This window comes from Megalobrama amblycephala, linkage group LG20, assembly GCF_018812025.1.
Source record: "Megalobrama amblycephala isolate DHTTF-2021 linkage group LG20, ASM1881202v1, whole genome shotgun sequence".
Taxonomy (NCBI): domain Eukaryota; kingdom Metazoa; phylum Chordata; class Actinopteri; order Cypriniformes; family Xenocyprididae; genus Megalobrama; species Megalobrama amblycephala.
This window is the reverse complement of record NC_063063.1, coordinates 20,837,690-20,981,868: the sequence shown is the minus strand read 5'-3', so window position 1 is coordinate 20,981,868 and position 144,179 is coordinate 20,837,690. Positions and strand designations below refer to the sequence as shown.

The 144,179-nt window shown below is 39.0% G+C and overlaps 1 protein-coding gene and 1 long non-coding RNA gene across 30 annotated transcripts in view; one reads left to right on the top strand and one right to left on the bottom strand.

Annotated features, from left to right (window-relative positions):
• Positions 1-40,355: 40,355 nt before the first annotated feature.
• Positions 40,356-129,873, bottom strand: tcf7l2 (transcription factor 7 like 2). 29 transcript variants are annotated; one of them, XR_007181947.1, is made up of 16 exons: positions 128,920-129,871; positions 128,713-128,779; positions 128,441-128,565; positions 99,397-99,498; positions 91,280-91,339; positions 57,942-58,074; positions 56,287-56,389; positions 55,010-55,096; positions 49,716-49,856; positions 49,475-49,637; positions 49,052-49,159; positions 47,959-48,022; positions 47,236-47,286; positions 46,012-46,084; positions 45,455-45,527; positions 42,584-42,802 (listed from the first exon to the last, which is right to left on the bottom strand). XR_007181947.1 is itself a non-coding variant. In XM_048170965.1 (16 exons), exons 1-15 carry the CDS (start codon positions 129,106-129,108, stop codon positions 44,874-44,876), a joined length of 1,509 nt encoding a protein of 502 aa, XP_048026922.1. In that variant the 5' UTR covers positions 129,109-129,873; the 3' UTR covers positions 42,584-42,802; positions 44,856-44,873. The 29 variants fall into 29 exon arrangements, 27 of the variants coding, with proteins under 27 accessions (XP_048026903.1, XP_048026906.1, XP_048026904.1 ...); XM_048170965.1 differs by lacking the exon at positions 45,455-45,527 and adding an exon at positions 44,856-44,916 and having other exon boundaries at positions 128,920-129,873; XM_048170967.1 differs by lacking the exon at positions 45,455-45,527 and adding an exon at positions 44,856-44,880.
• A 14,066-nt stretch (positions 129,874-143,939) lies between these two features.
• LOC125255601 overlaps positions 143,940-144,179 on the top strand; it is a 13,302-nt gene continuing 13,062 nt past the window's right edge. Inside the window, exon 1 of the long non-coding RNA XR_007181949.1 lies at positions 143,940-144,096. This is a non-coding gene — a long non-coding RNA (uncharacterized LOC125255601). The remainder of the gene's footprint in view (positions 144,097-144,179) is intronic.

The following is a 144,179-nucleotide window of genomic DNA, read 5'->3' as shown; positions in this document are numbered from 1 at the left end:
TTGATAACCGATGGTATTTCTGCCGCAGATCAAAAGCCAACTGCCAGCTTTCATGTTTGTAAACAGTATTGATTTGCATAATAACCTCAAAAATTAGTGCCTGGGATTAGGCAAGGACAAATGCATTTCGGCATTCATTACGATGTGTACTGTGAGAACCTAATTAAGGGAAAAAATTGTGAGAGAACACATGATCGCTTGACAACATTCGCATCGCCAATGACATCCTTTGGAATGCCATTGTTAATGAAACGCATTTTATTAGATAACAAACTAACAACACTCTCAATAAATAAATAAATAAAGCATGCCTCTCCACTTCTCTGCAGACAAAGCGCTGATGTGCCACTTTTTTTCCTTAAAGATGCAAATTATTGCTGTGTGTTGCATTCATTTATTCATGAGCTAGTCCCTGTGCCTGCGTGTTCACCTGTTCGCAGCGGTCCCTGGCCTGCATCAGGCTCGGCGCTGAAAGAGATGTCAGGGGAGAGGATGTGGAAGGGATGATGAGGCAGACGCCGAGGTATCTGTCTCTCTCGCTGCTGTTCATCCTCTTCCACTAAGCTGCCTTAAAACCACTGAATTATGCATGTGTCTCTGTCACTTATTCATTTCTTAACCACAGCCGCTGTCATTAGGTGATGTGCGTTATTTGGCTCTGAGCTCTTCCCAGTGGACGTTGTGTTCAAACTGGGAAGCCGAGTTCATAAGATAGGAAATTGCAAGTGATTGTGTTTTATGCATGACAGCATTTGTGAGGTAGCTGTGCTGTAACAAATATCAAATTAAAATTTATTTGCAATTCATTTGTGAAATAAACCATTTCTAATTAAAACCCTCATATATACATATATTAATAGGGTTTTAATTTTCAGATGAAATCCAAGAGCTTTCTGACCCCTCCATAAACAGCAATTTAATTACCACTTTCAAGGCCCAGAAAGGTAGTAAAGACATTGTTAAAATAGTCCAAAATAAAGTCGTTATTTTTGTTTTCTTTTTGCACACAAAAAGTATTCTCGTCGCTTCATAAAATTAAGGTTGAACCACTGTAGTCACATGGATTATTTTAACAGTGTCTTTACTACATTTCTGGGCCTTGGAAGTGGTAATTCAATTGCCGTCTATGGAGGTGTCAGAGAGCTCACGGATTTCATCAAAAATATCTTAATTTGTGTTCCGAAGATGAACGAAGGTCTTACAGGTTTGGAACAACATGGGGATGAGTAATTAATGACAGAATTTTAATTTTTGGGTGAACTAACTCTTTAAGGGCCCTATTTTAGTGCATGATCTAAAGTGCACTTAGGGTGTGTCCGAATCCACTTTTGCTAGTTTAACGACAGTAAAAATGGTTGGCGCACCCAGGGTTGTCCCTATTCTCTTAATGAGTAATGAGTGTGTTTTGGGCGCAACGTTCAATAAACCAATCAGAGTCTCATCTCCCATTCCCTTTAAAAACCAGTTGTGCTCGCACCATGGCGGAATTTGCCAGCGGAAAAACTGAACGCTTCTCTAGCAAAGAAACAGATCTGCTTGTGCGTGAGGTTAAAGTGCGCGAGCAGACCATCCTACGGGACAAGCCAGATTCCACCAAAGAATTTTTTTCTTTATGCACACAATAATAATCTTTTACATTGTAATCTTTTTATTTTTAATATTTGGCATGTTTGTGTGTTGCCCCCTGTGTGTGTAATAAGCAGAGTGTACGCGCGTTATAGGTGCTATCGTGCTCTTTAAATAACAAAAAAAATATTGCACCATTGACTTTAGACCAGGTTTCACTTGGTCAGTGACATAGTCTTTTTTCAGTTGCCTCAAAATAGCAACACGCCAACAATGCACCTCGTTTTCAGACCAGCATGCCCATGGGCACACAAATGGGCGCAAATGCATTTGCTATTTAAACAACATGGTGCAGGGCGTGAAAATGATAGCGTCAGGCTGAAACTAGCAAAAAACACTTGTCGCGCCTGGTGCCGTGTTGCTCTTAGGGGCCTAAGAGTCTATGACTATATCATTATTGCTGTGATTATTATGTTTCTAGCATGTTTTATGTTTGGAAATTGATGGAGTGTGTAGCTTTTCATTTCTTAAACAACCATGTAGTCAGACGTATCATGGCCATATTCTATGATGACAATGTCAAGATTCATCAGGCTCAAATTGTGAAAGAATGGTTGGGAGAAGGCATGAAGAATCATTTTCATCATGAATTGCCACCTCTGAGTCCAGACCTTAAATTCATTGAATTCATTGGAATTTTATTCATCAGGAATATTTTTTTAAAAACGTACAGTGTATTATGAGACCCTGTAATGTACACTTTTTACATCAAGATATGATTCATATGTGAGCACCTGCGCACCAGCTCTGCCTGAGATTTTGAAGTCTCTGTGGCCTGACAGCCTTCCTAATGTCTGTCACTTACCATCTACTTAAGGCCCTTTAATACTGTGGCTTTCATACTTTCACTGCTTTGATACAGTTTAGTTTCAGTAACTTGAGCTTTTCACATCGAGTCTGGTCTCATCCCTCCTGGTAAAACAGTGTGCTCAGCACAGGACATGAAACAACAGAGTTATGTTGTGAATAGCTATAGTCAACAGAAAAGGTTGACTGTGGATAGATAGAACTTACAGACGGGAAGAGAGAACGCTATGAGTAAGAGTGCCGTTCCCCTTTTAAACCATGTGCCGCTCACAGCGGTAGCAGAGAGATCACTCTCCCAGACTTGTCTTGAAAAAACAATTCCACATGTGCCTGAGCGAAAAACCCGCCCCGCACACTTGCTGTTATTTACGAAGTGCTGACACCAGGGCCTGAAAGAATTAGTATTCTGTTAGGTAAATGTTTTCCTCTGGGTTCCTTCTCAGCAACAGTTTGCAGATGTTTGGGCGATACAGAGAGAAAGTGCATTCCCATTGCAGAGCCAATGAAAAAAGCATGTCAAAAAAAGTTATTCTCGGCCGAGCTCTGACAGTGATCTATGACTTCTCGCTGCCTACTCACTGCCTTACCATCCCCAACTTCAGGGCTGTGTTTTGGCTGCCAGAGATTTTACACTGGCTCTGTTAAACCCAAAGCTGTTTTTTCCCCCTAACACATTTATTTTTTTATTTGTACGAGTTGAATGCACCTGGCTAGAATCCAACAGCAGATGTGTTGGCAGCGCCGTGGCTAAGTAGCAGATTTCACACCATACGGCCCTGTAGAGACAAAACCCCAAAACCAGGATGACAAAGGTCTTGATGTTTAGATTTGTTTATCCAGCTAAAGATGTGAAGGTATGCCCTAGCACTGGCTTAGCTAATATAATCTTTTAGCATGGATCTCTGGAGACTCTGCTCATGTGTGCGCTTCGTTTTATGAATAGACAATATTTTGATATTTTATAGTCATGTTTACGGTGAACTTAAGAAAGCAGATACTGGAAAGCTGCCAGGCCGGTTTGAATAGAATTAAACATATGTTCTGAAACACCTGCGCAACACACACATATACACTGAGGAGACGTAAAATGACCTAGACGTGTTTATGAGTGCAGAGGTCGGTCCCTGATGGCTGCTGGTGGAAGCAGACTGCATTCCAATCATTAATACTAGTGTAGCGGTTCAGAACTGTGGAGGAGAAAACATCCTTATCAGCAAGCAGGACAAAGCTCTTCCAGGACGAATGGCCCGCCGCCGGGCAGATGGAGAGATCTTATCAGAACCGTGGATCGCCGCAGTCAGGGAGGGAAAAGGCTCTGTTTAAAGGCCAGTTAAAGTGGACACAGTCTGAGCTGGAGAGGGCCGGCTGAAGAATAGCTCTTGCCATTCGTAAGGCTTTGAAACAACTAGCTAACAAAGAGCAGTTTCAGGCACTTTTCCAAATGAAAATGGAATATATTGCATATTGTCAAGTATTTTTGAGGAAATATAAAGTGATTACAATTATTGGTAACACTTTACATTGCGCGTACACTAAAATGCTTTAATTCATGCTAAAGTGCAGAAAATCTTGAGTTAATGTAACACTTGTGCTCTGATATATGTGTGCAGCCCAATTTACCCATCCTTCAAACACATTCTCTGACATTACATTCACTGTGCAATTGTCCCAAACGTTAGTGCAGATGTTAAAACCCATAACCATAATGACATATTATTTAATAATGAGTTAAAAGTCATGTGCCTCAAAAAGTAGTCATAACACAATCTCTTTGCAAATCATAATGATTCATTAAATCAGAAGGCTGGATGTTTTGGCTTTGACCCATTGTAGTAATTAAAACATTCATTTGCACAATTAATGTTTACAGGAAAATCATCCACGTTGACACATTTAATTAATAGCAATCCATATATGACTTAATCTATTAATCAGATAGACTCTTTATTAGTTGCTGATGTGGTAATCATTAATAAATGGCTTAGTTCTTCATGAGTCATACATTAACTTAAGATAATCTGTGCATTAGTTAAAGGATTAGTTCACTATAAATGAAAATTATCCCGTGATTTACTCACCCTATATGACTCTTTCAGACGAATAAAATCGGAGTTATATTAATAATCACCCTGATGCTCTTAAGCTTTATAATGGCAGTGCATGGAAACCACCTGTTTGAAATTTTAAAAAAGGGCATCCATCAATCGTAAACATACTCAACACAGCTAATAAAGGGGTTAATAAAGGCCTTCTGAAGTGATGTGTGTGTTAAAAAAAAATATCCTTAGGTTATAAATTAAATTAACTAGCTTATGCCAGACCCCCTTCCGTATTGAACTTACGAAAAAAGCGTAATTGACGTCGTGTCAGTTATGCTTGTTTCGTAAGTAGACTACGGAAGGAGTAGGACGTAGCGCAAGCGTTTCGAACTCCGAGAGGCAGGAGCTGCGTCTCATTTCAGAGGCTGCATCCTCCAGAGGTCGCATTTGAAGGCTGCATACTTCATCAAGGATGTCTTATTTAAGAAAAGCAACAGTAATAAAATTGACTGATATTCATTGTGAGGTGTAAAATACTGTAATTTCTTTCTTAGTTTGCAATCTAACGGTTATTTTTCTTAAATGAGACTGCCTCGATGATGTATGCAGCCTTCAAAGCAGGGGCGCAGGAGACATTTTCAAAGTGAGGGGGTCCAAACTGCGTTCCGGGGGGGTGGGGGGTGTTGTTATGACAACGAGCGGTGCACATATGCATGCGCGTCTATCCCATGGTCTTTCCGCGCTCATGGGCAAAGGAGTCCATAAACTAAAAATCCTCACGAAAACTTCAGTCAAGCCAGCTCGCGCGTCAACCTGAGAGATCAGCCTCCTTACCTTAAAGTGTCAAATTTCTCGGTTTCTGAATGGACGGTTTGGCTTGATTGACAAACGCTAACGTTCGGGCATGATTTAGCTATATACCATCGACCTGTCCTAAACGTTAGCACGCTTTGATCGATGGTTTGGAGATCACGCGTTTCTCCGTTCGAGAGCGCATTTCCTGTTCACAGCCGCGACAAAACAGTTGATTATTTACGAACGAAAGCTCACAGAAACGTGAAAATGGTCTCATTTGAAAGAAAATATCCTAAGCTAAAAGATGATATAGTGTGACTAATTGAAGCAGCCCTTATCAAAAGTGCGAGGGTCGACTTCTATCTTTTCAAAACTGCGGGGGTCCTGACCCCCCTGTCCCCCGTGCCAACGGCGCCCCTGCTTCAAAGGGTGCAGCCCCTGAATTGGGACACAGCCATTGTTGAAAACTCTCTCAGCTTCCGTATTCCGAATGAAACGCGTTGATGAGCGTGCTCTTGCTCTGGGTGATGTGTGTGTGCATGAGAAGTGCCCATACAAGGAATTCCACCCTTTATTACATGATAAATGGCCGTACTCGAAAAATTTCTGCGAGACATGTCTGAAACCAGAAATAGTGTATTTGGCACAGACATACTTCATACGTCCAACTCGTGTTTTGAAACTTTGGCCATGTTTAGCATGAGAATCCAACTCTTTAACAGCGTAAATAAGTCAGAATGCATGAAATAGCATTAGACGCCCCCTTTAAAGTGCACTTTTTCTTTCTGGAATTTTCAGTGTCAGTTGTCAGTGACAACATGAATGTAATATGTCTTAATTACATTAATAAACTCACGAAATTTGCGAAGTACACAAAAGTACCTCAGAGAGTAGCCTATTTGATTTTGGATGTAGCCATTGTTGATTGTGGTAAAGAAGACCACAAAGGATGTCGTTTTAATAAATACATTTAGTATAAAGTACAATTTTAGATTGTTGCAGTGTTCCTCTTGTTGCTTGGACGACTGTTTGTTTGTTTTGTGTTAGACTTAGTTTTAAGATAATATACAGGTACAATTTTAAAATAATGTCAACTCTAAAAATTTCATGTGCACATATTTATTTATTTGGTGAATAGCCAAACAATAAAATGGGTATATTATTTTTATCGTATTATTTATTTTATTATAAGTCTACTCACCAAATAAAAATAATGATATAATTATTTAGTCGAAAGTATTTGAACATCATAAAATGACACGTTACCTTTAATTAAAAAGTGCTGTATTAAAGTTACTCTGTATTCAGGTTAAGATCAAATATTCACTGCGATTGGAAAATTGGACCTTTGCACATGGCTTGCCACTCACTTGAAAAATACGGTGGTGTTTTAAATTTATAGTGTCACAGTCATCATGATCTTGGGGTCCACTTTTTCTGCCTATTGGATCTGATTTCAGAGATAATGGATTTTTCAAATGTTGGAAATGTCTTGATTGCTGGAACAGGCCAGGTTTATCCATGTACCGTCGATCTCTTCATTGATAGTCCACAGATGGACTGGTGATGATTTATAGATCTGACTCCAGCTCACTAACAGTGTGAGATTGGAAGCGGCTAGTTTAGCGCATTTAGTCTTTCGATGGCTTCGCACATTCACTTCTTCAGGTGTCTTCTCTTTTCTTTTCTTTTGTGTTTTCTTCTTTCCCCCCTCCCTCTCTCTCCGTTCTATACCATCACAGTTTCATCTGTGGGTTCCCAGAGTAGCTGTAGGTGTGTGAACGCCAGAGGCATGAAAAGCGAGACATGTTTTTTCCTCCGCTCTTTACAAAGAAAGGGCCTCGTTCGTGGTATTGTGTCGAGGGATGGTGTCTCTGTGCACCTACTCGATGAGAACAGGACCAGACTAATATGAAGCTGAGTCTGCCGCTCACATGCGCTTATCAGAGGGATTCATTATTTTAGTGAGGCCAGGCTGGACGGTGATAGACAGCGTGCAGCTGAAGCAGAGACGGACAGGGGGTGGGAGAGAGAGAAAGTGTTACACCTGTCAGGGGCAATCAACATAGCCCACAATAGAGAACTGTAAACAAGGATGCAGGACAGCACACCCTCACACACAGACACAATTATGCACACATACACACCTACTTGTGCACACAAAAGAGCAAAAACAAACACAAACCACAAATGCAAAGCACTGGCAGTGACAGATGTTGGCAGGGAATTGGGTGGGAAAAGAAACACTTTCATTTCTTTCTGCGCTTCATTTGGCTTTCATGGTGCGGATGCTACGAGGGAAAAGATGGGAAGAGAGAGCGCTGGCCTGCCTATCTCACGGCACACTGGGCTCTAGTCATAATATCTGGTGGCTGCTCTGCCTTCTGCTGCTTTATCCTCAAATACAAATGGAGGCATTGGTGCCAAGCTAGATTAGAAGCGAAGCGGAAACACGGAAAGACAGTTTGTCAGTAATCAGGTGTTTGTGTTGGCTTGAGGAGCTATATTTGTGTTTGTAAAAGTGAGCATTTGCTTTGATAGTGCTGGACGCTCAGCTGTAGAAAAACAAGGGAGATTGTCGTGCCACTATCTGCTGTTTGCTGTAGTTCTCAAGTCTGGGCAGGTTTATGAGTTGTATTACTCATCATGCACTGTATTATGCTTACAAACTGAAGAGAGGAGGCTCCCGTCATGTAGGACAGAGGAGTGGGATGACAGAGTTCCCAGAGCTTCAAACAGCTCCAGCGTTTCTCTGCAGGTGCGCGTTCTATCATTCGACCACCTGGTGGCGGTAAAGTACAAGACAAACACGCACTTCTCCGGATCATACAAACTCCTTTAAAGCCACCGATAACACGCCATTCTGAAACATCACAAAGAAAATATGCGAAGCCAAAACTTTTTCAATTCCCTTTAAAAGGAAATTCCGAGAGATTTGAAAATGACAGTGACTTATAAATGTAGGCTATTTAGGCAGTTTTATAATACAAATAATATATATATATATATATATTAGCCTATTAAATTAGTATTATTTTGAAATAAATATCTGCAATATATTAACCTTACATCATGTAATCTTAATTGACTACATGTGAAAATGAGAATAGTTGGAGAATAGTATGCTTTCCACTATAACTCCCTAAATATTCTACTACTTCTACTACTACTAATACTTTATTATTATTATTATTACATAAATGATTAGTATAAGTGCATAAATGAACAAAGTTAACAATAGTCTATAATTAAATAATAGCATTATTTTATACATTTCATTTTAGATATATGTTTCCTTAGGTTTTTAAAATATATTTATAAAAAAAACCAAATACATTATTTATTTATTATATGTAAAATTATTTGCACTTATGTTATTGATTCTCAGGATAAAATAGACTAAAAAAATATAAAGTCGCAGGCATCTGTTTTGTGATGTGCACATAAATATTTGGGTACTACAATTAAAATGTCTTCATCAAGTCCATGATTAAAACAATGTAATATTGTCCACAGATATTTAGTTATTGTCAGTGTAATATTTTAGTGGACAATATATTAGTGGACAGTGTAATATTGTTTTTGAGGTTTGTTAATGCCTAAAAAAAAAAAAATTGTTCATAATGTGCGTTCAAGACGCCAACTGATTTTTAAACTGTCAGTTTACTTAATTATATGTGATGAAGATTCAAAAAAAGATCTTACTTGACGGAATGAATTAAATTAAAATACATCCCTCACACATAATGAAAAGAAAAGATTTTCACAATAATATTTGTGACCCTGGACCACAAAACCAGTCATAAGGGTCAATTTTTTTTATTTATACTGAATAAATAAGCTTTTGGATTGGTGTATGGTTTGTTAGGAGAATATTTGGCCAAGATACAGCTATTTGAAAATCTGGAATCTGAGGGTGCAAAAAAATCGCATTTAAAGTTGAATTCCTTAGCAATGCCTATCCACTCACAAATAATAAATTTTTGATATATTTACGGTAGAAAATTTACAAAATATCTTCATGGAACATGATCTTTACTTAATATCCTAATGATATTTGGCATAAAAGAAAAATCGATAATTTTGACCCATACAATGTATTGTTGGCTATTGTATACCTGTGCGACTTATGGTTTTGTGGTCCAGGGTGACATATATTTATTTATATTACAAAACATTTTAATTAACAGTGATTTACAGAATCCCCCTGCTTAAACTTAACCTATACCATCATTTCTTCAGAATCTTGTCATTATATATTGAGCGTCTCCTGAGCCGTTGGCTGCCCACCACTGTCACCATGGAGACTGTAAGGCTCTTTAGCTCATATAAGGGAGATTAGATGTAGTCATAGCTGCCTTACAGATGATGGAACTACAGATGAATTTTATCAAGAAAGCGAGTTTGTTTTTGTGTCTATACATCATACAGCGTGGTGCTATGTGTGTATGTTGAAGTGTGTGTTCATATGTATTCACATGCATGTGATGTGACAGGGGTAAACTCAACTCCATTCAAACCCAGTACGGTGATCTCAGCAGGAGATGCGGCTCACACACTCCCCACACACACACTCCGTGTGCCATCAGCCCCCGTCTCCGCAGAGCTGCCACGCTAATCATTTAAACAGCAAAATCAAAGCAAATAAGATGTTTCACGTGGGGAGAAAAAGACGGGGAAAGTGATTATCAGTGTTTGTGAATGTGACGGAACTGAAGGGGACTTTGATTTTGATATTTTCTCCAGTTAGCAGTGACTCCTGGTTCAGCCAGTAGTCCTGCAAAAAAACTACAGCTGCCATTGCATGAATAAAAGTTTCAAAAGAGAGAGAGAGAGAGGCCATTATAAACTCTGCATACTTTCCTAAGGGGACATGAAGTCTTTGGTGCTTTAATATTTTATTTTTCAAGTCACAAATGCATTATCTTCATCCTGCCGCACACTAAAATGGACCACGTTCACAAATATAACTTCTCCCAAACAAAAAACAATCACATCTAACAAATGTGAGGAAGGTATAAATAGCGAATGGCCATCTCCAGTTGGTTTTTAATAATTCTGTTGGGTTTGCAGACTAATTTGTTTAATCGTACGCTTCCTGCCCGATCCTGTTGAGGTTAGAAGCATTTGATGTAGCATCACTTATGTTAAAAGGATATGTGTGAATGCCGGCATCACCCATGTGTGAGAGAAACTACTTAAAACAATAAATAGCAGACTGCATCTCAAACCAAGAATGCGCTAAACTGATCTCTTTAATGTCAAACACCCCAGTTTTTATTTAATGTTGCTGCTATTCACCGAGTGCTTTGGTGGAAAAAAAGGCAGTTACACTGAACAATAAACTGTTTTGTTTTTTAGCCTGGATGGCGCAAACGTGAGCTACGCTGGTCCCAAGCATATGTCAAAATCTGTGTGTGTGTGTGTGTGTGTGGCAGCGCTGTGAATAAATGATGCGTGTAATCAGTGTATTTACTTAAAATGTGGCAGTGGCACCTCTAGATTCACTTTTTACAGAAAACTGATCCTCTCCACCAACCACAAAAACAGAGCGTTCTCAACTTAACTGCCTCATTGTACATGTAATTTACTAGAAATGCTTTGTTCAGAGTCTTTATGGCGGTGTGGTGCAGATCCACAGATATGTTTCGGAGAAAGCGTCACTGCTGCAGAGTTTCTCCATAATGTGGGGAGAAAAAAAATCTTGACACACTCCCAGTTTAGTGCTATGTTGTACCTTCACTCAGGCCATTGGCTCCCTCAGTTGGTTTTCAAGGAATTGTGAGTAAAAAAAAAAGGGTAAATTGTTGGGTTCGTTGACGTGTATTTCTAGTAAACCATGCCTTGAGAAAATAGCTCTTTTAAAATAGTCTCTCAGGATAATAGAGGAATGTATTCAGCAAAATATTGTGGGCAGGGGTTGAGGGTTGTTATAATTAATGAAAAACAGCACTTATTATTAATATATAGCAGCACTATAAAATGAATGTGACATGCAAATGTGTATCTATGTGTGTTTGTATGTGGACTTCAGCCATGCAGCCTTAGAAATGTGATTCAGATCAGAGAAATCACCAGCACCACTAGCCAAAATGTTCTTGAAAGAGCGGTCAGTTGGAGTTCTGTTTGTTTATTTAAACCTAACTGGTAATTATGGCTCTGAATTGTACAGAGCTTTAGCCTAAATTCTGCAGCATCTCTCAACCAGTCATTTAACGTCCATGATTATGCTGTCGCCGATTGCTGCTGGGCTGGAAAAGGGCAGTTCCTTTCCAGTGGCGGTTGTGTGTCTCTCCGGTCTCTGTTACATCTTTGACCGATCATGGAAACTAACATCACTCTTAAACATTTCTAGCATATTTAAGCATATATTTAGATTTGTGATTTTTGTAACAAAATGTTATAACTACATTACATATAATGGGTTGAAAATTTGTGCAAAATTGCAATACTGTGTGTCAGGGTTGTAAATTACACCAGTGTTCACGTGTTAAGCGCATAAGCCTTGACTTTCTTTGCTTTGACTCTGTTGAGATGCTGAAATCTGAATATATTCATGTCAGAGCAGCCCTCTGACTCTCTCTAAAGTTTCATGATCCTCTAATGTTCCTCCACCTCACTGACCCCCTGTAAAGTACCTGAAAATACACATTTAAAGGCCTACAGCACAGTTGCTTTGACCTTCTTTGAACTAGAAGGCTGAGATGTCAGTATGTTCTCAGCTCTCTTAAACAGTATAAAGTTTCATTAGGATACATCAAAATTATTTGCAATACTTTATCTATGATTGACTGAATGGGCTTCTTTGATGCATTTTTTTTCAATATTTACATTTAAGCGCTTTTATCTAATTGCCATTAAGGTATTTGTGCTATCAGTTCATGCATACCTTGGGAAAATGTCATAAATATATGCAAGTTTATATTTTTTGAAGGATTTTATCACTGAAGGAATTTTACTTATTTTCTTTTCTACTTATTTGTTTTTAATACATTTTAAATAAATGTTGGTTACACTTTATTTTAAGGTGTCCTTGTTACAGTGTGATTATACATTACAAGTACTGAGTAATATTAATTAACTTCATGTACTTACTATAGGGTTTGGTTTATGCTCTTTATTTCTTATGCATCTTTTATTATTATTTATTAAATACTCTTATGACTTACCATTGTTTATATAATGTGCTATACTGTATATTAATTTATAATATATATATATATATTATATATATATACACTAGATTTGTACCAAAAGGGTACAATGGTGTCAATAACTTTGCTGTGTGATTTTAACAAGCGGTGACATTTCAATATATACATTTTTTCCTTACCAAATCCTTTGCTGTGATACAGTTCACAGTGTTGGCTACTGTACTTTTTTTATAGGTATCATTCATTGCATTTTGTTCTTTGAGGTTTTAAAGGATTAGTTCACTTTTAAATGAAAAATAACCCAAGCTTTACTCATCCTCAAGCCATCCTAGTATATGACTTTCTTCTTTCTGATGACCACAATTGGAAAAATATTAATAAATATCCTGACGCATCCGAGTTTTATAATGGCAGTCAACAGGGTTCACGAGTATGAGCTGAAGAAAGTGCTTCCATCCACATCCATCCATCATAAACATATTCCTTCTAATATAAAGGCCTTCTGAAGCGAAGCGATGCGTTTGTGTAAAAAAAATATCCATATTTAACAAGTTATGAAGTAAAATTTCTAGCTTTTGCCAGACCGCCTTCCGTATTCAACTTACGAAGAAAGTGTAAAATCAGTTACACTTTTTCCATAAGTTGAATAGGGAAGGTGTAGGACGTAGCGTAAGCTTTTTGAACTGCAAAAGTTTTACACTTTCTTTGTACGTTGAATACGGAAGACGGTCTGGTGGAAGCTAGATATTTTACTTTTTTTACACAAACACATCGCTTCACTTCAGAAGGACTTTATTGACCCCCCGGAGCCGTGTGAAGTACGTTTATGATGGATGGATGTGGATGGAGGCACTTTCTTCAGCTCATATTTGTTGATCCCGCTCACTGCCATTATAAAGCTCGGATGCGCCAGGATATTTATTCACATTGTGTTCATCAGAAAGAAGAAAGTCATATACACCTAGAATGGCATGAGAGTGAGTAAAGCTTGGGTTAATTTTCTTTTGAAAGTGAACTAATCCTTTAAGAGCATTTGTATTTGGGAGCATTCCGGTTACACTTTATTTTAAGGTGATGTCGTTACATTGTAATTACTCAAATAAGTACTGAGTAATATTATTAGCTAGCCTACATGTACTTACTATACTTTTAATTATGCATAATTTACTGTTATTACTATAGTAACTGCATGTAGTAACTACGTCACCTTAAAATAAAGTGTCACCTTACTTCCTTCTAAAGCATCACATTATGTTGCTTGACACCTCTGTAAACTAAATGTACATTTGCGTTTTCTTTTTCATTCGGAGCTTCCTGGTTTCCACGGGTGTGCGGTTGTTTCATTCGAGATTTTCGTTCGGGATTCATTTATTTCCGGCGGAATACTAATAGCCAAACTCGAGCGCTACAAAGTTTTCTGTTTCCGAGCCCTGCTGATGACCTCATCAGGAAAGCGCCCATCGTCAGTGTCTCTTTCCTTCAAACGCCAGCCAAGTCGCTGAGGTAGAGAAAAGCTCCGGCACAGATCTCCAAAATGAACGTGTCTCTTATGTGCGAACCCAGCACAGACCCATACTTTCTTCCCTGCGCCTTTCATCCGTTCTCATACTTCTTACATTTCTCTTTCACTCTGCCTCACTGGCTGGTTGAAAGTTGTCCTGCCTTTTATTTTCAGCAGTATTAATTTGGTGGAGTTTGCCAGCTCGGCAGTGGCGTGCTCTTCTCACTTGACGTTTTGCTGAAGTTTGTATGCCACTTGAGCTTGCCGTCTCCCTCGCTAATGATAGCGGCGCGGGCTCTCAGGGGAGTGCGGGCCGCCTCGCACGGCTCCCGCGCTGGATATTTTGGGAGGCAGGAGGGAGCCTGTGAGGCACATCATTGCCTGCTCATCCTCCTTCCCTTTTCTCTTTCTCTCCCCTCTCCCTCTCTTTTTGTTGTTGTTGTATGTCTGTGCACGCATACATTCTTGAGCGTGTGTATTTTTTTTTTTTTTTTTTTCCCTCAGACATATTTTTGATTTCTGAGGGAATGATGAGAGGGGGAAAAAAGAAAAAAGTGTGTATGGAAAAAAATCCCTTTTTATTAACTTATTCATTGTATATGAAATCAAGAGCTTTTTCTCCTTCTCTTCTTGCTTAAGCCAAATGAATGTTTAAAGAGGTAATTTACAGGGCCCTGTCAGGAATCGACATTGTGTATCACACAAACACTGGGAAAAAAGGAAATTCCAATCTAGACAGTAACATAACTGAACCGAGGAATCTCAGCGGGAGGTCCGGATAAATTATACAACAATCTGTGTTCTCCCTTGTTTAATTTAAAGCTGTTTTTAAGGCTATTGCTGGGTTCAACATCACAGAAAATGGTTCGCCCATAGAGGTCAAGCCCATATTGACAAACTTCAGGAGAGGAGAAAAATGGACTGAAAAAGAATAGTAAACCTGAGGATAAGCAAACATAAAGCAACTAGAGAGAATAGAGTCTGTTTGAATGCACTTTGCTATAAAAATATGTCTATATATATATATATATATATATATATTTCTATATATGTCTATATATATATATTTATTTATTGTGCATGGTGAACATACATAGAGTAGATGTTGCTCTATCAGTGAATAGGCAACTGAAAATTAAAAGGATTTTATCAGACTCAGTACGCACACAAAAGGTTTATTTATCTTCCAAGGCTCTGCATTCCTTTATTACGAGAGTATAGCATCTTTTTGAATATTGTTTTTGTAAGCATTTAGCTGTTAATGAAGTTGTTTCACAATTTGATTCACGTTAATCCTCCCTAATGCTTCAGAATGAAAACAATACTGTGTCTTTATTGTCTTGACCTCATATTCATGTTTATTTTGGCAAATCATGTTCAGACAAAAGCAAATTTATCCCCAGTGTCACATGATCCTTCAGAAATAGTTCTAATATGCTGATTTGGTGCTCAACAAACATTTATTATTATTCTCAATGTTGAAAACAGTTGTGCTGCTAATGGGTAGTTACTACTGTTTAAAAATGACTATATTGCTTGCTTAAAATGATCCCAAAATAGGTTGAAAAAGAAACATTTATTAATGTGTTTAATAAATGAACATTTATCACTAAGTTAAATAATAATAAAATAATAAACTTTTTTTAAATCGCTTATTAATAAATGTTCACCTTTTGTTTATTCTTGCTGCCTCTAGTAATTATGGGTCTGGTTTTTAATTTCCAACCTATTTTGGGTTCATTTTAAGCCAGCCATAATAATTTTTAAACAATATTTGGGTTAACTGCCCAGCACATTGGGCAAACATTTAACCCAAGCGCTGGGTTTGTCCATATTTAACCCAACTTGGATTGTTTTTAAGCCAGCATTTTTTAAAGTGTATTTTAGTTAACTGTGATCAGACAAAAGCAAATTAAACGAGATATTTCATTCATAAATTGATCCATTTCCTCATTCAACCTCTTTTCCACTAAGTGCAAAAAAAGCAGCTTGGACATTCTGCTAAATATCTTCTCGCAAAAAAGATGGGTTTGGAACGACATGACAGAATTTGCGTTTTTTTGGATGAACTGTCCCAAACAGTCAGACAGGTGTAGGTCTACCAAAAAATCTTCTGTGACAAACATTTCAGGTCAACTGTTTTTCCCATTCCTTTCTCTCATTCCATTATTCTTCACTCTGCCTGTTGAAGTATTTCTCTTTCCTTTCCTAACATGCTCTTTGACACTCTGTCTCTCAATCGCTCTGTCTTTCCTCTCTCTGTGTGTCTCTCCTTAGTGTCATTGTGTCAGGTAGTGACAGAAAGACTCACCCACCCTGAATCTCCTCATGTCAGCTCTTATTCCCTCACAGCTCATCGCCCGCGCGCTGTCACACCAGTCGTTCTCACCCCCCAGCACAATTCGCGGAAGCTGATCATACTTCACCCAATCAACAGGCCACAGCTTCTGATCTAACCTGTTGCCCCAAGCCTGTTTTCTCCTGACAAGCACACATTGGCCTTTGACCTCTAGAAGAAGAGAGCTCAATTGCTCTTTTTTTTGTGCTGTGGCGGTAAAGAAAGACAGAAGTTCATGGAGGAGTGATGTGGGTTGCAGAGTGATGACATCGTCCTTGTCCCCCTTATGAGGTGTTCCTTCAGCTGCTCATGGTTTAGTGGGCCTTCTTTATTGTTTTTAAAGAAAAGAAAATATTACATCAGGAAAAAAAAACATTATAGGTATAATTTAAAAAAACCTATTACATTAAGTTACTGTTGACAAACAAATGCTTGGTGGTGATTTACATTAAAAACAGTAATATTATGAAATATTGCAAATTAAACTTACTGCAGAAATCATTGTAATTTGCTGATTTTGGTGCTAAAAAAATTTATTTATTGTTATCAATGTTGAAAAAAGTTGTGCTGCATAATATTTTTGTGGAAACTGAAACATTGTTTTCAGGTTTCTTTGATCAATAGAAAGTTTGAAAGAAATGCATTTATTTGAAATAGTAAAAACTTCATGTTTTTAATCAAACTTAATGCATGAATTATTTCTTTACAAAAAAGTCTTACTGATCCCAAACTTTTGAACAGTAGTGTACAAACAAATAAAAAACATGTAATATTGTGCATTTGTATTTATTTTGAATGTATAAAGTACCTTTATAAGTACAATCAAAATCAGCAGTTATGTTTAATCATTGTTAAATATTGTTGTGAGAAGTACATTTAACCCTCTAGTGCTCTTCATGTGTCCGTCAAAAATGACCGTTTTTTTATTTACATATTTTTTTCAATTAAATGAATGTACTATATTTTTAGTTTGATAATGTTTTTTATTTAATATTTTGTTATGGTACTAAATTATATTTATGCTGTAGTTATAATCCATTTATTCACTTTTTGAGCATAGACCTGAAAATGAAATGTACAACTTTCATACATTTTGAATGCTTTAGAGCACAGACTTAATTTTGATCTCTTTTCAAAGATGACACATGACAAATTATTGCTGAAGTGGAAAAAGTTTTAAAAAGTTGACAAAAAAATTACAGAATTTTACATTTATTATGAAAAATGCACAAAAATCCTATTTTCAATTTTTTATATGAAATATGTATTTTCAAAACATGTTTTATTCTAACACTGTAAGAAAATCAAAGCTATAAATCTAAACAAGTTGTATTCCAAATTTGTGCTTGATATCTCAAAAAATGAGCTTTCAGTAAGATTTTGTTTTGCCGCAGTACCAAAAGTTTACATGAAATTCGTCTCCCATTCATTTCCAATACGGTCATATTTGATCGCGAGGAGCACGTGTGACTTTTTTTCAGGCCCATTTAACCTTTTCAAATCAAGCCCATGATTTAGTTTTTTTTCAGCAAGTGCCAAAATCTTTACCAAATTTCGTACTATTCCGATGAAGTAAAAAATTCTAAAAAAAACAATTCGTAAAATTTTGGGGTCAAAAATGACCGAAGAGCACCAGAGGGTTAAACAGTAAAGACATGTCATTTGACTGCTGGGTATTTTTATTTTATATGCCACATTCCATACTTTTATACATTTTTTTATAAATATGTTGCATAATCCATTTTTACTGTTTACTCAACAACCTCACATGCAACAAATTCAATTGATTAATAAAATTGAATCTGATTTTGTCCAGTTTTTAAAACTGATTTTTTTTTTTTTTTTTCAGTATAAACCACAGGTCTTAATGATAACTTTCATTAAATTTCAAAAGTATTATTTTACATTGTTAGACTTCATTATGCTGCACTGCTCAGAGTCAACACTAAATGAGAACTTGAAAACATGGTTTCTTGTATAATTTTATCTTTAAACAGACAGTAAAATAGTCTAATTCACAATTATTTTGCTTTATTAGACACATTAATGAAAGGGAAAGAACAAGAAGAGCTTTGTGTTATGTTCTGTGAAGGCTGAATTTATAATATTTTCTCAACAAAACAGATCAGAGTTAACACATGGATAAGAAACACTTAAACTACATTTTGCCTGATCAGCACTAAGATGAAGCTCATGTGAGAGTGTTTTCACACACAAGTATTGTGTTTGTGTGAGAGGTGCGGTGCCCTAGGGCAGATACTGAGCACACAGACACAGGTGAATGCCACACAAGGGAAATTCTCTGCCATGAGGAAGAATTTATAGAACCTCGCTGAAATCTGATAAACTTACATTCCCATAACATATCCGCTCCTGTGTGTGTGTGTATGGATCTAATGCTTCACAATTTACCCCAAAGTCCTACAGAGACCTTTCCTCCAACCTGTCTCTTTCTTTAATCTGGTACAACTCCAAATTTAACTGTTGACTTTTCGATCCATAATACCACATGTACTATGTCTGTGTTTTGTGAAATGCCTCACACTCTTGCTTGTGGAGTGCGGTGCACTGAGCACAGCCTCTGAATTTCACTCTATAGCCCTACACTGTATGAACGCATAAAAATGGATAAACGCACATCTTTATGTCTGCTAAGCTTATGTTTACCATTAAGATAAATGTCACTATGGCAGTGTAATCTTCCATAAGTCCGTCCCCATGCATGCATTAGAAGAATGATTGACAGGCCATTGCAGTGTGTGTAGATTCTCAGCAGGATGTCCAGCAGGAACATTAAGCTGTTGGTTCAAGCATGCAATCTCGTTGCACAGCACAAATCCTGCACAAGATCTGCTAGGTGCATTTTAAAAGGATTAGAAGAATTATTTTAACTGTTTATTGGAATTCATAAATTATGGCAAAGACAGCTGTTGTGTTTGTGGTTGCGTTGAAATGAATTACCACATACAGCTTTCTTGTTACTTCATATAGTGTATGCTAGTGATTCCCAACTGTGTCCCTGAGGGTTTTGGCTATTTATTTTTTATTTGCTTTGCTAAAGATGGAATAGAAAAATATTCAAATTAAAAATGACCACAAAAATGACCTTAAAAATAAAATATCTCAAGATTCATATTAATAAAAGTTATTGCTAAAGTTGTGAAAATAGATTGGGAAACACTGATTTATTGACTACTGTATGTGTGACATGTAAATGAAATATGTATTGACTACAGATATAACTGCCATTAACCCTCTTTGGAAGCACAAAATATTTATATTTAATACAACGATGTATAGTGTATTTTAGATTAAATAATCTGATAAAGAGATGCTTTTTTAGATTAAAATACAGCTGACAAATTACCGAGTCTAGGTGTATAATATTATGTGTTGCGCATCGAGGTAGCAACGCGAGCGCAACCTAATTAATATTCATGAGCTAATCCTTCGCATTCATGATTTCGCTTGTGGGCCATACGAATATCTAGTTTGAAACGCGTCATATTTTCACTTCTGGGATATCAACTGGTAAGTTTCAATGAATAACAGAGCTTATATTGAATTTACGGCAAAGATAAAAAGATTTAAAAAAAAAAAAAAAAATCCGACTTTTAAAATCAAGTGTAGTTTTCTCGTCAGACCACAGGAGTCTATTAGGCCATCCCCGCCTTACTTTAGTTTGAATTAATAAACAATAATTAGTTTTATAATAATTGAACTATAAATAATTTATTTGTATTATTTATGTGAACGTCACATAACCAAATTAACATTCATGAGAATAAACCTGGACCAATTTGTCACAAAATTATACCACAAAACAGGAACTATTTATCTACTGCAGATATTGATCAAGTCTTGTTATGGCTACAGAACTGAAACAAAGACAATCAATAGCACTGAAACCAGAAGCTTGACAATGATTTTATGCAGTGCTTGTTGAAATAAAGATTTAAAGTAAACTGCATAAAGGTTAACTGATAAGCAGACAGATTGTTTGTGGTACTCATTAATAAATCCTATTGGCTTTAGTGCAAACATCATGTTCAAAAAATGAGGCATTTAAGAAGATGATTAAACATAAAAACTAAAATGTATTTTGTTAAGTGTTTGTGCATGGATACAGGATTGTGGGATATATGATGTGAATACTATAATCTTTATTGGCAGTGTGGGCTGAAGCACATCAAGCAACACAATGACAGAAAATACTATTGCTCCTTTTGTGTTTACACAATAAAACAGGCCATTTTTAAAAAAAAAATATATATAGTATAGGATTATATAGGTTCAAACCTAGGAGTATTCTCCGTTTCTCTCCCAAAACAGCTTCCTTGCCCTGTGCAAGCACCCACGTCCACAAACATGCACAGACTCACACACATCAGGTTTGATGGATGAGGAAATAGATGGCAAATTGCTGTGTCCACTCTGATGGATGACATCATTTGGCCAATGTGCTGATCATGTATGCCTAAAAGTTGAGTCTCCTTTTTTTCTTCTCGCTTTGTTTACCATTGATTTTCCCCGCTTGTTATGCTCCCTTTCCCTTTGAATCTAATTCATGGAAAGAACCGCATGTTTAGACCCCGTCTCTACCCATCAGCCTCTGCTCCACACCATCCATCTCTATCTGAAGAGCGCTGGGCATGATAAATAAACATTCCCCCTGACACACACCTGTCATTTCTTCTAAATATTCCTCATTCTTTCCATATGAACCAATGTCCTCCATTCTGTTCATTTCACTAGGGTGATGTGAGTATTTGTTTCATGCCATTAGTTTTCATGTAATGCAACAGCAGTAGGGCGACGGAATCTGTGAATCCAGTGAGAGACATTTCCAAATTCTTATAGGCCTATATTTAAACTGGCATTACCATTACAACTATAAAATATGCATTCATTCTTCGCCATCCAAGAAAAAAAGAACTGAGTTCTGCTTGCTTTTGTGTCACTGTCTTATGAGAGTTTGTGGTAGTCAAGCGTTGATATATTCATATGGGGTGCCAGCATTGGGGACAGCCGCTGATTGATAGAGAACAGACTGTCGAGGTGGCCAGGTTTATGAGCCACGCTGCATTTGAATATTGAGAGCGTGTCTGTGTCACCCACCCCATATTGTGAATTATTTGACAATGCATTATGTTCAAAAACTGTCACACAAATATATAAGCAAGTCCTCCCTAGTGTGTAAAAATTATGGCATGAAGAATGCCCTTATAGACCTCTACTTGGACCTTTTTCTGTCCACTTCTTTTAAGAGCCCTCTAAATAAGAATAAAGCACTGATATATAAACATATTATACTATAATGAAATAGCAGATTTATAGTATGTGTGAATGCTCTTCACACATACTATACGTTCATCCAATACTTTCACTTCAAACCCGCTAAATCCCATCCTCAGCCCAATCAGAAGTACAGGTACTTGCAGAATTAAATGCACACTTCGACTCTCCTGTTTCCACCACAACTGTTTGTTAGGAGCTTCACAGAGTCAATATTCATGATCTGGCTGCTATAGCCAAACCTGTGGTCACTCGTGCCAATGCCAAATGTCAGTTTCATTGGTTCCAATGCAAATCTTGGGCTGTGGACAATGTGAAACATGTATTGTTCTCTGACGAGTTCACCTTCACTGTCTTTCCCACATCCGTGGGAGTTATGGTGTGGAGAAGCCCCAAAGAAGCTTAAAACCCGGACTATTGCGTGCCCAGAGTGAAGCACAGGGGTGGATCAGTGATGGTTTGGGCTGCAATATCATGGCATTTCCTACTGTGCTTGATGGGCGCATCACTGCAAAAAACTACCGAACCATTCTGGAGGACCATGTGCATCTAATGGTTCAAACATTGTATCCTGAAGGGGGTTCCGGTTATCAGCATGATAATGCACCAATACACACAAAATGGTGACAGAATGGTTTGATGAACATGAAAGTGAAGTTCAAAATCTCCCGTGGCCTGCACAGTCAACAGATCTAAAGGTTTTTGAGCCATTGTGGGGTATTTTGGAGGACCAAGTCAGAAAACTTTTTCCTCCACCAGTATCACATAGTGATCTGTCCACTGCTCTGGAAAATGAATGGCTCAAAATCCCTCTGGCTACTGTGTGATGCTGATAAACTGATACTGTATTGGCCGCAAAAGAAGCCCTACACCATACTAATATATTATTGTGATCTAGAACCAGGTGTTTCAGTTTCATTGCCCAACCCCTGTATTTATTAATAAATAAATAAATTAATAGCATTTAAAAGATAGAAATTATTTATAGATACTGGTTTACTAAAGTATTTGTGGATCTTTCATTTCTCAAACATTAACCATGTTAACCAATTCCCAAATTTACCCCCCCCCCCAAAAAAAAAACTTGCAAAAACTGCAAAAACACGATGATATGCTGCTGTGAGTATGTAAGGCGTACTGCTGCTGCACAAATAGCATATATATAATTACACATAGCAGATCTACAGGTGGAGCTGGGGAAGGTGGAGGGTTTTGGAGGAACGCTAACAGCACGCTGCATCTGCTATAGTGAATGCTAACCAGCCATTTAAATGTAGTGAGCAGCAAGATCTTTGGCTGCAGATGCGACATAAACCAATCAGCTTGTGAAATTTGCCAAGTAGTTAATGCTATGAATATAATCAGTTTGAGTTAAAGGTTTAAATGTTTCCAACTATTTGTAAATTGTGAGAAAATTGCAATTTTAACCAAGGCTCTGGGACGTGTGAGGAGTCGCCTGTCAGTTGCGTCATACCCGTGTTAACCCTCGGTCTGCCTCGGTTTCCGGTTTTATTTTGTAGAAACCATGGAAACCCCAAAGACGCTTTAATATATTACACGTTTTAATAGACAAGGGAACAACTGTTTTGATATATTTATAGACAGAAAAGTAATTGTTGTTATATAGCTCAACACATTTAGTCTTATTGTTTAAATCTAATTTTCTTGATTTTTTGCGAGTACCGTGCTTTACCATGCCTCAGAGAAAAACACTAGTAACAGTAATACAGAATTTTCTCTATCATACAATACGTTTTAAAATTAATTGCATGCCATTTATCAACACAAGCCATCCAGCATTTAATATGATATTCTAAAATCGATCTATCTTACTGCAGTGTGCAACATGTTGTAATGCAGAGTTGAAATGTTATTGCCCAGAAAAACAAAGGTGTAGAGAATGTGTAGCTCAAGGAAATGATGCACGTGAGGCGAGAGCTGGCGTTTTTTCCCCGGGTTTAATAAAATGACTTACATCGTCACACTCGTCCGCATACATGGGGATGAGTGAGAGAAAAGGATACAAATAAACATTCAACTTAGGTCACAAATAGAAAAAGGAAAGTAAAAGGGAAAAAAGTACTAAGCCGATAGAGCGGTTATCTCTTCTCCTGCTCACCGTTCTTATTCTCTTACAGACGCGCGCACACTATGCACATGCGCAGTTCACATTCTACCTCAAATTACTATAAATGCTCTAAGTGACCATTACAATGTGTTTTACAGCAGCCGAACGCACAGAGTAACGTTATAACATCATTTTCAACACACTCAAATGTATCTAATATGATAAACAGAGCTGTGTTACCTCATACTCATGACCGGAAAAGCGACGCCGGCGACTGTGGCATAATAAAAGTTCCGCTGCTCATGAGGCATGTGTTGCACAATCGCTCCAGAGGCCTCGTTCAGCTCCCACAACACTCGGTCCTGCTCTGCTTCATACTACAATAACATTAATAATCACATCCATGAACATGATTCCTTCCCGAGTCCTATCCCTATTCTTTTGCACCGTCTGTTGAGGTGAAGACCACATGTCCCAAGATTCCGTGCTCAAACTTGCCGTCATCAAGCTACGCCTTTGTTTTGAATAGGCCTCGATGTCTAGCGGACAGAAATCTACATGAACCTTTAAGGACCCATCAGCCTGTGCCATCTAGTGTTTTGTGACAGAACTAGGTAGGGGTGTCACGACAAAGCAATTAAAACTACTACAATATGCTCTTCATTAAACATTTTTGGATAATAGAAATCTATGTATTTTCTTACATAGATAGAATGCATGTATTTTCTTCAACAAAGTATGGAATGTACCCTCTTTCCTCTTATTTCCTCTTGTTTTCTCTTTATTATTGTTTTGTTCGGTTTACCCTTATGTAATACAGATTGTATTCTGATGCATATTATGCTTTGATCTTGTTACAACTCTGTCCATATTTTGCGTTAATAAAGCATTAAAAAAAAGAAAGAAAGAAAAAAAGGGGTGTCACGAGATCTCGCGAGACTAAAATGTGATGAGATTTCTCGTCGAGGCAAAAAGTAGTCTAGCGATGTTGCCATGAAAGAGTCCTCCGGGTTAGGGTGATTAGGAAAGAATAGGCCACCGCTACGTTTACATTACGCCTCCACTATCGTTTTGCTTTGTATTTAAATAAAAAAAAACATTTAATTAAGTTGGATAACGGTCGCCGCCGCTCCATATTTACAGAGTGCACGCGATCGTCAAAGTGAAAGTAAACACAAGCGCGCATTCAAACGCGATTTCAATACTCTGCATTTGAAAGCGGCTCCCTAATGAGTACAGATATCTCTCAATATGAAAGCAATTTTAGGCTGGGCAGTGTAACCATCTCTTAGCTCTGTATCAAAGAAAAATTTGGTCGTATTTGCACTTTGAATATTGAGAGAGTGCGATTATGGTTGCACTTAATGTGAAGTACCATAAAAATGAATGAACAGTTTTCTCTTAATCTTATTAAGCACAAACAATACGGTTTCATTTGTTAACATTAGTTAATGCACTGTGAACTATCATGAACTAACACTGAATGACTATTTTTATTAACTAACATAAACAAAGATTAATAAATACTGTAGCAAAGATATTGCTCATTGTTAGTTGATGTTGGTTAATACATTAATGTTAATAGATGAGATCTTATTGTAAAGTGTTAACATTTTCATTTATACTGTTTTATTTCTATGATCAGTTTGTGAAAAGGAGTTCAGTTAGGAGGTCAAAAGTTGTAGAAGCTCATAAATCATGTACAGTAAGGTCTGAAGAGACTGAAATCATACAGAAGAGAAGTCAGTCATTTGAGTTGGTGGCAAAACCTTTTACAGTGCTTGAGTATTGTTGTCTTTACTGCATATGATAATTCATATTCAAAGTAGAACTGAAATGACATTCATTACAAGATGATTAGTTAAAACATTTCAAATACACCTGCAGATTATTTTTTCTAGTCATGTAATTCGTCTTGTGAGATACCTGTCTCGCCACACCCCTAGGCATTTATAAGATAGAACTTATTGCTTTAGCTATAGATTCTGCAAAGGTAGGCTATTTGTGGATCTTTAATTTCTCACACATTCCCAAATTTAAAAAACGTATGCAGAAACAAACAACAGGAAAAAAAAATGCTGTAAATCTTAAAAAAAAAAAAAAAAAAGTTTCATTTTTGAAAACTACAAAAACACAATGTTTAAGATATTCACAGATTTTTCAAAAAATTGTATTTTATTGTTATTCTCTTTATTTAATTATTTTCACTTTTGGGTAACTTTTTAAATTGCTGACATTTTCAACTTTTCCGCCACGTTATATGCAGCACAGCGCGACAGACACTGAGAGACAATTAGAATGTTCACAGCGTGGTGAGTGTGGAATCGACAGAGAGAAGCAGAGCAAAGAGATTACTGCTGACGGCTCCTGTGTAGCTCTGTGAAAGCGATCACACCCCGTTACAACGTGTAGGAGGACTTTTGTCACCACAATGAATCAGGGGAGGGAAGGAACACGGCAGAGGCTGGCGAGAGCCACTCTAGTGAGATCAAGAAGCAGCTAATGAGAAATTGTTAGATCCCAAAATTAAAGCTGGGGATGTCTGTTCATACTAGGCCCCCTGACTGAGAGAATTACAGTTTCTGAATGAAAAAAAAAAACAAAAACATGCAAACATTGTTCTTTGAGTTAGCGCGCAGACTTCCGCGATTCAAAAGAACTCTTCAGCAGACTAATCAGACAAAAAATGAGAATGTTGCATTCTGTTCCAGGTTGGTAGAGGAATTCGGTTAGCTTTTGTAAGGACTAGGCAGCTCAGCAGGAGGAGATAGTGAGGGGAGACACCTCAGGGGTTAACAACTACATGCCCTTTACTATAATAACACACAACCATTGTCAGACTGAAGAGGGCTTTTGGAAATTAATTTAGCCGCTCAACAGCTTCTTTACCAAGAGCATGAGTCAATAACATATTCCCCGGAGTCACGTAGCTTTATTTTACATCTGTCAGTCATGTGTAGAGTGTGAAGAGAAGTGGGCATTATTGACCACTTACAGGGCTTAATGGGCCCCCCAGGCCAACCCTCTCACCCCCCCTCGTTCTCTCTTTCACATGCTCGGTTTGATAAAAATGATTTTCAGACTGTTAAGTGAAATCATGTTTGTAAAGCATCCTAAAAGTAAAAGAGTAGCAAATCAAAATTAATACCCATCTTTCATGCTGTACACTATAGTGCTGTAAAGCCTAAATTTAAAATGACTGATTTTAGGTTTTATTGCTTTATTTGACAAAATTGTATTGAATGTAATGGTTATCAACCATAACATTTGAATAAAAAATATGAATAAATATTATTAATTATCATCCAGAATTTTAATAGAATTCAAAATGTTTTTAAAAATATAATAAAATATATGTAACTTTGAATAAAAGCATCTGCCAAATGCATAGAAACATATAAAATGAAATTATTCAGCCTATTGCTACTTAGCAGATTTTGCAACTATCCCTGGTCTCACTACTATTATACATTAATGGACTATTGTTAATGCTTTCACTTTTAGCTCTCCTTTCATGGCTAACAGCCAGAATTCTTACCCAATGCAATTTATCAGACCCCCACTGAAACTCTCCCAAACTCAGCAGAGCAATTGTCTCTACCACTGTGAGGCAAGATTTAGTAATCCTTATGCAATTCTGCTCAACCATCACTGTTGTGCTTTTGACAGCAAACAAAAAGTTCACTCTTTTGTTTTACAAAGAACATAAGAAAACATTACATCAATGCCATGACAATTGTGGGGGGAGACACTGATTCTGATTATTTGTATACTGATGTCATCAATTTGTCGATATATTAAGAAATTATATTAAAATCTAATTTAGAATGTTATGGAAAAATGTCACAAAATAAGGTTAAAATTAAAGTAGGCTACAAATGATGTACAAACAGTAAATCTCATTAGGCGGCTGTATATGAAGCCCCTAAAGGAACACGATGAAGAAAAAAAAATATGGGATGGGAGGAAAAATTATTTGTCAATGCTTCTGCGTTCCCCCAAAAAACTTTGCGTTCATTCGAAAAGTGATTGCGTTCCCCTAAAAAACTTAGCGTTCGCTTGCAAAATGTTTCACTTTGCCCCTGTGAAGCTTTGCGCTCACTCGCAAAGAACGCAAAAGTTTTGCGAGGAAATGCAAAGTTTACCTTTATAAAAGTGAAACATATGGAATATAAAGGTTTTGAAAGAGTGCAAAGTTTCTTGGGGGAATGCAAAACATTTGTGAGAGAATGCTAAAGCATCGACATATCATTTTTCCTCCCATCTCATATCCTTTTCCATGACAGTGTCCCTTTAGGGGCTCCGTAGGTAAAAGTGAGTTCATGACATTTTCTTATAGCTCCAGAGTGATCGATCACATGGCACTTCAGCTTAGGTGATGGTCCCTTGGGCAAAGACTTAAAAAATAAGATTTAAAACTGTGTACATTAAATTATTTAAAATATATTTTTGCTGATTGTTTCAATCCTACCTTTTAGGAAACAACCTGCCAGGGAATTTATGGCCTTTAAATGATACCTAGTCTTCATATGGAGTTCATTATACTTATATACAAGCACATTACACAACAATATTCTGGAAAGTCTGGCTGATTTTGGTGGCTGTGCTCATATGGCCTTGACACAATTACTGTTGTTAAAGCTCTCAGGTAAGCAAATACTTCATTATACGAAGCAAACATGAACAACTCAACAGTCGGAAGATGTACACAAGCCCTCAGTTTCTTCCCCTTTTAAAAACTTTTCTACCTTTCTTTCTGCATGCCCTGAAAAAGTCAAACTAGTTGTAAAATCCCTCTTCTTGCCCGCAGGACAGAAATCACCTAGCCACATGCCTGGTGGGCTTGCTCTAAGCTGAGCAGGTTTGAAATGCATGATTGCCATTCTCCAAACTCTCACTATTCCTCCATTTCACTCTTTGTTGACACACAGATAAATGAGTAATGCATCAAAGGGAGACAGTCATACTCTCACTCGACCCACAGCACCGGTAACCCCCCACCTCAATCTTCTTTAATTTTGCAGATAAAATCAAAGAGCCTCATTTTCGCCTCTTCGTTTGAAGCAAAGCGCTGGACCATGGTGCTAAGAGAAAAATCAATCCGGACTAAGTGAGAGATCAAACTCAATATGTATGTTTAGGATTCAAGTGACAGTATCTTCATTATGCCAAACATACCTATCAGCAAATGATGCACGAGGGACACGCTTGGAACTGTCGAATAGCATTTCAACCTGTCCGAGAAATCATTTTTAGTGGTTTTGAGCTACAGTGAATGGGCTAAAAATGAAATTAGTACATTATTAACATCATATACTCATGCCAAAGTTCTTTTTCGTTCTTCTCTTAGGGGTAAAAAGTACTTCAAATTACCTTTTCAGCGGTATCCACCTTATTTTTTGAAGAGAAGCAAGCTATTTTCTGTGAATGTGCAAGTGTTAATAATTATGACAATACATCAAAATAATATGGTAAAAAAATACCAGATTGCAATATCAAGCAGCATAACTTGCTGATCTCTTTTATTGAATCCAAAAGGTTTTAATTATATTTTGCTACATTATATTTACATTATACATTATATATATACAGTAGTCAACATTCGAAGTGGATTAAAACCTTTCATCAAAGTTGTCCTAAAACCTTCTTCTTAGGAAAATTTAGTTCTTAGGAGAAATTTGATTAACTTTTTAGATCTACTTCAAATGTTGACTACTATATATACATTATAATTATATTTTGGTATTTAAAAGATTTTGAAGTGTCAAAAGGTCATTCGGTTTAACCATCCAAAGGCCAATGCAGCCATTTCATTTGTGATTAAAATATCGTAAAATGTAATAAATGTATATATTTTTTATTCTGGCATGATTTTATAACATCATATATCAACATAGTGCAAAATGGTATTAAAATTGTGTAGAAGTCGTTGCTTTGTTATGAGAAATATTGTCCAGAAAAATGAATTTCGTTGATGTCATTCAGAGTAACCAATATAAAGGGACCATTTTGGATCGAGTCATGCGGTCAATATCGTGTGACAGGATGTGACATCATTCAGACACCTGCAAAGGACCGTATGGTTGTGAAGCAAAGTAACTAGCTCTCTCTCAACTATTTGAAAAATTCATGTTTTTAGTTGTTTTTTTACACTTATTCGTCAATGACCCAAATACTGTTAGCGAACATCCCGATGCCGAGCGGCGATTAGATGAATATTTAAATATGTGCTGTGCGCTTTCCTCTTAATAACAAAATAAACACAAAAAATGACAGTGGTGAGAAAACAGCAGTTAAGAAAGCATTTGATCATAGAAATGTGGATATGTTTGCACAAGCTCTGCAAATAGCACTTATAATATTGTATTGCTTTTCAGCTTTACAGTATTAAACATGAAAAAACTGTCTCTTTCAATTAGAATTACAGCTTCAATGTCTACTACAAAGCATCTCTCCAGAGTGTTCATGTTCTTTAAACAAACTTTGTTTTAGCCTGATTTTGTTCGAAATGATGTCCCACCAGTTCGTTCTTCGATTTTGGGGCCTTTATGATGTCTTTTGTTTCACAGCGGAGGGGTAATGTTATACACAGATTGCATCATCTCTTTTTGCTGTTAAGAAAACTGCTATGGTGGTTTTTTTTTTTTTTCGCTTAATTCATAAAATTTCTTCCAAACAATCTTCTGCTGGGACACTGGGCTTCATCCATGTTTAGACTCCATTCACTCAAATCAGGTTGGTAGAACTTACCTCAGCATGACATCAGTGCTCCACAATGAGGTGCTTCAGATACCATCATACAACCTTGGAATCAAATCAGCTATTCCCTATAGAGGAAAAGAGAAACTGCTGTTTACCATTTATTTATATATTTGATTTATAAAAAAAAAAAAAAAAAAAAAAAATGCCTGCTTTAAAAACCCTGACCAAGCAGCGGAAGCCAAGAATGTCACTCCTCTACAATACCCGTCTAATGAGGCTCTATTGCAAACTTTCAGCTCAACATAATATGAATTATTTGTCATCTGTGTGTGTGTGTGTGTATATATCCATATGTGTGTGTGTCTTCGGAAAGGTTGAGTAAATCAGGATGAAGGAAGGCCTTGACGGAGAGATGTGGCATTAGCCCGAGGGCTCGTAGCACAGTGAGGGTAGTTAGCTCACAACATACTGCCATCATTAGGACTGCAGCCGGGCCACTGCAGTCACACACACTCACAGCCCTATCAAAAACTCCCAGTGTATCAAGCAATACATGCCACCTCCTATACGCCTGACTCCCCTTCCTCTAACTATCAAAGCATCTCTTTATTTCTTCTATACCACACGCTGGTTTACTTTAGCACTTTTGTTTCGGTGATTGAATGTGTCTACATGTAACTGTTTTTTATGCTGTTCCTCGGGGTCGTAAAGCGTGTTGTATTTGGAGCAAAACATGTCTTTGAAAAGTAACATTGACTTATAAAGCATTTAAAATGATTAAGTACTGAATGGTAAAATAAACCTTTTAAAGGAATAGTTAACTCAAAAATGAAAATTCGGTCACGCATTTCATTATGATTATGATCTATGATTATATACCTGAATTATATCTCTTAAAGGGATAGTTCTCTTCTAAAAACTTTTTTTTTTTTTTTTGGTCTTATTAATCCTGAATGACTTTCTTTCTTCTGTGGAACACAAAAAGAGACATTTATAGCTAAGGCTGGGTGAAAAATATGCGTGATCAATATTAATATTTGTGTGTGTGTGTGGGGGGGTGTCTACAATATCAATAATTAATAAATTGTGACAGAAATACATTACTATTGTATCATATCATATACAAACAAGAATTTTTTTTCATTCATGTTTTAATTTATCCAGTATACATGTTCTGTTGTGCAGCACTTTATTTGACACAAAAAAATGCAATGTTTTGTTGTAAATTAATTTTCATTTGATAACATTTAAAAAAAAAATGGATTGTTAAAGTTTTGTGAATTCACTTCATTAGACACCATATTTGATGATACATTTGTATTAAATCGTAATATACAGAATTTAGAAAAAAAAATAAAATGGAAAGCATAAATTTCACAGGGCCTTAAATTAAAAGGAAGCTATAGAGTTTGCTTGTAAACAAACGTTATGATTACATTTATTAATAGTATGAAGTAAATACTGTGAAAAATATCAATATCTAATGATACAGAAAAAGTATTGTGATAATATTTTTGGCCATATGGCCAAGCCCTATTTTTAGAAGAATGTCCAAGCTGCTCCTTTCCATCCAGTGAATGGAAATGATGAATAGTGACTATAGTTGTTTCTTACACAAAGCTTCAGAAGACTTGAAATTCAGTGCACCAGTCATATAGTTTTATAATACTTCTGTGGTACATTTTTGTCCTTTTGGAGCTTGTCAGCCCCTGGTCCACATTAACTTTCATTGCATGAAAAGAGCAGCGTGAACATTCTTCAAAGCATCTTCCTTTGTGTTTCATGGAACAAAAAAAAAGTCATACAGGTTTAAAACAACATAAGCTGAGATGATGATGTCAAAATGATGTCATATTTGGGTGAGACACAACTCAAGACACCTAATCAAATAAATATGAAATGCAGATTTTTGTTGTAATAAGTGCCTGAGGTGTGTAATACGGAAGTCTAAAGTTGATACTCACTTCATATCTCTGCGCATTTCCCTCGTTGTGATGTTTTGCATTTGATTGTAAAGTGTGACACATAATCACGGCAGCAGTGAAGGCGCCATCATAAGCCCCTCAGCTCGGAATTACCATTCTGCTGTCAGTCCATTTCTCATCTGTTCCTCCACCCAAAGCTGTCCTGTCATCCAGCAGATTCGGGCCACCAGCAACACTCATCTCATTACCAAAGTACACAGTGCCTCTGTGGGATTCCGGCCCTATCTCTGTCTCCTCTCTCAAACACACATATACACTCAAGTTTTTTTTTTTTTTCCCTGAGCTTAAAAAGTATCGAGTCTCCCAGGAAGTACTGACAGCTTGAGGCGACAACCGGATGAAGTGACAGTAGGAAGCCACTCATTATGATCACCTCTTCCTATTTCTCTCCTTTTCCTCTTTTTCATTTCCCCCTTTTTTCCTCTCTCCTGCGCTTGATCTACTTCCCCCTTGACCTGATCATGATTTATTAACCAACACGTCCATGTCATACCTGCCACAGAGGAGAGCAGCGGACCACTCCATAACATCATTCCTATTTCTCATGCCACAACATATACACTGCTGTCTTTTCTCTACTATTGTATGGTATTTGTGTGCACTGACAACCAACCATCAGAATTGATGAAGCATGGAGGAAGAGGTTTTTTTCCTATAGTAAATGTGCTTGGCATGTTCATCACAGGCTACATTTGCAAAGGGTATGTAAAGGTCATGAGACTAAGTGATATCTATAACACAGTGTATCAACTGGCCAATTATCAATAAATAAATAAATCAGTCAGTCATTATCTACTCACCCTTACATTGTTCCAAACCTGTATGACTTTCTTCCATCAATGAAACCACTTTTTTTTCATACAACAACATTTCACATTGACCATGTGTCTTGTACACAAAATAATAAAATAAATAAATAAATATAAATAAATGACACTAAGGGTAGGAACCACAGTCTATGGTAGGGACACACCAAACCAACAGCAAAGAACTAGCACTGATAAAAGCCGACTGTGTTGTCGCCTCGCGTCGCCTGCGTCGGGGCAAAAAAAAAAAAAAAAAACTGCATGTGAACACACTGAGAAAACAACAGCCGACTTAGATGCACACACCATAAACAAAGGAGCACGTGCTTAACGTACCATTTTGAATATCATTCATCATGCTGATCACTTTCTATATTCCACTCGGCTCACGTTAATATTAAGCATTCGACCAGGAACACTCCCCAGATAGCATGTAGTAATCGACCCGAGCTCGGCTGCCCTGCGGCGCCTGCGGCTCAGACTCGGCGTGTGTTAACCGGGCTGATTGTGGCCTGCAGCTTATAATTTTACACGCTTTCTGTCTGTACCGACTTGACTTATTTGCTTACTGTTTTGTTATTATTCTCGTGCTTCGACTCGTTCACTAAACAGTTAACAATCAGAGTTCTCTCTCTCGCCCGACGATATTCTATGCTGAATCAGCCCAAAAACTTGACGGCGTACGACTAGAGCCAACGGTGCAGAACACACCGGGAAAACGTAGTCAGCCGACGCTTAAAAACGGTCCGATGTTTCCCGGCGGCCGATTGTTGGCTTGGTGTCCTGGGCTTAAAGGGATAGTTCACCCAAAAATGAAAATTTGATGTTTATCTGCTTACCCCCAGGTGACTTTGTTTCTTCAGTAGAACACAAATGATGATTTTTAACTCCAACCGTTGACGTCTGTCAGTCAAATAATGCGAGTGAATGGGAACACAATCTATAAGAGTCAATAAAACTTGCTTAGACAAATCCAAATTAAACCCTGTGGCTCATGACGACACATTGATGTCCCAAGACACGAAACAATCGGTTTGTGCAAGAAACCGAACAGTATTTATATCATTTTTTACCTCTAAGACACCACTATGTCCAACTGCGTTCATCACTCGGTTAGTGAGGTCTGATCGCGCTCTGACAGCGGCAGTGATGTCTCGCGCATATACTTCAATGAGTGCCAGTTTGTATACTTCAATCAGACCTCACTAACTGAGTGATGAACGCAGTTGGACATAGTGGTCTTTTAGAGGTAAAAAATTATATAAATACTATTCGGTTTCTCGCACAAACCGATCATTTCGTGTCTTAGGACATCAATATGCCGTCACGAGCCGCAGGGTTTAATTTGGATTTGTCTGTGAACGTTTATTTGACTCTTATAGATTGTGTTCCCATTCACTCCCATTATAAGACTGGCAGACGGCAACGGTTGCAGTTAAAAATCATAATTTGTGTTCTACTGAAGAAACAAAGTCACCTACATCTTGTATGTGCTGGGGGTAAGCAGATAAACATCAAATTTTCATTTTTGGGTGAACTATCCCTTTAAGGCTACGTTTTAGACTGTCAGTCCAAATCCGATTTTTGTGTATATTCGATTGAAATCCGATCAGATTTAGCATGTGTAAACGGCAAAAAAAAAATCACATGAAATGCGATTTTTACAAATCCGTTTTTCGAGCTACATTCTAATGTGGTTTGAAATCCTATTCAAGAAGCATTTCTGGAAATCCGTTGTAGTCTGACTGTTCTGAGCGATTTTCGCCTGGTTTATGTGACTTTCTCACACCACGTAAAATGTCAGACATTGTTGAAACATGCAACAACATTTGTCTTGTTGCAAACTACCAGACGAGCAGAATATGACAATATTATGGAGACATGTTTTGAGACCGGCAGAGATGACTACACTGAATAAAGCCGCTCATCAGCCTCCTAATGTTTCTGCTGCTGCCGCCTCAGAAAACACAGTAGTCCAGCGGGACGGCTGCATATTGTCATTAGTGTAAACAGTTGCCTCTTGCGCATGTAGGTGGCTGCAGTATTAAAAAATGCAGAGTTTAACTGCACAATGGCTGCTAAAAATGACAACAAAGCCAACAAAGATTGCAGGTCAGTCTCCATGTTATTGTTTACATGGTCATAAAGGATATGCAGAGTGAATGTTGGCAGCCACACCATTGTTTTCAAAAGTCTCAGTTTTGGTCCTTTTAAAGAGTCATGAAACCCCAAAACACTTTTTTTGAGATGTAAACAGATATGTATAGGCTGCACATCATTGAAAACACCAAAGGTACTCATTAATGTTATTCATAAGTGAAAAATAGTTATTTTTGCATTTTTCAGAGCGATTTCTGTCTTCCGGTTTGAAAAGCTGAGTCGGAGCAACGTCACAAAATCTGACGTCATCGTGTACTTTCGGCCCAAGTATGGGCATGGTCGAACATGCTGACGTAGACCGTTTCGAGCGATTCTTGACATATATTCATGACATAAAGCTCATTCAATCCAATCACTGCGCTGTAGTATGGATAAGATTATAATTGCGGTATTATGCATGAGGAAGGGTCACTTCTCTCGCCTAGGTCTGTTGTCATTCAGAGACATGTTCGTTTCCTCAGTGCCACAACACAATGTGTTTTCCTGCGACGCGACCAGAGCAGAGGTTTGGGTGCATGTGGATTGTTTTGCTGTAATCTACCAGCACAAATGGAAAATATGTTCGCATGAGATCGCATTACAGCAGAGAATTCAAATGTCACAAAAGTGAGGCTCATTCACCTCTGCCTGCTCTAGCTGCGTTCAAACACGCGGGCCGTATAGGTTTCCTTCAGCACAGCAGCACATGTGGTGTTTGTATTTAACTCGCGATGCGGTCAGAGCTGGAGTTTGAATACGAACACATGAAAAATACGACTGTTATGATATAGACGCGGAGCGCGCATATGATCGGTTTCAGCGCGGAGCTTTGCGTTTTTTAACAACACTAGCCACGTGGCTCATAGCTCATACAGAATAAAGTATCTGTGTTTAAAGTTTTTATTTCACACATTCTCCTGCACCAAACATTAACCAGCACAGTGTAGTTATGCAGACATATTTCATCAAGTCTTCTTCAAATGAATTATATGTGCAAACTGGACACTGATACAGTACATCTGAACGCGACGACATGATTATTCTAATAGACAAAAGACTGATTTTGAGTGCAGTGCTAATCAAAGTAGCCTATTATTAGCCCTATTAAATATTCTTTTGCATTTATCCCTTGTGCTTGGGAGTTTGTTGTCATTTTCTCCGTGCTCATATATTAATATTCATTATTCTGTATAATGAGTGTGTTCTGTGCTTCATTGGTTGTTCTCTCCCCTCTTCCCCCCCCTCTACACTCCCACTTTTCCAGAGCTTTACACGCCCATTTTAACAGAGTTTTTGCAGCTCAGAGGTGTGAACGACCAGGCTAAAACAGAGGGGTTTCATGACCCTTTAAACTGAAATGCAACCCTGGCGTTTTCAAACTTAAAGGTGCCCTAGAATTAAAAATTGAATTTACCTTGGCATAGTTAAATAACAAGAGTTCAGTACATGGAAATGACATACAGTGAGTCTCAAACTCCATTGTTTCCTCCTTCTTATATAAATCTCATTTGTTTAAAAGACCTCAGAAGAACAGGCGAATCTCAACATAACACCGACTGTTACATAACAGTCGGGCTCATTAATATGTACGCTCCCAATATTTGCATATGCCAGCCCATGTTCAAGGCATTACACAAGGGCAGCCAGTATTAACGTCTGGATCTGTGCACAGCTGAATCAACAGACTAGGTAAGCAAGCAAGGACAATAGCGAAAAATGGCAGATGGAGCAATAATAACTGACATGATCCATGATAACATGATATTTTTAGTGATATTTGTAAACTTTCTTTCTAAATGTTTCGTTAGCATGTTGCTAATGTACTGTTAAATGTGGTTAAAGTTACCATAGTTTCTTACTGTATTCGTTATTTCGTTATTTTCATTTTTAAAAACTTGCAGTCTGTATAATTCATAAACACAACTTCATTCTTTATAAATCTCTCCAGCAGTGTAGCATTAGCCGTTAGCCACGGAGCATAGCCTCAAACTCATTCAGAATCAAATGTAAACATCCAAATAAATACAATACTCACATAATCCGATGTATGCACGCAGCATGCATGACGAACACTTTGTAAAGATCCATTTTGAGGGTTATATTAGCTGTGTGAACTTTGTTTATGCAATGATAGAGTCGAGAGCTCGGGAGGGGGCGGAGAGCGCGAGCAATTAAAGGGGCCGCAGCCTGAATTGGTGCATTTCTAATTATGCCCCAAAATAGGCAGTTAAAAAAATTTATTAAAAAAAATCTATGGGGTATTTTGAGCTGAAACTTTACAGACACATTCAGGGGACACCTTAGACTTATATTACATCTTGTAAAAAAAATGGTCAATGGCACCTTTAAACAGGGTCTGCAGCTTTTCGAAAGTCTCCGTTTTCAAGGTTCGTAAGTGTAAATGACAGGTGTAACCATAGCAAAACTTATGTGTTTTAAAACGAAAACGAACTAGTGCAAATGGGCCCTAAAGAGCGGCATGGACACACAAATCGGATCTGAACAGTTGCGATACACATTGTATAATTTTAGATCAGATTCCAATCGGATTCATAAATAATTGGATGTAGCCTTTGATATTTTTTCTAATCGTTTGTTGTAATGTCATATCTGAAATTTGACTTAAATTCACTAAAAAATGTCATAAGAAATAACTGGCTAGTCCAGAAAATATGTCTAGAAAGTGTAATAGTGAAGTATACTAAATGTCAGTGGGCAACATGCAAGAACATGAAGATTTCTGAGAAAATTAACAACACTAACCCCCGGTTTCACAGACAAGACTTAAATGCATGTTTGAACTGTTTTAACTGAAATCACTGACATCTCTTAAAATATGTCACTACCATTGTTTAGCCTCAAGATGCACACCAGTAATATTTTTTTCTAAGGCATGTTTATAAAAGCTACTTGAATATCCTAATCGAAGGCCTTATCCTGACTTAATCAAAGCCCTGTCTATGAAACCAGGACTTAATGTATATCGGTCCAAAACCTATTTGACCTCTTTGGTCTCTCAGGCAATGTTTCTTTAAACAAGAATAAGTAATAAACAACTCATTTGCTTGACATCCTCTTGAACAGATCTTCAACCATCATTCACAGGGATGAAGGGGAAGAATACAGCGTCTAATTTAGGGAAAATACAACACACTCAAAGAGTGCCTCTGAAGTGAAAGGAAACTCGCTAGATTCAAAAGGTGAATTGATGGTCCTTCCAAGGTTAAGAGGGAATCCTAAAAGACACGGCATCACATGCAGTGGAGTTGTGTAGCAGAGCAGACTGCAATTACTTTAGGTTCGGTAGTTCGGTAAATCGAAATGCATCCTTTGGCAATAAAAGCCTTATTTGTCAGCCTTGAACAGGCAGAATGACTATTTTCAGAGGAAGTCTGCTTAAAAAGAAAGCGGATAGGAACTGTGCTGGCAAACTAAACACAGCCAAAATAAAGCGTCTGTTTGGATTAGCATTTTGAAATGTCACTTTGGGGTTTTGTTTAAATAAACATGCTATAGATTGCAAAATATATCATTTAAATTGATCGATTTTTAATGATACACTATGGCAAGTCCACAAGCCACAGCGTGAATTTCAAAACCCATGTGTATATAAATAAATTGTTATTCCTATTGCAATAATACAGATTTTGAGATGAATAGATATGTGTGGTCTCACACCAAATATTATTTCACAGGCAGCTGACACGAGACAACAAAAATATTTCTAAAAGCTGTGTCAAAATACAACTGCATATAAAATATGGATACAAAAACATGAATAATTCAGAGCGTTGAGGGTTTTTCCTCTTGAATATTCTAAAAAAAGAAAAGAAAAGGTGCCTAAAGAACTGAATGTAACCTCATATTTTCCCTTTGGTTCAAAAGGCCAACCGAAGCCTTGTTACAATACAGGAAGAAAAAAAATATTGTCTCCTCTTCCATCCTTGACCTTCCTGTATACTACAGTATTTTATGCTGGAAGAATTAGATAAAAAGATTTAAGATAAAATGAATGATTAAAAGAAATAAAAAACCTTGTTTTTAATAAAAATTCTTTTGCCCTATATTTTACATGTATTTGTATTTCCCTTAACGTGTTGAATAATCACATAGAGGCTGTTCAATTGATCTTTCGAACTTTGGGAACAATGCCGAAGGATTGTTGATATTCTTGCGAGGCAAAGCTTTGTAGAGTGGTCTGAATCAATTGATGTCTTATGAAGTTTGTTTACATCCATTCAGACTGAGACGATTCAGAATGTCCTCGAAAGGAAAAAATGAAACATATTGCTTTTCTAGACTGAACAGGCACTGTTTGGATTTGAGGCACAATAGCGACGTAAACAGAACGTGCCAGAATAAATAAAATGTCTGTTTATTCTTTTGTATAGCGATTCAAAGCATATGTTTTGGCAAAATCATCCTTATCAAGACATACACAACTCTTCTTCTGACGGATATCACTGGATCCAAGAAATCGCAATGTCTAAGGCGGCAAGGTCTGGATGTTCTTTTGTATAGTTCACACCTGTTTGTTCTATTTTAAAAACACATCTCGGTCTACTAGCGTAATAATCGAAGAGTCATTTTTGATATGCCAAATCAGAGAAAATAATGCGCAAGAACATTCCTTAACTGAATAACTGAAATGAATGTTTACCTTTAAAACACCAATTCTGATTACTTCTAAAGCCTTCTGCCTAGTTAAAATTATCAGATCCTGGCATGGGACTGTCAGCTGAATTCCACTCTGAATGAAACCAGCTGCAGACAAGCGGTGTGTGATGGGAGAGTTATGGTGGACTAACAGGGATCTTCTAACTTTAGGTTGATCTGGCAGTTTCATTAGCATTAATCATCATTACAGCTGTCTGTAATTCTTATCAGAGTCAGAGTACGCAACCTTCATTTAGATAACGCCTCTTGAGAAATCAGAATGTGACTGATGTAATTTCTTACAGAACCAGGGGGGGAAATAAGCATAATTCAGTCTGACTTTTATTATAGTGCTGTTAATAACAACCATGTATAATACATAATAAATATGGTCATTACAGCCAAACGTATCCAAATGAAGGGAAGAAGACGACAGAAGGCAAGTTCACATACTAACTCGTTTTTATTAATACAGAACTGCATGCTACAGAGACTGTACAGCATTAACATTTATTCATTACAAAAACATGGTTTTTGGGAACCATTTCAAATAATGGAAAAAACGGAAAACAAAAAAAAAAAAAAGAAGAAAAAAGAAGAAAAAAGAAAAAAATTGAAATAAAAACAAACCAAAATAAAAATATAAGAGCATAAAAGAGAACAGGAACATCACAGCCGTTAAGGAAACATTCAAACTATTCATCATTAGCATCTTAATAAACCAGAGAAGTAATCGACGGGTTACAGTTGCGTCATGTCAACTACAATGGCACCGAATGAATGATTCTCTTGTAGCTTTTTTACAGCTTCTTGCAACATCAACATGCCTATTTTTTCTATCTACCTATATGTAGTAGTGTACTTAAAAGTGGCAGTTTGTGTTTTTTTGTAGTATTTAATAGTTTTTTATGAACCTCCTAATATACATAATTTGGCCCTTGAGGGTTTATACAGTATGACGTCCGTCTTTTATTAAGTTTAAATTTTATTATTTGACAATCTGCTACCAAACACATTTGTTATAGCAACATTTATACTACATACATAGCAATCTATGTAACGTCACAGCAAATTATGGTTGAAAAAGAAAAGAAAAAACAAACATTGGACAAACGAAAGAACCTACAGCGTCATAAGAGATGGAGAGGAAATTATCACAAATTTTGGCACGGGAAAAAATCTGTACACGATTCTACAGTCAGGCGGAGATGAGACTGTGCAATAGAAAAGAAGGGCTTGAGACGAAATTCGACTATTGAAGACATGGAACCCACCGTCCCCGTTTCAAGTTTCCTTTTCACCTATTGTAAAATGGCTTATAGATATGTTTCTAGAAATTAAGTTGTGCATACGTCTGTTCGTTGTTGTTTTTTTTGCCTTTTTTTGCATTTTTGCTTTTTTAGGTTTTTTTTGAGAATCTACACTGTAGTTTAGGTGGAATCCTGGTTTTAAACAAAATAAAAAAATTAAAATAAAATAAAAATAAATTCATGTTAAAACGATAAAACATTTGAAACTTCAAAACCTCCTTGTAAAAATGGATCATTTATATATATATATAAGTTGCTTACGTTAAGAAAAAGAATATTTATACAATGTATTAAGAAAACGAAAAGATTTCAAAAAGGGACAACATACAAGATACAACAAGCAATCTCTAAAGCAATAAATACTACTGGTCCTAGCATTGTGACAGTTTGTATTGAATATCCCAACTCCCCCCCACCCCCGTCCCACCCCACCCCAAAACACCCCTCCAATCGAGTCCACCCACCCCAACCCGAGTCAACCTCCCTCCCCCTGGTAAACAACGACAAAAAAAGAAAGATAAAACAGACAACGCAATGGAACAATGCATATTAACACAGTAACCCCCCAAATTTCTGTACATTTAAACAAGAACAAGTAACATCACAATTAAAGTTGTTCCTCAGGCGGAGAGGTGTCTCCACAGTCCTCGTGCCCTCTGAGTTTTGGACAGCTGTAAAATGATTGGTTCACAAGCTCGTATTTAATACAAATAATGAAGGAGAACCAATTCTTTGAGAAAAGGGCTCACCGAATCCTCGCCTACTTTGTATATCTGTCTTTAAACATGTCTATGTAAAACTACATAACAATTATGCGTTTTTCTGTTGTACAGCTGAAAAACAAAAAATGAACAAAAACACCCCCCCCCAAAAAAAACAAACAAAAAAAAATCATAAAAAATTTGGCAGATTCACAAAGCTATACTCTACAACTTAGTGTATTTAATTATCAATATTTAATCATAATAATTTCATTTTTTAGATAATGACAGGTCAAATATTGACCAATGAACTTTGATAAAGAATTAACAAAATTTTCAAAGCCATATCGCACAGAAAAAACAGAACACAGAATGAAAAAAGACCGAAGACAGATGAACAGACCAACAGAGAAAGCTGGTTTAAAAAAAACAACGAAGCTAGTCTATCGACTTAGTTACGAGTGAAAGGGGTTGCGTCGGGGTGGAGCTGGGCAGCAGAGAGTGGGAATGACACGCCGATGTGGGCCTGGAGGAGGCGGAGCCTGTGGGTCGGGACGACGACACATCTGAGGGGTCCAAAGAGCCGTTGTGCGCCGAGCCGGACGTTTTGCCCGCCCCGGAGTTGTCCAACAGAGCTAAGGGTGGAGGCGGAGCCATGGAGAGGTGTTGGTGTTGGGACGACGAGAGCAGGGGGGGCGGTTTCATAGTCAGTGAGAGAGGTTGCATTTGTTCAGTCTGTGGTTTGGACTCTTTCGAGGACGGGGAGGGAGAGACCATGGAAGGGGAGGATGGGGGGGACTCTAGTAAGCTTCCGTCCGAAGAAGGAGGACTGGCACAGCTGCCTTCACCTTGAATGTAGCGAATGCACTTCTTTTTTCTCCTAAAAAAAAAAAAAAGAAAAAGAAAGGGGACATGTTGAAGCTCTTGGTCCGAACACCAGAGTGAATCACACAGAGCCGTAACGTCCATTTAAATGCACATATCTTAAAGTCGGGACACCCATGCTGATCTCATTAGCAACTTTGGACGGACCCACTTTCAGACTCTGCATGAAAATGGACGCTAGAGCTGGACGAGATTAGCCGTCTCGCTCTCACATGGTGTCACACGATTACATGCAGAGAGGACAGGACAGTGGGAGGACGAGAGGAAGATGAAGAGATGGAATGAGGAAGGAGGACGATGAAAGAGGTGAGGCCTACATCTCTCTTTGTTTTCTTTCGGCGGCACAACGCAACTCCAAACAAAAGAACTCCACCCCGGTTTCGCAAACCGCGAGGGGATCCATCCGGTTTACACATCAGCTTGAATTATTACACTCCTCTTTCTCCCTTCTTTTTTCCTGTCTTTTTCCTTGCGTTCCTTCAGGGGAAGTTCAGATGGTGGGGTAAGAGGTTAGAGAGGAAGCGCTACTCTCAGCTTGCCCCTAAGACATGTGTGTGAGCGCTCTGCACAGAGGTCGCGGTGCCATGTTTGCATTTCTGCTCGGGTCAGGACCCTCTCTCGTCTGCTACGCCTACGGCCAGCCATTCCAGCCAGCCATATCTCACCAGCGCCAAGCCAGCGCGCCGTGAGGTAGGGGTAGAGAGAGAGAGAGAGAGAGACGAGAAGTGATAGGGTGAGAGAAAGCGAGAGAAACGGAGAGAGCGGGAAAACCTCAGTGTACCTTGCCCTACCTGACCTGACCAACCCCCCTTCCTCCCCAAAAACTCTCTTTATCCTGCCTAAAGGGCGAGCTCAGTGATGCAGCCGAGGCTAACTCCAAAAGAGAAAAGAAAGAGCAACAAATACAGAGAGTAAAATAAAAGGGAATTAAATCAAAGACAGGGGGAGCCAGAGAGTTGCGGGAGAACCGGGTTCAATTAACCAACTTCTTTGTGGTTTCGTCATGAAAATAACAGCCAGGTAAGGATTGTTTCTCAAGTCATACCCCTGCCTGCTCTTATGCGTGTTGGTTTCAGACGAAAGTGCGACACTGAGAGGGATAGATAACACACTATGATGAAGAAAAATGACAAAAAGGGGACGATTTTTGGGGCGGAAATCTTGTCACGGCCACTTAAACCCACTTGGTGTACAGTGGGCATGCACGACATGCAGCTGGAGGGATCTGCACAGAACAGACTTAATACAGAGGAGACATGGCACTTCAGGGTCAAAGATGGGTGAATAGAGACAGAGATGTGTTTGTTTGATCCGTCTGCTACTCTACCATGGCTGTACAGCTACAAAACGTCTTTCGCATGGAGGCCGGTCGTGAATTTAGGAACGGATCAGGTCTGTCAATGTGCTAACTGCCTGTCAAACAGCGGCAAATAAGCTAATATCCATTTTTTAAGAGCCATATTGATTCTAAGTATCTCCCTGTGTTCCTTATCGATTTATAGGTCTCTGAGGGAATTTCTCCAGATACATCTTTCAGGAAACAGAGCTGAGTGGGGTCTTTTAACCTTCCAGCTCCCTAAATCAAGACGCAATTACCAGCGTTTCTCTCAACACAGCCCAAAAATGCACAGGCTGTTCCTCTGAATAACAAGCGGTGCTGATGAGCGGCACTACCCTTCAAAAAATACAACAGTTTCTGGCTAGCAGGATAGTTTTTAGAAACTGAAAAATATTGAGTGGTTTCAACTGAAAAGTATGAACAACAACAGCGTATCTGCCAACATTTAACTCAGCAATTATTATCATTGTCTTATATACACTCCAATTCAAACGTTTGGGGTCAGTAAGATTCTCACCAAACTTGGCCTAGAGAGAGTGGGTTTTGGAGAATCTAAACTAGAAAGGATTATGAAGGACAAGTAGAAAACGGAGAGTGGAGTATCACAACAGCACAACTTCTGATGTCCACGATGAGGGAAGGGTGAAAAGGAAAGAGTGCACAAGCATGACACAGAAAAGGGTATTACTTAGCAGAAACAAATACCTACCATCAACATATTCCCAATTCAAAGACTGCTTGTATTAGAACAGAAAGACAAGAGGTTGGGACTGAATAAAGGGTTATAAGAGAGGAGTGGAGAAGGAAGAAGAAGAAGGGGAGGAAAAAAAAGAGAGAGGGGGGATGAGATGGCATCACCCCAACCCTGCCCTCCACAAAACAAGTGGCTACATCACACAGTTCTAACAGAAGTGACCGGGCAGAACAGTACAAAACAGTAGATTAGCTCCTTGAGCAGAAAAAAACGGCAACAATTAAGTTTACTAATATAAAAATACTCTAAATAAACGTTTTTGCTTGACTTGAAATTTGGACCACAATGCTTTTGTAATTATTTTTTTGTTTTGTCTTTTTCTGCCCGAGGATTTCGGTTCATCTGAAGTTCTTCTAAAGTCAGAAAAGGACAGAAGCAAGTAAGAAAGAAGTCTTTGTAAACATACAAACTGAAACAAGGCCTCGGAGATTGAAGTAGGAAAACATAATCCATGGAAAAAAGTGTTGAGAGAAGAAAAGCTGATTTTTTGTCATCTTAAAATCATCATCATCCTAATTTAGACGTTCTCCCCAATAGTGAGGCTGGGAATATACCTGCAGGGTTTGCACCATAAACCCAGCTGGTCAAGCCCGAACAAGGCACGACACTTCTTAGGGGTATTTGCATCTGTTATCCATAGAGGAACATAAAAACACAACAAAGAAAGAAAGAAAAAAAAAAAAAGCACATGTCATTGGACACAAAAAGGCATGGAGCTAGAGCAAATGATTCAGCTGTGGACATTGGTACCGTGCCATCCCAAAAACTTACCATGACCAGCCCATCTCAACCCCCTGGCCACACCCCTACCCCTTAACAGAGGGAAATAAACCCCGCCTTGGTATTTAACCCCGCCTCTTTTCCATTTCAAAAAGGAGTACTCTTTTTTCACACACTCACACAAAAAACACACACACAAACAGCCATTTCATCCCACCTAGAGGAAAAAAACCAACCCCATCTCCCAGATTTGCAGAAGCTGATTGGCAGAGGAAGTGGCGTGGAGAAAATGCGAGGTTGAGAGAGCCAGAAAAGTGGGAGGAGGTACCAACGAGAGAGTTCCCCAGCTGTCACCTGCTCTAGCACACCTGCCGGCACACCAGATACACACCTGCATGGGCCACACCAGTTATTCTGCTGGTCGAGCCCGAAGCGTGCGCGACACTTCTTTGGGGCGCTCAGATCTGACGTGACCAAGAAGGGAAGAGGAAGCCAGTGCAGAGGAGAGATGAAATAAGAAAACAGAGCGGAAAGAGAGATAAATTGAATCCAATGAGCTCTATAAAAGTCTTTGCACTACTATTTCCCCTATAGATCAATTTAAATAGTGGCAATCAAATGTGCAGTAATGCTTTTACAGACATATATGAGCATATTTTGTTAGTAATACAAATCATTTGAAATTAAAAATAAAACTGCAAGAAACAAATATGAAAGTAAATGAATGACAGAAATCAATAAATCAGCACACAATGCATGCCTTTCATAACCAAGGCTCTTTATGAACAAATGCTCGTTTGTTAAAAGGTAAGCAGGGCGGGATGCAGCAGATATGGATACATGTCTGCTGCCGTACATTATCTGGCTGTTCTAGACTAGAGGAGGTGATAGGGACAGGTTGTTGAGGTAGCAGTAGCAGGGAGGAGCTATAGGAGGGAGGCGGAGCATTAGTTTAAGCCAGGGAAACACTACAAAGCTGCTTCATAAACAGGCCTGGCCCACGTTCATCCACCTCGAACAGTCCACCTGAGCAACAGGGTAAAGGATATGGGTAGACGAGTGTTTGAGGAGGGTGAAGGCGGGCCGTAAGCAGGGCAGATCAAGAGGAGACAGGGCAGAACCCGCACTCATGCTGGGGGCGTGGAGGGCAGCTACTGAAGGCAGTAGATTAAGGAGGTTTACCCTGATAACAACATCTCTGGTTATTCTTAGCATAAAGAGGTCTTTCTTATAAACATACTGCAGCTGCATGCTTAGAGTTTACCAAATCTGGGAATTTTTTTTTTTTTTTTTTTTTTTTTTACATAATAATACATGACTTTTAACATAGAAGCATCTTTTGATGAAATTATGTGTATAATGAAAAATGGAGCAAAGGAAACAACTGAAAAGGAGCAAAATAAAGTAAAGCAATGTATTCTTCAAGAGAATTACAGAGCTTAGCAAATAAATAAATATATATATAAAGCAAATATGAACATGTAGCATTATTCATTAAAGAAAGTTCATTAAATATTTGATATACTGCACAAGCACAAATAAATGAATACATAAAGAACCAAAAAAAGGGGAAAAAAGCAAGTTAGTAATTTAAGACTCAAAATGACATTAGCACCTGTAATCGGAGGGAGTGAAAGGCAAGGGTTTGGAAAATATTCTCTGTGTTCTGGAAAAAAAAAGAACAAGATACAGAGGCCTTCAAAAGGTGTCCATGATGGAGAGAGACCGCAAATACATTCTTCCTGGACAATAATCAGCATCATAAAGAAGAACGGTCAAGTGAATCATATCAATGTAATCAGCAAACCTCCTTAATTGAAAGATGTGGGTTTTAAAAAACATTTTTTTTTTTTTTTTTTTTTTTAAATATTATTACTATATAAACACTTATATAAAAAAGCATGCAGCAAGCACAGTCCAAAGTTACGACCACATAACCACATAAGCAAAGTGACAAGCATAGGCGGCACATTCGGAGGCTGGCACTCAGTCACAAGGGTGATCAACTCTCACACTCTCAAAACATACATATCACAGTACGATAAATGCTGGAGGGGGCTGGGCAAGGGTGGGGGGGCAGCTGGTGAGAGGGGAGGTGGGGGGGGTCATGCATATTCAATGTTATTAATGCTCAACATGGGGTAAGGGGAGGGGAGGGGGATAACAAGCAGTCTATCGTGTAAATATTGCATTGGGTAGCATAGCTATATACAAAATGAGGCAGGCACAAAAAAAAAAAGAGATGAGAAAAAAAGGCTGGACTTTCATCTTTGAGATGTCACACTTGTGACAGATGATGGGTCTGCTTTAATATGAGAGATAATTGCAGCTCACTTACCATTGCCCTCTCCTGCCTGCTTTTCCCTTTTTCTCTTCTTCTTTTTCCCCTGATAGTTACCCGCCAGAAAAAGAGAAATAGACAGGAACCTTAGTTATTATATTGCAGAAAAGACCGAGACATGAAATGAACAAGAGAGGCCAATGTTTTCACTGATTTATTTATTCATGTAAAAGCCTGAAGGTTTGAAATGCCACTGCAGGACAGAACAGAACTTTCCCTATCTTTCCCCTCGTCCTATTTCTCTCCTTTTGTTTATTCCTTGTTGTCTCGCTGCTGCTTAGTTTTCCTTTCATTGTGAAACGATTGGAATCTCTTGAGGTTTCTTTGAGCGAATCAGTTTACTGGAGGGGAAGAGCAGAAAGAAGCGAGAGAACTTTCGTTGCGTTTGTCCTCCTCGAAAAACGAGGTTCTGTCGGACGTATCCATGACCGCTGATTTCGTTGAGGCTGAGGTCAGGCTCGGGCAGAAAGATTATCTTGCTCCGGTTGAGGAACTTTGACTAGGAGAGTCAAGATACGTGGTCAGACTCCAAGGGGAGTTGACAGGCTGGGCGGTGGGGCCGTTTGTCAGGCGCGAAACTCCGGCGGAACTGTAAACGGTGCGCTCGTTCCCCATTTCTGGCAGCGGAGAGAGATGTCCTCTTTCATCAAAGCTGCGAGGCGTTTAGGCCCTGTGGTTATTTAATTACTCTGATCTCAGCTCGCCTTTCTCTTTTTAGGTGAACCAGTGGAATACTAATGAAAGCAGAGGAAAATCGTACAGCACACGGGGAAAAAAACAGAACTGACTGCACCAAGGAAAAGAACATGTACAGCAAATAGATCTAGAATAAATCGAAATAATTCCAGCTTGGCTAAGCTGATCTGTTTTGCTGGTCTTAAAATGGTTTTGAGCAACTAAACCAGCTTAGACCAGCCAACTCCCTAAGTCAGAGCTGTTTTTGTGAGTGCTGAGTGCTTTAGTTTCCTCCAGAGGCTGTTGGATGTTTGTCATATGATTTGTAAAATACACATCTAGATGGCTTTAAACTGCTGTGTGGCGCCTGGGGAAGGAATAAAGATTGTTACTTGTTGAAAACTTAAAAACTTACATAGTTGTCTCGTGCCGACCAGCCGGGGTACAGCTGCATGTGAAGCTGTCGTTCTTTCCTGGCTAACTCGTAGTATTTGGCCTGCTCCTCTCGAGACAGAGCGTGCCACTGCACATAGAGAAACACACACACACACACACATCCATCAAAACTGCAGCCATCACACTCCGAGAGAAAGAAACCACTGATATTTTAGGCTCAAACAACACGGAAGTGTTTCCATGAGCGGTCCAACCGCCGTGATTAAAATTTCCCCTTCCCATAGTGTTGTAGTTTTACTCAATAGCAACATTGAGCAAGATTACAATTATACAGAAATAGAAAAGTGAATGAGCAGTGTTTTTCCACTACCGACAACACTGCAATCTGTGGTCTTAGTAGTTGAGACAGTCTGCTGCCACTTCGAATGTGTGTGACGCTCACCCTTCGGCCTAGGATCTGGTTGATAGCTGCGCTCTCTTTCAGTGTGCACTCTGCCACCACTTTGGCTCTCATTTCCTTCATGTAAAGCATGAACGCGTTCAGAGGTTTCTTTATGTGTGGCTGCTTCTTCTTTTCCTCCTCCTTTTTCGCATCCTGATGTTTCCTGCGAATGGGAGGGAGGAGATGTTAGCGTATGCATACCAACTTGATTAATTAACAGAAAAGCGAAAAGCGAACTTACGAGCTGTTGAGGGATCCGATGTCACTGTGAGAGGACTCCTGCTTGACGTTGGGTGTGACGATGGCTGGGTGGGGGATCCCTGTGGTGTGCAAACTGTGGTGGGGGGGCACCATGTGAGGAGGGAACCTGGAGGAGAGAAGACTGTGTAAATCGTCAGAGTGGACACGGGTGAAATGATGGATGGACACACACATTCACAGAGCAAAGCACTGACAATGAGCTAAAGACTTCACACATTACAGAAGCTATAAACACAAAGCAACAGTAACCTAATACATCTGTTATGTGGGAGAAGGGAAGTGACACTAATTGACTCTCGCAACATGAAACTTTTGTTTGGGGATTTTAGATTTTAGTTTCAAAATGCATTTTGAAATGATACGAAATAGCTAGAGTGGGTTGTTTGGATCATAAAAGAGGGTCTTGATTAAATTATTGGTTAATATCATGTAATTTTCCCCACCCACATACACATGTGAAAAATAGAAAAGTTCTTTCAAAGGTGGATAATGTGATTACATTTTGATTTGAAACATTTTATTCTTCAGAATAATATGCACTGATAATTTGTTCATAATAACAAATAATGACCAAAACATAAAAGGTCAAAAGTAAATAGGGCACTTTTTATGTTGTTTTTAACAACATTTGATAGGATCATAAAATGTGGACTATAATCTTAGTTATTACCCACACAGCCTTTGTTAGGTCAACAAAACAGAAGGTATTTTGAAGGTGGAGAAAAAGATAAATTGATTGCAAAAACTTTTTTTTTTCTTAAAATTGATTTAAAGTAAGACCAAAAACATTTACAAAGTAAATAAAGTACTTTAACATTTAAAGGGAGTTATACGTTAACCTTTTTTTTTTTTCAATTTGATTGGATCATAAAAATGGGATATAATATCATTGGTTAATATTGTTTTTCCCAACTCACATGGCCTTATTTCCATCAGCAAAAAAATAGGTGGGTGGGTGGAAAAAGGACTTGAAATTATGATTTTTGAAATTATGATTATGATTATGAAATTATGATTTTTTTTCCTGTCAAATAATGAGTTCTGATTAATCACATTCCATAGACATGTATGAATCAAGTAAACGGTTTTTAAATCAATATTTAGGGAGCATTTAGGGTGGTCATTTTCTTCTCATTTATTTACCCTTTTTTACATTATAAACTAAAATGTTCCCTGCCTGATTGAAGGACTTATCTATAATATCATCCCTCAAGCAATGTGTAAAGATCTGTAGGAAAGCAGAATAAATTCCTGAGCATACAAATGAACATATCTGTGCCCGTGTATGTGTGTGTGTGTGTGTGTGTGTGCGCAGCGCATCCTAGCTGTGCGTGGCCGTACACAAATCTGAGAGAAAGAAAGGAGGATGATGAAAAAAAGAGAAGGAATAATTCTTTTTTTTCAAACAGCTCATTATCTGCTTGAGTGTGGCTATATGGCTTGGAGCCAGAATATAATGATGAGCGTAAACTCACAAGGAACAACTAGTTTCTGTTGAAGGTTCTCTCTGGGGACTGTTTCCCCCCAATCTCTCTTCTCCTATTCTCTCTTCCCTTCATCCCTGACACATGTGTGTTTGTGCCATGTCATCCGGGCTGCCCGTCCGCTTCTACTGAGCGGGGACCGGCGTTGTGGCTGCAGTGCCGTGATCATTAGCCCCCACCTTTTTTCTTTCTCTTTCTGTCCTTGCATACTTGTTAAAATTTCCTCTGTTCCACCGTCCAATTTTTTCCCTCCTTTTCCTCACGACTGTCCCATCAGCGCCGCCCCCACCCGTGCCGCTGTTGCCATAGCGAGGCCCAGGTTATGGTTTAAACATGACGGCCATCCCTTTGAAGCGCAGGGCATCATTCCGCTCATCAGCACGCAGCGGAGTCTGCCACCAATTTAGCCCCGCTGAGGGAAGAGCGAGACAGAGAGGTGTGCCGAGAAGGGCCCCTGCAGGGTCCAATGTCTCAATCTTCTTCCACACCAGCCGAGTGTCAGTGAGTGCCATTTAATTGCCAATCGGAGCGATGGCCTCGGCGCCTGTTTAATGTATAATGACCCCGCCGGTGCGCTCTGTCTGTCATTCCTTTTCTCTTCCTCTGCGGAAAAAGAAGGGATTGGAGCGGAGGTGCGGATGAAGGAACATATCAAAGGGCAGGCGCGGGCAGGGGCCGAGGGGCCTACACTTCCTCCCCCTGTCACCCGGGACGGCCGATACACCTGTATGACTCCAACCCCATTATCAAAATAATGTAGCTCATTTGCCGGATCCGAGTCCGCACTGTTCGTGCTCTGAAATGTATTTTTTAGGAGGCTGAAGTGGTACCTGGGTGAAAAGCAGATCGCTACATGAAGCTCTGTGTGCTAACTGCATAATAAATGGCAGCAGATAGGGCCATCAGAATCTCTCTGAGCCGAAGACAGGCACCAGAGAGAAACCTATGGGCTTCTCTTAATCCTGAGGCCTTCTGGAGTTGCTGTCCATTGACAGAGGAAGAAGACAAAACAAGATTCCCCCCCCCCCCTCTCTATCTCTTGCCCTCTTTATTCACAGAAAAACCATAAACACAATTAATGAAACCTTTTCCTGCTGCTCATTATTTTGCGCAGGAGGCTGGTGACAGCGGACGCCGCCGGTTTTGACACAAACATGCTAAAGCACCTTCCCTCCACAGAGACACAAGACCACCACTTATTAATCTATGCTAATTCAATTACAGATTATCAAAACGCATTAGCTCTTCCCCAGCACATCACCAATCCCCCTAGCCCCCATTCAGAAGATTCAATTAGCCTGCACTGGAAATAGGATGATCACAATATAAAGGCCTCATTAGAACAGAATCAGCTGTCACTTAAGTGAAGGTCCAGTGTCTGAGCAGAGGCTGCAGACCTGCACAGGCGCCTGATGGCGGAGCAGGCAGAATAGGCTCATTCCAGGCCTTGGCAGGGTACAAACGACTTCTCTATGGAGCCGAGACCTCAAAACACACACAGGGTGAAAGCTGTTGGTGTCAAATGTTTGAGGCCTCGGTTTCAAAGCCAGCTGTTAATAAAAATGGATCTTTAAGAGTCAGGACCAGCTGCAAAGACCCTGTGCTCATAAGCAGAGCAGCTGCCAATGCACTCAGATCATCACTGCGGAGCTAAATATTGTGTTTCAGAGCTATTATGTTTGGCCTGACCACTTTAAACTGCGTGAAGATGATGAAAATATACTAGATGCAATTGAGAGATAGGGTCTCAATTCACTCACGCAAGCAGAATGAATGTAAATTTTTACATAAATCTTTTTCAAAAATAATTTTAATCAACCTTAAATATACTTTGTAAACTAAAATGTACATTTACTACATAAATGTACCGCATTAATGATCCACATGTTTTGCGAATCATTTACTTAAATTTGTTTCTAATTGTTTCCAGTGATGGGGAAAGTTACTTTTAAAAGTAATGCATTACAATATTGCATTACTCCCTAAAAAGTAACTAATTACGTTACTTAGTTACTTTTTACGAAAACCTTTTTTCTCACCTGGGCTGGGCTTCCTTGTTTGTTTGTTTTAATAACAACAGAAACATTCTATTTTTGGCAAATGTTAAGGCCCTTTCACACCAAAAGTGAAATGAATAAGCCTCAGGCTGAAGGAATTTCATATTTACGCCTGTACAGTAGAGGGCACAAGCCTTTCAGCTGTGCTGCCATTCTGGATTAAAGAAGAATAGGATACAGGAGATGGAAGTTCAACATTCTTGCTTATTGGTATGATTGAATTAGATCATTGAAGGTCAGCAGCAAAGACAATGGTTAATAAAGTGCGATTAAATACATAAAGTATATTTGTGTAATTTAATATAGTTAATTATTACTGGTTTGCATAAAATTCTGAGATTGCATTTCACTTTTTTTATACATTTTGAGGAATACTGAATGTTTTTGTGCAAGTGAGATGAGTAAATGCATGTTTACACACAGCGCACACAACACCTCTGCACTTGATAAATATGTTACTTTACTAGTTACTTGAAAAAGTAATCTGATTACTATACTCAAGTTACTTGTAATGTGTTACCACCAACACTGTTTGTTTCATGAATGACTTGTTCACGTACATTCAATGTTTTAATGCAACCACTTTCACAAGAATGGTTTTACACAAAATTTCACAAATTTTACACAAATTCGTTCTGATTGTATTTCATGAATGAGGCCCAGTGTTTGTGTATGCTAAATATCCTGATGTGCTGCACAGAAATATGGTAGAGGACATTTCTGTGAGCTCTGGAGTACGTCCTCCAAGGCTTTTCTCCCCACAAACATGCTCAAACCAAGGCCAGTGCACAAACCTATCCCTGTTCCTCCCTCCTTCTCTTGCTTCCCTGCTCACATTTATCAATCAACGTCCTATGGTCTAAGCTCACCAGGCCTCCAGAGCTGCTTTTCCAATCACACTGCAATTAAACAGGAGTTTGTCCCTGTCTGGAGACACAGGCTGGGCTTGAGTTGGTCTCCATTTCTCGAAACTATAAACCAGATGTGTCTCTGTGCCTCTCTGGCTAGTCTCACCACCATCATCATCATCATCTTCACATTCATCATCATTGTGAAAAGAGTATCATATGCTTCAGATTAGGGGGAAAGGCTGAGTAAATGCAGAAGAAGGTGACCACCATATGATACTGTTTGCCTCTGTTGGATCTCACGTTTGTGATTGAATGGCATAAAAGCAACAAAGCAAACAGAGATTTGTCATCTAAAGCAAACACCTCCCACTTCTCACATAACAGATGAGTAACAGTCACGAGGGAGCAATCGCTGTGACAGTTAAAACAAACATACGCTCACACACATATCCCACAATCCCCCCACACATTCAACCATTACTGCTCTCCTGGGGACGTTTGCGTCCAAATCGCCACTTGAACCAGACCCCAACGGGCCACACAAAGCTCTCGCTCAGAGTCCAATGACAGCCCCCTGAAATCTGCAGCACTTTTATGAAGAGATTCATTTGCTTCTGTATGTAACAGTGGCTAAATGACGCGAAGACATTGACAGGCCTCTAGTTCTCTGCCATTCAGTCGGGGTAAACGTTCTTCAGGGGTCTCATTATAAAATGATAACAACAATTAATATTTTAAAACGTAGCGGATCGCATGGGACCGTCTTTTTGAACACTGAGGCGAGAGCTGTCTCTCCTTAAGGGAGAAGTTTGCAGGGGTTTGACACGCTCACAGAGCACGCTTGCATTCTCAGCGAGTCGGTCGTCCCAAGGCTCAACTCACCTTGACATGGACGCATTGACAGTGAGGGCAGTTGGGTAGGGGTGTCTGAAACCTCCCGTCGTGATTGGGTAAACTGGTTGACCTTGCCTAGGAAAAGAAGAAAGACAGAGAGGTAAAGGAAGGGATGAAAAAAGCACTCTCTATGCAGGCGGCTTTATTCTCATTTGATCAGAACAAAAATCTAGGGGATTGCAGAGCGCAGATCAAAGGGAAGCAAACTCTGAACAATTTGAATGCCACAAATCTGATAGGAATGGCTAATTAAATTTCATAACCCCGCGCTTGGTGTCGATGGAGGCCCCTCTCCCTGAGCTGAAACTAGGTGTTTTGTTGTGCTAATTAAAGACGAAGCACCGGCCCCTTTAATGGAGCCATCACGCTAATTGAGGTCTACACATCCAAAGACAAACAATAATGAATGTAAATTTATACCAAAATAAAGTGCAGAGAATCAAAGGGCCGTGGCTGCGCTTGGGGCCTCTCTCGGTATTTAGATCGCGGTGAGAAAACATTAAATTAACAGAGCTTAATTTGTAGCCTTTTGTCATATTAACAAGTGTTGACAAGAGTTACCAGGGGAGAGCCCCCGTGTGGAATTGTGGGTAAAATACTGGCAATCACAGTTCATTACTCTAATTGGACAATACAGAGACATGCAAAATAGCATTTGCCACAAAGAGGCAATTTAGAGTTTAGGGGATGAAGAAAGCCATGGGTGCATTGCTGTGGGCCCCAGTGGTTCCTTTCTAGAATGTATAAACTGTACAGAGGTTACGAGTTAGCTTTTGCGGTAAACGACGGCCAAAGTTTCAAACTGCATCTTAAATACCTATAGGCACACAGCAAAGTGGACAGAGGCCTGGCGAATATAAAATACATGATGCAACATATTTTAACAATGCTTAAAAGAAGTCTTATGCATGTCATATTTAGAGTGGAGCCAAAAGTCAGAGTTCACAATAAAAATCTGGGATCTGAGATTTAAAATCAAATTTAATCCAAGAAACAAAGATCCAAAAAACATTGATAACTTGCATAATTCAATTTTTTGATATATATTAAAAATATGTATTAAATACATTTATTTTATTGAAAAATAGAATAAATAAACTTTGATAAAATTCATCTTAATATTCAAGATAAAAATGTATTATATTATACTCAAAATGTATAAATTAAAAGTATTTTAGTGGTCTCAGACTTTTGGAACCCACTGTACATTATTTTATAACAGCACAAAAAATAAAAAAGAAGAGGAATAAAATTGGGCTGCTTACTGTGGTACTAACCATCCTAGCGGATGGGGAATCTGGCCTACAGTGCCAGGTGACAGGGGGTAGTAGGGGGATATATCTGGAGGATGTGGAGGCCTTGGGATTCCTGCAAGAGAAATATAATAAATGCAAAGAAAAGAATGAAAAGAGAGAGAGAGAGATGTGTGTGAACGGTGTGAAAATGTTTCTGCTCTTGTCCTGACATAGAAATTCCCCAATGAAGTTTAAGTGTTAAATTTATCCTTTGTGAGATACACAATTGAACAAAGTCAACATCAGAGGGAGGTGGGAGAGGGAGGAGGTTGAGCTCACATGCACAGCTCTAAATCACACGTTCTGATCAAAGCTTGTGGAGGCAGCCACGATGTTGTATGGCACACGGGGGAGAGGAGAAAAAATACAGAGCCCTGTCACATTTGTCTATCGAATCAGAGGATTAACAACGGGCGATAATTGAGGTTCACAAGTCAACAACGCAAACACTGTGGCACGTGTTAAGAGAGACTGACATAAAAGCAGCGGATGTCTGTTAAAGTGCGGAAATATTGGTTTTAGAGTTTAACGGCCAATTAACTATATTATCAACATCACACATGATGGGTTTAAAACAATTCCACAAAAACAGTCTTCCAAACATCACCTGGTTTACGTTAGGAAGCTAGGTAACTTTGAATTGACTTAATGTACTTCCATCTAGTCTAATTGATGCTATTTTGCCTCAAAACCTACTAAATCCGGTTTCATAAAAATAAAAAAATAAATATTCCGCTCAATACTAGTGGCTAATGTTAGCTGTGCAGGAAGAGGAAAACAATGCCTCCACAGCACATTGGCACTGCGTACAGCGGTCTTAATACAATTTGCTAATTAATTAAACTCTAAACTCAATTAAGCGAGCCATTAAGCAGCACATTAAACAGTCTCTGAGTCTTTAAAGAGGCCCTTAGTGATAAGGTCTGTTATGAGAGCAGAAAAAGCCCTCTCAAAATCAACATGCAGGTTGTTGACAGCTTTGAAGAGCAGCTGTTCGACTGTATAGTGTTGCAGATTTCAAATTTCAAATCTGATTTCAAAACATACCACCAAATGATATTATATCACACCTGAACAGAAATCTTTTTGTTGCGAGATGAGAATCCTGACAGATGCAACATAAGCCTTCAAATCGAGTTTCCTAGTAAACCTCCTGCTCATACAGTTTTCATCCTGGCTGGCAAATCTAGACTCCGCAATTGTCTGATTTGTAAGTCATCAAAAGGGGGTGGTGGTGGGGGGGGGGGGGGGTGTAATTTTGTTTCTCAGAATCAGAACAAGAGTTGCTTTGGGATCCCGCAGTTAAGTAACAGAGGTCCCCGACTACATCTCCCAGAAGTCAAGTGGCTCCACAGGCTTAACTGACCCAGGTCAACAGCTCCATCTCAACATGCACACAAAAGGGGGGGCGCAACCTTGGCCCTGTGCCAAGAGGACTCCAAAACGCTCCGATGCATCTTGCCAGGTAGCTGTGAATGCAGCAGTACAGACTAAGCAATCGGCGAGATCGTACAGTGTAACCGTGACAACGCCGTTAGTTAACCAGGCCTGAAGGTTAGCCTTGGGTTTCATCCTGCCTGTTCTGAAATTCATGAATGTAAAGGAAGATGTGCATGCATATGTACCTGTTTTGGGGTCCACGTCTGCCTGTAGATGTGGAGGGGGGTTCCCAGGCGTGAAGTGCTCATTGCTGTAGGTGATCAGAGGTGTGAGCGGGTGCACATGATGAGGGTGCTGTACCACAGGGACCTTATTAGACTGGCAAGAAAAAAAGAGGGAAGGGGGTGGGAAGAAAAAGAAGAAGCCGTCGTTAATACATGTTTGGGTTGGGGCAGAAACACACCAGCGCCTCTAATTCAACTACGCGTCCATCACAATCCGCAAGCCAATTCTCAGAACAGTGTGGTTTGTAATTAAACACAGTTTCTGAGGTGCAGAATATTGATTCAAACAGTCACTGGATACATAAAAGACACAGTGCCTGATTGCATTACGTGACCCAAAAAGCATCACGTTTACAATCGCAGAAACCACGTAATATACCAAATGACAGCCAATCTAAGCACACTCACACTCTCCCTCCTTTTTCTCTGGGTTCTCGTGCTCCCACCCCTTCCTCTTCCTTCAGGGTCTGGTTTTGGAAAAGGTTTGCATTATAAAAGATAGGAGAGGAGGGGTGGGGGGTAAAGAGAGAAAATCCATTTCTGCATTTTGGTCAAATTGGTTTTAGCTATGTAATCTGCTCTTTGTGTTCTTAAGTGGCACAGGCCCCATTTTCAATTACCCAAGATTACAGCCGAGCAGAGGGGTGCTGAGGCATAGCCTGGCATTAGTGTATTCCCAGTACACGCGACCTAACCAGATTACTGCCGTGCTGTAGATTTGACGGGCCACACGTGGAAAGGGATTTGCTCTCGTAGACGCTGTATAAGTCGGCGCAAACCGAGCTGACCGACAGGAAAACATCTAGCACCCCGAGTTGTCCCGCTCTGAGGCGTCTGCTTGTCTGATTGACAGCTGTGCATGACCTGCAGCCAATTCGAGGGGACGGAAAGGGCACATGGGGGCCACTGTCTTTATTTAAAACGTTCAAAATTAAATCCAGCACTCAAGATGTTGTTAAAAAACAATGCCGCTGAACATCAGAATGCGTTTTGTAGAAGCAGAGGCAAGTCATCCTTTTGTCAGGACTAAAATATCTGAGCTTTCAAAACGAGAAGGACACCAGGGCTCGGGTCTGAGTTGAAGTGTCCATCCAGGGCCTCTAAACTGGGAGAAAGAGGCACACAGAGAGGCCACTTTCAGCATTAGGGGCGTTTCGCTCTGCCATATTCCCAATGAAAGATTAATGAACTGAACAGAGCTGCTTGGGGAAAGAAAAGGGGCTCTGGGGACGTTTTCGGGGCCCCTGAGAGCAGAAAACAGCGCGGAGGCAGAAAGAGAAATGGGAAAAGGAAAGCGTGAGGCCACAGAGAGAAACAACGAGAGGAGAGATAACATATAAAAATACATTTTAAAAAAAGAAAAGAAAGATCTGTCATCAGAAAAACAGACGGGGATGATGACAGCTGCCAAACACAGCTGACGAGTTTGTCATTAAGGGAACGTTGCCGCATACCCCTCCACCGCAAGCTACCCCCATAACCTCCCCCTCAGTAATGATGTGAAAGAATGTTGTCAATTCTCCCTGTGCTGAAAGGCTTTAGTAGCCATTTAAATGAGTTCTTTTGTCCGGAGCCTCTCCATTGAGGGACAGCTCCAAATGGCAGTCCACTGCGGCCACATTCACCAAGAGACAAGCCAAATGATTTACATCACAGTCACTAGGCCTAACAGAACCCCTTTCAAATGCCACACAGCCCCACGAATAATAGCTGGGCATCCCGTTTAACTGGCTTCTGGGGAGCGCAGCACGCTATCGCGGCTCGCTACAGTAGCGTTTCTGCCCGCTTCTCTACCTGAACGGATCAGCAAAACCCTGAGAATAAAAGAGGTAGACCGGAATAGCTGGAAATGGAAATTACTTTAGCTTGTACCGTTCTCATTTTGAGAAAAGCGCCTGCTATATGACTAATACAAAAAGTGGTCATGTGTTTAGGCCTCATTTTAAAACATGCCAGATCTTTTCTGGTTGGATTTTCTTTTCTTTTCTTTTTTTCCCCATGATGCCTTCTGGACAAGACACCCAGCAGGACAAAAATAACATGGCACAATGGATAATCAGCATACAAAAACACATTCTTCAAACAGTTTCCCTTCTGAGTGCTATTCAAGTCCATTAAGTCTTCAGTCTTAAGAAAAGCTTCACAATAAATCTGGCTCTATTGACCCCATTGCTATTGTACGGTGGCTTTACCCAGTTCCTCCAGACATGGCTAATTGTCTCTAGCAACTCAGGGGAGTGAGGAAGACCACCTACGTACGCGCCCGTGCATACCAGCAGACAACCGCATACTGTCGGACGCTAACAATCGCAGAATACGCGTTATTTAAAACCCTACTTCTAAACAACTCATTGAGTTTGGAGACTGACACACGGAGGTCCAGCGAGACGCACAATAAACCCACACAAGGAACACAAAGAAAATATGTGGGCGTCTTTTTTCCCTATTATGTGCAAAGAAAGCAGGCTACTTCCTGTTTAATCGTTTGCCAATACCTCCCACCACAACCATCATGAATAGATAGAAGAAAAAAGGCTAAAGGACTAATTCACATAACCAGGTAAATAATAATAATAATAAAGAAAACAAGATCTCTAGATGTGGCTATTTCCTTTTTTGAAAATAAGCAAATTTGTAATAACACTTTGCAGATGTGTCTGGACAAGGTGAATAAATAGAAAATGTGACAACAAATCTGTCAGCATAACCCATTGAGCTTGTGAGTAAATCTGTAGACATACGTACCCTCCTCCAAACCAATGAGATTGACAGTTTCTGCTTGGGGTCATGACCCCTAGTGGTGGTCTTACAAAAGCCTGGCCTGTTTTAATGGAGAGGCCTGTTTGTCTTAGAAGAGCATGTCACACTCATTTTGACGCAGCACCTATCAAATCCTGTCCTTCACAAAGTAATGTGCAGCACACACACCCTTTAGGGCATCTATAGATGTCTTCAGACAGTTTAGTTTTTGTTATGATTAAAAAAATAACTTTTTAAACTCACTAAATACAGTCACTTAAGAGAAAGAATATCTCACACCTATCTCACACCTTTTAAGCAACAAGTTTTAATCCTTTTCAATGATTTTTAGTAAAAAAAAACCATGGAATTAAATTTAATAATAATAGTTATTGTTATTAGTATATATAAAATATAATAATACTTATTATTATTTATATAGCGCCTTTCCCAAATAGGCCGCTATACAGGATAAGACTTACAACAAAGCAAGAACATAAAATACTGGATAATAATTTTCTTAAATAATTTCATTTATTATTTTTTTAGACAATGAAATATTTAAGAGCAGAACATATATTTACTATATACCTTTACATAATAAATCAATTAAAATCATAATTTCATCATTTAAAAATGTCCGAAAACCCTGATATTAAGTAAATCTTACATCAGCAAAGTTGATGAGCCTAAAGGGAATTAAACAATATTGTGGAAGAGATACAAGGAGAAACAGAAAGAGAAAGAGAGAGGGCCGGACAGCAGCAGGAAAAAGCTGTTGGCGCTGCATTTCCGCTTGGTGGCACCTTGCAGAGCAATTTAAAGACAAAATGTGAAGGTGGCGACCTTGTGGCCCCTGAGGGCCCGAGCGCCTCTCTCCGCTTTACGGCATGATATGATGAGTTGTCACTGGAGCTTGTGGGCTCTAATGAGCTGTAGTGGGGATGGAGGGGGGGGCACACACAGGGGGTGTGACATCCTCATGATGGATAGAGGGGCTCTCAGGCCTGCGAAATTCCAGAGCAAGCAAAAAAAGCTGCCAAGGACTTGAACTCGAGAAGTGTACGTGCCAATGGCTCGCATCCAAGCACAGTGGACACAATGCAGAAAACATCCACGCTTGTTTACGTACGAGAATGTTGAAATGAGCAAGAAATAGATGCAGCCAAATGTGTGTTGTTTGGAAAAGAAAGCTCGAAAATGAGACAGAAGAACTTCAAAAGAATGTGGAACTATGATGATGTCACCGTCACTATAACAACCCTCATCCACCCACCGCTCACACACACACACACACACACACAAACAAAACAAATGACTCGCTACAACATCTATGAAAATATAAATAGCAACTTCCCTCCTCTGTTCTCAATACTGAGGAACACTTTTTTAGTTCCTTCATTTAAAAATAAATTTGATGAGGAAAATCACAATTCAAATGTCTCAAGTGGTTAAAAAAATAAGAAAAAAACTTATATATTTCTTCCAAAGAAATTGAAAGCAACACAAACTATTTATGCATTTTAAGCAATTTATAAACTTTACATTGAAGAAAATTCTTCAATGTAAAAAACAAAAGAAAAATTAAATGACAACATGCAAATTTTAAATCTCCAACAGGCTAAAATTAAGCACCAGGACACTTATGGGGAATATTACTTCACTTCCTTTGCAAACCCTCAACTTTAACTAGATGCATCATGCACATCTTCAAATGCCACGTTCATCAATCTATCTCTTAGTTCTTCCTTATGAAACACACACACACACACCTATATATATCTTAAGCCACTCTGAGGCAGATAAAATGACAGTGCATCCTTACTCAGTCTAACACAAGCAGAAAGAAGATTTTAAAAAGGCCATAGAAGTGTGAAAACAGCGTGTGTAGTAGCGCTGAGCACTTACCCAGGCATTAAGACTGAATTGCCAGCAGCCAACCTGCTGTAGGAGAGACAGCCCAGAGGCCAGAGAGCCAGTCTTTCCTCCCCTCTCCTCCAGCCCCAGTGAAAGGCCTTCTCTCGGGTACATGAGCACCGCCGCGGCCCTCCCCTGTCCTCCACCTCTCACTCCCGCCAACGAATAAGAGTTTTTCTCCTTTCTTCCCTCTCTTCTTGTTCTTTTTCAACCTTAGCTTCTTTCCCAAAACTGCTATTGTGTTTGAGCGGGCGCATGTGTGTGTCCCTCACCAAAGGGTCGCACACACAGAAGTTCACGTGCACGCCATTGTTCGCAGGGCTTTTTTTTTTCTTTTTGGAGTGGGTCTTTTTGCGGATCACAGGGAGATCTGCGTCTTAGGACGTCCGGCAAGGCCTGTCCTCCGCCGGCGGATAATAACTCATCTCTCCTTCTCCGTGAGGTTTTCCTTCAGCGGTCAGTCGGTCCAGCTCAAAGTGATACGTTTTTTGTTTTTTTTTTAAAGATGAAGAGAAATCTCACTTGCTAGTTATCAGAGCTGCAGAGATGTCTTCCCACAAGCAAAAGAAACATGAAAAAACACTAGGAAAAAAGACTTATTACTGTTGTGCATGTGTCTGTCCAAGTTTGTGTGTGTGTATATGTGTGTGTGTGTTTGTGTGGGTTCTGCAGTGCCTCCAGGATGCCCAAAGACGAACTAGCAGCTTGAAAAGCCTTGGCTACAACAAGGTAAAGCGAGCAAGGCAAGGGAAGGAGACAGAAAGAGAGAGAGCGAGAGAAAAGACAAGAGAAAACAACATCCACAAAGGGAGGGCAAGATCAGCAAAGTGTGGCAAGCAGTCACTTAGTTGTGTGATTCTGACAGTCCCCTCTCTAAGCCCACCATCCGGGGGAGGACGGAGGAAAAGGGGAGAAAGGTATTTGTCTGCGTTTTGACATGGACGTGACATCAATGTGGGGTCTTGTTTCTATTGTTTTATTCTCTTCTTCTGTTTTAAGGGGGATAAAGAAGATCTTACATTTAAGTCTTCATGGCCTTGCCCTGACAAATCTACTAAGGCCTTTGGTGCATCCATAATTTCTCTGTGTTTTTATTTTTTATTTTACTTTGCTGTCTTGAAATAATTTTGCTAAAATCTAATAGGAAACGAATTCTTCACAAATAAAACATTCTTCACAAAAAAACAAGGAAATGAAATAAGGAAATGGAAGATTGAATGCTTACTAATAACTAATTAAAAAGATTCCATCTGATCAAACTCAATGTTTTCCAACTTGTTTTTTTTTTTTTTAATTTTATTTTAAATGTATTTTCCATAAATATCCCACTATTTTAAAATATAAAAATGCACTGCCTCTACTCTAGAAACAGATTGACATTACTTAAATATTTTTTTTTTTGTACAATCTTATTTCTCGTACACATTTAAAACAACATTTTCCCTCCATTTTTATGAAACTGAGGAAGTGCACATGCTGTTTTTCAGCGCTTAAATTTTCCCTCCCTCTCTCCTCAGCGCTTTTCGGCTGCTGTCCTTTGGCCCTAAATGCCAAAACAAAACCCTGGGAATGTCCTCTACAAGACTCACACAAAAGCCAGCCTGACAAGTAAAAGAGCCCCGGCAACGTGGCAGCTAATTGCCTCCCCTCCCTCTATTCAGCCGGGCCGCCACGCTCCCACGGCCCCCCTCTGTCACACGTGCAATTTCTTAAGTAAACTAGCAGTTCGGCCGCCGCTGACCGACAGCCTGCAAACACCCGCCACAATGGCGACAAACCCAAACGCAGACATAAAAGATCAACAACTATGTTAAGAGACAAAATTTACAGTCATTCTCACAATCTGTAAAAGAGAGGAGAAAAATATATAATTGAATAAATTTAATTGTATTAGGAACATATAGTAAAAAATAATTTCCACTGATTCAACAAGACAAATTCTTATTTTAAACAGACTTCTGCACATAAGCTGTAAATTTATTTTGATGGCATGGCAAATAAATTAAATGATCAATTTCAATTAATTAGAATAAAAAATAGATGTGCATTTTAAATATAATTTGATATTACATTTATAAAATCTCTTTGAAATAAAGAGAAATGAATAGACAGATTTAAAGGCAGAATGAGATTAATTCTGAATGAGATATGACTATTAATAATTTCTAAAAATTCCATATATAAATAGTATAATTATATTTAGAAAAAACTATGGATAATTATAAATATGTTGTGTTTGCTTCAATACCACAACATTTATTTGCTGTCAGTTTCTTTTAACATTACCATAATAGCAATGATAATATTTTATTTTAAGAATTTAAAATATAATTGTTTCTTCAAAGATTGTATTATAATTAAACTAACAATTTAAATTTGTAAAACATTTATAAAATTCTTTGCTTTGCAAAAAACGTATGAGAGACTGTCAGACAATACAATCAAACTCAACACCCTTTCATTATCAAATCGTGTCAAGCTGTCACTTAACAACTTAAGTGATATAAATTGCAAAATGTCAGACACATACACACAAACAAAAAAATCCAAAAGTAGCTGCCAAAAAAATAATAAAACCCCTCAACAAATCCAAATGGAAATAAGAAGAATAATGTGACATGAAAATGTGAAATCTTACCATTTAAATAGGCTCTATATGGAATAGGGTCCTGATGCTGCTCGGTTCCTGGTTAAAACAAGCATGCTGGCACTCGCCGTAGCACTTTGACTACAACAAGATGCACATCACTATGTCATCCACTAATCCACTGGAGGGCAGCACCACATCTACAGCAGCCCTCCAGCCCTGATTGCCTGAGCCGATAACACAAAATACCCAGAGACGCCAGGCGCTCTTCCCCAACCCACAGCCCGGACGCTGTCGGCCGGTGCTGGCCACCTTCAGCAAGGTCCTACAGGAGCCCAGACTTGCTGCTCTCCTTCAGCCATTCAACAAAACACGGCAGCTTAGTCCTTCTCTCACTCGGCGGGAAAGGAAAAGAGCCCTCTCTCGCTCTCTCTCTCTCTCTCTTTCCCCTGCTCATCTTCATATCCTCTTTATTAAGCTCTTTTGAGTCCATCTCTTTTTTTAAAAGTTGAAAGGACAACAACAACAAAAAAAAAAAAAAAAAAAAAAGTGAGAAAGAGTGCGAGGCTTTCCGTTCCCTCTTCTCTTTGCGCGGCTCGGCACACATAAAGGTACTCGAGGCTCTTCTATAGGAGTTGCCCTAACTTGGCTAAACTCGAGCAGCAGGGTGTCCCTCGTCATGTCAGTAATCCCCAATGCCACGCTCCATTCACAGCGCCGGTGAAAATAAAACGCAAAAATAAAAAAAGTGCAGAAGGAGCCAAAGAGCGAGTAATCCGATCCGACCGGGGAGAGTCTAGCAATGGCCAGCGCTCCTCTCAACCCCTCGGTCCTGACTGTCGCGCCCCGCGAAAAATTTTGATGTGGAAAACAAGCGACGGCAAACGCATGAAAGCCAAAGGAAAAAATTAAAAGACGGCTCTGACATTTATAAATTAAAGAGGTCTGTACTTGGCAGGGCACTGAGCTTTTCAACTTGCGAGAGCATCTTTGGAGACGTCACACTGAAAAAAGTAAGTGCCCGAATTCAAAAGTGACACAAATAAAGGCTAAATTAACCGCAACAAATGCTAAAACAAAACAAACTCTAAACAAGCCGAGTTGCTTTTCTGCAAGACGAGCAATAGGAAAATTAAGCATGGCCAACTGATGGCTTGAAGTGAGGTAGCCCACTCTTAAAGCCGTGATCCGACCATACACCAAACCACCGCTGTGAGCCTTTAAACCATAGCAGAAAAAAAATCACTATTGATCTTCAAATGGCGATAATTGAAAAGATCAAAAAGATTAAACAAAACGGAGAATGTGCTGACTTACCATGTTATGTTCCTCTTTCTGTTGCAACTTTTTGTTTAAAAAAAAAAAAAAAGAAGAAAAGGAAAAAGAAAAATATTTGCTCAAAGATGCAGCATCGGAGGTGTCAAATTTGTGTGGCACCCTCTTGATCGTATTACTTCTGCAGTCCTGGCTTCCAATGCGTCTGAACTTTTTTCCTTTTCTCTTTTATTTTGTTTGTGGTACCTAGCCCCCTTTTTTTTCGCTTAAGACTTTAAAAGCCTTCAGCTCAGTAAACCAGCACAAATTATCTTGCCACCTTGCGCAGCTCTGATGCTTTGGCCGCTAACTTTGGAAAGCCCTTTACTACCGCATCAAAATTAGCATTGTCAAAGCGGTTAATGAATATTAATATTGTATTTGTCATTGGAGCTGGCCCGTTGCTGAACTCCAAGTCATCCATCAGGGACGAGATTAAGCACACAATTATTTCTGACTGACAGGGACCAAATCTGCGAGGTTTTTTTTCCCCCCAACAATTTAAAGAAAAAGACACAATATCATCTTAAGGTGCCTCCCAGGGACAAGAGACCAGATTAACACACTTTTAATGAAGCAAGATTTCATCGTGCGCGTGCAAACAGCAGAAAAAGGCAGTGATCAGATTCATAATTTCTGGTTCTGTTTTTTTTTTTTTTTTAAATGCAATTTAACAAATAAGAAACTACAGAACAAATATCCAATGCAAAGCTCCAAATTTAGATTCAAAAACCTTCTTGTTTTTCCCTATTTTTAGACACCATATAACACCATAAAAATTGTAGTAAGCTCAAGCAATATAAAAACAACTAGAAGACATCAATTTCCAACAGAATTTCGAGCACATCATTATTATTATAATTTAACAGCATGTTCTGCCGCTCTCCGCGGTGCAGAGCCGGCTGCCTCGGACCACACAGACAGCTCGGATTTTTCACAGCTAAATCACAGCCACGCATTCAGATATGAGAACTGCTAAACACTCATTACTAATAAAATACAACAAACACAAATATTAAGACAATCATTTTAACAAAATAAGAAAAAAAAATTCTAACGAATATTTCAAAAACAACTTTTTGCAAATAAAACTAATTGATCAAGATCATTCTTACCTTCGGTTATCAAATAAATTATAACGTCATTTTAAGCAAATCATTTCCTATTGTATGGTCCATCGCAAACGGCACATCCGTGTATTAAATCACAGAGACAAACATAACAGACTATGTTCTTTGCGATAAGTATGAAATTGTGATAGTAAGAAAATCTTTTTTCCTCTTCGGATTCTCTTTACCGACTTTAAGCAGCTTTACTAGCAGAAGAAAAAAAAACAAAACAATGTCTTAATCTAGGATCATTCCTCAGTCACATTCTTTTCTCCCCCTTTATTCATAAAAATAACAGAATAAAAAAAACGTATTGACGAGGGCTGTAAAATGACAGATGCGAGCATACAAATTCTGTCGGGCCAGTGATTCAGTGTGGGTTCGGGTCAAGCTGTGGTGCGGCAGGCTACCGCTGACCATCGGTCAGTCCCCTAATACCATTAGCAACCCTTAGATGAACATTTTAAATTGGGCTTTTGTTCTGGAGTGCTGCCCCGACCCCTTTAGCCAAGGGTGGTCCATACATCCAAGATTCTTCACCAAAAAAAAAGAAAAGCCGCTTAAGAACCATTTAAATTTTTTGCCGTTTTCCTTTAATGTTCAAATGCCGCCGCGTTTGAGATCTGCGCATTATTTTTTCCCCTTTAATTCTATTTATTTAAACATTTATGTTTACCAAATTATTAATCAATGTCAATTAAGAATTAGATACTTTTAGGTTCCTTCAAATATTTTTATTTATGTTTATATGACAGAATGTGTTAAATATCAAATACTCTCAAAAATGCTATTTATAATTGCATACATTTATTTAACTGCATTTCAAAAATTCATACTATATATTTAGATTTTAAATGAACCATTTCCTAAAAAATAATAAAATAAAATGTACTTTCCTATCAGCTTCCTAAATGCTAAATGCTCATTATTAAAAAATAGGAAAAATCTAAAATAGAATAAATTATTAAAAACAGAAAAAATTATTTACGCAGTTTTATTTTTAATATAAAACTAAAAATCAAGAATACACATTTTAAACAATATCCACAACAGTCCACACTATCCAAAATCAGGCAGTGTGCAGAGATTAAAAAAATGCAGCACTTGAAAATGCGATGTTTGCATGAATCAATGTCAAGTAGAGAAGAACGGGCAGAGATGAAAAGACGCCGTGTCTTAATGCGCATCGAGAGAGAGGGAGAAGAAGGTGCGATGCGTGTGTGTGTGTGTGTGTGTGTGTGTGTGTGTGTGTGTGTGTGTGTGTGAGCGAGGAAGAGGAGCGGCGAGACGCGGAGAGGGAGCCGCTGTGAGCCCGAGAGTGTCGACCCAGCACGATCACATCAGCACTGGTATTAAATTAACTCTCAGACTTTGAAACTTATTGATCTGCTATTAAGACACTGGTGAACTTGATGAAGTGAGTGCTGTAGGTGACGCGGTGGCTTCAAAGTCTCGCACAAGCCACATAAAACAACCTGCTTTGATCAAAGCTAGAGAGGGAGCTTCAGAGGAACCCCCAGTTCCACTCGTTGCCGATCCGCTTATGCGGACCCCCAGTCCAGTGTGATCCTCAAACCCCGTCTCCTCCAGAACAACCACCACTACATACACTAACCTGGCGAATTGCAGCAAAACGCACAGAGCTTTAAGACGCGGGTCGGCTCAGAACATAAAGACACGCGTAAATCTCACAGCATTAAAATTAAAGTACGCTATGCAATGCTGTCTCCGGATTCTGTTTACAAAGTGTAAAACGCCATATTGAGGGAGGGGAGTGTTTTAACAATGTTAAAACTGAAACATCATTGTGTAATAAAATATGATCCCTTTTGGCAAATCTTTACATCTTACTTGCACTCTGCTGATCACCGCTATGTTTGTGCCACTGGGTGGAGATAGCAGTTAATATTACCATTTCACTTGATAACGATTAGCCAGCACTGACAAATAACGTAGGGAAAAAGATCCTTTTAAGTCCCGTTTTGTGGACAAAAATATAACGCATTTAAATTTCACTCTAGGCAGCAGCCTCTATTTAATCTCTTTTCTTTCTTTCTTTCTGTGAAGAAGTCTTACTAAATGGATTTCAATGAGCTTCTTTCTAAACATAGGAGGTTAAAAAAAAGCTCAGGTTTGCACACAAGTTCCTGGCCTAGAGGGTTTGCCTAAAATAAATATTAAATATTAACAACTAAATTAATCATGGGAAGGACAGTGTTTGTACTCTGGCTCCAAATCTCAAGAGGAGCGCGCCTTGGCTCCGAGTGCTAGCGTTAAGCTGTGTCTGTGTAATTAAAAACATAAACAGATGACAAATAGGAGATATTTAAACATTTGCTGTGTGCTTCTCTTTCCTTCTCCGCACTAATTTATTTAGTTAAAGGAGAAATCAAAGAGGGGGTGTTAAGCACTTCAGCGGGAGATGACAGTAGGTTTAAACACGGCTCAGTAACATGACAGCTTGCACGGAGTAGAATGAAAATCCTGACAATTTGTTTGATGGCTCTTGTGTGCATTTTTTTTTTTCTTTACTTTAATAAATATATGCATGCGTATTTAAAAAAAAAGAAACAGAAACAGATCAATTTAATCGAGTTGTTGTATTGCCATATTCAGAGAAGAATGCTAAATTCAAAATTTTTCAAAATAAATTACAAAGTGGCCTGTATGCTGAAAATTTGCTGTTGTTTTCCATTTAAATTTGTTGTTCTGTTGCCATGAACAAATGTCAAACCATGGCCCTATTGCACATCTTGCTCTTAAAAAAAACATAAGAAATTCAGAGGGAAAAATGCCTACGGCGCACATATCATTTTTAACCCACTTGCAATATCTAACTAAAAGTTATCACTTCCATTGTGACAAAAAGAAAAAATACATAAGGGGTGATGATGGGTGGAAGGAGAGGCAAGAGCAAAGGAAGGAGAAAGAGAAGAAGAAGAGGAGGGAAAAAAGAGCCCTGTGCCACAAGCATATATAAGAGAACTTTCACCAATTAGTGAGGAGAAACAGGAGAGGGAGCTGCCGCAGAGATGGTGCTCAAAGAGCCAGGCCTTGCGGCGAAGCTGTCATGTCGGCTGGATTGATCAACAGGCCTGCTATTTCTAATGGCATGTTGTCATGAAGCTGCAGCCATGGGGAGCCACCTGCCTCACTCCTTGTAGACAGCAAAATATATGTGTGTGTGTGTGCAGGAGAGGGTGTGCTGCAAAAAAAGAGAGGGGCTTATGGTGTTTGTGTCTGTTGTGGGGGGTGGGGGGATTCCAACACCATACTTTTACTTCAACTAACAATTTGAGAAAAAACTCTATACCTCCTCCCTGTTACTCCTCGACACCCTCCCCATCCCTCAGCTGTTGATATGACAGGTGCACTACTGCTCTTTTCTTAGCACCCAGACCGCAACACAAAGCCCCGGCTATGGCAATACGGCGAACGATCGGCAACAATAGATTTAACGCAACCGTTTTCTGTGTGGAAAACCTATGTGTGGTAGTTCGGAAGGTTCTTTTATGACCAACATCTTTGATGGCACAACAAAAGGCTAAATAAGCTAAACATCGCTAATTATCTAAACGTTAAAATAGCTAGCTAATACGCAAATCAGATTTTGTACAAAACAAAAAAAGTGATGAAACGCTTTCAAAAAACGAGCAAGGATGTTTCATGCTTCTGTGGACACAAACAAGTAGCTGTCCTTCATTTCGACTCTCCACGGGCGCAGAAGTGCTGCCTCGCTAACGATGAAAAGTCAAATAAAAGTTACAGAACTTTCGAGTTCAAGGTAGCGCTAGCCATTTTGAGTGTATGTCACGTACAGGTAACCTTTTTATCGGGTCCGCCTCTGGTCTCATCAGTCGATGAAATTCTCTGCCCGCGGCGGTGGCTTAGCCGAGGGACACCAACCAATAGAAAAATATTTCATTGTGTTAGCATTTCAAATGCCGAGTGGAGCACGGGGGGCGAGGAGGGCTGGGAGAAGCGCTAACCGATCATTGCCAGTGGAATTAATTGGCTATTCCGAGAATAATGTCCCTTACTGTGGGTCCTTGGAGGGCTGAACACTAGCAGAGTCTACGATTTTTTTTTTTTTGTTCGGCGTCTTCAAAAAAGGACCGCTTGGGGGTACTGGCCGCATTAGGGTTTTAGCTCATTCCCCTAAAGGGCGGGAAAAAAATAATCAGAGCCAGTGAACCGAACTCAGCTAATCCGCACCCTAATTAAAAACACAGAACCCCATTACACCTAGCCATACTGCCAAATGACGAAAAACAATTTTCTGAAGACAAAAACTGAAATTACAGGGAACTACTTTCGTGATTTCTCATGCACAGATGAAATTCAGCTGATAAACAAAAAACTGCAGAAACGTGCGCCCAAATCGTCGCGAACAATGGATTTCATTCGGCTTTCGGCCAACGTTCGATAAATGGCTAAAGATGGAGCGACCGTGGTGGTGCTTCAATCCTTTTATTCAAGGGGATTTGAATTTAAGCTCTTTTCCACATCGGCCAAGCATATGCATTGACCCTAACTGATATCAGTGCATCTCTTAGACATATCTTTATCTAACCTTTCTTAAAGCCCTGTGCCTTTTCAAACTCAAAACAGCATTAAGAATAAGTATTGTCTGGAGTGGGAGGGTATCCCTGGGAGACAGTTTCTTCGAATTGTTGGGCCTGGTTCGAGGCAGGAGCCTGCAGGATACCCAGCTGCTTATGCACACCAGTCAGATGCTCTGAGCGCAGAGAGATAAACAAAACAAACCGCAAAAGAAGAAGAAAAAAACACTGTGAAAAAGAATAGCCATCCCAAATGTTCTATCTTTCCACACCGGGCTTCGCCGGGTGTCGATTTCATCCCATCCGAAGATGTATGGGCGATGCAGCGAGGCCCTATTATACGGTTTTCCTTTGCTCATTGTGAATTCCGTCAACGAAGTCAATCTTATTAACTTCCGCGCTGGTTCACACATGACATTTTCTTCAATTTTCTCGCCGACATCAAAAACATCAATTAGCAGCTCGAAAATAGGAAGGAGCGAATGACAGAGTACGATAACACAGACTTATTTGAAGCTAAGAGTAAATCTATTCTCCGGTTTCTGAATGTGTTCATTACAATTTTCAAAGAAGACCTCCAAATAGCAAAGAAATTAAATTTATCTCCTAGAAATGTCCAGATTTTTTTTTTGTTGTAATCCTGTGTCTGTTTCCCACCCTCAACGGGCGACACAAAAGCGTAATGGTGCTGCATTCTCGCTCTCTCATTATAACAGATCACAATGCAGAACGAATGACTATAACAACGTTTTTCTGGTGAAAAACTACAACAAATAGCAAAATGCAATAAATAACACATATTAGGAATATATATATATATATATATATATATATATATATATATATATATATATATTCCTAATATAATATATATATATATATTTTCCTGGTCTTTCTGTCACACTATCGATCAGTTTCCTGTTATTCTTTTGTATCTCAAAATTCAAAGAAACCCGATCCTGCGCATTAATAAACTGAGCTTTCCATCCTTTTATTTTCTCCCTGTAAATAAAAAGCATGTAACTCAATAAACTTCTGATAGTAACCTTTAAGTAAAAGGTTATTTTTGCTGATAGCCAAACATTATTACACCGCTTCCCTGTGCTTATGTTACATCTCCAAGGGGGTGAACACAAGCAACTTCAGTGGCCCTGGAAAAACACTCTGGTGGAGTGCATGCGAGAGGAGATGTAGGATCGCATTCCTCCGGCCCATTGATTTCTGATCTTTTGACATTATTTAGCTGCTTCCTATTTTCTCGGCTGTCTGTTTTTTCCACGTCGTGAAAGACAGCAATGTCCAAACAAGCGACGGTTGGGATATCTACTATCTGTCAAAGGACTGGGCTCTTCCCGGCACTGAAACAGTGGAGAGTACTGACACAGTACCGAGAATCGCCGGGATGAAAATATCACTCTTTATAATGGGGCCTAATCAGATTTCGGAGGCCATTTGCCTTCTAGCGAACGCTGGATGGGTGTCGTGGAGCTGCGGCGGTGTAACCTATACACGTCCCGTGCCCGTCTGCACTCCCCGTCCGTCTGCCCCTCGGAGCCGAGTATTAAGAAGGTTACATTTATCAAATGACTGATCACCAAAGGGGATCAGTGAGAAGATCTTTCAAAGGAAGTGCTGAAATGAAATGTAAAGAGTATTTTGACCTTCGACTCTGACAGAAAATTGATTACTTTCATAATGCCGAGGTTTTTTTTAACAACCTGCTGAAACACACACACACACATAAATTCACAAAAACAAACCTTACATTAAAAATCTTCAAATGTCATTAACCCATTAAATAATTAATTTTAATAATGAGTACCGAAGAAGCGTCTGATTTTGGTCGGGCTACTGGCCTGGGCTTTAAAAATTATTAGCCTACATCTAAATAATCAAAATGGTGACTGTAATGTCCTCCAGTCTGACACTAATGGACTTTCAATGAGGTAAAAAAAAAAAAAACAACAAAACAAAACGGGGGTTGAGGGTCCAAGGAACGCCTTTCACTGCAGTCCCAATGAGGTTTCAGCGGGGTCCGTGGGCAGTGACCCCAGGTCTAATTCAGCTAACCTACTAGTTCAGCTAAACCAACATAATGTGAGCTGTACGACAGCGTCTTTTGTGGCCTGTAAATAAGAAACCATATTTAACTTACAAAAAAATATACACATTTTACAGATTATTGCCATGGGAACAAAGCACAGAAAGCATTTTTCCCTTAAATGCTAAGTGACTTCATAGGGGCGTGCCACAAATTAGTATTAGCACAATCATCATTTCCCTGTGAACGAAACAGCACAAGATATACGATTTAAATAACATCCTGTCCGGGCATCCTATTCTCATTTAGTTATTACTCATCCCTTGGCTAATTTAAACTTAAAAAAAAAAACAGGTCTGCTTCCTTCTACCATTACTTTTCTAATAACTAATTTTTTAGTTAATTTTAGCACAGCCATGTCACTTTAGTACTACCCTTTGCATCTACCTTTCCAATTACTTTTAGAGTTTGGGATTTACAAATTTGCTTTCATGTCCTATGTTGCCAGATAAGTCTCCAGCTCCTGGCCATGAAAGCAGCTTTTTAATGAGCTGCGCTGAGGTTAATTGGTTCGCTAAGATCCCCAAGTCATGTGTCTCAATATGAAATTAAGCCATTTCCTGGAGTTTCTCTGACTTATTTAATTAAAAACACTTCAGCCCAATTTTCATTTCCCACAGTATACAGAGTACGCCGCGGTACGCTTGGATTGGGACCTCTCACGTTTTTTTTTTTCTCTATCCTTTTGAATAAGCATTTGTTCGTCAAGGACAATTAATCTGGAGAGTGCAGCATGTACGATTAGCATGAGGGCATTCTCTCTGCCACTGTGGCACTATGACGCTACTCCACACTGTTATTTGTTATGTACAAAGGGAATAAAAGTCATTTTTATTTAAATGACATATTTCCAGTCAAATTCTCCCCTTCCACCTTTTGAAATTTCCCTTTGTCAACACACACTACATAACTGTACAAATTCAGTGGGGCAACGATGCAATGACGATGACGATTTAACAGCTAAATATGACTTTTTATTAATAGTTATTATAGTAGCTTTTAATAGTAACTGGCAAATTATACTGATGAAATGCTCTATAGCATACTTCTCTATAATCATCAAAAAATGATCTTTTAAAGCTCAGAAAAATAAAGAAAAATGTGTTTTAGAATGAACATGAACAGTCTACCAATGCTTATAAATCTGGAAAAAAAGAAAAAAAGGATATATGCCTTCTCCTATTAAAACGACTTTAATTCATCAACATTATTATTTGCATAATTATAATTAAAAACATTAATAATAATAATAATAATAATTATAATAATTATTATTATTATTATTATTATTATTATTATTATTATCCTACCAAATCATAATAATCTTTAAATTCAAAGCCTATTATTATTATGGACCCTTCCCCTAAATAATTACTTTAATTCCTCAACAATTTTTTTTTTTTTTTTTGGAAAAGGCATATAATTTTAAAAAATTGCACCAGGACCCATCAAATTCTTGTTACGCCATCAGTATTATTCACTTATTATTAGGAGAGACATGAGGTGAATCTGCCATATAAGAGTCCCCATAATTAACAGTAGGGTGAAAGTGTTAAGGTTAGCCTCTCGCTGATACGGTTCAATTCTCCTGACAGAGTAATTACGGGGCTGCTCAATAGCCAACCGTTTCACTAAAAACTAATTCAATCCATCTTCATTTCCTCAGCTCCGCCCCTCTGATTGATGGATAGTCATCATTAAAGGGTGACAAAACACTGAGTTGAGTGTGCAGAAGGAAATGTGATAATTCCTGAGCCACTGGAGGATGCGATCACGCACACACACACACACACACACACACACCTGCCCAGATCATATATTACAGCGGGAGTCTGGACTAGGAGGCGGAACAGAGGGAGAGTTATGGGTCACTGACTGTGAAGCAACCTGGGAGAGCACATACACAAGCAGACGCAAATAGAGCTGTGTGCCCAGTCATAACTGCACACAGTGCCTGACTCACAGTGGACTCCTCACACACACACACACACACACACACACACACACACACGCCAGCGCTCTCCTCCAAACCTTTTTATAGCTGCACAGACCATTTAAAACCATTTAAAAAGACACCCCCTCACACACACATACGCACACAAACTCTGAGCAGTCTCATATATGTCGCTTTCAAACAGTAACCACAAACCACTGATTAACGGAGACTTGTCTGCTTCACTATATTTTAAGTCTATGGCTATATTCTGACCCAGCCGGGCTATATATCTTAATTATGTGTTCTGTTTTTTCCCTCCACAGGGGAGGCACGGGCTCCAGCGCTGCTGTACGAAGGCCTCCTTAAATGAGAGCCTTGCAAACTTATGGTTTGTGTTCGCCGACAGCATTTGAGATTACACACCTTGCTCTGAGCTTCAAGAAAGCTGAAGTGTGTTATTTCTGTGCCACTATAGTGTCACTGAAAAAATTTCCTGAATCAGTCTGCCATTGGCTGGACAAACAGGTAGTCCCGTCCTCAAATTCACACCATTGGATGAGCCAGTGTAGCTTTAAAGGGATAGTTCACCCAAAAACTCAAATCACTTACTCACCCTTAAGTCGTTCCAAACCTGTAAGATTTGCTTTCTTCTTTGAAACACAAAAAAAGATATTTTGATAAATGCCTCAGTGTTTTTTTGTCTGTACAATGAACGTGAATGTTTTTTCGGACATCTCAATGACTTTCATCGTATGAGAAGAAATTCAACTATAAAAGGTTTGGGAACGACATGAGGGTGAGTGAATTTTGGGGCAAAATCTCTCTTTAACAATGCTCATCGTAATCTCAACGTCCTCAAAGACGACTTCTAATTATCTCCATTTCAGAGAAATGAATATGCATTTCATGCAGGCAGATGGAGTCTTTGTCCACAAGTAAATCTGGGAAATCTTGATAACAGACGGCGAACACTCGGCGACGGCACGTTGTCGGCGGGGCGCGATGGCCATACGGCACGGCCAATCGAACAGCTAAAGGAACATGGCACTCTCACAGTGATTATCCCACTCTCCTCCGGCTCCCGGTTTCGGGGTCAGCGGTGCTTCTGAAACACGGCTGGCCTTGCCATTTCAATGATTGAATTTGGTCTGGATCCCTCAATCGATTGTGTGCAGTGACCCCCGAGAGCCCCCCACGAGAACGGCCCGCCGCACCTCACGCATTGCCTGGAGGAGAGCATTTGTACGCAAACACAAAAACACTCACAGATACAAACAAACACACTTGCAGACAGTCTCCAACACTCATATACACACATGTACTAACAAAGGTACTAACTAAAAGTAGTGACACTACTAACCACATTTTTGGGCCTGTAATAGAAGCTTAGCTGTAGCTTTTCCAGTAATAAGCTACTTTTGCCAACAATTAGTGGTAGATCAAAAACTCAGGTAGGTCTGATTAATTTAAAGATAATAAGTTTGTTCAAATGGTTCATATAAATAGGTCAATTACCAAATAAAATAAAAAAATTTTTTTTTTTAAAGTCCTTGTGCAGCATTTTTGATCTTGTTTTTAAAAGTGAAATATTTAGTTAAAATGCTGTTGCTTAATATATTACAAATAAATACAATTATCTTAAACATTTTTGCCTAATATATTATAAATAAATACTTTTTATATAGGGGTCACTGACAAATAAAGCTTAAAAAAAAAGGTGTTTTTAAAAAATCTTTTCAAAACTGATGTAATGCATATTTTTGAGACACGAACAATGTCTTTAAACCGGTTTCAGTTGTTTAATAACATTTCAAAGTGTTTAAATTCATTTTCTGACTGTTTTATGTCAGGCGGTGCAACCAAATAGTTGTACCACCTGACATGGAAAGTGTACCAACCTATTCATACTTCAAATGAGCAGTTTTTAACAGTATTTGAGAGAGATCTACAAACCTTTTGGATGATGCATTATCATGTTTACTGATATTATCTTGTCAAAATTCATAATAAAAGTGCCGTGTTTGCAGTTGTGCCACCCTGACATTCAAATTGCTTGACAAAAGTTTTTTCAGTTATCTCTAGCTACTTTTTCAAAACTCAAGAGTAGTTTAACTAAAGTTCAACTATTTAAAAAAATGTGTAGCTTGTAGCTTCAAGCTTCAAAGTAGCTTCCCCAACACTGCTAGGGCCTATAGTTTTAAGAGTGACAAGTATTTCAGCACCTGGCATGGCACACATCATCAACACCCTCCTTAAATGTTCCTGGCAGGCGATATTTAACCGCAGAGGGCTGAACCGGGTTCACCAGCGGGTGATTTCTCCTTGGTTGACAAACCAGAAGATTGAGTACATGCGAAACTGAATGTGTGAATCATTTTTAGACCTGTGCACTCTTGTTCTGCTGGCTGACAGCGAAAGAAGAATATAATCCCGTCCTCCAGTAGCAGTGGCACATGGCAAGTCTAAACTCATTGAGCGCCACAAACAAACACTCTCTGGGCTCATGCAACACATTATGCACACATACACACACATGGCAAGATGGTGGAACGCTGTGGCAAATGCAGCGTGCCGGCCTCCAGACCCTGCAGTTTGTTTAGTAACACTTGAGCTTATGACGCCCGAAGGGTGCAATTAAGTCCAATTACAGTCTGTGGTTTTTATTAAGAGCTACAAGCTGGCCAGGCTGCGGGGCCAGTGAGCGGAACGCACACATGCACAGAAGTCGAGTTCAGCACTGCTAAATCAAACCAATTCAGACACAATAAAAGGAATAAATTATGACTTGCACTGTAAGTACAATAAAGGTAATAGAAAGAGACTGCTACATATCGCACAATAACCAGAACAATTGAATAAATGACAAATGAGAGATGAATGGCATACAGAATTATCAGAAAAGAAATTATTTCCATAGTTTGCAATATTTCAAGTGAGTGAACACTGCAAGACATCAGTTTTGAATAACTAAACAAATCATAAAATTGTTATATATTATTGTGACCCAGATATTGATGTAACGTCATATTCCCACCTCTGAAATGAGAATTGTCATTTAAAAATTTAAGATAATAATTGAGATACTATGACTGCCCATCAATTTTACGCGAGAGGCCTTCTTGATACCCTGCGCCTCTGAAATTGGGGACAGGTCAAAAGGTCAGATGACCTCACACACCCCGGCGATGTCACCAGGGTAAGCCTGAGATCCCCATACAAAGGGACGGTTCAAATGAAAGGGAAGCGAATGGGAAAGTTAGAGGTCACTGCATGCAGGGCTTTACTTGTGCGATGCGAGATAAGTACTCTGAACTCTCCCTCCGGCTAGATACCGCAGGGCACGAGACCCCTTCAGTGCTGAATACGTAAATCTGATCAATATCATGACTGAGATCCCTTATGAAAGACAGCTCAACTCCAATTCAACTTCGCTGATAAAGAGAGAATGAAATAAACTGAAGGAAACACCCAAAATACCAATAGTGCGGCCCGGCCTTTTGATGAAAATGGCAGGGGCAGATGTCACAAAGCATTCTGGGGTTGTGGTCACGTGACCTTGCGCTAGGGATACTTGGGCGCATGACAAGTGAGCTACAGCTGTGACGGAACAAATAACAAGCACATCCTTCGGCATTCATCAGCGCATCAAAAACCAGCCCTGTATCAATCTGTCGTTCGCAGGGAGCGGTGAGAGAGTGAAGCATTTTCCTCTTTGTGTTCCTGTTATTGGGCTGTTAGCTGATCGCTATCATCCTCCTCTTCTCCGCACTGCGCTTGGACACGTTTCAAAAAGACGGGAGTCTTTTTTCCCCCCTTTCTGTAAGGAAACCGTCTCCTTAATGGCTTTCAAAACAGGAAGCACAACAATAAAAGTGAAAAGTGAGAATGCTCACTGCAGACATCTTTTCCCTTTTGCAGCGCGACGGCGTGCATCACGCTCTCTGGCGTATACACATGCGCTCGCACAAACAGACAAGCACACACGGTTACACTGACACACTGACCTTCAGACATTCCTTGTTCTGTCTAGTGTGATTGTCTGATGTAATGACTGTATGTTACAAAAATAACTAATTCTCCCTCAGCGGATAAATTTGTTAGATGTTTAAGGGATGGCTCACCCAAAAATCACCCAAAAAATGTTTTCATAGAAAACAAAAGGAGTTATCTAGAAAAATGTCTAGACTGCTCTTTTCCTGACAATAAAAGTGGATGGTAACTACAGTTATTAAGCTCCTAAAAGGACCGAAAAAACAAAAACAAAAGTATCTTGTACAACTTCCATTGTATGGAAAGGAGCAGTCTGGACATTCTGTTAAATGACAGTTTTCTTTGTCTTTTGTGAACAGATTATGGTCTGGAATCCTTGGATTCATCTATAAAGAACTGACAGCAAATTTAGAAATTTTACAAATATTATAGACAAATAATGGACTCAAATTTAGAAACCCTGTGTAAATCATAGAATAAATTAAATTTACACTACCATTCAAAAGTTTGGGGTCGGCAATATTATTATTATTATTATTATTATTTTGTAAAAAGTGTCTTATGCTCACCAAGTCAGCATTTATTTGATCAAAAATAGTTATATTGTGAAATATTATTACAACTGAAAATATTTTAAAAAGCAATTTATTCCTGTGATGAATTTTCAGCATCATTACTCCAGTCTTCAGTGTCACATGATCCTTCAGAAATCATTCTAATATGCTGATTTGCTGCTCAATAAACATTTCTTATTTTTTATCAATGTTGAAAACAGCTGTTCTGCTTTAAAAAAAAAAAAAGTGAAATGTTTTCAGGATACTTTGATAAATAGAATTTATTTGAAATAGGAACATTATACATGTAACATTCTGCACTGTAAAAAATATTTTCATGATTTGTTAACTCAACATTTTTTCTTTTGTCAGATCAACTCATCAATTAAACCAACTGCCTTCATTGTATAAACTCAATTTTAAGGCAACCAGGTAACTTACTTTAAGTTAAACCAACAATTCTTTTTTTTTACAGTGTGTAACACTATAAATGTCTTTACTGTCACAATTTAATGCATCCTTGGTAAGAAAAAGTAAAGGTTTCCAAAAAAAAAAAAAAAAAAAAAAAAACTTTTTACTGACCTCAAACTTTTGATCGGTAGTGTGTATATCCTGCCTGTCATTTTCAATTGTGTTTAATGCTACATTCCAAACAACTTCATTACAACACAAAGTCTGCATCTAACTTTCTCTGGCTTTAACACAGCCATCTTTATAGAGGATCCCTGACCCAAACATCTGAAACTCCAACCCATCCGAGACCTTCAACATGCCACGAGAAGTGCTTTCAGTTCAGCGGCACAAAAAGCTCAGAGAGACAGCTACATGTACTTCCTCACAGCTGGATAAAACAAATCTTAACAGCACAACTATGCCTCACCAAAGCGCTTCATTTTTCTGTACACCCTCAAACGTATTGTGTTGTCTCTAGGTACCAGGAACCTATCTATCATTTCAGTCTAAAAACAGAATCTGCATCACCCTCTTCAGTGTGAGCAAACCACCCCCCCACCCCACCGAATTGATTTCTCCCAGTCGAGGCCTTTCCCAGTGCGGACCGCATCCGCAACAGTGTCATCTTTACCGCCAGTCCTCTTTTAACTGGCTTTTACTCTAGTGGCGGAATGTACAAACGATGAAGGCGGAGGGGAAGAAAGAAACAGAAAAACTGATACATGCGCTCCAAAGTTTCGTCTATTGATTTCTTTTTGATGCGCAGCCGAAAAAAAAGGGAAGGAGTTCAAAGCTGAGGAGATCTTTTTTTGATCACCACTAGAATAGCTGTGCTGGTAGTCGGCATGGAAGCAGCGGTGCTAGACGGAAAGTGTCGGTGTGGATTCCTTTGTTCTGGCCGAAGCCCTGTGGCAAGGACCCTGACCTGGTGTGGTCAGCGTGGTCTTTAGCGAGGTGCAACATATTAACGCTTGCTGAGGGGTAATCATGAAGATATTCAGAGCTGCTCATTCATAAGTCTCCCTGCCGGACACAAAGAGAATATGTTTGGCTACTGCACTGTGGTTAACTGCAGAAAACTGCTTACAGTCACACAAGGAGCTATTCAGAAACTACGGGAAAGGTTAAAATTTTTAGAATATCCCATTTTTAAAAAATGCCATTCCATTTCAAAAAATATGTATATAACAACTGAATGATTTTTGGTTCCTTTAACGGTTCTTGAAAGCCTGTATTTTTCATTGATGCGAACAGAAAAATGTACAAAAACACTATATATTACATTAATGGCTGATGCTAAAATTCTATATTATTTTATTAAAATAAATTGAAAATAAAACGCTAAAAACTAAAAATCAATCATTTAAATGCTACTAATAAGTTTAGGCATTGCATTTAAGAGTTTTTTTTTAAATATTTGTATAGATTTTAATTAGATTTAAATTAATATGATTTTAAAAATTAACTGTAAGTGAGAGTAAGATGAGGAAAAAGAATAGGGAAAGTGAGCATGTATGATTAAATACATTTAAAAAAATCTTGAATATTGTCTATTAATAATTAATATGGTACCAGTATGCAACTAACTATTTGGTGCTTCATTAAAAGTATACAATAGAATAAAAAAAACAAAACAGAATCAATAAGTGGAATTCCTATCCTTAGTCAGGAGGCGGTGAGAGGGAATAGTGGATGTGGAGTGAGAGAAAAGCAGAGTAGAAAAGAGAATGACAGGTTGATGGAAAAGGGCAGAAGACAGAGAGCAGAGAGAAGAGGAAGATGGCAGTTTACCCCTGTGATGTGTGGATGGGCTCGGCACTGTCAATAATAGATGGCGCTGACCATGTGATAAATGGGCAGGTAGAGCTGAAGGAACTTGAACACCTACTGTAGGTGCATTCTACTCCATCTGAAGATGCTCTATGAAGCATATTCCACTAGATCCAGGCTCTCTGTGATATGCAGCTGTGTTCACCGGTGGCTACAATTAGACCATCAAACCCATTCCAGCTGGGAATCGGCACACATCTCCAGAGCCTGTGCTCCAAAGAGACGGCCAACTTGTAGATCTGGGGGTGGTGGTCTTTGATGTGTCGTGCATGGCACAAGCCTCTCTTTTTGCTCACATTAATGGTGAGAAGATATAACAATTAAAGGAGAAGGCAGCAGGCAACCAGACAGCCAGCGTGGCTGCACATCCTGAGCTCGAATTAGCATACTGGATGTCCTCCAAAAGGCATATGAGCTAATAGTAGCTGAGGATGGAAGAGGAACCAGAAGAACCAAACGTTTACAAAGGAACACCCAGCGGCAGGCTGGGTTTAATAGGGTAATTAGACACACAGACAACTAGTTATAAAATTATAGCACAGCCATAATATTTTTAAAAAGCCTCAATGTTAAAATGACCTAATGTTTTAGCTTGCGGTGGGCCTCCAGACATGCGGCCACATAAGGTAGAGCATAATTCCACTTCCTGGACCAGTGCCGCAATACAGCTAGCTTTTTTTTTTATAAGACAAAAATTTACTACAGCTGATCTGGATGAGAGGCGTCCACTAACATTACATTAGCCATGTGGTATCGGTTTGCATCCTTCTAGACTCAAACCATACCATGGCTTGACAGAAAACATGTATGCTTGAATACAAACTGTTTATGGTGTTTCTGCAAGATCAGTTCATAACCACTGCATAAAAATACATCAGTTTTTATATAGCGTAAACTGGTCTTAATTACCAGAGGGATTATTTCTTGGCATCATGCATGTGCATGTCATAAATAATAGAGTATTGCAGCGCTATTGCCAAAGAGTGGTTCATGGCGAGGCAGTGGTCTTTTCAATAACCTGCAAACTACAGAGCGAATAAAAACCCACTCAGAGCATTCATCCGTCTGTCTGACACTATGATTAAGGAATGCTCCTCGAAAACACTCGTAAAACAGCTGTGCTGCCGTAACAGATCTTATGTGGCATCTCAACACAAGGTGGAGACAGCGTTAAAAAAAGTTCCAATTAATGTTTACGCTTACAATGGGGGAAAGAAAATGGAGACGAGTGAAAGTCTCTGGGCTTTCCAACAGGTGCTGGGAAAAATGGGATAAAAAGGCATACGAGGAGCAGCCTCTGTATCTTAAGGATAGCGGTGACATCTCAGCTTCTCTGTTCGCATCAGAGGTAGAGGAGAAAGAAAAAAAAATTCGTTGTGTGAAGAAAAATGTCTTGTTATGGAGGAACGGAGCATGTCGTAGATAAGAGTAGGCCGGTGTTCAAAGGGATACAGGCCAGTGAAGCGCTCGCTTCTTTCTCCACGTCGCTGCACTGTCCTTAATGAGCCTCCCAATAAAGCCTCGTCTCCTGTCTGCTGTCCGCAGACGGCATGTCTGTCTCACTTCAATCATGACCCGCCATTTTATTTATTCATTTTATTCATTATTTTTACTGAACTCAATATACTTCACAATACTGATAAACAAATAAAAGCACATATAATATGTTTACCTAGTGCTTGCTATTACTTTGAGGTTTTATATACTTTCTATTGACAGAGAAAGCTAAAAGGAGACAGGAAACTATTGGGCGTAGTAGGACTGGATGGTGACAATCGCCAAATTGTATATTGTCAAAATAATAAAATAAAATATTTTTTATTAAAATTACATTTATTACAATTATAAATTAAATCCGTAAGTAAAAAAAAAAACAACAACTATAAAATAAATGAAAAAACAATAAAAAAAAAAAAAAATTAAATCTATTGGGACACAACAAAGGGCAGATTGGAACCTACATTTCCCACATGAGCACCAAGGCTCAAGGAGCCCAGAGCATGTGTGCTAAGTGCTCACCAAGACTGCAACATTCAACTAGGGTTAACAATGTATAAAGCTTTAATATAAATGCTTAAAATTTTGCTTTCCACTGGCAAAAAAAGTAACTATCCCTGTCCATCCCTCTCATTTCTGACCCCCCACCCCCACCCTTCCAGCCTCCTTTTAGCCTAGTATCTTGTGGTCAGAGTAGTGACAGACTCTCCTGGACTTGTCAAGGCTGTCCAGTTAGCTGCCTGTCATAAATTAAGCCTAAATACAACACATCTGTTTTCACCACAGCGCCGTGCAGACGAGCAGAGGTAGACATTCCTCTCATATCTGAAACGAAGCTAAATAAATGATAAAGAGAGCATGTGCACACCTGCAACAGCGTGCCAGAACAAGACCACTTTAACTCACTGAATCATTCAAAAAAGGCTGAACTAAAAAGAAACAATAAAAACAAAGAGATTTTTTGACTGAGAAAAACAGTCCCGTGTCATCTTTCTCTTTTTATAGGCATAATGGAGACAGAAAACTTGGCTCTGACTGCACTTACTGTAGGGAAACATCAAAAAAACAAAGACGCAAATAAACAGTAAAAAGATGTCTGCAAAGAAACTGCTGAGAGGAACGAAATCAAATAAATTGGAAGTTTGTTTCACAAAAGGCGAGCTGAAGCACATCTGAAAACAATCTAAAGAGAGAGAGATAGGACAATGCAAAATTGACTGCAAAATCAAGATACTGACTGACTTCCAAAAAAACCCCCCAAAAAAAACCCTGTTGCTCTCTTAGTGAGGGCTATGGAAGTAAATGTGATTTCGGCCAGCTTAAGTGCTCCCTAGAAGGGCGTTTTAGGGGCCAACGCACACATACACACACAGACGCACCAAAAGAGGGAAGGTGTTAAACTTTAACTGTCACTGCACATTCGGCCATAACAATAAATTATTCTTTAGGAATGTCAGTTTCACCCCTCCCCAATTCTTTGCCTCCTCCTTTCTTTCACTTACTATGACACAGCTCACAGCACACACACACAGAACTTCTGAATCTCACCAAGTCGTGTAGCCAAAACCGTCTGGTCATAAAGCAGTCAGCGTTTGCATCTGAAGCACGGGGGAGTTTTCGTCCAACCTAAACAAAGGATTAGTAAAGGAACGTGCTGCAGGACTCTAGGTGATTTCAACAGACCCTAAACGGCACTACCTTCACGCTCTCATTCCACACTATGGAATTCCCGAACATGAATTTGCGAAACCGCACATTTGACAGAAAATACTATTAATTTTCACTTCAATTAATTTATGCAGTGAATATATCTGGGAGCATGGTGAGCGAGAAGCTTACTAAAACAACCGGGCCGCGTCCAAAAAAAGCTCCTCATTCTACAGGCCACCCGAGGGACGGAGTCTAAATCACTTCAACTTCCTCTTGAAAGTTCACCTAAATCTTCCTGGAAGCACAAAAGGCATGCTCAAATGAAAATAAAGAGAGTTAATTGGTAAAAACAACAATTATATAAAAAAAAAATTATAAAAAAAAAAGACTACGCAAAATGTAAAGATATGTCTACAAGTATGCTTTTAGTACACTGAGATTATGTCTCAGAGTTAAGCTTTAAAAAGTAAACAGATTATGTAAACAGAATAATGCTTTAATAAGCACATTCATTCTGTATTTTGAGGTTCAGGTTGTGGTTTTTATGTCAAACGGATCGGGTCGAGTATGGAATAAAATAAGTGTTGCTGTCGGATAACGGGTCGGGTGTTCTGTTAATAACTGCGGGTTGCGGGTTTTTCCAAACAGGACCCGTGCAGGACTCGGGTCTCTACCCTCCATACTGAGATCCAGTTTCCATTGGTTGAACTCTCAAATGATGTTGGAAAACACTGTGTCATGATCGCAACGCAATCGGATCTCGGAAGTGCTATAGCTTTAGCCAAGCAGCATGTCATGTCACTCCGTGCGAATTTTCTCAAGATCTATGCATCATGTTATGTTGTCTGTGGCAACAATTTACTAATGTTTCGCGAAGTTACAAAGCAGAATGTGCGCAAAAGCCTCAACCATATGCGGTTTACTTTTTACAGTTTTACGTCATCAAATTGTGACCGGTTTGTGAGAATGGCCAAATTTAGTGACTACCGATTGAGATATAGAATGTGATTATCGGCCGATACTGATCTGTAGTTGATTGCATCCCTATATATATATATATTACACATGATGTCAAAAAGTAAAAAGTAAGGATTTCTTGACATCAACTAAGAAATAATGAAAAAATTAAGGAGCGAGGTTATAAAGGCTTAAATAAACATTTTTTTTCTTAAAAATAACATGCATTTTATCTTTAAAACTGGAGTTTGCTTCTTCCTTATCTCTTCCCCCTCCTCTTCCTCTCAATTCTGAGCTACTTTCCCAAGCTACTCTATAACAGGCCTGTGAAAGGAGGTCACATATCAACTTACCAAGCGTCCCTCTCTGACCATATGACCCCTTCGGCAGCCCACAAGGCCCCATGTCATTCCATCACACTCTCTTTCGCTTGCTGTCCCCCACATTCACGTCTTCCACACCACCATCTAAAAGCTGCCCCCCCTCCCCTCGTCTGCCCATATCCCGACACTAATTGGTAAATCTGTTGAACCATAGCACGCCCAACAATGAGACACCTGGAGTTCTGTCAAAACAAGTTTCCCTGTGAAACAGCCTCAAGTGCTAATACAGTACGAGTCCTAGCTAACTCCGTCTCGCTCAATGCGGCGCACGAATATAATGCGTGTGTGGGGGAGGTGCTATAGAAAGGTGTAGTGAAGTTCAGTGCACAGGGGAAGTATTAATGGCACTATTAAAGTTTAGATGCTCAGAAGTTTGGGAAGGAGGAGCACGATGCTATCTGGCTCCACTGGAAGCCCACAGGAAGTCCTTGTGGAAGTTTTGGCCCTGACAAAAATCTCAAACATTCTTGTAGTTCTTGTTCGACACTCTCCCCGCCCACAATCCCTTCTGCACTCTCTCTTTTAGACAGACCATGAGGAGTGCTCTACATAAACTCAGAGTGCTAACATGGCAACTTACTGTGGTTTGTGTGAAATCATGTGCAACAAAGCTTGAAAAACAAACCCGATTTAACTGAGTACATGGAACCAGAACATTTGCTCGCCAGTTAGCTAGAAACAACACACACAAACACAAGCAGAAACACACACACGGAGGCATTAGGGTGACATATGGACAAACAGTTAGTTTTTTTTTTTCATTCAAACAAGATTTCTATCCATCTGTCTTTCACAAACACATATGAAACAGAGATGCACTACTCAAGGAACTCTTAGTGAACCTTGTCAAACAAGTTCTGACAGAAACTCTTTATGAAAACAAAAAGTTTCTGCCCTTGCAATTAGTGTCAGATAATACAACATATGAAGATTCATTGTTTAGTATATTTTATAAACTGCCACATGACTACTTAACTGTTCTAGCACCATCAAAACAATGTGAATTAGACCAAAACTAGCAATGCTAGTGTAACTTGGGGTCGGATACACTGAAGCATTCTTAAGAGTAAAATTCAAACTCTTTTATTCTTATTTTCTAACTTAAAAAAAGTTCAACATTTTATTTTCCAGAAAAAATAAATAAATAAATAAATAAATATATTAAATATTCTGAAGAATAAAATCCAATTTAACGACTATTTTCTTTTTATTTTATTTATAACTTAAGTAAAAAAAAAAGTAAAATATTTTGTAAAAGATATTTAACATTTGTCTTAATGTTTCTTTAAACAAAAATCTCATTTTATTCTTTTATTCAGTCATAAAAAATATTCATAAAAATAATCATAAATAACAAAATAACTTTTACCCTTAAAAGGTTAGTTCACCCAAAAATGAATTTACTCATTCCAAAACTGTAAGACTTTTGTTCATCTTCAAAACACAAATTAAGATATTTTAAATGAAATCCGAGTGATTTTTGTCCCTCCATTGTCAGTCCACACAATTACGACTTTGTGGCTTCAAAAAGTTCATAAAGAGATCGTAAAACTAATCCATATGATTCGAGCGGTTTAGTCCAAATTTTCTGAAGAGACACGATTGTTTTAAATGATGATCAGAATTTATCATTGAATTTTGGCTTTTATTCATATATAAACATTGATCAGCGAACAAACAGAAGCTCGACCGTACTTGCTTAATACGTAAGAACAAAACTCATTGGTTCTTGCGAAAGCTCAAACGTGCTGCGTAACGCACAAGAATGAACTTCACTGGTTCTCACGCATCAAGCAAGCAAACATGCTTGAGCTTCCGTTTACCTTAACTGATATGTGTATTGATCAATATTTATCAGTGAATAAAAGCCTAAATGAAATCTGTACATCATATAAAACAATCTTGTCTCTTCAGAAAATTTAAACTGCTTGATTCATATGGATTAGCTTTATGATCTCTTAATGAATTTTTTGAAGCATCAAAGTGGTAGTTGCTTAGCTGTCAATGGAGGGACAGAAATCTCTCAGATTTTATTAAAATAAGTTAATTTATGTTTCGAAGATGAACTAAAGTCATACGAGTTTGGAACACAATGAGGGTGAGCAAATGATGACAGAATTTTTATTTTTGGGTGAGCTAAAATATGCAAATTTTTCAAGAATTGCACTTATTTTGTCCTAAATACTTAGCATAAGAGCGACAGTTCTAGATGTAAATCTTGTTCTGCTAAACTCTCGTGAGATTTGCTTTTGCTGCTACTAATATTAACTTTAGGATTTGCTGCTGGACTACAATTTAAATCCCACAAGACTTTTCACAGAATGAGGGTTACCATCTCGACATGACCTACATGACCCTTAGGGGCAGACAAAAATAAGACAAGCATAGCCCACAATGCCACAGCTTTCTCCATAGACCTAAACTCAAGGCGAACTAAACAATCGTTCGCCCCAGTGATCCTTGCACCGCTGTTGAGTTTTGGCAGACCAAGGCTACCCATTGCGCCCCCCTTTCAAATTCCACACACTGTTTGTGTCCGTCAAGGAGGGCCGAGGTGCAATTGAGACACTCAGCGGCAGTGGCCCCATGTTGCGTCACTCCGCACCACATCAAAACTGAAGAGCGGTGCCAGACAGGCACTCTCGTTCGCTGTTCTCATTCTTTCTCTCTGCGCCTCATGTCGACGGACAAGAAGACAATTAGAAGAAGGCCTCGTCTCATCCAAACATCCTTAACCTTGACCCACGCAAACTGAGTCACGCACACATTTACACACACGGGTGCGCGTGTGCACACAAAAACACAAACCACTCCACCTCCTAACTTCTCGCTGGCAAACGTTCAACCCCAGATGCTACAAATGAAAAGCATCCTCTTCATGCCAGCTGCTTCAGAGAAAAGGAAAAGAAATCAGAGAGAAATAATCGCCACCATTCCGGAAGATGCAGGAAAATAATTAACAAGGCTGAGACGGGGCCTGCAAGCAGACAAAGATGAAGCTCGAGAGGCATTTCGGGCTGCCAGGAATCCAGAGATGCTGAATTTTACACCGCTGGAGTGGCGCCGATGCTTTCCTGTTACACGCAAATACTGTATATCGTAACAGGGATCCTGCTAGAGACAAAAATCATCATGTCAATGGACAGCAACAGTTTACAATTACCGCACAAACTGAGCCAAGTCTGCTCATGAGGATGTGTGTGTGTGTGTGTTTGTGCGTGTGTGTGTGTACAAATGCAAAGCAGATTCAACCCCATTTTATAAAAGAAAAAAAAGCAAGTACACAGCAACAAACAATATCAAATACAGCAGAACATTACACGTATCAAAAACAAAATAGTTATTGAAATCTCCAATTGTAATGATTTTGATATTCTCATTTCATAATTTAATTTTTTTACTACCCTGTTGGAAAACCCAGCTTAAGTGGGAAAACATGGTTGCTGGTTTTATAGCTGGTCAAAGCTCCTCCAAGCAGGTCATTAGCTAGTTACCCAGCCACGATGTTCCAAAAACCAGCTCGACCACCTTTAGCTGGTTTGTCGTAGACCAATAATGGTCTACCAGCTCAGACTAGCTAAAGACCAACTTGGACCAGGAAATAACCCGTTTAGGCCAGCTAGAAAATCAGTTACCAGCTGAAGCTGCATTTTCCAGCAGGTAATTCATTTAAACAATCAATAAGCCAGCTGCAAGAAACTTGGAATTCAGGATTCTCACCAAATGTAATTGGTGAACACTCAGATCAGTCTGTCCGGGGAATTCCAAGCAGAAGGGCCCCTGAAAGGCAAAGACGGACGTCCCGTGTCACAAATTGAGAACATGGTACACTCATCACTCAACCAGGGCATGAAGGCAAAAGGCATGACTTTAAAAAACAAAAAAAAATGTCTAGCTATGTGCCACCCCTCTCCTTCCCTGTCTGTTTCCTCTCTGACTGCAGTGTCAGACCACTGCCAGATACAAGGCTACAAGCCCAAACATATCTCGCTTACAACATACAACACATGCAGAATACGTGAGTGCAAGTTTGTTTACTGTGATTTGAGGTTGTGATATTGTTAGCATGTTGACAGTGTGTCTTTATCAACTGACTGACAAAAAGAGTACTGATGTGGCTTTAGGCACATTGAGGCTTTGTACACCATGTTCCTGTTACACAACGTCATTCAAGGAAAAGCGAGACAAGCCACGGTAATAAATAGTTTACAGAGGAAAAATCTATTGCTCAGATGTTGCTCTTTCATAGATCAAGAGACTTAATGGCATTCTCAACTGCGCTTGATTTAAATACACTTCCATTCAAAAGTTTGGGGTCTGTAAAACTTTTTTAATGTTTTGAAAGAAGTCTCTTATGCTCACCGATGTTGCATTTATTTGATCAAAAATACAGTAAAAAGTAATATTGTGAAATATTATTACAATTTAAAATGTCATTTATTCCTGTGATGGCAAAGCTGAATTTTCAGCAGTGTCAATTTTCAGGTGTGAATCTTCACTCGCCTCATGATTCAATTTGATTACGATTCAGAGGGTAACCATTCGATCTTAATTCTTTTATTAATGATAATTACTATATTAATATACTTCTTTTTGTTATTACAAGTTATTCAGTCAAGAGCAGTGAGTGATTCCCTCTTTTCTTCTGTTGTTTGATTAACATTAATGACACAGACAGCAGCTAGTTTATTATATTAAGACCTAATATAATGTTCACATCAGATTTTGTTCCCCCCAACTGTTTATGTTCACTTAAGTCATAACCGACTATGCTTGCAAGAATACTCGCCAAGACGGCGCTAAAGAGAACTGAATTTGTGATCACATGCCATTTGAGAGATGAGTCTTTCCATGCGCGCTTCGGGGGTGTCTGTCGGCGTGCAAGTACTGAATTAAGATCTTATTTGTGGCTTACTGCACTTAATAACGCTGTTTAACATAAAGCACTTTATTTTCTCATGCATGGTATTTTTCTAAAAAAAAAAAAAAATTATACAAGCTAGGGCTGTCAAGCGATTAATCACGATTAATCGCATACAAAATAAAAGTTTGAGTTTGCCTAATATATGTGGGTGTACTGTGTGTAATTATTATGTATATATATATATATAAATACAAACACATCCATGTATATATTTGAGAAATATTTACAAGTATATGTATTTATTTATATTTTTATATAATTTATATTATATATAAATAAATTTTTTGTACATAAATAACATTTCTCTTAAATATATACATTAATTTGTGTGTATTTATATATACATATTATTTACACACATTACTCACACATATATTATGCAAACTCAAACTTTTATTTTGTATGCGATTAATCGCGATCGCCTAATACAAGCGCTTTGCTTCCAAGTACAATTGATACGTATGATAGGCCTGTTTACATTTTTAAAAAATCAATTGTTTTTATGCATCGATGCAGAATCGTTCACATCAGCATCGCAATTTACTGGTATTTGCGCCATTATTTACCACCCATGTCTTAAACCAAACTCTAATTTTCGCTGCTCTTGGTAGATTGCGTTGGCCGTTACAGAAATGATTTGGCTGCGTCTGTGTTCTTTAATTTGTGCGTCATCACTAGATCACACGTAGAACTTCCCACTTCCATTGGCGCATAGAAATTGTGCTCTCACGCTAATTTGCCCTGTTTAGTAAATCTGGCCTGTAATCTTTTTCAAATATCAAAATGAATATTCATTATTAATACTGTATCATAATGCCTTCACATGACATATTTAAATCAACTGCTTTTTGAATTATTGTTTGTTAATTTATTTAAATAAAATGTATTTGGGCGCTTAGTGGCCATACCATGAAAATAATTATCAAAGGGAACATACAATTTTAGTATGTTGAGATCACTTCTGAAACTCTAAAGAGACTAAAGGACACATCTCAGATTAAAATCTGACAACAAATCTGTGGAGATTTAAAATCTAAATTTGAGCATTTAATCTCACTGCTGTCTAGGAGAAACAATTATTTGAGATATATTAAAGAGATGACATATTTTGCCCTGCAAAATGGTCATGTTAATTGGAACACACATAAGAGTTGTGAGTGTCCAGGAGGTTAAGGGTACATAAAAAAATAAAAGTTTCAAGGGCTGATGACCTTGACACCAGGTCCCTTGTAAAAGAGTTTGTTGACATTCCCTGAGTTTCAGTAAGAAAATGCTCCAGGGAGACCTTTCATGCACTACATAAGAGCACATGCTGAGATGTTCTCCAAACTTTGGCCAAAGGTCTCAGACCAGAGACATCTCCTTGTTTCACAGAGTCCTGTCAAAAGCGGCACAACTCCAGTTACGGTTACATACAAGTTTCAACAGGCCGAGGTTACATCACTATGCAAAAACAGCACTAAAATAGATGGGAAGGAAAAGGCGGAGGCTCAACGGAGAATGAGGGAGCGAGAAAAGTGAGAAATAGTAGAAAGGGAAGGAGAAAAGAAAAAGACAGTTGGTTCAGTGTCTTGTGGCTGTGACACTGGGGTCCTCATTAACAGCGAGGGGGCTGGGGTTTCCCAGCATGCCTCTGGCCCTCCCAGCCATTGTCAAGCCAGTCCAGGTGCACCACCATTCAGTCCGAAAAAAGGCAGCAAATTACCCAGCAAAAACTACAGGCCCCGTGCTAGCTTGAGACACTACTCCTACTCAGCTGGAGTCTGGGAAAATGTCCTGCATACTATAAGTGTGTTATTCATTTAGTTTACTCTGACTTTATTTTTAAAGTTGATTTCAATACTAGAGCAATTTGAACTTCACAGACTTGTGTGTTGTGACAGCAAACAGCAAGAATGCCCTCATCGTACAGCGGTTTTAGGTGGGAGGTCCCGCTCTGTCAAAACGCAACACATTCCATCACTTCCTAAATACTAATTACCATACAGGAACAGACCAGGACTCCTCCAGCTATTCTTCCAAGCTCCACCCCTCCTATTCTTCCCCCCTTTCCCTGCGTTCTAACTGTTCCCGCGTTTTCCTGCTGTTGGTCTACTTGCACACAGCGTTGCATGCATATGCACACTGCTGTGGGGCCTCGTGGGGAAATAGTTAACACTCCAGCCGTCCCCTGCTGCCTGTGAAAGCTCAGAAAACAATGGAGACATTGTCCAGTCTCAACAAGACTTGGACCAAGAGGACAATGTGGGTGAGTGTGTGTGTGTATTAGACAGTGTGTAGTACGCCTGCATGAGGTTGTGTGTGTGAGTGTATCCTTTTGCCTTAGTATTATTTTAGAAAGTAGCATTAAAATATAAAACTTAAAATGATTCTCGATGGTTGTTAACCAGAAACTTTTATTTAATTTATTTTATTTGAATCTGACAAAAATGGTTAGATAAAATAATGTACAACACACACACACACACACACACACACACACACACACACACACACACACACACAGTATCCAGTAACAACTTGGCAAAATGATTGCATTGGCTTTGATTGCACTATTCTTATTGTTATAACAATAATAATAATAATAATACTTAATAAAAAAAAAAACAATTATTATTATTATTATTATTATAGGAATAATCACTGCAAGTTTTCTAAATTAGTTGCCACTTAGTGTTCTGTCTGTGAAATAATCAGTACTACTTAATTTTGGATAAACTGAAATTCTGATCATTAAGTTTACACACATTTTCACTAATTTCTTTCTTTCTTTTCTTTCCATTTTTGTACAACCACGTGTCATTCAAATGGTTATTTCCTGTATGAGTAGACAGCTCTTGGCCATAACAAAAAGCTGGAAAGGACCAGACTTTATGCTGCGAGTCAAACATCTGGCTATACCAGTCTAGTATATGGTCTACACCAAGTAACACTACATGGGGAAACACTACAGAACACGGACGGACAGCTGTGCATACAAGCCGAGAAAGAGAACAGGAAACTGATCCCGGAACGAATGGCCAATGTGTCACAGATGTGGGGAAATCTCCTATCGTCCCGTTGTTTCCAACTGCTTCCCACTGGAATTACAATCGCATGATCCCTGTTCATACCGTCCTTGCGTTCAAGCTCTATCCGATGCCAAATACACACCACATGTGTTTTGCTGTCTACCTCTCTGAATTGTCATGTCTATATTACAGTCTATATAAAGAAAGAGGCTTTACAAATCACATTAAAATTTAGTGTAGATGGCAGTGGGACAAACGGCTTGCAGTACTTTTTAGTGATGGGCCCTTTATGAGTTGTGAACAGGTAGTAAATACATGCTGAATGTGTGGGACTAACAGGCTTTGAAAAGCCTGCGGGGCTCTTGAGTACTTCAACCATCCTGGCACTGCCTTCTATGGGCGTGGACAGAAACGAGAGGGTCACTTCCTGTGCTCTATTCATAGAGCAGCGTGGAGTAGCACCTCTATGGCCACATGCGACAGAAAAAAGGTTGATGGATTATGCGTGAACTGTTTCTATGGATACAGTCACACAGTTAGTGTTTGGGATTGACAACAGTACTAGTGTATTGATGCCTGTTTTCACCTCAGAGTAAATAATAAAAGTAAAAAAAGCTTTTTCTCATAACTTTGACTTAATATCTCTCAATTGCAAATATCTCACAATTGCGATTTATATTTCATAATATATAATATTTTTGTTAATTTAATATTTAAAGGTGCTAAAGAGGATCTTTTCGTCGACTGAGAAACCAAAGACTGTTACTGAGTTTTTGAAATGAGCACATGCGTAAGAATTTCGAGGGAACGCCTCCCAAAACTCGTGCACGAGTATTGGAACACGAGTGTTTACCACCGGCATTCGCTGTGTCGTGTTAGTGGATTCATTATGTCGGACTCACCGCATGTAACTGTAATCTGCATGTGATCTGCAGTTGTTACTCCTGTCTCCTGACAAAAACATTGCACGCGGCGCCTGTGGAGTGTGGAAAGTTACTGGAGCGCGCAGTCGCGCTCGTCTCTCACAAGGAACGTCATGGCAGTGATTGACAAGCCAGAGGGCCAATCCGCGCACGTCTCTCACAAGGAACATCACGGGAGTGATTGACAAACCAGAGGGCCAATCGTTTACGCGATGATCGCGTAAACGATTGGCTGATGTTTTTAAGGCCCTACCTCGTGCACAGATGATGTATATTAATATTATTCCTTTCAGTGCACCTAATAAATAGTCTTTTATCAGTTAGTAAAGACAGTTTCAAGTAATATTGCAAAAATGTATAAAGCAAAACATCCTCTTTAGCACCTTTAAAACAATTACTTTATGAGGAAGAAACAAGTATTCATACAGGTGTGACTCAAACTGTGCCGTTTATAAGAGAAGCGACTTTAATACTGTCCATATAAACAAATAATCAACATCAAGTACTTTTTCTATTCTCGTGATAGCCATAAAAATTTTAAAGAGTCACTTTGGTTATAAAATGTAGTTTATAACAGAACGGTATATGAAAATAACCATATTTAGCACTCTAAAACTGGACTGAGAACTGTATTCTGCTGCTGTGTGAACAACCTTTTCTTTTCTCTTTTGGCTGTATATGCACTTTTTAGACACATGTGTTGTCTCGTTCTTTGCCCTCACTTCATCTGTCTCATTGCCGCGCTGCCCTTTTACGGTATCGCCTCCTCTCTCCCGCTGTCCACCTGTGCTTTTGTATCTCTCTCATTGGTGATTGTTGGGTCACTTGAACTTCGGCTTATGTTCCTTATCACACACCCATCGGCGCTCTCTTATCAGTCCACGACAGACAGGCGTCTTCAGAGCCATGGGTCAAGTTGGGCAGGTGTTCTTCCAATTTGACAGAGACGAGAAACTACTGTTTACGGTACAATTTATTGATAAGGCCTTCACGTACAGAAGCAGATAGTCCAACTTGAGAAAAAAATAAAATATAGCATTCCACAGTTATCTATCCCTGACAATACCAACTGTCTCCAGATAGATTCACCAACGGCATGATGCAAACCAAGGAAACATCAAATCAGACACACGTCAGCACAAGAGAAACAGCACGAATGGGAAATTGAGAGAGAGAAAAGGATGGAAGGATGAAGAAACAATGCAAAATACCACTTATACTCGAACTTAGGAGGTCAGGTCTTGATCAAACAAACTGCATATTGTACAAATGAACACATAAATAAGTTACCGTAAATGCTAAATAGCTAAACATGCCATATAGAGCAAAATATCCATCTTACTCTCTCATTGCAGGTCTTTAGGGGTGGTTTAAAAGGCAATAGAGAAAACTGCTCTGTGCTGATAAGCATTTACAGCCCCATGAGTCAGAGGGATAAAACTCAAGTGCAGTATTTACCTGAGCCTGTTCTTAACTACCTCCCACACATTTAATGATTCAGAGAGGGAGGACAATCATTTTTCTTTTTTTCCTTTTCTCTTAAAAAATTCACATGGGGTGGCTACTCCGCATTTAAATGCAAAAATAGTTTACTATCCGTTTAGTAGAAGTATTAGACGGCTCTTTAGTAGAACTGGTTTTACAGTAAAAATAAATAAATAAATACAAATTTTGTAAAGTTGAAGTGGCATATATACACTACTATTCAAAAGCTTTGTCTGCACAGGAATACATTACATTTGAATTATTTTTTGAATTATAATATTTCACAATATTACTGTATTTACTGTATTTTTGATCAAATTAATGCAGTCTTGGTGATCAAGAGACATCTTTAATAAATAAATAAATAAAAACGTTAAAAACTCTTACTGACCCAAACTTTTGAACGGTAGTCTATATAAAATGGCATTAGATAAGAAGGGAAAAACTGCATAAAACCCATTTAAATAGTCAACCATGAATTTTCTACTTTCGGTTCAGAAGAGAAAAATTTGTATTTTTATAAAAGTAAAAAGTTATTTTGTCAACTTTTCGAAGTACAATCTCACATGTATGGTCTCAAAAAAACAATAGAGACAGACTAAAAATCACAAAAATCAGTATATACAGGAAGCTGGGAATGTATAAATCACATTACATCAAAATACTATGGTAAACAAACAAACAACCCACACCTATTTGAAGTAAGAACAACTTAGTAAAAATTCAGTATAGTATGTCCAAAACAGAATTTGTTTATCTCTCTGACAAAATACTGTACTGGATTTAATGGATTATTTTATTGGATTCCTAAACATGACCTTGGAGGCACTCTGTTGCTTCCAGTAACTATGGAAACGCAATGAAGCCCCCAAACTCCTGCACCTCAATGGAAAGACCAAAATCAAATTTGGTCTATTGTCCAAGGAAGGGAATCAATAAAGTGACGTATTAACATGGTAACATTACTTCAGCCCAGCAGCATGGCTAACCTTGAAGCCCTTATCATCCATAGATTTTAAAAGAACGATAAATTTAGAGTTAAGCACATGGAAACAGAACCCGCAGATCCAGCGCATAAAACTGCAAAATAAACACAGCATCTCTACTCCAGATACTCATTCCCTGAACCAAGCTTAGCATGGGCATTAATTATCTGTCTCCAGTGTAAAAAGACGGTCTTGCCCTCTGCCACTTTGCAGCATCCAAACTGGAAAAAAAGCCTCTGTTGCACTACACTGATACCTCACCCTTTTGTTTCCATGAAGAAGCCATAATACAAAACAAGCACCCATATGACACATAATATTCCAACACAATCTGGTCTTCAGTTTCTTATAGGTCACTAGACATCCAATTGACAGCAGTAGATTAGGAGAGGAGTGTAAGGTCCCAAAGAACCAAACAATACAGGACACAGGAAGTAGTTTTGTTTTCATGGACTGTGCTGTAGAATAAAGAGCTTTGTAAATGCAGTGACTCATGGGTGTTACTTACAACGATGTGTGCTGGAGAAGGTGACCTGGCATCTTTAAGTGCTTGTCTACTCTGAAGACTTCCTGCTTGAACATCTAGCAGGGGCCATTTCATCTGTAGATACTGGATGGCAGAAAGAAAAAAATGGAGAAAAACAAAAGAAAAACATGTTAACAATGCAGAAAACAAAGGGAAACACAACATAAGAGCTAAAATATCTCAAAAAATGACTGTGTGACATAGAAAGTAAAAGTAAACAAAAAAAGAAAAGAAATTATGTCAAAAAGATCCAAGGTCAAATGATGCATGAGGTGGAACTTCTTGAAAATTGAAACTAATAGTGTTAAGATTAATTAACCTAGGCTTAGTTCACACTGTCGGGTTTTGGGGATTGACAACCACATTTACTTAGAGGTGCGAGTCTCGAAAGAGCGTTTTCCGAGAATGCAGTTGTGAGTCCTAAAAATTCACATGTGCGAGTTTGGTTACAGAATGCGGCTGTCACTCCTGTAAATAACTGAACTGTGTGTGAACGTAACCGCATTTAGGACTCAAATACAGGACTGACAACCGTATTCTGCTATTCTAACTGCATATTCTATCTATTTATGTAGACAGCAATTTTTAAACCACTAACTCACTGCTTTCAGATGAATATGTTCATTCTTCTTCCTGTATTAATCATGCCCAAATGTTTTATTGGCCTCTGGAATTCCAGGTGGACTTCAGCATTTTTCCCAGTACACATAATAAGGATGTGGCGTTGAGTCATTGCAGCGACTGTCCCCATGAATGATTGACCTGGACTTTATCAGAGCTGCAGACACGCAAACAGCCCTTTCATGAACCCTTGCATCCCTCTTAAAGCCAGCAGATGGAAATAATCACCATAATCACCACAAAGAGCTGCATGACATTCAAATTCTTTATTCTTCAACCGTAAACCCCAATATTTTTGAAAGCTCAATATATATAAAATTACATTTTCATCATTCATACACAGAACTGTAGGTCAAAGTCTGAGATTTCAATCCAGTTCACTCAGAAGTCAGCCTTCCATCTTTCTTCTGCCTCTAATACCTCCATTTTCACATCCAGCCCTGAACACTGACATGGAGTCTTGCTGATGGACAAAGTTCCTGGGGTCATGTCTATTCTCACCCATGGACTGCAGGATCTGCTTAGCAGACCAGACCTTTACATGTACCCTCTGTGCCTGAGTGACCTCTTCCTCTCATTTTGAGATCACATGCTGGGGTCCATTACAAACCTGCTGTTACTGTCCCAAAACTGGTTTGCTTTAGTCCATTAGCCCACAGCAAGTGAACTTGACCCCTGAACTTTTAACCTGTTTCCATAGAGGCTTAGAGACCACCGGCTGATTGTGAACATGTGACCTGTGCCTGAACACACCAAAACTAAAGACTAAACTAAAACTAAAGACTAAAAAGGCGACTGACAACTAGCAGACGTTCTTCGCCTACATGTAAGTAAATATCTGTCTATATCAGCATGTATCACTAGTCTATTTTCATCATCAAAAAGGAAAACCGAAACTAGGACTGCAAATATACAAACCACAAACAAAGCAGCGCTTGTTTAACATTTTGAATAATAATCACGCTGATCACTTTGTTCATTTCAGTCGGCTCATGTTATTATGAAAATATTCGGGCATTGAAATGCTCAGGTAAGATGACGTAAAATTATAACAGTCTCCTGTCTGTCCCGGCTCGACTTCTTTGCTCACTTCCATCACTTTCACTTTTATTCTCATGCACTGACTCATTCGCTAAGCTGAACAGCCAATCAGAGTTCTATCTCACACTGATGGCCCGACGTTGATTCAACATGCTGAATCGGCCCAACTAGAGCCAACGGTGAGGAACCCAACTGGCTCTCAAAGACGGCTTGAAATTGCCCAATGGCCGACTGTCAGCTTGGTGTGTCCTGGCCTTTACAGTCATAGGTGTCTCGTCAGGAGAAGCGTGATGGTCCAGTGTGGCCGTTCCATTCACTGAATTATTCAGGTCAGGGGTTAACTGGGCCCCAATTGCTGTTATTATGAGAAACTTGAACAGCAGCATACACTTAAGGTAAAAAAGTGATCTGTGGAAACCGCTGGTCTGTTCACTGACTAAATTCAAATAAGCATTCAAACCATTTATGTTGCTAAATAGGAGAGTTGAGTGGATTTGCATGTGGGCTTGGCCAGTGTCAAAACATTTAAGAAAGAAAGGAAGGAAGGAAGAAAGAAAGGAGGGAAGATTAGAAAAAAGACTGAAAGTAAGGTGGGATAGACAAAGCAGCTAGGGCTCAATTTCTTAACCTTGGGGGCAATTTTGGATGCAGTCTTAGCCCATAACATAAAAAATTAATTTATAGTGCACTCCACATAAAAAATAGGGCTCTTTTTTAATGCATGCTGTGCTATACTTCAACGGATCCCCAAAGGAAACTTCTGACAAGCCAGTAGGCCTTGTAACTTGGCCTCTGATGCAGTCAGGACATCAACCACTGGGCTCTGATTCAAATGAAAAAACTTGGCTAAAGTGACCCACAAATCAGAATCAATTCCATCCCCGTGTCTGACCAGGTCAGGCCAATCATGGGCAACCTTTCAACTCCTACTCTCTGTCCTCCAATCAAACAGATTCACGTCTTCCTTTCCTACAGCCTAGGAGATTGTTTGAGATTTCACTTATCTGAGGACTAAGTTCCACTTTTCCAAAGACAGAAAAAAAGAGCAAAGGAAAATATCTGATTCTGTAGCTCACCATTCTAGCAAGTGCCCATGAAGTGAAACTGTAGTTGTAACACTGTATGCGTCTTCAAGAACTACACTGCTCAGTGGTAAGTAATGGTGGATTCACAGCAGGGTGCAGTCCTGTGGTCCAGCCTGGAGGGACTTTTGGACTACCACCGACTAGCTGAACAATTGCTGGGATATTGAAAAGTACTGTTGACGGGTGTAATGTCAAATTTTGAAGAACCTATTTGGATCAGCTTGTTTAATGCAAAGATGTGTAATGTTGTGTAAATAAGTATAATATTCCTAAATAAGTCTTAATTGGAAAAGTGTGTGCATGTGAGACCAGGTGCCAGGTGATGTTCTGTGCTCTGGTTCTGTATAGTTTAGATGGGGTGAAAGGTGACACCTTGGCCAGTGTGGGTGCTGAAAGCCGAGTGCACATACTCTGACAGGCGTATCCACTTCAGACTTTTCCCTTGGCTTAATCCCTCCTGCAGGTTTTACAAGCATGGCAAGGAAAGCCGAGCTTAGACCAGTGCCAAAGTCTCAGCAGTGTTCCCTCACAGCCCAACCCCCTCCACCACCCCTGGCCCGCTGATGGATGCACCACTTGGGTTTGAGAAGGCCACGACCTCTGACCTCCCCCTGCCTCTTCTCTATCTTCTAAAAACTCTCCAGCTAGGAGCCCCCTTCCACGTAACTCAAGTGCTATTCTGATGTGACAAATTGCTCTGGAGCTCCGGAGAACTCAGTGCCCCCCTGCCCCAGCCTTCAGACGTACCCAGAGTGCTTACTCTGTCCTGGGGCCCCAACAGCAGGGACTCCCCTTCGCCTCCCCCACCCTTTAGCGATTCCTCAAGGCCTGCCTCGCCTTCTCCTGCCTTGCCTCAGCGCAGCTACAATAGGAATGAATGACTCAATTGTCTCTGATGAAGTGAAAGACAAGGGAGTCCTCTAAATCTTCCTAAAGGGATGAACTCTCTCTCTGTCCCTCAATTGCCTGCAGACTTCCAAGAGAAAGAGAGAGAGAGAATGACAGAGAGAGAGAGAGAAAACACCAGAGACCACAAGTTGCTTAATCAGGTTTTCTGGCAAAATCTTTTCACCCAAACTGAATCTGAATTTTGCAACCTGACCTTTGCAGAAAAACTTTAATATTCATGGAAAAAACATTTTAAACCAGCCATCTACTTTACATTGTAGATTATGGAAGCATTCGTGACAGTAGCCTAAGTAAACTAGAGCAAACAACTGAATGTCATAACCAAATTTAAATGGTGTAAATGGCATGTTCGATTTGTTTTTGGATTAAGAGCACAAGCTCTTCCACAATCAGGAAAATCAGATGCTTACTTTGCCAGAGAGGATCGGGAATGTGGATATATTTTTAGCTGTCTGGCATGGGATGAACCAATGCAACAGAAAACATTCCAGCCACATAAACAATGTGCATAAGGAAATCTGAAGACAGAAGGCTGAAATGGGGGTCCAGCAAGCACTTGGTGGGCCAGGTTCCCACTAGAGATGCTCAACCATTATATTTAGGAGGCTTTCACAAGTGCTTGTTACTAGGTTCAGATAGAGAACAACAACTTTCCACACTGTGATAAATATCACTCCCATTGAAAAAAACAACAATAAAAAGCCCATTGTTTTGTTCACAGGTGCTGTGGAACAGGCATGCATAGATACATACAGACCTGCACTTAATACACTCACTCTCTCAAGAGGAGAATTTTTTTGTGGAAAGGACATAATAATGATCCAGACAGGCTCTTTGAAATTCACTGATCCAAAGAGAAGGGATCTGCCCATCTGTGAGACTACCATCTCTAGAGAGGTAGAGAGAACGCAAAAAAAAAAAAGAGCGAAAGCCTGTGTTTGGGTGTGTGTGTGTGTCTGTCTTTGTATGTTTGCGCGAAACATTCAAATAGCCTTCATTCTGGATGGATGGAAGCATGCTGGAGATGGGGGCAAGGGGTGGAGGGGATAGACGAGGAGGAGGAGTAGCTCAACACTAGATGAAACTGAAAGTTAGTCTACACGAAGGCTCTTCACACTTGCTTAGTTCTTCTAATACACATTTTATGAGTAAATAAAGGAAAAAAAGAGAAAAGAACACCCCACTAGCTCAGATTGCCTGAGGCGCTCTGCAACCAGGAAAATAAAGCTGGAATGTGGGCAGGCCTGGGGTTTGTGTGCCCCGGGGCGGGAGAGGGTCCGCAGGGCCCGTATTTACTCCAAAGCTGGAATCACTGGGGGGGGGGGGGGGGGGGGGTGTTCTCAGCACACTGACAGCACAGAGCCAGAGACCCCAGCCTGATCTCCTCCATCCCCTCACCTCTCACCTTGGCACTCTTCACATAAACTCCTACTGTCATTTTTCTTTCACACTGCCTCTAAATCTGATCTTCCAAACAGTCTTCAAGGCAGGCATCTTTTAAGACTCAGGCCTAAAGCATACTCTAAAAAAGTATGTGACGCTTCTTTCTAAGCAATCTTAATTTCAGGTATTGTTCTTAAATGTCTATAAATGTCAAACAGCATGAATGCAGATTCTCAGCACTGCTACAAGGGGCACTATAACAGGAGCAGAACAACATGATGGACTTTAGGCATTTTAAGTCAACTCTACTATCCATAAAAGGCACCACTGACCCAAAAATTAAAATTCTGTCATCATTTAGAAGAATTTCTCTCTCTCTCTAAAACATTTCTTCCCAACCTCTTGTTATCTGATCCAGCATAGATATTACATATAGAATATACAGTTGTGCTCTGTTTGCCTAGCAGGTGTTGGCTTGTGTATTAGTCAAATAGCAGCCGATTCACCTGAAACCCTCAGACTGTCAGGCAAAAGCTTCAGTGTGCACATACTACCAAGAAGTAAGGCCATAAAAAATCTCTAGCTCTTTAAGAGCAGCCATCTTCCTTGCTTGACGAAACAAACAAACTGTCTCTCATGGATACAGTTGGACAGAGTGATGGGGTTCCTCTACTAAAGTCCATGATTGCTGACATAGCATTTGGTGCATGTACAGCAGAGGAATACTGCATAGATTGCTAATCCATTAATCTTTCCATTAGGGCTGGGCGATATGACGATATTTTTGTATATCGGCGATGTCTCGCAAGTATCGTGATGGCAATTATAAGTCAGTTAACAGACGATCATCGACAATATCAGGAAAAAATGACAAATATATTCTACATAGTCCCGTAGTTACCATACACATATTTATTCACAATAGCATGAATTAAATATTTTCTATATAGTTCGTAGGGTTGTGAACATGAACAGTTGAAAAAGAAACCATGTGTGTAACAGTAGCCAATATTGGATCTATGCACAGACAGCAGCCTAATATACTCGCTGTAAACTTTAATTAGCCTAATCTATATTTTATTTGCCTGTTGTTCTGTGCGGACTGCTGTAACATCAACGTGTGTTTGATGTTTTTTTTTTTTATTATTCCTTAGTTAACGTTATTCATTTTTATGCAATGAATTTTATTCTGCAGATGAAAAGAATTAAACTGTATCCTATACATTTGGAATAGGCAGTGACTTGTTCCATTTTAAAAAATATTATCAAGCAGGCCTATTCTTTTAATTCGATCTGTAGTTTGATAAAAGTTAAACAGAAAAAATAAAATGGTAGCAGCCTATATAACTGCACCTGTTCCTGAATATTAATTTAAATAGTGTACATAATGAATAAAAAAAAATTAAAATAAAATTACAAAAATGACTATTGTAATTAAAATGATTTTATTTAGTTATACAATTTAGTTATTCAAAGCACCATATGTAAATGGATGAAGAAATTATGGTGTTTTGAATACCTCATGCACACATTCAGAGTTTCCAATGTTGGCAGTACAAAAAAAATTAAAAATACACAAATAACATTTTTAAATTACTTTAGTTTCTAAATAAATAAAGCAATAATTTCTATTTCCTTATAAGCGGCTTATGGAGACCTCAGAACCAAAAAGAAAAAAATAACCGTTTTTGCTCATGCAGAACAAACCAATTCGGTTTTAATCCCTGATTTTAGACAAATAAAAAAATACACCACCAGAATGTTTTGTTCAATTGTATTCAACAGTTCTCGTCATGAAATGAAATTCATTTCAAACACAAATTCGATAAGAACAGTGTGGAAATTATTAGCAACACTAACATAACAGCAAAGCTAATGTTTTCTGTTAGTTTAAGCACAAACTAAGAAAAGGAAAACAAACCTTTAACGTTTCAATAATTAAATTAAACTAATTGAATCACACACTATCATTATCCTAGATAAAGTGCAGTTAAACTGAATATGATGTGTGTTTACCGTGTATATCGACAGTGTTGTCTCTGGTGGGGTGGGACTCAGGTAGACGATATAATCGGATATGGCGCTATTTTTTAAGCCCTAGTTTCCATTAAGCAGGACTAAGTTCAAGTGTCTAGACTGTCTTTCTTATACCCAAGGGGTGTAGAAATGATCTGAAAAATGGAGGGGACATCAGTTTGTATCACGAATATTAAATCACATGACATGCCCAATAGTCCTACTTGATTTGTTGTGAGGAAGGCAACTGGAGAGGCTTATGTTTGGTCTTAACGTTGTCGTTTAATATGGTTGGCATTGACAACAATTGTTTTAATGAGACTCTTGAAATATAATGATTACTTCCCAAAAAAGTGTGTGTCCCCCTGCTTCTACTCTTTCTTTCTCTTGTTCTCTTTATCTCTTTCTTTTCTGGGTGATTATGGGCCCCTTAAGAGCGCTCTATAAATAGCCCTGCAGGCTCTAGTCTTCGTGGCTGGTGTCTCCTCCAGCAGGGCCCATAATGAGACATGCAGGCAGCTAAGGCCTAGCAACACACCCAAGAGCTGCACACTTACACAGCCTGCAGTGTTTCCACACCAGGAGAGGTCTCATTCCTACCCTGTGGAATCTCATACACTGACCTACTTACCAGCTACGTGATCTTCAGCCTGGGCACAGGGCTTAGCGCTAGGTGTGCCTGCTCATAGGTCCTATAGAGTTAACACTGGGTTGGCATGGAGTTGGACTTTGGAGCTCACGTTTAAACACACACACACACGCTTTACTGTACAGTTAGGGGTCACCCCTAGCCACCATGAGGAGGTAATTACCACACTAGTGTACATTCTCAAGTTCAAAATAAAAACTACTTTCACCTCCTGCAGCAACAACAACCTTCAAACATGTTTCAACCTACACACACACACACACACACACACACAAATAAACCTTGAAGCACTCCAAACTCCATATTCATAAGGTTTGGTCCCTGAGTGTATCTGAGCGCCATTATCTGCCTCAAAATGCAAAATGGTTGCAGGTCAGATGTGTCTATGCAGGACACTCTTCAGATTTTACCCTACCACATAAAACCCTAACCATACCCAGGGAACATCAAACACGCTCAGTGTACCACAAATACTAAAGGCTGGTCTATTCAGACCAAACTCGCTCACTCTCAACTATCTGTCAATTTCAATGGTTTATGTTTTACTGTACCTTTTGTTGGTAAGTGATGTGTCAGTTAGGTAATTTTTGCTCTATTTGATACTGAAAATTCTCTTTGGAATCAATGAAATTTATCTATTTAACTAGCAATCGACTGTTGGTTACTGGCATAAGGTGCACAAAGAGTAACAATGCTAACGACCTGACCATGAGCTCATGACTACCTTCAGGGACAAGGCCGTTCTTTTGCTCTGAAATAAATAAATAAAGGACTGGTTAATAGAGCTCATTAAAATGGAGGAGGCATGGATGACAATAAGACCCAGGGAAGGTCATGCGGTGGGAGCTACGGGCGAAGCACTGTGGGTGATGGTGCGACCCCTCTCTTCTCCTCTGCACCCCACGAAGAGCACCCTTCACCTCCAAATAAACTGTAGTAATGATTTTGTAGTAATGCACCCCCCCAAAAAAAAGCCTCACGAACACACATAACCCCTCCTCCACCTCTCTGTTAATTACTGCAGACATCCATCCACAAACAGCGGCAACAGACACCATCACACGTAGCAATTACTGCTGAATCTTTAATGCACTCTTTAAGCAACTCTCTCCAGCTCTGTCTCTCTTGGGCAAACCGCAGACCTGTTTTCCCAAACCATAAACAGGGGGGTGATGGGGGCATTGGGACAAGAAAAAGGAAAAGAGAAACTTAAAAACTGACTGTTGAAGCTCTTTTCAACTCCAAAAGCCTCAGCAGAAGCATCTTTTCAGGTGAACGTCTTCAAAACAACCTCCTACCTGGATGCAGCTGGGACTAATGCAGGATGAGTGTGAAAACTAATCTCTAGCCTTAGCTAAACAGTAACACATGGCAGACATGTGAAAGTCTGAACATGCTAAAAGGTCTGTTCAGAAGACGCATAAGATGCACCTGTGCTGTATTGTCAAGTTCATGCAACTTTTCCTAATGAAATAACACATCTTTATATGCAGTATGGTTTATTCTAATTTCTGGTGGATCAGCATTGTCAAGCATTTTAAAGAAAAAAAAACAGCAAGGTGTTTCTGGTTAAGCTGGCTGAGCAAGGAAGTCTTTGTGGTTTAAAGGGTTAGTTCACCCAAAAATGAAATTCCTGTCATTAATTAGACACCCTCATGTCGTTCAAAACTCATAAGTCCTTCGTTCATCTTCAGAACACAAATTAAGATATTTTTGATGAAATCCGAGTTTTTTTTTTTAAATCACCCATAGAACGCAACATAATTATCACATTCAAGGTCCAGAAAAGTAGTAAAGACATCGTTAAAACTGTAGTACACGGAAGTCTGATGAAATTGTTGAATAAAGTCATTATTTTTATTTGTTTTTGTGCACAAAAAGAATTCCTGTCGCTTCATAACATTAAGTCCACTGTAGTCACGTTGACTATTTTAACGATGTCTTTACTACTTTTCTGGACTTTGAATCAGATAATTACGTCGCTTTCTATGGGAGATAAAATAAACCTCAGATTACATCAAAAATATCTTAATAATAAACCACTTTAGGTACCTTTAGGTAGCCAACACCAACAAACCAGGGGTGTGTTTCCCATACAATGACATAACTCGCTGCTTCACTACCATAGTATGATGCACCGATGACATTTGTATATATTCGAAATAAAAGATATACATTGTACTTAATGTCAGTTTGCTTATTTTGCTCAAGATAACAATTTATTAAGTCTACATGTCATCAAAAAATTAAGCTTTTGCAATGCTGTTTGCAAATGTTCGTTTGAACTATGGTTTCGGGAAACACCAAATCGTTGAACTATGTCAGACGGAACTTGTGATGTTAGTTGACGAACGATGCTTTTGGGAAACCCACCCCAGCATCCCTTGCCAGGGACCAGGACCTAATACACAACATTTGATGATAGCCAGAAATAGAACATGGAAATGTGCCGAACATGGAAAGATCTTAAGCGATGGTCACATTAAACTGCATGCAAAATTTCTTTGGGCACTGCAATGAATATTTATAATAGGATATGATATCACATTCCAGGGATTTCTGTTTTTAATGAATGTTTTTAATATAATATATCATATAAAAATCTAATATAAAATGTAAATATTAAAAATGTTAATTGTAAATATTATAATATTTTCATTAATATTATTATATTAATAATTAACATATTAAATACAAATTAAAAATGTGAAATTACAGCATCTACACCACTTTCCCAAATTCTGGTGTGCAGAAAAGAAATTTCTTCACCTGAGTTTTGGATGACCCATGTTTGCATGAGTATGAAACAAGTAAAATTCTAATGTGACAGCAGCTTTAGGACCTTAATGAACAGCAGTGATTTAATTACAACATGAATCTGATGAGCATTTGTAGTGTGCTGAAAAACAACCCACAACACTTAGTTTCATCCTATAAAAGACTCGCTGATAAGCGCTGATGACGTGGGCACTTCAACTTGCATCTAGGCGGCTTCTCTGCCTCGTATCCTTTCTCCATTCTACTCATTTACTTGATGCAATTCATTGCAACACTGTGATAACAATGCTCAGGCTCTGTTTCCAATGCATCCTTCGTGCAAGGCTGCAAGGCTGCAAGACACAGACATGCAGATTTATATGGTTTTGGGGGTGGGTTTTGTTTTTTTACAGATGTGTTCTATAAAGGTTAACATGCACTGGAAAAAAAACCCTTGGCTACAAACTGTGTGTTTTTTGTCAGCTGGGGGAAGCAGTACAGAAAAAAAAGCCCTCAGCCAAGCCATCAAGTTGAACATTGAACTTCACAGTAGTAGCTGCCTTTCTATGCCTCTCCTTTTGATGTTACCTCCAAAGCAAGGGATCAAAGGCTTGGAGTGTGGCGTGGGGAAGTCCCAGGCTCTTAGCCTGGCAGCCCGTGATATATGCAAAAGTCTATGCCAAAAAGAGAGAGAGAGAGAGTGAGGGAGGGTGGGAATGCAAGCTAGAGAGCAGCAGGCTTGTATGGAATGTGGCTAAATAGTGTGCTTTGCTTTAACGAACTCTGGGGTGATGCAATCACTCCTTTCTGGGTCTTTTACAGTGAAGTGTTGAAAACAATGAGGGTGTGCCAAGAGAAAGACTAAGGCTTGTGGGCAGAAAATGTGTATGATACCTCACAGACAGATCCACTACTCCACCCTCATCCCCTCACACACATTGTGTCATACTCACATAAATATACAATACGACATCTGACTTGCAGCAAACGCTGGCCGTATAAAATGCCGTCCCGACACAAAGACAGACACAAGACCCACACATATGGATACAATAGGCTCAGCTGAGGTACGTTTAAATGAACTAAACTCCGCTTGAAGATTTTGCACACACACACATGCACAAATATAGGTCTACACGTGCGCGCACACACACCCTTTCCCCAGGGCTATAGGATTAAGAGGTCTGTCTGGCTGACAGCGAGCCCTTCCTTCCCACGTACCCTGTCAATTCCCTCCCTCCCTCCTGCCTGCTCGGCCCCTCGGCCCTGCTCTGCCAGCCAGGGAGGAGGACACACCTGAACTTGACATCGATCTGACTGAGCTTTTCTCAGCACCACACACACACACATGCATAATCACAAACACCACAATACACAATATCTGTGTCTGTATAAAATGAGCGGGGGACGTACTGAAAACAGAACACAAAATGCTGCAGGAATAGTGATGTCTTATATGCAAACAAGGTTTTCTTTTAAAAGGGTTCTTTCAAATGATTGGTTTGAATAGATTTGCAAAACATGAATATTGGAGTAAATCTATATTTATTTAATTTTTTTTGTTGAAAACATCTATAATGAGTTGTATTATATAACAAAATTTGCATTTTACTACCAAAAAAAAAAAAAATTAAATGATGCAGGAACTTCTGTGAACACTCAAGTGATGACTAACCATTTTTATTTTTGAAATGTATTTAATTTACTTGAAAACATCCAAAATAAGCTATTTAACTAAATATTAATTTCACTACAAAAACTTTTACATGTTACGCATGTAAAATCAATTAATCTTTTTTTATAAGTTCATTGAAATTAACAAATGAACTGATTAAATAAAATAATCTTTCTGAAACCTATAATCACAAACAGGACACTCTACAGTTTTAAAGGGGTGGTTAATTATGATTTCACTTTTTTAACTTTAGTTAGTGTGTAATGTTGCTGTTGAATAAACAACATCTGAAAAGTTATGATGCTCAGAGTTCAATGCAAAGAGAGATATTTTCTTTTAAATAATTCGCTGTTTAATGACTACAACAAACTCCTGGTAGGGACTACAACAAGCTTCTTCTTGGCTTGGTGACATCACAAACCCCAAAATTTACATAAACCCCGCCCCCAAGAACACGCAACAAAGGGGGTGAGGCCATGTTGGGCTGCTTTAGAGAAGAGGAAGAGTTGTTGTAGTAGAGTGTTGTTGCCATCCCGTCATTTTACTGACGGGACTGCTTCACAAATGAGGGTCAATTCAACACTGGATTTGCACAAAAGATTAACATGATGGCAGATGCTAGTCGATGAGTTGAATCAACTCCACAGCAACTACATAAATCTATTCACTAACCATTCAGAAATGACTAGTTGCATTCTAGAAAGTTGTAACTTCTTCCTGAGTTTCTTTATCAGTGTTTGACTCCTGTTTGAACAATGTAAGGCTGAACACAATTACTGACAATCGTCATTTTGGCTGTGTGAGATTCCCCAGCTTTGTTGTTGTTGAGCTACCGAAGCACAAGTTGTTAAAGCTCTGTCCTCTTTTGAAAAGCGGGCCGGGAGGAGCAGCTCATTTGCATTTAAAGGGACACACACAAAATCGGCGTGTTTTTGCTCACACCCAAATAGGGGCAAATTTGGCAAACTATAATAAATGACGTGTGGGGTATTTTGAGTTGAAACACAGACACATTATGGGGACACCAGAGACTTATATTACATCTTGTAAAAGGGGCATTATAGGCCCTATTAAGGACTTTAAATGTGACTTTTGCAAGTCATTGAGATCGCAAGTGTACCACTTGGTACAGCACCACAGATAACACTTCATGAAGAAAAGAAAAAGACACATTTTCTATGGACCTTGAATTCTTAGTCACTCACTATATGTTGCACAACAATATCATTTCTACTGCTTTGCAATCCTGACCAACTCACTCATTCCCCTTCACCTGTGTTTGAAAACAGCATATGTGATCCTTTTTTTTAAACACACACAGATACTGTTTGACCACCATTACCAGTTGTAGTGGGTCAGTGTTTATGTGAGGCTTCCTGTCAGGCAGGCCATGCTAGTGAGTCTGCTCGAGCACCAGATTCTTTAAGAGTCATGGCCTTGAGAGGGAGGAAAAAAATGAGTGTGGATAATAGGCCTGTTGTTAAAAGAATGGAGGAGAGAAGGAACAAGTGAAAGAAAGTGGGAACGAGAGGGGAGGAATATTAAAGACAAGCAGATCCTGTTTCACTTTCCAGGTCATCCAGGGGCTGCTGCTTAACTTGTTGTCATTACTTATGTAAATTTGTCCCAGCTGGGTGTCTTTGGCTATTGCATCGCCTCTCGCTATTTTTTCAGACTATAAATGAATGTCATTCATTTTTTCAAGTTCATTAATACTAACCGTCTGAATCAATAGGTTCACCCAAATGGTGCTCCTCTTTAGTGATGTAACACCGCATTTTGTCCACCAAAGTGTTTTAGCCAGATGAAAACGCTAGGCTCTTTGCTGAAAATGCCTAGCTATGAGCGCTTCGGCAGCACAGTGCTTTCTTTTTTTCAGTTGAGGCACTTCACTTGCTATGATACGGAATATCCGCAGGAGTGTTAGTATCTCATTTCACATATGGTTTGTTTCTGTATTGTTTCTATATAAAAATGTCGATACAATGTAAAGTATTCGCTCTGGCTCTTGTTTTAATTTATTTTGTTCCGTTATTATGCTTGCTGTTGTCATCTGTTGTTACATGCAGAATGTGGCGGTTGGTCGATGTGGTATTTGTCCCACCCCTCCTCCATTGTGATTGGACAGCTGGGTACAAAGTGACAGTGACGAGAGCTGCGTTTTACCCCAAGTTGAGCATTCTTTATCTCTCGGCAACCAATAAAAAGCACAGAACGCTCAGCGTGAAATAGTTGCTCAGCGCCTCGCTATGCTCGATGCTTTAAAAACACAGCCTCGGAAAAAATGCTTTGGTGGACAAATGGCCTTAGCTGCACCATGTTCATCGTTGATGCAAACTGATAACCAATCATACCACAAGTTACTGCTGAAAATGAGCCCCCTTTATGGTATATTTAGGTATACTCGTATTCATGCCTTGGTTTTACAGGCATTGGGATGTGTAGACACGTACAGGTAGATTTGCGCTGCGATAAAAATATGCAGCGAGCCACCATCGGGGCCTGCGCCAGCAAAGCTGGGCTTCAATTTGAGCTGCGGTGATGGACGGCTAATGAGAGCAAAAAAATCCATCCCGTATAACAACAAAATACCACTGACACTCCCGATCGCCGTATTCCCAAGATGAGACAGAAAAAAGGCGAGGAGAAATGAGAGCCGGAGGAAGACAGGCAGGGAATGAGAACGAGGGAGAGAGAGAGGGAGAGAAAACTCACAATGATGACACGTAAGAGCAAAGAGCGATTAAGGATTTACTTTCAAAAGGGCCTCCATTGATCTTTTTTGATAGACCTGCAATAAATCAAACCAGATTGACTCACATGAGAACGAAGTCTAATCCTTTAGTCAGATCCAGAAGAACTCAAACCAAACCAGCTGTTAATTTAGGCTTTACAAGATAAAGCAGGCGAAAGCCAACCTGATGTACCCTAGGGCAGGGGCTTACATCATCTCTGTAAAGCAATCAACTTATTGCCAGTTTGGAGAGGTAATCAGAGTGCACACTGGGAGGAGAGAGCAAGACAGAATTACAGGGGAGGAGAAAGTAAGAAAAGGACCAAAATGCAGAAATGAAGAGGCTGTATGAGAAAAGCAGACAGAGAATATGGAGAAGTGGGGGGGGAAAGATAAAGAGGTCCAGAAAACAGGTCAAGGGTTATTGAATGCTAAAATATGGAGTCATGTTAGAGATATGGCGAAATATGAGAAGGAGGCAGTGCAGGCTCTATTTCTTGACTGAGAACCCTGTAATTTCCCTGTATGTTTGGCCCTATGCCCATGGCCAGTGCCACCTCGGTCATGCCCGGTCAACCACACCGAGTCAGCGCCATAGCCAGCCATGCTAATTAAACCAGTTATTTTTGTTTGTGTAAGTATTTTTCTTCACCAAACTTTATTTTTCGGACAGACGGAAGGATCGAGACACGCCATCCTGTCTTTTCTGGTTACTTTTCTAATGTCTTTTTCAGACCCACATCCTGTTGGTGTATGAATAAAGGAGTAGAAAGACATAGAAATATACATGGAAAAAATATCAAACAATAAAATATATAAACAATTAATTATTTATATCATTACTGTTATATTTCTACTACTACTATTTTTTATTATTAGAAACAATATCACAATAATAATAATAATAATAATAATAATAGTAACATTCTTGAATCTGATCTAATCTAATCTTTATTATTATAAATAAATAAATAAAGTATATGTAAATGTATGTATAAAGACATAAGATAAGGAGAAAATCAAGGATGTTGTTGATTTGGGAAGTGACAGGGATGCATCACTCAAACACACCCAGACACACATCCACTCATTAGGTACCATGTTCTTGCCTTTAATGTTCTGTTTACTACACACAACAAGATCAAATCTGAAATCCAATTCCAGGCCTGACCAGGGCCTTTCACTTTGGTTCTGAGGGTGCCTTGAAAAAAGCCAGGCTTGTAGTCTCTGGAAAGTGTCCAAGGGAAACTGAGGCTCAAGAGTCCAAACAAAACCCCAGGTGAAATCAGAGTAAAAGCAGGAGCCCGCATCCCCACCTCCCTCTGACACACTGCCTGCACACAGGGATCACTCAGACTTTGGGTGTCTGCTCTACCCAACTAAATTGAAGTTAAACGAGCCAGGGGTTTGACACACATGTGCACATCCATGTAAAGAGCTTGGCACTTCTGCAGCGCTCTGTTGCGCATACTATCTTTAGTGCTGAACTGAGGTCCTTGCCGCCCCTCCTCCTCCTTTTAGCGGGTGTACCACTCAGACTCGTGCCTTCCACCACCCTCCCCACAGGGTCACACTTTTAATTACACAGAAACAGTAATCCCATCAGACAGATGGCAAACAGACCGTCACCCAATGACTTTATGCCCAATTGAATCATTACTGATGTTATTTGCTAAATTATACCAAAACTGAACAACACCGCCGAGCGGGATTTTCACGAGAAGCTAGCGAAAGCAGATGTGCCCTCCTGTTGAGCATCTGTGACAGAGATCAAGAAGGCGTGAAGATGGGAAGTGGAAGCTGGGTCTGTTTTAAATGAATAATATTCTAATCAGTGCAAGCAAATGCAGACTGTTATTATCCGTTGTGGAAAAAACAAACAAACAAAAAAAATGATTCCTCTACTGGACAAGACATTTCCAACCAACTTGGTTTGGTAAACCACATAACAAGCACAATTGAGAAGTGACGAGAGTTCTTCTCTTAAAAGAGGCAGTGAGTTTGGTTTATGAGCTTTGCTCGGCACCGCCGTTTGTCTTTGGGGAACATCCCAAGAATCCACTCTTTCCTGAAAACCAAACACAGAGATTCAGTCCACAACCTTGCTGCCAGAGCCCATTCATTCTTTCTCTTGCTCATTCCCTCACTCACTCTTTCTTTCTCCGTGTCTCTCCCTCTTCTTTTCCTCTGCCCATGACTTCTGTAAACAATTAGCGGTCGCCTCTTCCAGAGTCCCAGACCACAGCACCCCGAGCGTTAAACTATGCAATCTCCCAATCAGTCCCTCAACATAAATTACAGCTTGCGACATCGTTTGGGAAAGAGACGCACCTTGGTGCCAATAAACAAACAATTCCCATAAAATTGTTTTTGACAGAATACAAAACTCCAAACTCAGTCAGAGTCATGACTATATGAGCCATAATAAAGTCAATAAAAATATTTGGGGACCATATTCTTGGCTTGCAGCAGGGTCTGATTGCTCACCTGTTGTGTTGCTTGGTGTTAATGTAAGTCTGATTGGTGCATGTTCTGGCTGGGGCCCAGGGTGTAGTATTCCATGCTGGGTGGCTAGACTTCGTGCCGCAGATGGGAGCAGCTCCTCAGCCCAACACTAGAGCAGTAAATCTACATTTAACCATTGGGGGACAGGCCACACCATAACGTAACACTAACATTTTCCATTTCATAAAACACAACGCGGCGAAGGCAGAAGTTTTTCTTTGTGCTCCCAGACTTAGGGTTTTAATTATTGTTCCTTAGCTACCATTAGGCAGAGGGCACAGGGTCATAGCTTAAGACAACATCTCTGTCACTAAATCCAATTATTTTAAGACCAGCTCAAATTAGTTCATATAGAATAGCTGTTTAAAATAATTGTCCCCTGCTTGGCCCTGAAAAGACTGGCAGATTCCCTACAAACCAAAGCTGTTGCATCTCGAGGCATGTCCGTTACTGTAAAGTGATCTAAGTAGCACCCAGAAAACTTCCAAACTTTTTTTTTTTTTTAATCCTTTCCTGAATATTAGTCAATAGGCTGCTGACTGCATGTGTTCTTGCATGAAAACATGTGGGAGATACCGGAAAAGGACCTGGAAAAGGACCTGAAGAGAACTTGAAAAGGACCTAAAGAGTTCTGCAAAGGGGACCAACCGGTTATAAAGGAGATGGGGGAGGGGGGTTCCTGGTACATACAAAGCAGAATTAATCATAATTTATCATCAGGAGGAGGCAGTCGGGAGGAAGCCGGAAATTACTAACATAAATGCTACTAAAAAGAGAGGTTTTTGAAAGTAGCCACAGAATTTCAGGGAACAGCAGTCACATCCGCCAAAGCATCTTTGGTTCTCTGTTCTGTAATAAGGCAGAAGAAATTTGCAACCAAATGACTGTCAACATAAAATTTGCACAGACTTAAGTAGCATCAGTAAGATCTGACCACAAAAAGCAACATGAGTGGTTCTCCTCAAGTGTGCGGTTGCACTCCTGAAGTCCGATCCCAGAGGCGAGTGCGTCGAGTGTGTAAGGCCACACAGCAGCTGTGAGAACGGCACAGGGCCAGCTGCTTCCTCGCCGGCTCCGATTTCCTGACCTCATAGCCTGAGAAGCACACAGTCAGGTGACCAGATCTAAAACCTTCCTCATGTCCTCAACCACCCGAGCGCAGACTCTTTGGCAAAGGGCACCTGAACGTCTTTCTGCTTTCAAAACCTTTGCTGTGTTCACCGTGTTAACAAAAGACTTTGGTTCAATCTGTGGCCGAGCTCTGTAAACCGATGCCTTTTTCCTCATAGAGTTCCCCTGGCTCTGACCACGGTGTTTGCATACCACAAATCTTGCGTAACCGTCAAGTGGTTTCTCACCAATGAGACTTTACATTAATGGAGTAGAGGATATTCATCCACTCTAAATCAATAGTGTGAAAGCCAGGCAGATTGACATGCCTATGGAGAGGAACTCTTGTTTACCCAAGTAAAGTTACAAAAAGAGAAAGTCCCCAGTTCCACTTTAGGATTGCGAAGACTTTCTCTTCGCAAATCCTAAAGTGGAAGACAACAGTTCTGTTCAAAGTGTTGGTCAATACTTTCGTGCCCTTCAGAAGGATAATGAGATGGACGGAAATGGGCATGCAGAGGTGATGGTAAGCTGCCTGTGATAGTGGCCTCAGCTTTGCGTGCCTTGAGTAAATAGCAGCCTCTATACAGTAATTGTAACTTAATTGTAAAAACAAGGAGAGTTCAGGGAGAATGTCATCGTCAAACTAGGTCAATGAGGGCCCTACTTCAGCATGACTAAGCTTCTGACCCGGTACTGCTTCCTCAACCTGTCTTCCTCACACCCTGAGTGATTTAGTTGGTAGACTAGTTGTGATTGAAGACTCTAGGGGTGTGTTAAGCCACGTTCTGTGAGCCACCCTACGGAGCGTGGCCCTCTCCCCGGCTCATTTGAACCGCAATCCTGCTCTTTTGCTCTCAGTGCATCTTTTTGTCATTTGAGAGCTCATGCCCCATTTGTATTATCCACTGAAATGACAGGCGGAGGAAGAGGAGGGGGGTTGATGGGAAAAAGGAGGGGCTTCGGGGAGTCAGTCACAAGGAGACAGCTCCAACGAAACATCCACAATCCCCCTGGTTGAGACAAACACACACACACGCAAACCCATGCACACACTCTCCTTGACTAATGTGCCACGACACTCGTACATCACCCACAAATTGGACAAATGAATTAACCACGGCCCCTGGTTAGCGTTTCGGGCTTTAAATGGATTTTCCCTCTCCTGGCCTAGCCAATAATTGCATTTATCCATCTTGTTGAAGCGCGGTTTACACACTTGCTAACATCATGCCAATCCAGGCTACATTTTCTGCTCCAATGGCAGGAGAGGAGGAGATTTGTCATTGGATCATAACAGGTAATTCAAACAACAATTAGTTTGATGACTCCCCCGTATGTCAATGTCTGGCTTCCCCACAGGCAGGGTTTGTAGCAAGGGGATCTTCTGTCGCTCTTAACCCCCCCACACACCCCCACACCCTCCCCAGTCTCTCTATCTCTCAGTCATCCTGCTTACCGAGATGAATTGAGCTCCACAGCTTTTTAGTACCGCTCATCCACACCACTAGGCGCTAGCAAACAGCATCTCCAGTAAATGTGGCTTGCAACTACAGACCCTGAATTTCTCACACACACTCCGTTAGCCCAACACAACACTTGTGTCGAAGGCTGCTGCAGGGGTCATCTGTGCACTCACAAGTGTTTGAACAGTAGTGCATTAGACACTCCAGGACCCACAGGACAATTGGGCTATGTAAACACTGTGGGATTTCCTTCCCCACAGACCTCAAGATCTGGGCTAAGACGACCCACTCCCAACCTCCCATACTGTAAGACAGCACACACAGTTAAGAAACTTCACATACATCATTCAACACAAGAATGAGTGAAGTAAAGGCTTCTACATAAAAACCAGACCATTTTTAAGATTTAAGCTTTCATGGTTCTCAACATAGTTCTCAAACTCTGGATAATTTTTCCTCTCCGTGACCTGAAATCTTTCACTTCGACGCCCCATGCTATGACAAAGCAGGCAACTTATCTTTATTGATATTTGAAAAATGCAAAGCGTGACGGCCCATAAAGATACAGGAGCCGTAAAGCTGAAGATAAAGAAAAACTGCCGGTTCTAAAGGGCATCTAGACAAACGACACACTGCTGCTGTCGCTCGCCTATTCCATTCCAGCGTTGCTTAAACTGATTGCTGGCTAAAGAAAACAGCTCCAGGTCAGGATTAAAACCTCTTTCCTTATAAATCACTCCTACTCATTGCTAAATCTTTCCGTTCACCAGATAGCTGGTGGAGAGAGATCACTATTCACTATGACTGGCGAGCAGTCATCATCTCTATGCTGCTGAATTACACATCCTCTATGTCAGCGTTCAGATCTTAACACTGTGAAAGGACATTGGTTGCAATCAGACACCACATCTACCACCTCTGGCTAACACTGATCAGACTCACAGAGCCCTAGGGGAAGCTGGCCAAAGATACACCTCCATTCAATTATACCCCTCGCTCACAACGCAATTGACAATTCGTTCAGCGAGGGAAGTCAATTCCCTACGTTTTCGAATCGACCGTACTGAGTGTTCACACCATCCTCTAATGAGATGTAGCTAGCGACAGTTGATCCAGGCTAATCCTTAAGGGTGAAACGTACAAACAAACAAACCAACATTTCCTACAGTCTGTGCTAAAAACATTTAATGTGTACACTGGAAGTGTTGACAATTCCCTATAATTTGATTCGAGTCCCTATGTGAGCTTTATCCTCAGACACATCAACATGGCAAAACTGGTATTCAACCATGTGTCAAGCACAATGCTAATCAGCTGAAATATTATCTATATTGTTTGAAAGCCATTGAGCAGGATATGGCCAATGAAATAGCATAATGCAAGGTTCCAGGAACATCATCGCATGCCCGTTATTTACCATAGAGGATGGTTATCTTCAGATACGGGAAGATCTGTACAAAAAAAAAAACCTCAAAAACATGTTTTATAGTTCATAAAGCACCTATCTCTGTTAACGCATGCAAATATTGGCCTGTTGTACCTCTAATCTTAATATAAACCCCCGATTAGCGGATTAATTTCCTTCAACCCTGGTAGAAAATCTCCTTCACCTTTTGTTCAGTTCTGAATGCAGAACCTTTGCTAGAAACAAGCATGCAATAAACTCATTAGTGAACAGACAAGCACACGCGCATCCACACGCACACACACTCTGGGCCCAGCTCAGAGCTTATCCCTTGGCAATTAAAAGTTTAATTAGAAGATTAAAAATACATGGGCTGAGTTTTATCACCTATTACTTTCTCAATTATGTGCTTTACCCATACAAAACGATCCCGACATATCTACAGGAATTAATTCAGATTATCGAAGTAAACAGGATTTCACCTTCTGCAATGCAATGTTATAGAATCTCAATTTGCAATCAGAGGTAGAAGACAAACTTGTCGGTGTCATATTAAATTAGCTCACTTTTTTATCAAAGAGAAACACTTCACAGGACGGAATAATAAATACAGAAGCAAAACAGGGACTGGTCAGGCTTCATCTTTTTTTAGAAGCCTCAATAACATGCCTTAATGAAGATAAATTTGTCCTACTTTTGTGTTTAAAAATAGATGCCGATAGGTTTTTATTTGTTTTTCTGTTGAAGCTCTGTGTAGAAGTTGAACTGAAAATGTATGTCAGTGACAGATTTCCTGTGTAATGGTCACTCTATCAGGCTTTTTTATCAGAGGAGTATATTTACCACATACTCTGATGTCATTGTGTTTTCTGTACTAGTGATCCACGTGACAATTTCAATCATAATGTTTTAAAGTCTGATAATGAATGATATACAGTATAAAGACTTTGCGCCAATGAGCACAAGACACACACATGCTCTTTCAATGGAAACTTGCACACTCCTATCATTAAGCATACAAGTTAGATGGCAGCTCCAGAGAGCATGTGTGTGCACTTTGGCCCAACCCGAGCATGTTCCAATCCAAACAAAAACCCAGTGCAACCAAATTCCGCCAGCGTCACCCAAGCCTCTGTGCTGGAGAACTTCCAGCCGACATTTTGATGACGAAGCGGGAATCAGGAAGCATTAATAACTTAGCCTGATTCATTAAAAAAAAAAAAAAAAAAAAAAAAAAAAAAAAGTTAAAGGAGGAAGAAAGGGGGGAAAAAATGCCACACACAAGGCCTGTCCATCAAACATGACTATAAACTTGTCACCTCCTCCTTGTCGTTTTTCAGGCCCTGCTGTGTTTTTTCTATCCTTCATTTTTTTTTCTTAGTAGATAAATGCCTGGGGGCTCTATTGTTTGGAAATCTAACCAGGAACTGTCGCCACTCTCATTGCTCCCACATTAGCAGCAATTATGCGCCCTATTCAGACTGTCTTTGTGCATCTCCCTCCTCTCCGTCTTCCATATCCCCCACTATGCCATGGCGGGCAAATCGACCTCGCTTTTTCCCGCTTTTCATAATCCCCCGCTCCAGTCCAGCATACTGCACATGGTAAACTTCTCTAAAACAAGCAAAGCAAAACATTCCTTCACAATAAGATTTACAATAAAGTTTTGAATATTAAATCTAAAATGATTATTTAATTGGGAGGGGTTCTGTCCTGCAAATTATCATAATTTATTTTAGTGTGAACACAAAACCATACTAGCATACATTCTGAAATAAAATAAATCAACTAGGCCTATATATTGAAAATAGATTAATTGTTAGAGCAAGTTGTCACATTTTTATTGGGACAAGCAAGCTGTCACATATATTTTAAATGTAGTAGATTATAAAAATTCACAAATTATAACATTTGTTGGCCAAAAATATTATATCTTTGTATGTTTCCCTTTTACATTTTTCCCGTTTCATAATTGTTTAATAAAGCTTTCCTGAAAAAGTCTTTCATAGTCTGCATTCAGTCTGACAACAAGCCACACCATTTTCACAAAAATGTGTTTAATGATCTGCATTTTTTTTTTTTTTCTGGGCAACAACAGTGGAAATGTTCAGTTGCTTTTTATAGCCAGATTTAAGGTATGTACCAATACAGAAAATTATTTCCAAAGATCATTAGAGCTATATATATATATATATATATATATATATATATATATATATATATATATATATATATATATATATATATATATATATATATAAACACACACACACACATTGACTTAAAATATCTGAGATAGCTAATTGCATTTATAAAATGTTAATGATCTAACTCATATATTATATAATCTATATTAATGATCTAACTCACTCTTGAATACTTAAACAGAAATGTTTACTGTAGATTAAACTATATTGAAGCAAATATGTGAAAATTTCAGTTTTGAACAAAACACTAGTTTGTATCATAAAAAAAAGGTCTGGGCTTTTAACATCTAAACATATACCCCTATATTTGTGTATTAGGATTGAAAATTACATCATCTGCCAAATTGTATAAATATTAATGCAAATGCCAGCACAAGTACTTTCATAGATTTTCATTTGGAAACTTGCATTTAAATTCTTGCACTTCTTGTAATCAATGGATATTTAATAGTCATTGACTCAGAAGGCCACAACACCGGTGTTCTCACCCCCATCAGTAAAATCTGCCCGTCATTTAAGAATTCACACGCAGCTATCATACAGCTGCACAGGCCTGCACACGGTGCATGTGCACAGAAAGAGTAATTTCATTTCCATGTTTCAGGAGCCCCTCAGCATGTAGGCCATCAGCAGGACTATATTTAACAGATGACAAAAGTTGCATTCCAGACGTACAGTACAATCTTTGTGTTGATCTTTGTGTATGGAAATAAATGGTGAAGAGGAGAGAGGTGAGGGGCGGGGTCAACAACACACAGCTGCTAAGCCAATGCAGCTCCATAAGACAGAGAATTTACAACAGCGTTTATCTGAGTTCCCCATTTATCAGTTACAGGACAGGATTGCGTTTGCAGCTTTAAAAACAAATGCGAAATCAAGAAAAAGACAACTGTGGCATCCGATAAAATTGGAAAAAATTGTCTGCTTCTATTTATTTGCGATGCGATTACGAAATTCTTAACAGTCCACATCCGAACAAGAAACCTTCATTAACTACTGAACTAGTGCAGAACATTATGTATACACAATGCTGCCTTAAAAAACACCAGCGTGACACAGGGAGAAAGAGAGAAACAAAAAAAACACCAGGTTATTTTCACACACGATCATAGAGAGCAGCCTGCCAAAATCATCAACGTAAGACAATTGAGCACGGCAAGCAGAAGAAAAAAAAAAACATCTCAGTAAATATTTACAGCACAAACCTTTTCCATTCATTTACCAAGCACTAACAAAACCGTACTGTACTCTTTCACAGCCCACCCCCTCCGACCCCCCCACCCACATCTGCGATTCATTGACTTTACAATTTACCACATGTCGAGATGGGAGAGGTCGGGACTCTATCTGAATCACGACACAAATATGCAAGTGATTTATTGTTTTAAAAACCATGGGCCGATTTAGTGCAACTCCACTCTTCCTGAGCATTACTCCTATTGGCAGACCATGAACAATTACAGTTTGGACTAATTAAGCCCTGAGAATGTGCTGTGCGCCGCTAATGTCTCACAGGCCCCGCTTTCAGTTTAATGGTGCCAAACTTTGCTCCCCAAACTTAACTTGCACAAATCCAAAACAGATTGCACTTTTTTTATGGGTGTTTATCAAGCCCTAGCAAACAGAAACCTTTTGGGGTTTTTTTTATTTTTTGTGTGTGTGTGCGTGTAGGATGGGAGGAGGAGGGGAAAAAAGAAAAGGAGGAGAAGGAAAGAGTGGTGGAGGGAGAGAAAGGGAGAGCCTTGCTTCCGCCATTCTTTGTAAACAAAAGTGATTTGCAAAACAAAAGGATGGCAACCTTCTAAATAAACTGGGAGTGTATTTTGTGGAGAGCGGCACAAAACGCGAACGCGTAGCTCGGTGAGCCCCCTGCGGATAGCAATTAGGGGCCATTAACATGTAAAGCCAATTTGATAAGGTATGAGTCTATCCCTGTAAATCCGTATTAAACTATCTCCTGCACCTCACACGACAGGCTATTCAGCACACATAATCCATACGATAAACCATTGTTATTGACGTCTTAGCCTAAAAAGATTCAGACATGGTTTATTAAAATATGTACATGCAAGGCTACACGAGGGATGAATGCATCTTTAGTAAAAATTACAATTTTAAATTAATTGATTTAAAACACAAAAATCTATTTATTACATTTTAAATTAAATTATAAATGAAAAAAATGCTACTAAAAAAAAATTGTAAACAATATTCCAGGCCTCCACCATGCATCTCTATTTCTTTGCTCCAAATAGCGGAGAGTTCATTTGGGTGTTGCAAGTTTGTCTTTTTTTATATTTTGTTCCTTTTTTAAACTACGCATAATTATACGTTGAAACCTGAAACCTCTGCCAAAAGTCTGCAGGCCTAAGGAATTATGGGGCCAGGGGTGGCGTCAAATATCTTAACATTCATAAGTCAGAGAGGCAGTAAATAAACCCAGCGGATTTACGGACATAAAGCCCCCTGCCAGAACTCAGCCGGCCAGACCTCTGCTCTACCTCGCTTTCCCCCTCTCCTCAGACCTGTTGAGGTGTGATTTTAGCCTACAGCCACCCAGTTAACCCAGCACCTTTCCAACCACAACACACACGGAGAGTGTGTCCGCAGCCGTGTGTCCGCCACGCAAACTGCTCTCGATGAAAGGGGGAAGAGTAACTATTGTCTACAGTTTTTAGAGTGGAAAAAAAAGAAGGCATTGTCAAATTGCTAAATGCTACCAAATCATCATAAAGCTTCTCCGATTGAGGTGGTTGGAAATACAAACTCCTCGTTATTACAGCTCTCAGAGGTCAGACGAATTAAACTCGCCGCTCTCTGCCTTCACTCAAACACACACTAAGGAAAAGCATTTCATCACTATTGCAAGAGCAAGCCATCAGGGAAATTCAGCTGACACAAGGCCTATGTAAATAAAATAATATATATATATATATATATATATATATATATATATATATATATATATATATATATATATATATATATAAAAAGGGCATCTCTGATATCAACCATTTACACCAGCATCCGACTTAAATAATGTGGAAGTAGCAAATGTATCCTGAAATTAAAACACTGGTTCAATAAATATATACAAATGCAATAAAACTGGATATTATCATCTGATAAATTTAATACAATTGAGATTTTAAAAAAAATTGAAAAAAGGAAAAAGCAAAGAAATTCTAAAAAGCACATCATCTGCAGCAAAACCCAACAAGCCCTGTGCATTCGTTAAACGGAGCGACAGCTAATCGATGCTCAGGTGAATTATTTATCCTCTACTTAAGTAATGCGTTTATGAATACAACAGCTTTCAACTTCAAAGCGGTGTGGGTCGGACGCCCAGGCAGCTCATAGGTAGCAGACCTCATGGCAAAGAAGCGGGGTGAAGGACTACAGCACGATGTCAAAGACTGAGATCTGTAGGCCTCGTTACAGTAAGAGATCAAACATTACAACATACAACTATAAAGAAATTCATTATATCTATGGGTTTAATATTTTGGCTAGAGGGCCACTGACCTAGACTGACAAGGGGAGGAAATCAAACAATGTTCCTACTTCCATGGGAGATTGCTAAATTTATTCTCAGTAGCCAAAAATGAATAAGCCAGCGATTTAGACAGGGCTCCATCTCAGCAGGAAGAGGAACTATCAGACTATGAGCTCTGGTAACAGCATCTCTGAGATTCTTACCTACCATACAGAAGACACGCTATGTGTCAAATACATCTTTCCTATTCTGTCTAATTTATGCACATTTGCAGTGGTCATACTGATGCTTTCATAATTTTTTGTGCTTTTGTTTATATGTCAATGTTTCTAATGTGCATTTACATCAGTAAAGAAATTATCAGCAAGTGAAAAACAGATTCAGCAAAAAGGCATGTTTTGGGAAGCACGCAATATCAGTGACAAACACAAACAGCCAGAGATGTTTCTACAAAAAATGTTCACTGATACTAGAAACAGGAGAATTGCTTTATATTTAAAAAAAAAAAAAAAAAAAAAAGCTATATACAAAATTTCAGAGCAGTACATTTTGAAATGTAGTCATTTAGGTAATTTCAGGTTACACCACATGTCATTGTCATAAAGCGCACCTTCACGTTTCAGATTAAACCTGGAGCTGATTATGAAAATCAGGAATGACAGCAAGGTTATACTGCACAATTTTCCTTATCCTTATTATGCTATTTCTACAACAATGACATTTAAATATATATAAAATATCAATCGTGAATAAAAAAATTAACCTACTAATTCTTCCTGGTGCCAGACAACTATGCAAAGATGATATAAACAACAATCTCTATTTACACTGAAATATCACACATATATTCTTCTTACATGTAATTCAACCTATTGCATGCTCTAAACAAAAAGTCCATCATGCCATGACAAAATGTTAATGCAAACATAAAATATATTTAATGTGCATTTAAATCAAATGTTTATTAATTTTAAAATATTTCTAACATTACAGTCTAATATTTGACTACACTCAATCATATGAGCAATATTGTGCTTTCATTCTGACAATCACAAATTCATTGACTGACTTCCACTAATTACCATAAACATTTCCCATGATGCTCTTTGGCATTAACATTTATGTGCACTGAATTCTTTAAATAACACAAGCGACATTATGTTAAGCTTGGATAAATTACTCATAAATTAGCTCAGATAAATGTCTAATTCCACATTGTACAAATGTTTTCATCATCATGTCATAACAGCATCTTTGTTTCCATCATTTAAACTGTCAATACTTTGTCAATTTTCAATTCTATGTGGCAGAAAAAACGTAGAACATTATTATGACATCACTTTGATTTTACATAAAAATATTAAAGCTTCAATTAAAATTAAGCTTTAAATTATTAGGGTTAAATGTTAAATATCAGAAACGCCTTATTTTGAACAACAACAACAACGATGATAATAATAACAAAAACAAGAAAGATAATATTATTAATAATAATAAAACGGTCAAACATTTCAGTTTTATGAATTCCGAGACATACGCTACTGCAAGTTAAATGTCCAGTTTAAAGCAAACGAGCTAATCCACTAGTTATCCACGCACACAATTAAAATAAATAATACTGTAAAAAGGCAGAATATAAAGCAGAGATAACCTGGCAAGTATGCACATATAGTCGAGGAAAATTAAAAGAAATAATAACAGTTAAAAGTAGCTGTGGCTGTGTGTTTGTGCACGTCATTAAAGCACATTATGCGTTCCACTGTACTTGCCGCTCGCGCGGGTCTGTTCACGCGCTCGCGGGCAGCGCTCGTTCAGGGCGACAGTGTATCCGCGCGAGCGGCATGCCACTGTACAGTGCAGAGTGAATTGTGGCAGAAGTTCACTAGCCGACCAAAGCAATTCCTAAACATGGACGTGGTGTTTTAGCTACGTGCATGTGGCTGCAGAAACACGTTAAAAACACTTACTGTGCGAGCGGTCGGTGAAAGCGATCCGTTCGGGAGGTACGGGCTCGTGAGGTCGGGAATCATTATAAATGGATAGCCCGGGTACGGTGGGCTCTTGAACAGCCCTCCATCTTGCCTTTTCGCAGCTAACATGGCGGGGGGGAAAAAGAGGAAAACTTTTAGTTTAAGTTACATTCCCAAAAACTTTGTACGTAAGTGAAGAGGCAAACGGAACCGAAGCACAGTGTTGTTGTCCTGTGCAAAAAGATGATTTAGAGAAAACAAGCACTCACCCTCCTCTAAACTTTCTCTTGTTTTGTCTCTGAAACTTTCAGATCTAGGCGGAGGCCGTCTTTCCGCCTTGAAATGCAACGAAACACAGGGAATGCATTGAATAATCACAGCGAGGAGATCGTTAGCTAGTTAGCAGCGAGTTTAAACAAGAAATGTGCATGTAAACTTCTGGACAAGTCGCGGATTCGCGGTTATTTGTCACTTACCTCGGAATCCGAAGAGCTGTTTTGATTCGTTTCCGACTCGTTTACAAGAGAAGACTTGACATCTGCTAAATCCCTTTCTGCTGAAGAGTTCTCCGAAATCTTTTCCTCCTGCTCGCCTTCGTCTTTGAAGGAAATCATTTCATCGTTCGCACCCAGATCGTCCCCTCCACCGCCGTTCAGCTGCGGCATTTTTCCCGAGGAGCGCTAATTTTGCGGGGGGCCAAAACACCCAAAAGTTTTTAAACCCTTGATCTTGGTGTGATCCCCGAATCCCGAGTTTTAAGTTTAGGGACTCGCAGTGGCGTTTGGCTGGGTGAGTGTTCAAAACTCAAAAAGAAGAGGGCAATCTTGGCAGAAACAGAAGCCGGAGACGGAGCTGAGGCGCTCGGATTGAGGGAGTTGAAGTTGGTCGGAGTGGTTTTCAGTTCAAAGGCGGCGCTGATTGACAGATAGAGAGGGATGGAAATAGAGAGAGTCTGGATTCGGGATTATTGACAGGGAGAAACACACAAGAAAAAAACTAATGAGATTCAAACAGGGAGGGACTTGAAGTGACGTTTTCATAAATAGAGAGGGGCAGGAAAAAGTACTGGAGGGGGAAAAGGGCTTGAACGAGAGCGAAAGAGAGAGAGAGAAACAGAGAGAGGGAGAGGAAAAGAGCTTTTGGTGAAGAGAGCAGGACAGTTAAAGCGAGTCGCCCCTGTTTGCTTTTGTACAGGAATGAATGGGAAAATAGGCGGAAGACACTTGTGCCATAGTCTGTATGTATCTGAGCTGTGAAACGGCGCACAGCTAGAATCAGACTGGTTTCCTTATTTTCTGCAGTTGTTTTAGGAGGTGCTAGTGGGCTGAAATAACCCCACTCCCTCCAAACTTCAACTCAAATGAGAATAAACTCTGTATTGCTCTAAATCAAACCTATTTAACATTTTACTCAAGAGCCAGGGAAAATATGAAGCAATCATTCAAACGACATGTAGCCTAGTGTTTATGGGCGTTTTAAATGTGATCAGTTGCAGAACAGACTGACATTATTCTACATATTCATTATGTCAACATCTTTTTTTCAATCTATTTAACTTGTCACAATAAATTCTGCCATTTGCACTTCATCAGTGATTAAACTGAAAGTGGTCAACAACTGTAACCTATCACTGCAGCTTGACACAAAAAATAAATAAAAATAATTTTATGTGCCTAAATATGCACATGTATGTTTGTATATTATACACACACATAGATATATGCATACAATGCTATGTATCTGAATATATTTATACATAAAAATAAATATGTAATGTATATAATACACATATTATACACTATATATAACACAATATGATACAATGCAGAATTGTTTTGTGTGTGTGTGTACATTGTATCATATTGTGTATATATTTGAATATATCATACATATATATATATATATATATATATATATATATATATATATATATATATATAGGCCAGTATTAGAAATAGGTTGGTTTTGAGACAGACAGGCTGGAGTGTGTGCACGGGCTAATTGAGGCCGAATAACCTGTATTCATTATGAATAAAGACAAGGGGGGTGGGGGTTGAATATCCTTGCTCTCACGTCTCTTCTCTGCAAAAATGCTTATGGTTTGTTAATTTATGTATTGGAATAAAGCATATATATATATATATATATATATATATATATATATATATATACATATACGATTATGAAATTATAACAAAGTGGCTTCAAAAAAATTGTATGAACTACACTCTTAAAAAAAAATGTTCTATATAGAACCTTAAATGGTGATGTCAGGTGCTTCATATATATAGTACCTTTTAGGGGTTCCATCATGGGATTATCTATGGATTTAGTATTAATTAATTAATTTTAATTAAATTCTATGTATTAAACAGCTCATAAACATACTTTATCACTAGAAATAGTGTGTTAAATATGAATGTATTATGCAATCATTTACGACATTTCTCCTTATATAGAACCTTTTTGGCATAAAGCATTTTTTTTAATTGAGTCAAGATCCCTAGAGTTCTATATAGAACCCCACTGAACTTTTTTTTTTTTTAAGAAATAAATTCCAAAGACATCCTCTGTGTTTTTTATTAGTTCGTTTTTTATCAGCCTGCTGACTCATAATATTTCTTTTTAACTTTAACGTTATTTGGTTACTTATTTGTTTAATTTTTAAATTAGCTATTTCCTTACATCCATTTGTAACAGTCAAGGTCACACAGGTATCAGTGGCTGGATAATGTGAACAGAAAGATTCAGTCATTTTCATAGCTGAATTTCACTGGTGGAAAAGTCTTTTGAACTGACTTTGCAGTGTAGCTCTTATAATATAATAAACTGGGGGAAAAAAACATGAAAATATGGTTTTATGAATATGGATATACATTGCGTGCAAATGAAATGTGCACCCGATACAACAAGAGCATTTTAATATAAGCAACCATAAGAACTGGTAACAGAATAATATTACATATACTCAAATCATAGCACAGATTATATATTTATGATTTGGGATAGTAATCCCCCAAAAAGTTGCAGAAAATGCAGCGTGACACATCTTCAAAGTCTTTGAAATTATTTATAAATATAAGATCTATGGGATAGACATCCTTATAGAGTGTCAATATGATTGAACAATAACGACTCAGTATTTAAAATGTGCTGTCAGCAGCTGAAAGATGCCCCATTGCTTTTTGACTTCAGAAGTCTGGAGCCTGCAGATACCAGACCAAAGCAGCTGAGCTCCTAGCTAGCATCTCTCTGGATTGCCTCAGCAGGTTACTGAGAGTTCACTTAGATTGGGTGCGTTTTATCAGCCTTGCTAAGCCAAGCCTTGCTCTATTTAGTCCCCTGCTGAATCTAAACCTATGACCAATCCAGGGGTTAAAACACGGTTCAGACTGACCTATTCTTTCCGCAACATTATATTTTATCATGCTCGAGGGAACAAAAGCAGAAAATAATTTGTTCCGTTAATGACAATTCAATTATTTCTTTCTGTACATTGCCCTTATATCTCTATACTGTGTTCTGTGTAAAATGTTACCTGGTAGGATTTTGTGTCTGTGCATACAGCTAATTACCCACAATGCCTGTGTGTTCATGCGCTGGATGAAATGGCTCTGTTCTTAATTAGCATATTATGGGCTCTCTTAATGGTCTTCCCGGTTGTTTTCAGAGTAACAATATGTGCATTTTAAAAGCTGGGTTAATAGTGAATACAACTTGATTTATGCCAGATCCCCTCTAAGCTAGTTGAATAAAACAAAAAAGGGGAAAAAAAAGTTTTTAGTTTTTACAAGTGGAACTTGGCATTTAACCTTTTCGCATTTAGTCAATTGCAAATTTCCCCATTGTGAGAGAGCCTCTGCGCACCATTTTAGCATTTTTTTCCTGCTTGAGTTCAGTTGAATTTTATCCTGTGAATAATGACTTGGTTAACCACAATTATGCGATTCTAATGGATCTTCATGTTTTGCAGGCAAAGACCAACAATAGGGAAATTACTTTCTTTACAACATTATGCAAAGTTTCATTTTTTAATGTATATTTTAAGGGCAGACTGAAAAACAGAATCAAACTAATTGAGTTACCATCAGCATTTTGAAAAGATTACAGTCAGAACAAAGTCACGCTGATCATTTGTGTGTGAGAGTAAATCAGTTTTGATGGAATGGAAATGTTAATAGATTATTAAAGTTCCAAACAAAGTCAAACAGTGCATCTTTCTTTCTGTTATTTTATGAATCACAGGATTTGACTCAGAGATGTGTCATTTAATTGGCTCTGTGAATCTTGAAACTTGGATCGCCACATCAACATTTAGTCATATAAAACCCATAACATCAATAGCTATGTTTCCATCCAAAGTTGCCAATTTAACTTGTGCGCAAAATTGTGCGCATAAAACATTTGCGAATAAAGCCCAGTTTCCATCCCATGTGTTCAAGATAACAAAATTGTCACTTCCCGGGAAATTGATGCAAAATATCTGTAATAAAATGGAAGTTGCTGCAATCGGGGAAGCCACTGTGGCTCTTTTTTCCAGAGGAAACGCAATAAATGCTGTCATGCTATCTTGCTTTCAGATGTCTGATGTTTGTGTATGCAATCGTGCGAGACAGTTCAGGTAGGTCATTATACCAAATCATTTTGATGACAGACTTTGGCAGAATAACTAAAACAACATTTGAGATGCTATGCAATGAAATTGGTCCACTGGTTAGTCCAGTTATCCAATCACATCCTCTGTTGAGTCAAAGTCATGTGAGTTTTTTGTTCATTGAGGGATTTATCGGTAAATGTGTTTCCGTCGTAGTTTATGTGCATGTCTTCTTATCGGATAAAAAAAAATTATCCACCTCAATTGAGCGTATATGCACATTTTTAGAATTTATTATGCACATCTTGCCATTTCCATTCATTATGTTTTTTCATGTGATATCCCAAAATTCGTATGGCTACTGATGCATTTGTAAATGAAAACACTGTAGTCCCATCCATGGCATTAACTATGTCTGAACATGTCTCTCACCCCTGGAGTCTGTCAAATTACTCCATAGTGGGAAATGTATTTGGGAAAGGAGGAGCACTGAATCTGTTTTCCAGAACAAACAGCAGACGTTTTCATACATGGATGCGAAAGCCATTTATCAAGGTTTGGGTTTGGAGCAATACAAACATGTAGCCACCTGAAGCGGTGCACCAGTGTGTATGTATGTGCTTACATCTCTTAAACTCTGCGGTCACATCGAATATTGGAGCCAAGGCACACACAGAGGAAACTCTCTGACATCACACCAAACCTACATTACTCAGAGAATGAACCTATGACCCCAGAGTTATCTCTCGAGCACAGCCTCTGCATCAAATGTTCTCTCTCTCTCTCAGCAGTCAGTCAATTCCAGCCCACAGTTTTCATATAGTCTGTATAAATTATACTAATGTCAACAACAGCTTGTCGCAAAGACAAAAAGCTTAATGTTGTATGATTACATAAAGTCCTCGGGATCTTTGTAATGCTTGTGTTTTAGCTTGCCGTGCTCTCTGTTATCTAAATATTTACCATTTATGAGTGCTTCTCTATAATAGATTAGTTGAATTTGTTGAGTAGATTTCTTTTTTTTGGCTTTAGAGAAGCACAGAAACTGGAGCAAAATGGGGCCAAACACCAGCTGGCACTCTTAGTTTATTTGGGTTCTGTATAAAACCCAAAGGTTCTTTACTCAACTCCAACTCAACTATACATAACTTTATTCCAATAATAAAAATAAAACAATAGTAGATAATAATAATAATAAAGACATTTTTGGAACAAATTTTTTTTTGCACTAACAAATTCAGGTAGGCAACTGCAGAGAGGCTAGCAAGTTAGCTTTGTTTGGGGAAAAAAAAAAAAATAATAAATTAACACCTTTGAAAGCATGAGATCCCACTCTCCCCTCAGAGCTCTCTCTCCAAAGCCACGCCTTTTCAAAACACATGTACAGCACACACGAGAGATAGTGTTAAATTACCTCATGTCTCAAACCATATAACATTACAATAATAATGAACGTAAACAACTTACAGAGCTCTAACTTGTACCACCTGACTGCTGTAGATTCTTTTCGGCGTTGATAGTGTTGCCATATAAAGGCATAAATCTGAGGACGTGAACAGCTCCAGGTAGAAAGTCACGGGTTGTAACTATGTTATGACATGGCTTGAATGCAGCGTAAGCTCGTTGTTTTGATTCAGGAGGAACTGTAAATGGTGGCTGCTGTTCTGTTTGTTTTTGGCGCTTGGTGACAGTCTCTGCATGGCCTCACGGAACATGTGGTGCACGGAGGTATTTGACAGGCAGCTAAGGACATCATATCATTGCATTCGGACAGAACATTTTTTTTGGTCCTGAGATTTTCACAGAAGATATATGTAAATGTTTAAATATTTAGACCACTTATATTATTGATTGTGATCAGAAGAGAGTTTCAACCAGTATAACAAAAAGTATTAATAAAACAAATTGCCTACCCTACTTTTAAATATATGAAATAATACTTTATGTCCTGTTAGATAACATTTGTGTATTATGGATATGGTTATTCTAATTTCAAGTGAAAAAGTATCAATTCACATGTACTATTTAATTCACATTTTCATTAAAGGTGCCCTAGAATTAAAAATTGAATTTATCTTGGCATAGTTAAATAACAAGAGTTCAGTACATGGAAATGACATACAGTGAGTCTCAAACTCCATTGTTTCCTCCTTCTTATATAAATCTCATTTGTTTAAAAGAGCTCCGAAGAACAGGCGAATCTCAACATAACACCGACTGTTACGTAACAGTTGGGATCATTAATATGTACGCCCCCAATATTTGCATATGCCAGCTCATGTTCAAGGCATTACACAAGGGCAGCCAGTATTAACGTCTGGAGCTGTGCACGGCTGAATCATCAGACTAGGTAAGCAAGCAAGGACAATAGCAAAAAATGGCAGATGGAGCAATAATAACTGACATGATCCATGATTACATGATATTTTTAGTAATATTTGTAAATTGTCTTTCTAAATGTTTCGTTAGCATGTTGATAATGTACTGTTAAATGTGGTTAAAGTTACCATCGTTTCTTACTGTATTCACGGAGACAAGAGCCGTCATTATTTTCATTTTTAAACACTTGCAGTCTGTATAATTCATAAACACAACTTCATTCTTTATAAATCTCTCCAACAGTGTAGCATTAGCCATTAGCCATGGAGCATAGCCTCAAACTCATTCAGAATCAAATGTAAACATCCAAATAAATACAATACTCACATAATCCGATGTAGACTAACACTTTGTAAAGATCCATTTTGAGGGTTATATTAGCTGTGTGAACTTTATTTATGCAATGATAGAGTCGAGAGCTCGGGAGGGGGCGGAGAGCGCGAGCAATTAAAGGGGCCGCAGCCTGAATCGGCGCATTTCTAATTATGCCCCAAAATAGGCAGTTAAAAAAATGTATTTAAAAAAATCTATGAGGTATTTTGAGCTGAAACTTCACAGACACATTCAGGGGACACCTTAGACTTATATTACATCTTGTAAAAAAACGTTTGATGGCACCTTTAAATCTTATAACAAAAACATGTTTGAAACCCTTAAAATGTTTTTATTTATTTTTTCAAAATTTGATTGAACGCTTACAAATATTCCATATGCATCCTTGTAGGGGTTTCAAACATGAAGCCAGCAAAAGAACAGCTTAAAGTACCATATGATGAGGAACGTATTCATAGTTCCTATAACTATCGGCAGAAGTACCCACTTTTTGGCGTGATCGCACCTTAGGAACTGGGAATGATTTTAGTTGTAGGAACGTCTTTTGGGGGGTCTAAATTGACTAATACTTCAGAGTAGGGTCTAACCCAGCACAATAGGAATTACCAGTGATGTAAGTGTACATTGATTGGCCAAACGCATGCCATACGAAACACTGGCACCTGACATTTTTAAAAAGCAGTGTAAACACAGTTTACATATATTTACTCCACAAACATGGAAAACAGCAATAGATGGACCAACGCCGTAGTCTAGGCACTTCTCAACCTATAATGGCTCCTCCATCCTCCAATTGTTAATGCTGTTGAATGCTGCGCTTAAATCATGTCACTGTCGGCCAGCTTATGTCACTTCAGAGTTCCTACTGGCGGTGCGAATGCAACCAGGAAAATGGCCCTAGGGGAAAATTTATTTCTTGGGGGACTGCCCTGGTGGCTAGTTCCTATAACTGAGATCCTATAACTACCTAGTATGAAAGCCCCTATAGACAATTTTTATTTTCTAATGCTGAAAGTATTTTTCCCTTGTCCACTTTCTGATGATGTATGATACAGTCCGCATGATGTAATTTCGGTCCGCACACATCATATGTGCAGCCCGATTTTTGCAACTGAGCTGACAACAGCGCATATGTATGTGATTTTAACTCTTGTAAAGAAAGGTCCGCGCACGCGAATACGTTCATCCACACTCATGGTCAGTGGAGTAGTATACTTAAGTATAGTATAATATAATATAATAGAGTATAATAAAGGCTTGCACGCTCGACTGTGTGCGAAGTGGAAAGTGGAAAATTAAATATTCCTGAGCATTATGACTGTGAGAATTTTTCGTTTTAAACTTTTGAGAAGAAAAACAAATTAAAATAACTGGCAAAAAGCATATACATACTGATATAGATGCTGTTAATTTAACCCTATTTTCTGCTGGTGACCTCATATGGGTGTATTATTTGCTGAACATTTGTTCTAGCAGAGGCCCTCTCATTTTTGGGTTCAAGGACGTGTCTGAAAAGCTTCTTCCTGAGCAAGATACAGGAAACAGCAGGCAGTTTCCCAGGCAGAAAGAGCAGGAAAAGTTTTCAACGCAGTAGGGGCAATGGCTGACAGCTATCATAGATCATAGCGCATGAGGGTCTGAACTGTAGACTATGGATATTAGTCTCAGAAGGATGTGTTTTACATCATGAACATGCATCTGCTCCATTCTAAACAACAGGATCAAATGTATACAGCTCTAAATGCATTTAAGCAATCCATAATGAAATAGACACAGGTCGCTCTTTCATACCTCAGGAGACTCGATGGAAGTCTCAGTTCAGTTTTATTCAGTCCTTAAAATAGAAACAAATATGACATTGTTGACATACAGTAAGAGTATAGAGATTAATGTAGATAGATCTCTACTGAAACTCTAAAGGAGACACTTTTGAGATTACAGGGATCTTTAAGCCAAAATCTCAATTCAGACTTAAAATGAAAGCGTGCAGATACCGCAAGATGATGTTAATATACACTAATACACACTAATAGCAGTCGGCGATGAATGCAAGATCTGTGTTTTCATGGCAAAAGAGACGGTCGTTTTCCATCGTAGAAAGTTATTCTGGTCTGCCTCATCTAATGTTAGCGAAAATATGTACGTTTTCCACAGACTGAAGGAGAAAGCTGTGCTTGTGCAGGTATTGTTGTAACGTACTCTTTCTAAATGTGTACATAGAGTTACACTTTACAATAAGGTTCATTAGTTATCTACTTTAGTTAACATGAACTAAGAATGAACAAATCTTCTTTAGCATTCATTATTTGTTATTGTTAATTTCATTTACTAATACATTATTAAAATCTTGTTAACATTAGTTAATTCACTGTGAACTAACATGAAACAAACAATGAACAGCTGGATTTTTATTAAGGAAAATATTAATAAATACTGCAGCATATGTATTGCTCATTGTTAGTTCATGTTATGTAATATAATGTTAACATGACACCTTACTGTAAAATGTTACTGGATTTTTTTAATAACGTAAATTATTATAGTATATTTTTCAAAATGTGTTCAAAAGTAATTCTTGAAAGTGTAAAGATACAAATTATAGCAAATATTAAAATCTTGCCTTTATAACAATGTGAAACCTCTGTTACTGTTGTACTTGTTGACCAGACAGACACAGCAGGAGTTGAGCCGAAACAAACATCCTTCTGAGAAAACAGCTTTGGAAGATCTAATTGGAGGGACTTTTATGAGATTAGTTCTAAAATTTAAACTTAGTTTTGTTATTTGACCCAAGATATTTCAGTTTCACAAAGAAATATGCAGCATTTTGTCTTAGAAATAATAAAATTATACTTTTTCATTTATATTTTGTCTTAAAAATTGTGAGAAAATCTTATCGTGAAACAAGTATCGTGAATCATATCGCATCGTGAGTTGAGTGAATCGTTACATCCCTACCTGGCAGGGTATTCATGCTAGGGCATAATTAAGAAATGAATGCAAAATAAATCAATCTGGCAAACATTTGCCCTCCACTTTAGCTCTTACAGCTTTAAGCAAAGACCAATCAAATTGCATATACTGCTTTGTTTTGAAAACTACAGCTGAAGGTTTTTTCAAATGCATTTCAATGCCATTGTACAGGTGAATACTAGATCTCATCAATCAAAGCAGAAGATTGTGTTTTATATGATTAATATGATATGCTGTATTGAGTGTATTTATATCAGTGACTGTGAACTTGAACACCAATAAAGACCCTGATCATTTTATTCATTTATTTACTTATTTGTTACATATCCTTACATCATCTGATGCTTTTATGTGCATGCATGTGAATTTAATGTCTCAAAGAATCGCATAATGCCAGGAGCATCATGAGTGTGATTCACTAATTAGGACGTTTCAACCTGGGAACTTTAATGGCTATTTTTCTGCATAAAACAACTTTGAGCTCAAGTTTTACAAAATCGACTCATTACACTAAGAGAAAGCAATTCATGACCTGAAAAAGGGGGGTCAGAGGGCAAAGCAGATGGCTTTTTATATATCTGAACAAACAGAAGGAGGCATATTTATATACAAACCACTCCAGAATGAAGCTCGGCTGTTGAAAAGCACTGAGGTCTGTGCTCACTTTAAAGCAACATTAGTAGTAGGAGCTTTTGTTCATATTAATGTTCAGAGCGAAAACTCATTTTCCACCGGGGTCGCCCATGCCGTCCTCTCGCTGGGAAATGAATCCCACATCCTATTTTTGTTCATTAACCATCACCAAAATGCATCATAAGCACAGAGATCACATCACAGTATATTTTATCAATATTAATAAGGATAGGAAAACTCTACTGGTTATTAAGAGACTCCCCAGGCTTTGATTTAGACCATTACTAACGCCTCTGCATCTTTAGATTAAAAAACCGACCTCTTTTATTTAATAACATTAAATCCTGGCATGTATCTTCTAAAAGCTTTAATAAGACAAAGATAAGATTTGCATCCCCATACAAGTGTCTTTTTCAATTGATTATGAAGCCGCCATTGATGTGTGAGAAATTGATGTTTTCCTCTGTTCTTAAGGGGCTCTAATAGAAAGGGCGGGATTTGAGGAGGAGACTTTGCCACTTTGATCTTCAATCAGTAAAAATTCCCACTTCTTCTTTGTCAGACTATATTTGGTAAATAACAGTGACAATCCATGCGCTTTAATAAGATGAAATGACGGGAAAGAAAGGGAAGGGAGGAGAAATAGTGAGGGAGAGAGGGATAGAGGAAGGGGAACGGAGAAAGACTGGTTCTCTTGTTCGTGTTTTGGTAACGTTGGAAGGTGTTGGCGAGACAATGTGTCCAGCTGAACGTACTAACAAACAGATGCAAAACCCGTGAGCTTCCATACCGCAGAGGTTCGGGGTTTCAAAATAGAACAAACTTGGACCAAAGTGGCCGGCAGGTCTGAGTGTAAACGGAAAACAAATCTGGTTTGAGGTTTGCTTGTTCGACGTGACTCGAATTTCACATTCCTGTTCCAAAACACGTACTGCTAGTAACTTCACAACAAGCGCATATTTTGGGACCTATAAACGATGGTTCAACCAAGGAACACGACGACATTTTTATTATCGGACTAATCCTTTTTTCAAATGCAGCTATAATGAATGCTTTGCATGAAATTCAAAAGGACCATAAAAGTAGACTTAGGTGCTATACCCAAAGTCTTCTGAAGCTATAGAGTTGTGTGAGAAACACACTGATATTTAAGTTAGTATTCACTGACAATATTCCCTTCCAGTGAGTGTTAAAAGGCTAGTTCACCCAAAATTGAAAATTCTGTCATTAATTACTCACCCTCATGTCGTTGCACACCTGTAAGACCTTCATTCATCTTCGGAACACAAATTAAGATATTTTTGATGAAATCCGAGAGCTATAGACAGCAATTTAACCACCACTTTCAAGTTCCAGAAAGGTACTAAAGACATTGTTAAAGGTCCCGTTCTTCGTGATCCCATGTTTCAAACTTTAGTTAGTGTGTAATGTTGTTGTTAGAGTATAAATAAAATCTGTAAAATTTTAAAGCTCAAAGTTCAATGCCAAGCGAGATATTTTATTTAACAGAAGTCGCCTACATCGAACGGCCAGTTTGGACTACATCCCTCTACTTCCTTCTTTAATGACGTCACTAAAACAGTTTTTTGACTAACCTCCGCCCACAGGAATACACAAGAGTTGCGTTTGTAGAGTGTGTTTGTCGCCATGTCGCCGAAACGCTGTTATTTTCATCCCGCTGTCCAATCACTGGGTCTGATTCCGGCTCAAATTGATAGGGTAAAATTAAAGACATGTTTACAATAACACTGAGCGCATGCATCTCCACGTTATGGTAAGAGGCGTGACCTTTCCGGGCACGGTGCGCTCAGAGCTGTCGAATCACAACACAGGAACCGCTGGCACAATCAGAACTCGTTACGTATTTCTGAAGGAGGGACTTCATAGAACAAGGAAGTCATCAGCCCGTTTTTATCACAGTGGAAACAGCGGTATACAGATAAGTAAATTATGTGAAAAATACTGTGTTTTTTTACACGCGAAACATGAACACATGTTATATTGCACACTATAAACACAATCAAAGCTTCAAAAAACCACGAAAAACGGGACCTTTAAAATAGTCCACGTGTCTGCAGTGGTTCAACTTTAGTTTTATAAAATGACGAGAATACTTTTTGTGCGCTGATTCATTATGGGCCGGCTCCTGTGTCAGCATCACATGTATGCGTCATGCTGCTCACATGAAAAACGTCGGCCAATACTGAGCTGGCATTCTGACGTAGAACCTGGAAGCGCTGAACGTAAACAGTGAAGGAAAATGACACAGAAGAGAAGATATTGTTGAATAAAGTCACATGGAATATTTTAACGATGTCTTTAGTACCTTTTTGGGCCTTGAAAGCAGTGGTTTAATTGGTGTCTATGAAGAAGTCAGAGAGCTCTCGGATTTCAAAAATATCAAAAATATCTTAATTTGTGTTCCGAAGATGAACGAAGGTCTTATGGGTGTGGAACAGCATGAGAATGAGTAATTAATGACAGAATTTTCATGTTTGGGTGTACTAACCCTTTAAAGCAACTGGAATCATTGATTTGAACTTTAATGTTTTGTTTTTCCCACAAATCTGGTGCACTTGTTGTGTGGACCACTTTTACAATATTTTTATGATTTTTTTCATTTAAATAAAAAACAAACCTTAAGTATTCTACAAAAGAAAGAAAGTCATATGGGTTTAGAAAGAGTTGAGGGCAATTAAATAATGACATAATATTAATTTTTGTGTGAACTATTCCTTTATCGTCAACCCTCTGCAAAGAGGTATATGCCTTTCTTAAAAATAAAGGTTCTGAAAGGAGGGTTTTCACAGTGATGCCACAGAAGAAACATTTTTGGTTCCCCAAAGAGCCTTTTAGTGAACAATTGAAACATGTTTTTCTTAGTGTGAAGAACATTTAATAATATAAAGAACTATAAAGTTCTTTATATTATCCGCTATAAAGAACCTTTTGTGGAATGGAAAGGTTCCATGGATGTTAAATGTTCTTCATTGATCCATCTACAGCGATAATGAACCTTTATTTTTAAGAGTGAACCTCCACACTGGCCGCAGCAGTTCCCTCGGGTGACTGGAGTCTCTGCCAACCTGTAGTTGAAATATATGGGGAGAGGGCACAGTATCCAGGATAACAAAGCCTAGCCTAAACCTGAGGGGGATTTGACTCACAAATAGAGATGGGAGAAGACAAAGACAAAGGAGAGAGGAGGGGAAAAGTCTAATGGAACACTGCCAGACCAAAATGGCCTCGTTCGCTCACGACAACACAAGTGGGTTTTTGCATTAAGATCAGAAGACATAAGATGTAATGGAAAGATAGCGATATGACATTATACTTATCGCAGAACAACGTCTCCTCATGAAGCACATATAAGGAAAACTCTGGCTTAAAAGGAAATTCGATTAAATGAGATAAAATCAGTTCACCTGGTGAAATAACAAAAGATAGTAAAATACGGTCCACCCAAACCAGACGAAATGATGTATAGTTGTGTTAGGCACGCTACGAATGTAACAGCTCTCAATCATGGTGATGATACTCACCACATGAGCTTTCCCACAGTTCCCATGGGCACTGTGTCATCACAACTCCAAATACTGCAGCGATGAGAACAGTGTGGGATTCACAGATTCACGCAAACGGTATGAAATGATCACTTCAAGATGGGGAGACAAAGACAGAATACTACTGAGACAAATAAGCTCTGTTCCAAATCTTACTGCCTCCATAGGCAGCATCCAAACTGAAATGGAACATCATAAGCAACAGATTCGGAACGCTCTATATAGACAGAAACTTTCAGAGTCATACAATAGCGCTCCTCATATGGATCCCACGAGGGACTCAAATGATTTCAATACGACTTGAGAGGTATATAAGTCATAATAAAACATACTTTAATTCAGCAATGATGCATTAAATTGACCAAAAGTGAAAGTTAAGACATTTATAATACTGCAAAATATTTCAATTTCAACTAAATGCATTTGATCTTTCTATTATTCAAAGAATCCTGAAAAAAAATGCAGTGGCGTGCATGGGGAGGGGGGGGGGGGGGGGCTTGAGCCCCTGCCACTTTGATCACGAAAGTTAAAGTGCCCTTTGCGGTCGCATTGTGGTTCCCCCCACCCCGCACTGAGATATCGGATTTCATCAACATTATCTTAATTTGTGTTCTGAAGATGAACGAAGGTCTGACGGGTGTAGAACGACATGAGGGTGAGTAATAAACTAAATTATTTTCATTTTTGGGTGAACTAACCCTTTAAAACACATAACAATATAAAACTTTTGTTTCAAATTTCATTAAATTATATTACAATCCAAATAAATATTTGCATAAAATAGACTAAAATAGTCTAATAAAGTTTCCACATTATTTTAAATATTTTATTAATACTTTCGAATAATAAATTAAATATACATTACGTTAATATAAATATTTTACTGATCTTAATTAGAATCAATATTTCACTCGCATTGTCCGCCATCTTTGATTTATTTTTTCACTTTTATTGTTGCAATGCATTCTGGCATGCACGTGATTAAACAAGATATCTCAGGAGACAGCAACATTTGGAACAGCCTTCGCATCTGATATGTGCTACGCTGTCTCTGTAGCACACTAGCTTCTGGGACAAAGCTACATAGGAAATCAGACCAAATGAGTGGCCGGACGGATAGCGGCAGAAGCGGAAAAAGAAAAGGCCGGAAACATCAAGACAGAAGGAGCTCTGGCCAGGTAGATGGAGAGAAAGAGGGTAGAGAGAGGGGGCGCAGCGGGGAGCATCAGGGGCTGGGGGCTGGCTCCAGGCATTGAGGGGG

Bases quoted from the DNA above. Each gene is read 5' to 3' on its own strand.
- tcf7l2 (XM_048170946.1), bottom strand. From the start codon at position 129,108: ATGCCGCAGCTGAACGGCGGTGGAGGGGACGATCTGGGTGCGAACGAT. The intron at 128,780-128,919 runs GTAAGTGACAAA...TTGCATTTCAAG, and splicing joins ACAGCTCTTCGGATTCCGAG to GCGGAAAGACGGCCTCCGCC. The intron at 99,499-128,440 runs GTAAGTGTTTTT...TCTGCCATCCAG, and splicing joins TTTCACCGACCGCTCGCACA to TATCTACAGATGAAATGGCC.